The following is a 144179-nucleotide window of genomic DNA, read 5'->3' as shown; positions in this document are numbered from 1 at the left end:
CTCGATGATTTTGTTTTGACCTATGTACTAGGCATGGTCAGAACTAAATTGATGTGTTCAATTAAGTTCTATGTCAAACAAATCAGAAATCGGGAAACAAATTACTGGTCAATAAGTACGAAATTGTTCCATGTATTTGTCCGGCTGATATCTTGAGAGCAGAGGATTATATGATCACTTATCTTAAATGGCACATCATCTTAGTTTCGCGAGGCTTTGAAAGAGATACGATTGTTGATCGGTTCCTGAAGTCATACTTGCAGTTATAGTTATTAGACTTATCCAAGTGGGAGACTTTTGGATAAGGTGTCTTAGTCTATAACTATTTCTGGTATGTACTTGACCCAGTTGACATGATCCATTTGGGTTGCATGGCATCATAACACTTGGATAGACAAAATTAGAAAAGGAAAATTTTGGTTTATTAATATATTATAAGTTGTAATATATTAATAATATTATTTAACTAGTATTGATCAAGAATTAACTTCGAATTAATTTTGTGATAAAAAAGAGACTAATTAAATATATATGGTTGATTGTGTAAATCATCTATTCTTATATAATGGGCTAATGATCCATTTTCTATTGGATTGGACTAAAACCCATTGGGTGCTCCATGGATGCTCCATGGAGGTTAAAACCCATGGATCATGGAGGAAATGAAAAGCCATGTCAATTAGGGTTTACATCGTGTGACCCTGCTTGTGACACACTATATAAAGACCCCATGAGCTACCAAAATCGACACTAAGTGAAGAACAAGAGGGATAGTCGATTTTGAGTGATAGTGTACTTCTCTCAAGGTTATTCCAAGAGTTGTGGTGTTGTGTGAAACACTTGAGGCATCACATTTGGGGTGCTAGGCTAACAAAGTTCTCAAGGAATCCAAGCAACAACAAAGGTATGTTCTTCTACTAGCTTTTATGTTTCAAGTTCCTTATGCCATGCTAGTTAGGTTAAGAACCTTAGAAAATCAAATTTTCAAGTATCTTAGTAAAACATAGATCCAATGTTTCTAGGGTTGCATGTACACATTAGGAGTGTTAGAATGCTCAAATCCCTTCAGTGGTATCAGAGCCTAAGCTTGTTTTCTTTATACTTGATGCAAATTATGGAAGAAAATCGAAATTTCTGCATTCTACTGAGTGAACTCACTGAGTCCATGGGGGGACTCGACGAGTCCATGCATATATTTATCCTCCTCGTCGAGTAGGTTTGTGCACTTGACGAGTAAGAGGCCTAGAGTGCAGTTTTTCATGTTTTGCTGCTGGAAATGGACTAGAATCATTACCCTAAACTGTTTTGGACTTATAAAACATGTTTTTTGATCTGGTAATAATTATGCTAATCCATTTACAATGGTTATTATCAAAATTTCAAGTTTTATATGTGTTGATATGATTCTTGAAATTGTTGATATGAATGTTCATACACTTATGAGTTTGGTAGATCATAGGAAATACTTGCAAATTGTTTGTTAGTTTAATTCTTGATCTAAATGTTTTTTTAATTGAATCCACTTATGAGTAGCCCTCATTTACGAAGTCGGACTATAAAGGGGGGGGGGGGTATAAGGTTGTTGCCTATAAAATGGCAGCCTAATGGGTGTCCACTGACACCCACCGCTTCCTTGACTGGTGGAGGGTCATTAGCCGAATAGGTAGGAAAATGACTTTAATGCTCATTAAAAGTATAATGATTATTATAAAGTAACTAAATGTTTTATGAATTCCCAATCTTAGTTACTTTAGGAAAATGTGAATTTGGTGCTAACCCATGAAATTACACTTTGGACCTTGCTTAAGTCATTAGTGGAGCTTGTGTGGTTAACCGACACACTAACTTGGATTTAACAAGGTTAGCAAATGGTGGCTTAAGGTTTATCATAGATTGGTCGAGCGTGTGTGGTTAACCGGCACATCTATTAGGTGATAAACATTAAGGGTACCAAATAATTTGCATGGTTATTCACACCTTGTTTTGTGATCCTCGACATCCCACTCACAAAACTTGAAGGGTACAAGCGAGATTGAAACATGCCATTGACAAGTTCAATGAATCTCAAAAGAATCTAGGATTTCAAAAACCAATTAAAACCTAATAATTCATTTCGTTTTTCATGGTGGAAACTGGTGGATCGTCATTCACCTACCTTCAAATATTTTATATCTTGGATTACGAGATCCCTCTTCCAAGTTATAAAATATTGTGTTGGGTCCTAGCCTTAATATTACATTTTGCTGTCTTATTAAGGACTATCTTTATATCTAATCTAAACTTGTCTTTCTTCTTTTTCAGATGTCTTCCAACAATGCTGCTTCTGGCTCAAACCCTACCGACTCCTTCACTTTCATGAACCTTTGTGGGAGAGTCATCTTTGATGGGACTAATTTCAATGACTGGATTAGGAACATAAGGATGGTCACTCGCTATGAGGACAAGGAATATTTCCTTAACAAGGAGCTGAAGGATCTTGATGAGTCTACTGCTACTCCTGAGGAGATCGCTGACCTTAGGGCACATGAGAGAGATGCTACCAAAGTAGCATGTATCATATTGGCCACGATGACAGCCAAGCTCGAAAAGTCCTATGAGGATTTTTATCCTTAGGATGCACCAGGATTTGATGGACAGATACCATCAGAGTGCTTATCAAGAGCGATATCAAATAATCTCCTCCATGATAACAACCCGAATGAAGGATGGTGAACCCATCACGGGCCACATGTAGAAAATGCAAAGGTTTGTGGACTGTCTGCTGAAGTTGAAAGTGAATTTCCCTGAGGAGTTGGCTATTGATATCGTATTGCACTCCTTACCTTCTTGTTATGATCAATTCTGAATGACTTATCATATGAACAAGGAGGAGGTCACACTCAGCGAACTTCAAGGACTTTTGAAGACCGCTGAAACTGGTCTTAAAGGTAAATCGGTTGTTACTGTTAGACTAATGTCTATGTCCATAATTATAATTGGTAAGACTTGACCCGACCCGACATGGTCCATTTGGGTTGCATGGCATCATGCATTTGGATAGACTATAATGAGAGAAAGAACACTTAAGGTTGTCTAATATATTATAAGTTCTAATATATTAATAAGATTATTTAATTAGTATTGATCGAGAATTATTCTAGGATTAATTAAGTGATCAAAAGAAGACTAATTAAATATATCGGTTGATTGTGTAAATCATCCATACTTATATAGTGGGCTAATGCTCCATGGATTATCTAGTTGGGCTAAAACCCATATGATGCTTCATGGATGCTCCATGTGTTTTTGTACCCATGGATCATGGAAATGAAAGGCCATGTCAATTAGGGTTTACATGGTGTAACCCTAACTATATATGTATCTTATTCTTGACCAAAATCAGCACTAGTATGATTCTGGAGAAGGGATAGCCGATTTCAAGTATTCTACATTTCTCTCAAGGTTATTCCAAAAGAAATTGATGTTGTGTGAACCATTTGAGGTGTAACACTTGGGGCACTAGGCACTGAAGCTTCATGAAGACTTTCTACATCAAATAGGTATGTATTCTATCTTGTTATATTCATTTTTTGTATGCTAGATTTGGATAATACCTTTTGAAAGTTCATATTTGCATGTATAATAGAGAAAACATAGATCCATGGTATTTAGGGTTGCATGTACACTTAGGAGTGTTAGAATTCTCAAAACGCACCAGCGGCATCAGAGCCTAGGCTTGTTTTCTTGTTATACTTGCAAAAGTAGCTGAAAAATCCAGTTTTGATGTTGTCTGCCCAGCAGACTCGCCGAGTCCAAGGCAAAATTCATCCAAATCGCCGAGTTGGTTCGTGCACTCGACGAGTTGGAGCCCTAGACAACATATTTTCGAGTTTGTTGGCTGGAATTAGACTAGCAACATTACCCTAAGATGTTTTGGACTTATAAACTTGTTTTTGATGTGGTAATGTTCATGCAAATCCAATTTTAAAGATAATTGTCAATAGATTCATGTTTTGTATTAGTTTAAGGTTTAGACTAATGACATGAAAAAGTTTGATTTGAATTATCTTGTTCTTATGAGTTGCTTAGATTAATAGGAGGTTATGTGAAATGTTGTTTTCAATCCATTTTAATCTAAGAGTTGATTCTAAAATGTGTTTTTGTAACTTGTCCTCAAGTTATATGAAAAGTCACATTTAAGTTTCATAAAACTCATAAAAGTTGGCAATGGTTACAAAAAATGAAGAGTCTTGTCCTCAATTTATGGAGGTTCAAGAGTCACTTCATTAAGTAATAAAATATTTAACCTTAATTAATTCCATAAATTACAAAATAAAGAAAAAGTTACATTCTTTAATAATTTAAAGTCTTCCATAACTTGTCCTTAAGTTATGGAACTTGAAGAGTTTTTTAATTAAAAGTACTTTAAACTCATAAGTTTTGGAATTAATTAGTTTTGAATAGTTTCAAAACTTTCCCTCATGTTTTGGACTTTGTAATGTTTTCTCTTATGAATACTTTAATTCCAAGTTAGCCCTTAGAATATTAGAGTTAAAATTCAACGCTTATACTTTATAATATTGTAAGTTAATTATATATATATATATATATATATATATATTTGTCTGTGTGTGTGTATGTATAAGAGTAAAGTCAGTCTTACCGTTAGTAGGCCCCATTCACGAAGCCGGTCTATATGGGGGGTATAAGGTTACTGCCTATAAAATGGCAGTTTAATGGGTGTCCACTCTCACCCACCGCTTCCTTGACTGGTGGAGGGTCGTTAGCCGAACGTGTAGGACAAGGACTATAACTCCCCTTCATTAAAAGTATTTATGATAAATACTAAGTAACTAAACCTTTTATAAATAGCCAATCTTAGTTACTTAGGAAAAAGTGAATAAGGTGCTAATCCATGAAATTACACTTTGCACTTTGTTTAAGTCGTTAGTGGAGCGTGTGTGGTTAACCGACACACTAACCTGGACTTAACAAGGTAGGCAAAGGGTAACTTAATATTTATCATAGCATCGGTGGAGCGTGTGTGGTTAACCGACACATCGATTAAGGGGTAAATATTAAGAGTACCAAGTATATTTGCATGGTTACTTCAAACCTTGTTTTGTGATCCTCGGCATCCCAGTCACAAAACCTGAAGGCACACCCGAGATTGAAACATGCCATAATCTCAAAAGATCTAGGAGTTTCAAATCCAAGTAAAACCTAATTAAATTATTTCGTTTTAATGGTGGAAATTAGTGAATCGTCATTCACCTACCTTCAAATATTTTATAGCTTGGATTACGGCATCCCTTTTCCAAGTTATAAAAGTATTGTGTTGGGTCCTAGCCTTACTATTTCATATTGGGTGTTATATTAAGGACTTTAAATCAACTATCTTGAATATCTCCCAATAGATGTCTTGTTTAGACATTTATGATCTTCCCAAATCTCTTGAAACAAGCTTTCCTAAATGAAGATCATGTCCCATGGAAATCATACTTCTTTCACCTCCTCCAATTATTCTCCCTAACCTACAAGTTCTTGAAAAGTTTAAGGTCACTCAAGCCCTATTGGCAAGCAAAGGTCTATGTGTGATCATATCTTGGAGATGTAGTCACATATTGACAAGCCGGGAGAGTTGGGTGTCAAAGTCTTGAGAAAGTTGGATGTCCAACTACTTCCTCAGTCTCATAGTGAGTTTATATTGCCAAAGGAAAGGGATCGACCATAGTCAATTCGGTTGAAAGGGATCGACCATAGTCAATTCGGTTGACCAAATAGTAAAGAGAAAAGCTAAGTATGTGATAGTCCCGTGTACCATTACCAAAGGATCCATATGTTTATATTGCCAAAGGAAGGGGCATTGGTTGCGAAGCTGGCAATTTACCTAAGGGTGTTAAAGTCAATAAATTTGACTCTACTTCAGGTAAAGTCCACTATCTAACTCTGCTGAGTTTCTATTATGAGATTGTTGATACATGATGTGACTGGGTCACATGGTGATGTTTTAAGAATCAATGAAAAAGTGAAGAAACGTAAAGGAAGAATATGCCAAATCTGATCACGTAGATGGATATCTATTGCATAGTTTGAAGATCGGATTCTTGAGCTACTTCTTAGGAGTTATGAGATATTGCGTAGGAATAGATAACAACAAGTTTTCATATGGATTGTACGGATAAGTTTTTCCGCAATGTTTTAAAATAAAAGGAAATTTTTGGTTTTATTTATTTTATGTATCCTTACAATGGCGTTTGTGGAAAATTGTTGCTTATAAGATCCCACTGATAGCAATATCGGAAATATGAAATTGATTCTTTCATTTGTGGTAATGTCTAAATTTACCAAATAAGGAAAGATTCTCATCACCCAGGTTTCAATTGGACCAGAACTTGGAATCATGAAAGTTGTGTAGCATGATGAATGAGAACTTTCAAGTATTGGAAAATTAAGACTAATTACTTGTTCACATGGATGTGTGAGTCATGTGAAGGACTAAGGGACCGAGTACACATTCTTGTACACTGGTTAAGTCCACCACAAAAGATCGATAAGATTATTCATCATAATTTACTAAAGCTCAATAAATATGGTTATACGTACAAGCTTACGTGTAATTCTGAGACATTGGAAAAGGTTCCAATGTATGATAGAGCGAATAAGAAGAATCAACTTAGGCAGAAAGATAAAAGTTTCTCAAATCTGAAAAGATGGGATAGTACTTTAGTATCAGTTTTATGATCATCTTAATGATTAAGAAACCATAGCACAATTAGTTCTCTAAGGGAATCTTAGTGCATTCTTATGACTAAGAAGAGGAATCTTGAATTGTTGAAATGGTTAAATCAAGAAGATGAGTCAATACTTCTTTCCAATATAATTCTTAGAGTCATACTCCAAGATTGTAACTTGAGTGACATGTCTTAAAGAAGGTTTAAAACACTTGTCAAATGTAAGAGTAAAAGTTTTCTACTCTTGTACATTTGAAATTGGTAAGTTGTGATGTTTTGGATAAAACAAAGACCAACTAAGGCCAATTGTGTGAAGTGTTTGTCTTGATTAGAATCCACACTATCTCTTGGATGTTTGACAAGGGAGTCTTATATGTCAAGAGGACAGTGGGAGTCTTAAAGGTCTTGAAGGTCTCAAGAACTAATCAAGCATAAAACCTGAAGTTCTTCACTAGCACACGACTTGAGGTTTATAACCTATCGTGTTGACATATTCTATGACGTCCCCATTTTTACGGCCAGAAAAGACCGATTATGTTTATGCTTTATAAAAATCAGAGTACTTCTTTTCATAAAAATGTTGCAGAATTTGTTCCCAGAAAAATACGATAAATACGTTATCAAAACATTTTCGAAGAAACGTATTTTATTCATTTTAAAACATTTGGGATGTCATCATTACTACAGGAACATAAGCATAAACAAAACTTACATTTATTACACTAGTGATCTACATCTCTTTAATCTCTCAGTGTAATGTCACTTCATATCTTCACCTGTGATATAAATAAACTGAGTGGGTCAGGTTGGGAAACCTGGTGAGTAAATAGGGTTTTCAACCCACAATAATATAATTATTATGTTTAAACAATCAAATAATCAACCCAATTACCCATCCCCATTATCTTCTTTATCCTTAGGATATACCCTGAGAATCAGCTATTTCTTGTTCATTTATTCCTAAGGAGTATCCTAAGGAATAGGTACGAATTCCATCGTTGTAAATGACCCATCTGTCAAGCACAACTACTAGTTCTGTCATTAGGGCGCAGTTGCCAAAATTGTGACATTCTCTATGGGGCGCATCTGCCGGAATAGTCCTTAAGGCGCATCTGCCGGGATTATGAGGTTCTATATTAGGCGCTTCTGCCGGCAGAGTCCTTTAGGTGCTTCTGCCGGGTTTTATTGACAATATCATTTTCGAGAGTCCACTCACAATACATATCATTGGGTTTTTAGAGTACACCAGTGAACACGTCGTTCACAATACCTACAGGTTGCGACCCTGCTAGTGTTCCACTGGACTGTCTAGAATAGTTCGTGGTTGTCATCCATACTCTGTTGAATGACAGGGCCATCATTTGGGAAAAAGGCTTCTCATATCGCCCACCGCTCACCCTCACCTCACGGTCTATTTGTCCTCTCAACTCAATATCCAACTCATATTTCATCTATTACATCTACCCATGTCTTACCCGAACATTTTCGTAGATATAAAATACATACATACAGTTTAAATCATTTAAAACGTGTATAAAATCATTCATCCAACATAGATAGCAAGTATTCAGATAATATGCACACATAGCACATAATTAATATAAAATACTTCATATCTATGTGTAAGCTGAAAGTTACTATGCACACACTTGAAAGGTGGTGACTCAGTACTCGGACAGCGCTCCGATACTCTCAAAACAATTTCCTTCGATAAAACCTAGTACCAATACCACTAGGGTTTAGTCTTACGATAACCGCGACAAATTAATAGTCTGACTATTATTATTATTATATAAGCATTAAATAACACTCAATATAACTCATAATAATAGCCCAAATAATTATTTTAAGGACCTAATAACATTACTATAATTATTTGAAAGCTATATTAAAAGTTGCGTAAGCGCCGCTGACTTACAGCGGATTTTAAAGAAAACCGGGCTTTATTTGGAGCAGCGTTTCGAAACCGAAAGACACTTTTTCTCGAGACTCCGGGAGCCTCGGGGCTTCCTTAGGGTGCTAGGGGATTTATCCAGGGTTTAGGAGGGTTTAGGGAAGAGAGAGAGAGAGAAAGTAGTGAGAGAAAGAATGAAGAAATGAGTGAGAAATCTGGAACATCTCGCATGGCTTTTATAGGCGCCTGACTTCGGACTACGTTGGGCGTAGCCTACGGTTACTCTGGGCGTAACTCCGGATAGGGTTGCTAGCTGGCTCGCACTTCGGACTCAGATGGATAAGAACCAAGGTACGCAGGGCGTACCAACCTCGGACGCGGGGCGTACTGCGAAGGGGGCATGTCACTCATCCGAAGCGGGTACCGGGTCAGCGATGGAGGGTCTAGATTGTGCCACGTCGTCGATTCTTCATCAGGTCTCGCAATTTCATGCTTCAACTTTAAAAATTCGTAACTTTCGCGTACGAGCTCCATTTTTGACGTTCTTTATATCCACGCGAAGGCGGGAATGTACTCTAGAACTTTCGTTTAGACTTCGTCGGCCAATTTTGACTCGATTTGAAATTTTGTATTACTAACAGGTCGGGACAGGATTGGTCCGTTAAACCCTCCTAACTTCTTCATCCAACGTCCGTTGTAGCCCATCTTTTTCTCGTTACACTACTCTTAACGAGATCTTCGATTTTTATTTAGGTCGTGTCGGCTAAAACCGCTTGGTCTATTATTCGAATTTCGGGTTGTACACTGCTAATCCGAAACTTCGAAAAATCATAACTTCCTCATACGAAGTTAGATTTTGACGTTCTTTTTATCGACGCTCTTAGTTTAACATATTCTAAGACTTTCGTTTAGATTTCTAAGGCTAAATCTCACTCTATCATAAATTCACTATTTACGCTTCCCGGTGCCATGCCGGTTTCGTCGCGAAACTTCGACGAGTCATAACTTCTTCGTTATAACTCGGATTTCGGCGTTCTTTGTATGTACGAAAACCTCATGACATATTCTACAACTTGGTTAAGACTAGTTATTTTAAATAATCTTTTGTCGAAATGTTGTTTTCGACCCCTATTGCCTCTAAATTGGCGAGCCCGGATCTATGGGCGTTACAATTATCTCCCCCTTAGGATGATTATGTCCCGGAATCATCAATGAAACAGGGCTCGTATAATGACTCCACATGTCCTCTCTTTATCCTAGGTATTAATTTATAACTTCTATATTCCTTCAAGTCTATCTCTTAGACTTATTGACTGTAAGCAATACTTGATCGTGCACCTCCTCTCTACCTCAGGCTAGACTCCAAATTATGACCTTCAAGTCACAATATCGATCCTTACTGGATACGAACTTGAGATGAGTTCTTTTATTACTACTATGGATCGATGTGTCATATTCTAATGACCTATCATCGTATGTTGCAACGCTTAGACTTAGGTCTCTTAGAGTCATATTTCGGAATGGAATACGCCTTCCTTCATGGTCTAATGTGATATAATCACATTTTAACATGTAGCATTTCTAGCTACCAACTTCTTTAACCACAAGCACGATACTTCTATTGATCGCTTTGATTTCGATTGTTTTGTTTAAGTCGGACGCTACGTCAAACTTGGTTCTCTGAACCACGTAACCTACTCATCGTAGTCGGACTCAATGTGATATGACCACTAGGGTCGGGATTACAACAATTTTCTTACTCATTACCGAAACAATGGTAACGACATACTTGAATAAAACGAAATCAATTACTAGCTTCTTGGTAACCTTGTGACTTTCCCTGATCCAAGTGTGAGTCCTGTGCTTCCGGTAGTATAGGCCTCTACTACCATTCACACCTACTCATACTCGTCCCAAGTATCGTCTCGCAGTTTTCCAAGTCACCATAAAAGAAAATCATATAACAATTTAACACACCAGATAACAAAACGAAGATTTTATTATTTCTTGAAACTATTACATAGGTGTTCAAGTTCACCTTGGACTATGCCTCTAATGGGCTACATCATACGATACTATGGCTACTGCATAACTTGATCTTCGGGTATAAAGTCCTCATCCTTGTTTCCTCGCATGGTTTTCTGGTTCGTCGAGGATCATGTGAAATGTCCTTGGCCTTAGTGGCATTTCTGGTCTTGTTGCTTTACTTTTCCTTGGGTAGTCTTTGGACATGTGCCCGTTGCCTCCACATCCGTAGCATACTTTATCATTATGTGTGCAGTCCCTGGAATAGTGACCAGTCCTCCCACACTTGTAACAAGTCACTTCTTCATTGCACTTCCCACAATGCTTCTTCATGCATTTATCACACCATCTCGCTTCACCTCCATCTCCTCCTCCAAGCTTTGAGAATTTTCTTTCCTTGTTTGACCTTGAAGATCCTTCAAACTTCCGTTTCTCTCTTGCCTTATCTTTTTCTAGACCCTTTTCTCTTATCTGGGCCTCTACGTTCTTAGCTTCCCTAACAACTGCTTTCAAAGTAGTTGCCATTTTGACCATTGGGCCAAAGTCAGTGGGCAGTCCGTTAGCAAACCTATCAATCTTGGAGAGTTCAGTAGGCACTAAGTAGGGAAATAGCTTCATCCTCTCGGTGAATGCGATGGCATACTCATCAATAATCATCTTCCCTTTCTTCAGGTTCTGAAACTCGTTGTTTAGGTCTATCAGATCTATCTCTGAGCAGTACTGCATTTTCAGCTGTTCCAAGAACTCTTCCCATGATATCCTTAAGTTTTCTCCTCATGGCATCATATCTGCCAATTGCTTCCACCAGCTCAAGACTCCAGTTTTCAGTTGTCTTACGGTGAAGACGGTCTTCTGTTTCTCGCTACAGTCGTAGCTCTCAAACACCATTTTCATCTCGGAGATCCAATCCATAATCTCAACAGGCTTTGGGCTTCCTAAGAGACTTGGTGGTTTCGCACCCAAGAAATTCTTGTACATTCGCCCATCCTTGTTGTTTCTCCTCTCCAGGCCATCTTGAGTCCCCACTTGACTCACTTGGCAGCTGTAGTTCCCTTCCTCCGATTTCTCTAGAATCAGCTCGGGTTGCTCAGTGGGCATAGTAGGTTTGTCCCTATTCGACATCCTCCTCATTTCTTCCCTTTGTTCAGCTAGCATAGCCCGAATCATGGCTTGAACTCCATCCATGGTGATTGGCTCAGGTGCAACTTCTTCTCCAACAGGTATTTGCTGAACCACTGGGGGTTGGTTCCTATTCTCTTTTGCATTCACATTTCCACTACGGGTCCTTTCCATCTTGATCTATACACCGAATAAGGTGAATCTAGACCTTTACTTAGCATTGACGTTTAAATCATCCTTATCACTCCGAAATGTTTATTTGCTAGTTCTAATATCGTATTCATATGTTTAGAATCCGAAGCACATAAGGTTTCCAGATCCGGTCGGCAACAGACCATAGATCCGAACAAATAATAGCATATCATGCACAAAGCATTTAGCACATAAAATCATTTTAGGCACAATTCCTAAAATAAGATAGTGCTTGTGTCTATTCAGGTGTATTACCTAAATCTATTAGACACACTCCTCACTATCATCACTTAGCATTCTAAGTTTAAGTCTAGAAATTTTCTACAAATTCCTAGTTCGCTTAAACTAATGCTTTGATACCAACTGTGACATCCCCATTTTTATGGCCAGAAAAGACCGATTTTGTTTATGCTTTATAAAAATCAGAGTACTTCTTTTCATAAAAATGTTGCGGAATTTGTTCCCAGAAAAATACGATTACGTTATCAAAACATTTTCGAAGAAACATATTTTATTCATTTTAAAATGCTTGGGATGTCATCGTTAATACAAGAACATAAGCATAATATTACATTAGTAATCTACATCTCTTTAATCTCTCAGTGTAATGTCACTTCATATCGTCACATGTGATGTAAATAAACTGAGTGGGTTAGGTTGGGAAACTTCGTGAGTACCTAGGGTTTTCAACCCACAATAATATAATTATTATGTTTAAACAATCAAATAATCAACCGAATTACCCATCCCCATTATCTTCTTTATCCTTAGGATCTACCCTAAGAATCAGCTATTTCTCGTTCATTTATTCCTATGGAGTATCCTAAGGAATAGGTACGAATTCCATCGTTGTAAATGACCCATCTGTCAAGCACAACTACTAGTTCTGTCACTAGGGCGCAGTTGCCAAAAGTGTGACATTCTCTATGGGGCGCATCTGCCGGAATAGTCCTTAAGGCGCATCTGCCGGGATTATGAGGTTCTCTGTTAGGCGCTTCTGCCGGTAGAGTCCTTTAGGCACTTCTACAAGGTTTTATTGACAGTATCGTTTTCAAGAGTCCACTCGCAATACATATCAATGGGTTTTTAGAGTACACCAGTGAACACGTCATTCACAATACCTACAGGTTGCGAGCCTGCTAGTGTTCCACTGGACTGTCTAGAATAGTCCATGGTTATCATCCATACTCTGCTGAATGATGGGGCCATCATTTGGGAAAAAGGCTTCTCACATCGTCCACCTCTTACCCTCACCTCACGGTCTATTTCACCTCTCAACTCATCATCCAACTCATATTTCATCTATTACATCTACCCATGTCTTACCCGAACATTTTCGTAGATATAAAATACATATATACAGTTTAAATCATTTAAAACGTGTATAAAATCGTTCATCCAGCATAGATAGCAAGTATCCAGATAATATGCACACATAGCACGTAATTAATATAAAATACTTCATATCTATGTGTAAGCTGAAAGTAACTATGCACTCACTTGAAAGGTGGTGACTCAGTACTTGGACAGCGCTCCGATACTCTCAAAACAATTTCCTTCGATAAAACCTAGTACCAATACCACTAGGGTTTAGTCTAACGATAACCGCCACAAATTAATAGTCTGACTATTATTATTATTATTATTATTATTATTATTATTATTATTATTATTATTATTATTATTATTATTATTATATAAGCATTAAATAACACTCAATATAACTCATAATAATAGCCCAAATAATTATTTTAACGACCTAATAACATTACTATAATTATTTGAAAGCTATAATAAAAGTTGCGTAAACGTAACTCACTTACAACGGATGTTAAAGAAAACCGGGCTTTATTTGGAGCAGCATTTTGAAACCGAAAGACACTTTTTCTCGGGACTCCGGGAGCCTCGGGGCTTCCTTAGGGTGCTAGGGGATTCATCCAGGGTTTAGGAGGGTTTAGGGAAGCTAGAGAGAGAAAGTAGTGAGAGAAAGAATGAAGAAATGAGTGAGAAATCCGGAACATCTTGCATGGATTTTATAGGAGCCTGACTTCAGACTACGCTGGGCGTAGCCTTCAGTTACGCTGGGCGTAACTCCGGATAGGGTTGTCAGCTCGCACCAGCTGGCTCGCACTTCGGACTCGGATGGATAAGAACCGAGGTACACTGGGCGTACCAACCTCGGACGCGGGTGTACTGCGAAGGTGGCATGTCACTCATCCGAAGCAGGTACCGGGTCAATGATGGAGGGTCTAGATTGTGCCACGTCGTCGATTCTTCATTAGTTCTCGCAATTTCATGCTTCAACTTTAAAAATTCGTAACTTTTGCGTACAAGCTCCATTTTTGACGTTCTATAGACCCACGCGAAGGCGGGAATGTACTCTACAACTTTCATTTAGACTTCGTCGGCTAATTTTGAGTTGATTTTAAATTTTATATTACTAATAGGCTGGGATAGGATTGGTCCGTCAAACCCTCATAACTTCTTCATCCGATGTCCGTTTTCGCCCATCTTTTTCTCATTACGCTACTATTAACGAGATCTTCGATTTTCATTTAGGTCGTGTCGGCTAAAACCGCTCGGTCTATTATTCGAATTTCGGGCTGTATACTACTAATCCGAAACTTCGAAAAATCATAACTTCGTCATACGAAGTTAGATTTGGGCGTTCTTTTTGTCGACGATCTTAGTTTAACATATTCTACGACTTTTGTTTAGATTGCTAAGGCCAAATCTCACTCTATCGTAAATTCAGTATTTATGTTTCCCGGTGTCGTGTCGGTTCCGTCGCGATACTTCGACGGGTCATAACTTCTTCGTTATAACTCGGATTTCGGCGTTCTTTATATGTACGAAAACCTTGTGACATATTCTACAACTTGGTTAAGACTATTTATTATGAATAATCATTTGTCGAAAAGTCATTTTCGACCCCTATTGCCTCTAAATTGGCGATCCCGGATCTACGGGTGTTACATATTCTATGGCGATTCCAGTTAAAGTTGGCTTTGCATATGAGTTCTTAGAGCTCTCAATTGGTTGCATAACAACTTGGAAGCAATGGCAGACCCTTGAGCTGCCAGGTGGCAAGAAATTAAGATTGAGTTCAATCCATATGAGTTTGGATTTGTCGTTATCCTTTTCTTGTGACTATGGTTTTGACAATTCACATGGATAAGAACACATACACCATTAAATCTAAGGGTCATAAGGTTTCTCTCCGATTCATGAAAATGATGGTGAGGAAACACTTCGACCAAGTAGATTTGAAGTAGATAGCAATTGTGATATTTCCATTCTCCAAGTCGTTAGTGCAGCTGTGTGGTTAACTGGCACACTAACATGGACTTGTGAGAAGTGGCAAAATGGTCTAAACAATTGAGATTATGATTACGACATCCATTTTCATAGTTCTAAAATTGTTTAGATACACCTGTGAGCTATCTAAAAGAGGTGTATGATTTTGATAAAGTTTTATCAAAACAATCTAGTATCAGAAATCTGAACTTTGGTAAGAAAGTCAGCTAATTTCTGAGACATGTGAAAGCTAGTAGGAGCATAAGTGTTATGCTAATAATCATCATGTTAGTGGGAGCATGATAATTATGATAAATTATTGCAAGTTAGCAATGTTAATTATAGAAAACAAAAAAGTTTCAATTGGGAAAGAGTTGTTTTTCTATAATTAAGGGAGAGAAATTATACTTCATCTCAAATATATAAGCTTAGATTGAGGTTTTAATCCTATTTAGTCAAGGATATATATATGAATTTCATGTTGGAATGGCTCAACATAAGGAAATTCTGTATATGGTTCCATTATTTACGTTCTAAAATTTGATTTTGATTACGGCATCCCTTTTCATAATCTGAATTATGAGAACTTGGCAAATAGAAATGGAAATGTTATAGCAAAAGACTGGTTTAGTCTTTATGTGAGACATCATGAATCGTGTCCTATATGCTTCGGATATAGGATCGATTACATGTGCTATATTCATACTTTCTAAAAAATTTCCAAATGCTTGGGACATTAAGAAGGGAAACGGTTTAGAACTGGATATGACTAAAAGGAATAAAGAATTGTCGAGGACAATCTATGGTTTACCAAATATTGGTTGCCCAAGTACAATTGGAAGTATAGTGATAATTTTGGAAGGAACATATTGACATAATCTGTATGGAGGCAGCTCTTGTTCAGAAGTGATAGTCAAAATGGAATCTAGAAATGTTTCAAAGTCAGAAATTTCAATCTGTGTAAGATTAAGGAAACTTAATGCAAGAAGGATGTTTCCAAGGAGTTGTTCTCCTTTGGAATACTTTGTAATGTTTGTTGTCGAGTCCTTGTGACTTTGTGCATAATCATTACAAGAGGATCAATGCATATAAGTTTAGAATCTAACAGATTTCAGTAAATCGCATGAATTTGGAATTCTTGCATTTGCAGTAAGGATTTGGGACTGTGAAAAGAGGATCGCTGGAGTTATGTTCAATTGATATATTTCACAAAGTAAAGATCATACACAAACATAGTATGCATACTTGGTGTATGTCATGACTAGTGTTTAGAGAACATGGTGTACATGCTTGGAGCATGGGACAACTATTGTTTTAAATTCAAGAATAAAGTTGATACCTGAAATGGTATACAATGAATAATGTGTAATCATATGGTGATAAATAAAATGTGTTTTATTTATGTTCATAGGTTTTGATACCATATTGAATTAAATTATTCTTGTGTTTCATTTTGCATGTTTTGACTTCCAGAGTAAACTAGGTTATTCTTACGGAATGACTAAGTTATTCAAACCATCCACAGTTGGTCATATGTTGGAAGTAGATATGAATCAAGACTATCATGGGTTGGCTTGAAGAGGTCTAAGATGTTGGACAAAGGGCTACAAAACTCATGAGTGCTCATAAGTTCTGAGTATTGGATTCAACCCGCACTCATTGGAATCACTTCATGGATTTTATCACTAGTGATCATGAGATGATAATATCTTATATTCTTCGAACTTAGAGATATGAGTTGTTAATATGAGTTGGTGGTACATTGATTACACGAAAATGCATTCGGTAACTCGGTGTTGTAAAACGTATCTTTGTGTATGATTCAACAAGTAGTAGAACAAGCCATATGATTCGAAGTTTATCCATTCCTTTTACCTTCAGGATAAAAGGCGATATCTGTGGGCCCCTCGTTGATTTGATGATGACAAATGGAAGTGCTCGGCCGGGCCAGGACTGATTTGATTTGTTCAATTAGTCAGTCGTCATAGATCAAAAATCGGGAAACAACAAATGGACAGAGAGATGATTATAATCCATGTCTCAGTCGATATGATATCTAGAATGGAGGAATATATGATACCTTATCTAATGGAAAAGTCATTGACAAAGGTCAGAGTTTATCAACAAGGTCAGTGTTCGACATAAGCTTTTGAGAGCTACGATTGTCAGTCGGTTCCTGAAGTCATACGCAATGATAGTTTTAGACTTATCCAAGTGGGAGATTGTTGGATTAATTTCTAAGTCCATAATGATAATTGGTAATACTTGACCCGACCCGGCATGGTCCATTTGGGTTGCATGGCATCATGCATTTGGATAGAGTATAATGAGAGAAATAACACTTAAGTTTGGTTAATATATTATAAGTTCAAAAGAAGACTAATTAAATATATGGGTTGATTGTGTAAATCATCCATACTTATATAGTGGGCTATGCTCCATGGATTATCTAGTTGGGCTAAAAACCATATGATGCTTCATGGATGCTCCATGTGTTTTTGTTCCCATGGATCATGGAAATGAAAGGCATGTCAATTAGGGTTTACATGGTGTAACCCTAACTATATATGTATCTTATTTTTGACCAAAATCGGCACTAGTATGATTCTAGAGAAGGGCTAGCCGATTTCAAGAGTTCTACATTTCTCTCAAGGTTATTCAAAAAGCAATTGATGTTGTGTGAACCATTTGAGGTGTCACACTTGGGGTACTAGGCACTCAAGCTTCATGAAGACTTTCTGCATCAAAGAGGTATGTATTATATCTTGTTATATTCATTGTTTTGTATGCTAGATTAGGATAATACCTTGGAAAGTTGATATTTGCATGTATAATAGAGAAAACATAGATCAAAGGTATTTAGGGTTGCATGTACACTTAGGAGTCTTAGAATGCTCAAAACCCAACAGTTACCACTCCTACTACTACCGCCGCCCCTGTTCTAGCTATTGGGCAAGGTAAAGGGAAGAAGAGGAAGAGGCCTTTGTGTAACACCAAAAATTTCAAACAATTTTTCATTTAAAAATAGTCGTTTAATTCTTAGAAACACTTGTTTCAAATATCATTCATAATCGAATTACAAAACATGACTCCATTTTTACTTGTATAGAAAACCAGGATCCTCAAAACATGACACTTTCTCTGGTGTGTACAATCAAGCTGGTGTCGTCCCGTGATCCTGAAAGAAACCTGCAACACATACATAAAACAAAACACTGTAACCACGAAGCTTAGTGAGTTCCCCAAAATACCACACATAACACATATTAGCCACTCGAGGCTATAACTCTGTGGGTCCGTGGACCCTGCTCTGTGAACCCTCTGGTTCTAACTCTGTGAACCTTCCGGTTCTAACTCTAGGAACCCTCCGGTTCCAACTCCGAAAACATGCACAACATAAATCACATAGAAATAATGTAGTACAACACATAACATACATAGCATACAAATACTCTATCACATAACTTTGGTTACCTACTCAAGGTAAAGTATAGTGAGAAGACTCACCTGGCAAGCAAAAAGCAGATATCCCCACACTTGAATCACGAACTCGCCACCGCCTAACACGTAAGGCATATACTCTTATGAATATAACTCTCGAGACTAGAATCAACCCTCTCATGGCACCCTCTTAAGGGTAAAAGACTATTTTACCCCTCTATTGGCCCAAGGCCACATCGCTGACCAGGCCCTAAAAGTCAACGGTCAACTCATGGTCAAAGTCAAAGTCCTCAGTCAAAGTCAACCCTCCTGGTTGACCCTGCTCGCCGAGTCAACCCGTCGACTCGTCGAGTTCCCATGCTCAGAACTTCCCTAGTCTGCGACTCAACTCGCCGAGTCCCAAAACTCTGAGTCCACTCGCACACAACTCACCGAGTCATCCCTTGACTCGCCGATTCTCGACTCAACCAGAAAATATTGGGACTCTTCGACAAGACTCGCCGAGTCCAACAACAGACTCGCAGAGTCTAAGGCTATCTTCAACCTACTCGCCGAGTTGTGCATACAACTCGCCGAGTTCCAGGCCATCTTCATCCAACTCGCCGAGTTGTTCTTCCAACTCGTCGAGTTCCAGCTTATCTTCAAGCAACTCATCGAGTCCACCCATGTGACTCGCTGAGTACCACCGGTCTGAATCCATACAGAAGCAATCCAGACCATGCAATTGATCCAAAACATAGATCTAGCCTCCTACAACTCATCCATCACGTAAAGTGGCAAACTTTACATGAATCCCAAGAGATCTATGCATTTTGCACATTGGGCTAGGGTTTGGGACATGATGGCTCCACAAAACATTCCAACACAGGGACTTTCATGCTCTCTGATCCTTCTCCATTCCAGATCTGAGGTAGCAACCTCAGATCTAACCTCTAGATTCCAATTACATCCATAGACAAGTTCCCACAAACCCCAAAATGAAGAAACAACATAACAAAAGCCCAAGAACGAGATATTACCTCCAAGGAACGCCCCAATTGCAATGAAACTCGAATCCAAGCAAATCCCCTAGCTCCAAGCCTTCAAACTCCCAAAATTCCTCAACAAACACCTCCTTCAAGCTCCTAAATGAGATATGATCTCTCACACACGAAGGCTAAGGGTTTCTGGACTTGAGGATGAATAAATAGGCTGAGAGTGGGCTGTTATGTTCTTTATATAGGGCTCAACCCCGGGAATTAGGGTTTTCTCCACTCAGCGCCTACTCGCCGAGTCCTCCTTACTGACTCGCTGAGTCGGCTACTTAACACGCGACCCAGTCGCCACTCTACTCGCCGAGTCCAACCATGGACTCGCTGAGTCAGTCTTTCCCAACTTACTCTTTTAGCCCTTCTACTCTACTCTTGATATTTCGGGATGTTACAATTCTCCCCGACTTAAATTAGGCTTCGTCCTCGAAGCCTACAGCAACTCAACTCCAGAAATACTCCCATAATGTGCCACCTGGCCTTAATCAGACCAGGTCCAACAAGGCATACCCATTGAAACTCGAACACACTTTCCCTTCCCTTACGGTGTCCTGACCACCGTCTCGAACCGGGCACCGGCTGTACCCTCTGAGAATCACACTCAACAATCAAGAATTACCCATGAAGCATCACTGCCCCAAATCTCAACAATCACTCGACCCATAAGGCTAGAAAGCCATGAACCATCGGATCCCCGATCCGAATCCCACTCTATCCATTCCGTGATGACGGAAAGACCCATTCTCAATCTCAGAGCAACTACCACGAGTTCTCCTCTTGCAATCACATACGCATGCTGAACTTGCTCCAGCACCCTCAGGTTGGGAAAACCCGATACACTGATGATATACTCCAACATCCCCCAGGATGAACCACTAGCACATATCCAATACCCTGATCAGAATCAAGCTGGGAGTCCCAGACTCCCTCCCTGCATCCATCCTGAGACTCTTGGCTCTACACCCGCGGAATCCCTTCCGCGTCCTCAGCAGACATCCCATCATGATGTCATTCCATACCACTGTCACAGACACAATGCTCAACCACCATACTCCAAATCATCCATTCTCACTACTACATTCACTTCCAGGAACCAACACTTTCCCCACCCCCCTGAGGGGGGTTACATACCTTCAGGGAAATCCACTTGCCAACCTTGCCACTACTCCATGTATCGCACATGCTATGGATCTGCTCGCAAGGACTCTCGGGTCCATGCGCTACCTCTCCCCAGCAAATGAGGGTCCGACCCCTCCTCCCATACAACAGCTCAAAGGGTGGCATACCAATGCACTAATGATGGCTGTTGATATAGGATAACTCAACCAAGGATAAATACGTGCCGCAACTCCCTCCGAAATCTAATACACATGCCCGAAGCATGTCTTCAAGCGTCTGAATCGTTCGCTCGCTCTGAAGTGTCCTCAGCCATCATCATGATAAGCTCTAGCTCATTTCTCATATCCCTCTTCGAGACTGAGCACCAGGTCAGCTTTTTGACTCCACAGCTGAGCCTCCGAAGGTCACCCATATCATGATCCAAATATCCCACTAAAATCCTCCCCGTGACCACTATCCCGGCCCAGTGACACGCAAGTCACAAAATTCTCTTTTCATCATGCGAGAAAAATACAATCCAACCGAAGATCGTCTCAACTCTGATCTTTGGTTTCTGCTGTGCATATCCCTTGCGCATCTCGCTGCATCTCCTGACAGAGACGGAGACCACAGTCTCGCCCCCGGTTCAACACCCAGGCTCCAAAACTCAGTACTAGGGCTACTCAAGCCCAAAACTCTTCCACATCATACACTGATCGGAGAACATTCCATCATCACATTCTCTTGCCATCTAGTGAGTACTACGGCTCCTCGCAGTATCACGACACCCTCTGACTAGTGAGTACTACGGCTCCCCGCAGTATCGCAACACCCTCTGACTAGTGAGTACTACGGCTCCCCGCAGTATCACAACACCCCCTTACTAGTGAGTACTATGGCTCCCCGCAGTATCACAACACCCTCTGACTAGTGAGTACTATGGCTCCCCGCAGTATCACAACACCCCCCTGACTAGTGAGTACTACGGCTCCCCGCAGTATCACAACACCCTCTGACTAGTGAGTATTACGGCTCCCCGTAGTATCACAACACCCTCTGACTAGTGAGTACTACGGCTCCCTGCAGTATCACAACACCCTCTGACCCCACTAGCTCATGCTCCGCAGACTATCATAGGCAGCTACCCATACTCGGCTCGAATATGCGTCACAGACTCTAAAGACAATCGACATATCAAATGCCCACCCTTACGAAGATCCACTTCCTTAAATAATCTCCCTGGATGCACATACTCGAAGGGCTCCCACTAGATCCATAGATACCTGATATACCACAAGTAACCCCGAAATAAAGATATCATACCCGGATACCTCGGAATATCCCAACAGAATCATCACAAGATCCTGCCACAACCACTGATCTCCTACCCCCAAGCATCATATAGATACAATAATACATTTCCTCTGAACCCCATAATTAGATCTACATTTTTCCCAAAATGCAACTTCGATGTATCCAATTTCTCAATTGGAATACCAGAAAACGCTAGCGCTACGAAATACGCTGATAATTCTCAGAAACCCTTTTTCCCATCGCTCAAAATCAAAGCAAGGATACGCATACCGACCCGGGAGTTGGTTGCCCAATCATTCTCTAACAACACTGACCACTACCAGGTTCCTGACCATTAAACACCTGCCGTGGAGACATTCATCCTTCTCAAACAAGTACTTCCCGCAGATCTCTATACTCCACTTATAACTGCTCTTGGCAAATCTCTGCTTTATTACATACGGTTCCCGGTTCTCCCCCACTCAGGGTTCGAACCATCACCAATTAGCACACAACCAACCCACAACTATTTTCACCTGCAAAATCACACCTGTCCTTGGAAAGTGCTACACAACGCCCGATAATCCCCTTTAAGGAAATCAATCGACCTCATATACTCTGAACCTCTGATGGACTCCTCAAGAACTTCTCGACACGACTGCCCCTAGTCGTTCCAACTCTCGTACCAATCTAGCACCAATCAACTCAACTGCTCAATAACATCCCTGGCTCATAGACTGAACCACAAAATCATCGTACCCCTCACCTCAACTCATCAACCAACGCTCCAACACCGGGTTCATCCCAAGAACAGAGACCCACTCCCATACTCAATACCCAACATAGATAAAAACTCTCTGCACTACTAAACTTGACTGAACTCCCCACTGATACCACTACAATACATCCTACTATACTCAAATAGGTGTAATGTGGTCCTTGACTATCTCAGTCCCAACTGACTATCTGATCATGATAAATCACTGCCTCGCAGCACACATGCTACCTGATACTCTGGTGGGAAATCATCATCAATGACGACCTGCAGGGTTTTACCCCCAAACCCAAAACTTAAACACCATGCTTCTCATATTTTGCACACAAACATAATCAGTACCACCCATATCATAGAAGGTGACATCTCCTTTATCGACTGATCGCTCAACTCAGATCGAAATTCTCCCTTCTCACTGACTCCTTACTAAAATACTCTGGGAGGCTCTCGATCTCCCTCTCAAGGGACGCCTCTTCGAACTTAAACATGACCGGATAGCCGGAGAACCACAAGCATCATTCCCTATGAACCATGGTAGTCATTCCATGACATCTCTTCTCAATATGCTCCGGCGTACGGTACTCGAACCGTAACATCACTCCTTAGTCCGCTCCGATGTATGGTACCCGAACCATAACACCACTTATCAATCCGCTCTAATGTATGGTACCCGAACCATAACATCACTCCTCAATCCGCTCCGATGTATGGTACTCGAACCATAACATCACTCCTCAATCCGCTCCGATGCATGGTACTCGAACCATAACATCACTCCTCAATCCGCTCCGATGTATGGTACTCGAACCATAACATCATTCATCAATCCGCTCCTTAGAACCTCCAGAATACTCCCTGTATCAAGTATGGGCCCTCTGCTTTCAGTAGTACGGGCCCATACTATCTACCACATCTACCCATACTTTCCACACGGACCATCCCAGAGCTCCTAAGTAGCTGCTCGACCTGCTCTTTCACCAATCCCATCGCGCGTGCTCGCTCCCCAACGAAATTCTCTACCCTACCAGCGCACTTATCTGGCTATGGTTACTCCCTAGGCTCTTCCTTGGTCCTCCTACTTCTTTGCTATCAGCTGCTGCAGAGCTCCTAATGATGCCAGCCATCTACCTCCTAAATATCGTCATATTCACTCGGTAGCTGACTCCCATCATCGAGAGTTCCACAAAGCACAAAGCAAGCAGCATTCAAGCATCGAAGAATACATAGAACTCACTCTTGGTGATAACTCCACTTTCTTGGCTCATCCTCGAAAGTATCACCAAACTCTGTAACTCTACCCCTCATGGGTTCTAACTGGATACTCTCACTCATCACATACTCAAAAGCATAACACATATAACAACAAGTCCTAGGCTAAGGCATCACAAATCAGGCCACTCTAGTCCTAAGATATGAAATACCTAGCCTGTCTCTAGCATGCAATAATATCTCATAAGGTGCATCATAAATATCTCATAACACAAAAGTAAGAGTATTTTGGGAAATCACCGTTCGGGCTCTAGCTGATTATACACACTGCTCTTTCTCACTTTCGCTTTGAACTCTTATTCACTTTTAGAAATTCATTTCTTTTGAAATCATTTCTTACTTCCTCAGCTTGAGTCTAGATTTACCCGAAGGCGCATCCGAATCCCTCAAACCAAGGCTCTGATACCAACTTGTAACACCAAAAATTTCAAACAATTTTTCATTTAAACATAGTCGTGTAATTCTTAGAAACACTTGTTTCAAAGCTCATTAATAATCAAATTACAAAACATGACTCCATTTTTACTTGTATAGAAAACCAGGATCCTCAAAACATGACACTTTCTCTGGTGTGTACAATCAAGCCGGTGCCGTCCCGTGATCCTGAAAGAAACCTGCAACACATACATAAAACAAAACACTATAAGCACAAAGCTTAGTGAGTTCCCTAAAATACCACACATAACACATATTAGCCACTCAAGGCTATAACTCTGTGGGTCCGTGGACCCTGCTCTGTGAACCCTCTGGTTCTAACTCTGTGAACCCTCTGGTTCTAACTCTGTGAACCTTCCGGTTCTAACTCTAGGAACCCTCCGGTTCCAACTCTGAAAACATACATAGCATACAAATACTCTATCACATAACTCTGGTTACCTACTCAAGGTAAAGTATAGTGAGAAGACTCACCTGGCAAGCAGAAAGCAGATATCCCCACACTTGAATCTCGAACTCGCCACCACCTAACACGTAAGGCATATACTCTTATGAATATAACTCTCGAGACTAGAATCAACCCTCTCATGGCACCCTCTTAAGGGTAAAAGACTATTTTACCCCTCTATTGGCCGAAGGCCACATCGCTGACCAAGCCCTAAAAGTCAACGGTCAACTCATGGTCAAAGTCAAAGTCCTCAGTCAAAGTCAACCCTCCTGGTTGACCCTGCTCGCCGAGTCAACCCGTCGACTCATCGAGTTCCCATGCTCAGAACTTCCCCAGTCCGCGACTCAACTCGCCGAGTCACCCCGAGACTCGCCGAGTCCCACAACTCTGAGTCCACTCGCACACAACTCATCGAGTCATCCCTTGACTCTCCGATTCTCGACTCAACCAGAAAATATTGGGACTCTTCGACAAGACTCGCCGAGTCCAACGACAGACTCGCCGAGTCTAAGGCTATCTTCAACCTACTCGCCGAGTTGTTCATACAACTCGTCGAGTTCCAGGCCATCTTCATCCAACTCGTCGAGTTGTTCTTCCAACTCGTTGAGTTCCAGCTTATCTTCAAGCAACTCGTCGAGTTCCAGCTTATCTTCAAGCAACTCGTCGAGTCCACCCATGTGACTCGCCGAGTACCACCGGTCTGAATCCATACAGAAGCATTCCAGACCATGCAATTGATCCAAAACATAGATCTAGCCTCCTACAACTCATCCATCACGTAAAGTGGCAAACTTTACGTGAATCCCAAGAGATATATGCATTTTGCACATTGGGCTAGGGTTTGGGACATGATGGCTCCACAAAACATTCCAACACAGGGACTTTCATGCTATCTGATCCTTCTCCATTCCAGATCTGAGGTAGCAACCTCAGATCTAACCTCTAGATTCCAATTACATCCATAGACAAGTTCCCACAAACCCCAAAATGAAGAAACAACATAACAACAGCCCAAGAACGAGATATTACCTCCAAGGAACACCCTAACTGCAATGAAACTCGAATCCAAGTAAAGCCCCTTGCTCCAAGCCTTCAAACTCCCAAAATTCCTCAACAAACACCTCCTTCATGCTCCCAAATGAGATATGATCTCTCACACACGAAGGCTAAGGGTTTCTGGAGTTGAGGATGAATAAAGAGGCTGAGAGTGGGCTGTTATGTTCTTTATATAGGGCTCAACCCCAAGAATTAGGGTTTTCTCCACTCAGCGCCTACTCGCCGAGTCGGCTACTTAACATGCGACCCAGTCACGACTCTACTCGCCGAGTCCAACCATGGACTCGCCGAGTCACTCTTTCCCAACTTACTCTTTTAGCCCTTCTACTCTACTCTTGATATTTCGGTATGTTACACTTTGAAGGGTACCAACGGAAAGTATCTTGATGTCTCCTCTTCAAGTAGTACCAAAGGTGGTTTTGTCACTCCTTCTGCCTACCCTAAAGAGGCTGAATGCTTCTGTTGCCATTAAAAGGCGCACTGGAAGAGAAACTGCCCAAAGTACTTGCAAGATGTTAAGGATGGAAAAGTAAAACCCAACCATGCAGATACTTACACTATATTGTCCAATAATTCACCCTATTCTAATTCTTTGGTTCTTGATATAGGTTGTGGTATTCACATATGTTAAGATTTGTAAGGACTACGAAGAAGTGAGAATGTGGAGCATGGGAAGATAAACTTAATCATGGGGAATAGGAAAGCTTCACTTGTCATCAAGTTTGGAGTTTATTCTATGCTGATAAGTAGTAGGTTAACATTAGATTTGAATAAATGTTGGTACTTGTTTCAAATGGCGAGAAATAATATTTTCTTTCACGGTTTGTATAAACAAGGATTAACTTTTTCATTTGATAATGAATGTGGTGGTGTTAATGCTTTCTATAATAATGTTCTTTATTTTAAAGAATTACCTTGTGATGGTGTATATGAAACTATGTCGGTTGTAGATCACCTAGGAAATAATGTGTTGTGTATTGATTCTTCTACTGGCTTGGATAAAAAATCATTATGGCATTGTCGTCTTGGACAAGTTAGCAAGAAACGCATAGGCCAACTCCAAAAGAATAGTGTCTTGGAGTCATTTGACCTAAAGTCAGATGATAGTGGTGAATCTTGTTTACTTGGAAAAATGACAAAGTCGCCCTTCCCTGGTACCTGTGCTAGGGGTGAAGGGTTGTTGGATCTTGTACAACCAGATGTGTGTGGACCATTCAGAACCACCACAAGGGATGCTAACCGCTTTTATGTGACTTTTACTGACGATTATAGTAGACATGGTTATGTCTACGTAATCAAGCATAAGTCGGAAACCTTTGAAAACTTCAAAGAGTTTAAACAGGAAGTGGAGAATCAGTTGGGCAGGAACATTAAGATGCTTTGATCCGATCAAGGTGTTGAGTATCTTAGTACAGAGTTCCTTGACTATCTTAAGGAATGTGGGATTGTCTCACAATTGAGACCTCCCACAACACCATAGCTTAATGGTGTGGCTGAGAGGCGTAATCATACCTTGTTAGACATGGTTAGTTCCATAATGAGTCAAGCTTCGCTACCAATCTCATTTTGGGGGTATGCCTTAGAGACTGCCACCCATATTCTTAATCTAGTCCCTACCAAAAAGGTTGCCAAAACACCTCACGAAATGAGGACAGGGAAAGCTCCCAATTTGGACCACATCAAAATTTGGGATTGTGAGGATTTCATGAGGCGTGAGACTCACGATAAGCTTGAAGCAACCTCAATCCCTAGCAATCAACCTGAGGAGGAAGGTCCTGTTGATCCAACTGACGAGATTGTATCTTTGAGGCGTTCCACGAGAGTTATGAATGCACTTGAGCATTACTATACTTTCTATATTATTGTGGAAGGTCATACACTTATCAGTGAAAGTACACTGGTGAGTTTAGATGAACCTAATAGCTACAGTGAAGCCATGGCAGGCCCCGAGTCTGCTAAATGGAAAGAGGCTATGGACAACGAGATATAGTCCACGTATGACAATCAAGTTTGGAACTTGGTTGACAATGATGGGTTTAGAGGATTCTAACACTCCTATGCTATACATGCAACCCTATAAACCTTGGATCTATGCTTTCTCTATTATACATGCAAATATTAATGATTTCAAGGTTTTATCCTAACTAGCATAACATGAAGCAACTATACTACAAAAGTCTAGTAAGATAATGTCACACCCCAAAACCAAGAACGGCGGAAACGTTCTGGGGCGGAGGACGTCATGTACAGTATCACCACAATGTAAAGTAATGAACAAGCAAGAACATCATCCATTGCATTAATAATAGAATTATTATACAAGTGTGTTCTGTCAAATTTTGATAAACACTAAAGCATAAATCAAAATGAAAGATGAGTCTTCAACGAGCTCCATCTTCCCTAATCCTTGCATCGGTACGTATCTATGATGACCTGAGGATACAAGTAATTTTGAAAGCGAGTATCAACTTTGAAGCTGGTGAGATCATAAGTATTTTATTGTGTTAATTTTTATGTGTATGAATTGTAAGTATTGAGAATGTATATGAACTGTAAGTATAAAAATGTTTTGTATGATCCTAGGAAGCCCTATGTTTCCTACTAATCGTATCCTTCTACCAAGGCATCTAGTGTCTGCGTGTATGGCTCACGTAAGAGAGTGTATTTTCCCAAATCCGACTATCATTAATCAAAATATAGTTTCTACATTACCGTGCATCGTGTGAAAATTCACAGAGTGAATGTAATCGAAAAAGAAATAGTACTATGGTGTAGTGTCGAACTACAACCGTACCTATTACCTTAAATCTAGGGTAATACTTCCAAGTACTGTAGTATTTGTAATAAATAACTACATCGGTACTCAACTGCCTTATTTGAGGGATAAGGTATAATGTGATGTCTAACTTGTACGTATGGAAATGGATGTATACCCTTGCTACCCAAGGGCATGGGATGAACTGGAAGGGCCTTTATGACTATATATGTACATATGTTATATAACTAATATTTAAACGACCTTCGGAGGAGTACCCGATATCCCACCAAAACACATCTCAAGCGCGAAAAGGAAATAGGGTGGATAGCCTTCCTAAGTCTTTTAAACATTTCTTATATATAACTATACATATAGAGGCATGCAATTTATAATTTAAAAGCATAAAATAAGATTTGTAAAAGCTTTGAACATAAATATTTTCTAAGAAAAGTCCGACTTGATGTCAATCTATAAAATGGTTTTGAAGGCATGGCTTTGATAAAACAGTTTAGTATAAAGAACATTTGTTTGAAACACAATTGTAAATAAGTTTGAAATGTAATATACAGAGTAAAATGTACAGTGTAATAAGGAGTTTTTAAACACATAAAGTGTTTATGAAAAACATTTGAAGGAAACTGTTTGGTAAAACGGCTAATGAGTAGCCAATCATTTGAATGCTGTTTATTAATCACATGTGATTGATATAATAATTAGCATAATTCTTCTCGTATCCCCCACATAAAACATTTAAAGACAGTTTAAAACATTGATTAAGGGGTATGAACTCACCTGCAGTAAGTGATTGGAATTGAACGGACTGTTATCGTAAGGAAGGATCCGACAAGTGCTTGGTGTCAAGTGAAGACTTTAGACACACACAATGATCCTAATTACATATGAAGACATATGTATATAAATAATTAGTGATTAAAACACTAATTATACAAGTATAAGCATTTTAATGCGAGGAAAACACTTTTGGTCAAGTGCTAGGAGGCAAATGGGTTGCAACAAAGGAGTGCAATGCCCCTAATTGGAGTTTATGGTCAAATGACCATACGTTTTGGAGTTTACGGCCCAGGGGAGTAAACTCCTGGCCGTAAACTCACAACAAGGTCTCTAAATGAAGCCTATCATTTATACAACTAGTTTGGTGAATTGTTTCAAGGCTAAATCAAGTGTTTGGGGTTCCTATTAACTCCTTTGAGGAGTTTACGGCCCTGGGACCATATACCATGGAGATTACGGCTGTAATCTGCTTTGGGGGAAAGTTTATGGTGCTTTCAAGTCCCTATATTATCAAGGAATGCATCAAGGAAATTGTCCAATGCTTTAGGGGGATTTATGGCACCATTTGGCACCATTTAATGGAGTTCACGGCCCTGGAACATCCTGGGCCGTGAACACCTTTTTCTTGGTGTTTTAATGGTGTTTGCTTGCTCCAAACACACTAGGGTACTTGTCCTAATTCAAGCCTAAGCCTTAGGAAGTGTTTCAAGGCTTTTGACACCTAAACATGGAGTTCACGGCCCAAGAACCTCCTTGGCCGTGAACTCGCTTTCATCAGTGATTTTAATTACTTTTGGTGTCCTAAACATGCAATGGTGGGTTCTAGTTCAAGTTCTAAAGCTTTGAGGGTCATTGGGACACTTTTGGCCCTTAAAATGGAGTTTACTCCCCAAGTGTTCTTGGGCGGTAAACTCCCAAATCTTGGTGTCTTGTTCCGATTTTGATGTTTTCTAGTCATATGCACACTAGCATACAAGCCTATGGTAGTTACAATTCACGAGGAAAGGACTAGGTAGCATTTAAGCCACAATTCACGAGTTTACTTTCCAAGAACGTTCTTGGGCGGTAAACTCCCGAATCTCATAGATTTGATATGTAATTGATGTTTCTAAACACAATCTAAGCTATATAACATAACTAGATCAAACTACTCACAATTTGGGATAAAAACCCGAAGATCCGTGAGAGAGAAAATGGCTTTTCTCTAGTTGGAAATGTAACTAATGAACCAATTTGGTTCAGAATTCTATTTATAGTCCTGAGATATTTTTGGCAGAAAATATTTTTATTCCCGGAATGAACTCTAATATCTTAGAGTATTGGAATAATAGTGTTGCACAAAACCCTAGTGCATCCACTCTCCTGATATCTCTTTAAGTGTAAATCCTGAAAACTGCCAAACTTATACTCGAAGTCTGGCAATTCACTGTAACTGTTCTAACTTCTATTGGATCGATATGGTTTGTTCAGAATTGAAATTTCGGGTTGTCACATCATCCCCCTGTTAAAGGGAATTTCGTCCCGAAATTAGAATTTAGGCAAGGAAGTAAGTACGAATGATCGAGTCGTGAGGAGGAAGCTTCCTAATCGATTGGTTCTAGCGCACCTAAGTGAAATCTGGTTCTCGGTTGGAATTCCAATGAACCTTCACTAACGGGCGTTGGCGTTGCTTCGTCCGCTTGACCTCTTGGTCGAGGGTCACTACGGTTCTAATATGAAGGCAACGATCTCGACGAATTGACTTACAAGAGTCCTAACGGAAAGGTATGGTTTCATGATCGAGACGCTAAGAGTATAATGTACGTTACTGAGTTTGCGGAGTAGGTCTAGTTTGCGAGATACAGGACTAATTCTGGTAAGAATCTCAGAGGTCCTGTCTCTCTTGGATTTAGCTTTCCATGCTTTACGAAGCGTATTAAGCCGTTCCCGAGTGAGCCTTCCTAAAGAATTTGGTCTCTCACTTGGAATCTCCATAGGTTCTTTCTCTTGCTTAACTTCCTAGTCAAGGGCCACTCCTTGTTGGGTCAAGGTCGTATGGTTTCCTGTGATTTGCGAGGGTTTCTGGATGAACTATGACAGTAGGTCTGTAAGACCAAGAATTTGGCGAAAGGTTGTCAGCGTCTCTGGTGTCGACAAATGCTCAACGGTTTTGACAAATTGAAAGAGTACTCAAAATTTCCCACATTACTAACAGTGTGTCATACAAATTTGACTCTTCAATTTCAAAACTCGTGCCTAGAGAACTTCGCTAAAAGTTCCTCTGTAGGAAATGTTTCCATGGGTTTTCTTCTTACTACGAGGGTAGATAAGTAAGTCATTACATGGAGAAATGACGAACTGATCCAAGTAAGAAAGACGTACCCTATTCGTTTAGCTCATGAAAGCTATGGGCGTATTGGTCCTATCCGAAGGGTATCACTACGGACTCGAAGTGTCCGCATCGAGTTCGGAAGATAGTCTTCCGGACATCCTTTCCTAACACTCGAACTGGTGATATTCGGATCTCAGATCCATTTCTGAAAGTAATTCTTTCCTTGCGTTTGCTCAACCATTTCATCTATGTGCGGCAGAGATAACGATTTCTAATGAAAAATATTGATGGAGTCCTCGAAATCCGAGGCACATACGATGCAATCCGTCGATATCTGGGAGAATAAGACTGGGGTTTCTCCAGGGTGAGAAGCCTAGTCTTCTTATTCTATCGTTGTGCAGTTCGTTAAGTTGTTTGTACTGTTCTGGTATCTCCGTGGGTGTTTAGACTATAGGGTGATCTGTTTACAAGAGTCGTACTAGGTTCTATGTTTGTTCACATGACGATGTGATTACTCGTAGGCTTAAGCAGTTCTCCGTCCTGAATTTCATATTAGAATTCATACATGGTTCACAATAACAATTTCGTGTATATCACATCGTCATGTGAACAAACATAGAACCTAGTTCGACTCTTGTAAACAGATCACCCTATAGTCTAAACACCCACGGAGATACCAGAACAGTACAAACAACTTAACGAACTGCACAACGATAGAATAAGAAGACTAGGCTTCTCACCCTGGAGAAACCCCAGTCTTATTCTCCCAGATATCGACGGATTGCATCGTATGTGCCTCGGATTTCGAGGACTCCGTCAATATTTTTCATTAGAAATCGTTATCTCTGCCGCACATAGATGAAATGGTTGAGCAAACGCAAGGAAAGAATTACTTTCAGAAATGGATCTGAGATCCGAATATCACCAGTTCGAGTGTTAGGAAAGGATGTCCGGAAGACTATCTTCCGAACTCGATGCGGACACTTCGAGTCCGTAGTGATACCCTTCGGATAGGACCAATACGCCCATAGCTTTCATGAGCTAAATGAATAGGTTACGTCTTTCTTACTTGGATCAGTTCGTCATTTCTCCATGTAATGACTTACTTATCTACCCTCGTAGTAAGAAGAAAACCCATGGAAACATTTCCTACAGAGGAACTTTTAGCGAAGTTCTCTAGGCACGAGTTTTGAAATTGAAGAGTCAAATTTGTATGACACACTGTTAGTAATGTGGGAAATTTTGAGTACTCTTTCAATTTGTCAAAACCGTTCACATCCCATCCGGGAAAAGAAGTTAAAGTGGAATCATCAATTCTAAACCTGTAGAACCTTGATTATATATCAATCTTATGCATACATTTCTCAGTGATAGATCAATCGTATGAATTCTTGGATTGAACTTGACGTACTGCACGAGTGGTACTTCGGGGGTTTCTTCGGAAAAGAAAAGAACTATGAGGTACTCCATGCATGAGTACTTCGGTGTTCTGATGTAACGGCTTCGTTGGAAAAGCGATCTAAAAGAAAGAGATGTACGTATGAAGCTGTTTTGTGAGGATCAAATTGAATCGAGTCTCATGATAATGTCGGAATCATACTGAAACTTAAAGACATTAGATTTGAACATAAGACGTTTTACAGACAAAACACAACCGTGCAACCATCAAGAGAGTTCCTACAAGACTATTGCTGCTAAAAAGGTATACTACAAAAGACAAGTATACGCAGCACGAGCATCCCTAAACCTACAGAATCTCGCAAAAGATAAGACTCCAGTTGCACTAGTTCGGGATAGTTTATAAGTCTGTTACAACGAGACGCCTAAATTACATTAACGTGGTTCCGGAGCAGGCTCTCCTGCAGCTGTGATCCTGAGAATTTTCCCGTCTGCGCTAGAGTTCTGCGTTATCGGGCAATCCTTCTTGAGGTGTCCAATTTCACCGCATTGGTGACATATCTGGACAGCACCCACATCAGTGGAGGAAGTGAAGTGTTGAGTAGGAGTTATGAGGACACGGTTGCTTTCGTTGATCTTCCCTTTTGGGCAATTTTTGTAATAGTGCCCTGCCTGAACACAACTATAGCAAACTAGGCTTGCTCCAGTGGTGGTGGTAGTTCTACAGAAATGAGCAATGTGTCCCATCTTGTTGCAATTATTGCATTTATAGGCTCGGCAAATTCCCTTGTGGTGGTGGTTTCACCGGTCGCACTTCGGGAGTGTTCCTTTATATGGTTTGCTCGGTACTGGGATGGCAAAGGTTTCTACTTGTGGTTGTTGCCTGGCAATTCTCTGAATTCGTTTGCGTTCCACTTTGGCTTGACGTTTTCTTTTCTTGAACTCTGAGTTGTTGTTTTGGGTGGTGGCGACTGTTACTATTTGTTGATTCCTCGGATCGTTAACACGATCGGGATTGTCAACTCCTTTTTCAGCCTTGTTTGCGTTGGCAATGCTGCGATTTGCCAGGATTGCTATCACGGCAGCTGTAACGGTGGCTTGAAAAGTAGCGGTGTCCATAGGAAAAGTAGAGGTCTCGTTGCTTGGCTGGTTGTTTCCGGATGACGACATGATTCTGTTACACGAAAGATAAGGATTTTGTGAGCGATTCTGGTTGAACCTAGATGTACTTAGATTGTTCAAGTAAGGAGTAAGACTATGTTCTCGAAAGGTTGACCTACATCCCTATGATGCAGTCCTAGTACTAAATGGGAGTGAGTTTGTGAAATGGTCTTAAGAAGTTTGTCGTTCAAGCCGAGGGATCGATGGTTGGTGAATAACAGGATCCAACCACTGAAAGAGACTTGGAGATGTCTCCGGAGTTAAAATACTATACTCCAATGACTTGAGTAAAGCATGTTTCAAATAGGCTCCAATGAAAGTACAATAAGAGTACTTGAATAAAGAATGACACGGAAGTTAGCCGACTGTCAATATCTTTGAAATTCATGACGTAAAGATTCAGGAAAATGACCTTGTAAAGGTCTTACATCATATCCAGAGAAGATAGTTCTTGATAGCATAAGGACCTAACCCAAAGTACTTACAGTATAAGGTAATTTCATAGAAAATGCCACATCAGGCAAAGACAGAAAAACAATTCCTTTTAATAAGGAAAATAAAGTAAAGCGTCTACTACTGGCGATGGTCATCCCTCTGGTGAACTCTCAGTTCAGCCAGTTGACATTCCATATCAAGTAGGTGTCTTTCGTACACCCTCTGGCATACTCGAAGCTCTATGACTTCGGCTCGTGATTCAGTCAGTGCTTGCAGCTGGGTCTCATGGTTTCTCTCTGATCTTTCGTGAGCATCTTCTAGACGAATGGTGCAGAGGGTATGCATTCTCGCATTAGCAACAACTTCGGTAATCTGATGTAGGGCTATCCTGCCTTGAATCTCATTTCGGGCCACTCTACAGACCAAGATTGGCAAGGATCTGTCTGCTGAGCCCCCATTGCTCAGGTCGTAAAAGCTTCGGTCGCCATTAAATGGCATGGGCTGATCTTGTCCTTGGCTCCATGTGTCCAAGCATTCCACCCACTCAGGCATCGGGCCATGAAAAAGCCGGACGATGGTTAGGAATTGGAAAGGGAGCTGTTTGGGGTAGGTTCTCAACCTCTGGTTCGGAATTTGCACTGTCCGAAGGGTTTTCATCATGGTGATCATTCAAAGGGATCAGATGATCATTCTCTGGTTCTTCTCCAAACCAACCAGCCATGACCTCATTCGGACGGTACTGGTTGCCGTGGGGATGGAGTCCAGCCATGTTATCTATGCGAGAATTGGGGTAAGAAATAATTATTAGACGAACTATCTAGATAATTATTTAGAAAATTTTCATCAGTTACATCGCTATTAGTGAAGTGCATACCAGTTATATGTAATCGAGCCAGGATAGGCCTTCGAATAAGTGACCTTAACTCCATATTCACACAGAATAGGGGTGAAGTAAAATTTTCACAGATTCTAAGTCTATAACATCCTAATTACATATATCCTTAGTGTATCCACTTAGCAACTATCAACTTAGTAATGAAGATCCCGTTTTAGTTCTCAAGTATAACGTACTTATAGTAACACCAAATACTCCTATAGTATTTTAAGTTTAATGTTATGTTCTATTGTTCTCATTGTGGTAGGGTTGGTAAGATTTTAGCATTGTTGCAACCACACAATTAAACTTAGGCACATACTAGTCAACCCTCGGATAATATAGGTGATCAGGCTATATCTTCCCAGTTTTAACCATATGTCTCTAAGCCCACTTGTGTTGCCCAACAATCGTAATTCTTTTGTACTGTCCTAGTGACACTGATTTTAGTATGAATGCAGGCACGTATACTTTGTTAAATATTTTATTATTTAAATTATAAACTCTTGGTCAGAGTATTTTTATCCCTTATGTATTTATAGTTAGTATATCTTTTATGGGTTGATATACTTAATTCACTATAAACAATGCTCTGATACCAATCTGTCACACCCCAAAACCAAGAACGGCGGAAACGATTTGCGGCGGAGGACATCATGTACAGTATCACAACAATGTAAAGTAATAAACAAGCAACAACATCATCCATTGCATTAATAATAGAATTATTATACAAGTGTGTTCTATCAAATTTTGATAAACACTAAAGCATAAATCAAAATGAAAGATGATTCTTTAACGAGATCCATCTTCCCTAATCCTTGCATCGGTAGCTGTCTATGATGACCTGAGGTTACAAGTAATTTTGAAAGCGAGTATCAGCTTTGAAGCTGGTGAGATCATAAGTATTTTAGTGTCTTAATTTGTATGTAAGTATTTGTATGTATATGAATTGCAAGTATTGAGAATGTATATGAATTGTAAGTATAAAAATGTTTTGTATGATCCTAGGAAGCCCTATGTTTCCTACTAATCGTATCCTTCTACCAAGGCATCTAGTGTCTGCGTGTATGGCTCACATAAGAGAGTGTATTTTCTCAAATCTGACTATCATTAATCAAAATATAGTTTCTACATTATCGTGCATCATGTGAAAATTCACGAAGTGAATGTAATGGGAAAAGAAATTGTACTATGGTGTACTGTCGAACTACAACCGTACCTATTACCTTAAATCTAGGGTAATACTTCCAAGTACTGTAGTATTTGTAATAAATAACTACATCGGTACTCAACTACCTTATTTGAGGGATAAGGTATAATGTGATGTCTAGATCCCAGACTATACGCTCCCCTATCAAAGGGATTTTGGGACCTACCCACGACCCCTGCATGTATGCAAGCCGTGAGCATCCATATTACTATGATCATGTATACTCGATATAACTATCACAATTGTGTGTGATTCAACAGTATAGTTAGATCCTGAATTGGTTCCGTGCTATAGCACCTAGTAACGTCTGTCCTATGTATATGTAAGTGTGTTCATGTAAGTGATCATGTAGTTGTTCTCATGTAAGTGTGATCATGTAAACATCTCTATGTAATAGTATAGTAATCTACTGTAATGTTCCACGTGTGCTAGCTGTAATGTGTGTTCTCTCTCTATCAAGCATGTATAGTAATGTACTGTAATGTTCTAGCTGTAATGTATGCTCTTTCTATCTAGCAAGTATAGTAATGTACTATAATGTTATAGCTGTAATGTACGTGCTCTCTACCTAGCAAGTATAGTAATGTACAGTAATGATCTAGAAAGTATTGACTCATGAATAAACTGACTCATTGTATGATATTGCGTTCTAGTAATAGTTCTAGTATCTTCCTAAACTACCCATATGGTAGTTTACTAGTAATCTAACTTGTACGTATGGACATGGATGTATACCCTTGCTACCCAAGGGCATGGGATGAACTGGAAGGGCCTTTATGACTATATATGTACATATGTTATATAACTAATATTTAAACGACCTTCGGACGAGTACCCGATATCCCACCAGACCACATCTCAAGCGCGAAAAAGAAATATGGTGGATAGCCTTCCTAAGTCTTTTAAACATTTCTTATATAACTATACATATAGAGGCATGCAATTTATAATTTAAAAGCAAAAAATAAGATTTGTAAAACCTTTGAACATAAATATTTTCTAAGAAAAGACCGACTTGATGTCGATCTATAAAATGGTTTTGAAGGCATGGGTTTGATAAAACAGTTTAGTATAAAGAACATTTGTTTGAAACACAATTGTAAATAAGTTTGAAATGTAATATACAGAGTAAAATGTACAGTGTAATAAGGAGTTTTTAAACACATAAAATGTTTATGAAAAACATTTGAAGGAAACTGTTTGGTAAAACGGCTAATGAGTAGCCAATCATTTGAATGCTGCTTATTAATCACATGTGATTGATATAATAATTAGCATAATTCTACTTGTATCCCCCCATAAAACATTTAAAAACAGTTTAAAACCATGATTAAGGGGTATGAACTCACCTACAGTAAGTGATTGGAATTGAACGGACTGTTATCGTAAGGAAGGATCGGACAAGTGGTTGGTGTCAAGTGAAGACTTTAGACACACACAATGATCCTAATTACGTATGAAGACATATGTATATAAATAATTAGTGATTAAAACACTAATTATACAAGTATAAGCATTTTAATGCGAGGAAAACACTTTTGCTCAAGTGCTAGGAGGCAAATGGGTTGCAACGAAGGAGTGCAATGCCCCTAATGGGAGTTTATGGTCAAATGACCATATGTTTTGGAGTTTATGGCCCAGGGGAGTAAATCCCTCGCCGTAAACTCACAACAAGGTCTCTAAATGAAGCCTATCATTTATACAACTAGTTCGGTGAATTGTTTCAAGGCTAAATCAAGTGTTTAGGCTTCCTATTAACTCCTTTGAGGAGTTTACGGCCCTGGGACCATATCCCAGGGAGATTAGGGCCGTAATCTCCTTTGGGTGAAAGTTTACGGTGCTTTCAAGTCAATATATTATCAAGGAATGCATCACGGAAATTGTCCAAGGCTTTAGGGGGATTTATGGCTTCATTTTGCACCATATAATGGAGTTCACAGCCCTGGAACATCTTGGGCCGTGAACACCTTTTTCTTGGTGTTTTAGTGGTGTTTGCTTGCTCCAAACACACTAGGGTACTTGTACTAATTCAAGCCTAAGCCTTAGGAAGTGTTTCAAGGCATTTTGACACCTAAACATGGAGTTCACGGCCCAAGAACCTCCTTGGCCGTGAACTCGCTTTCATCATTGATTTGAATTACTTTTGGTGTCCTAAACATGCAATGGTGGGTTCTAGTTCGAGTTCTAAAGCTTTGAGGGTCATTGGGACACTTTTGGCCCTTAAAATGGATTTTACTCCCCAAGTGTTCTTGGGCGGTAAACTCCCAAATCTTGGTGTCTTGTTCCGATTTTGATGTTTTCTAGTCATATGCACACTAGCATACAAGCCTAAGGTAGTTACAATTCGCGGGGAAAGGAATAGGTAGCATTTAAACCACATATTGGAGTTTACTCTCCAAGAACGTTCTTGGGCAGTAAACTCCCGAATCTCGCAGATTTGATATGTAATTGATGTTTCTAAACACAATCTAAGCTATATAACATAACTAGATCGAAGTACTCACAATTTGGGATAAAAACCCGAAGATCCGTGAGAGAGAAAATGGCTTTTCTCTAGTTGGAAATGTAACTAATGAACCAATTTGGTTCAGAATTCTATTTATAGTCCTGAGATATTTTTGGCAGAAAATATTTTTATTCCCGGAATGAACTCTAATATCTTAGAGTATTGGAATAATAGTGTTGCACAAAACCCTAGTGCATGCACTCTCCTTTTATCTCTTTAAGTGTAAATCCTGAAAACTGCCAAACTTATACTCGAAGTCTGGAAATTCACTGTAACTGTTCTAACTTCTATTGGATCGATATGGTTTGTTTAGAATGAAAATTTCGGGTTGTCACAGATAACATGCCTTTTGATGAAGCTTGAAGTGTTGAACGTTAAGAGCTTAGCCCCAATAGTGTGGAAGCCTCAAGTGGAATTGCAAATCACCAAAACCACCTTGGAAAACTTGAGAGATTAGTAAGCACACTAGAAATTGGCCCACTCTTGTATATTCACACACTAGTGCCATTTCATGTGCCAAGGACCTCTTTATATAGTATGGAGGATTAGGGTTATATTCATGTAAACCCTAATACCCATGACCTTTCATTTATATAGGATCCATGGGTTAAAAACTCCATGGACTATCCATGCAAGCTTAGCCCAATCTAAATGAACTTGGCCCATGCTATATATAAGAGTCCATATTTAATTAGTTCCTTTTGATCACTAAATTAATTCTAAATTAATTTTTGATCAATACCAATTAAATAATATTATTCCATACTAATATATTAGAACTTATATTATATTAATATAAATCATAAACATACTATTCTCAAAAGACTATCCATATAAATTGTTCCGTTGAAGTGCAAACCAAATGGACCATGCTAAATCAAGTCAAGTACATACCAATTATAGTTATGGGCTTAGACACTAATCCAACAGTCTCCTACTTGGATAAGTCTAAAACTATTGTTTGCGTATGACTCCAAAACCCGACTAGCAATCGTTTCTCTTAAAGCCGTTGTCGAACTCTGACCTTAGTCAATGACTTGTCTATTAGATAAGGGATCATATATTCCTACAATCTAGATATCATATGAACTAAGACACGGATTATAATCATTCTCTCTGTCCATTTGTTGTTTCTTGATTTCCGATTTATGACGACCGACTAGTTGAACAAATCAAATTAGTCAAGGCTTCGCCAATCACTTTGGGGTGTCATCACTAAATCATCAATGGGCCCACAAATATCTCTTTTTTTCCTTTAAGGGTAAAAGGAATGGATAAAATTCGACTCATATGCTTGTTCTACTACTTTTTGAATCATACACAAAGGCACGTTTTATATCGAGTTACCAATGCGTTTTCGTACAATCAATGTATAACCAACTCATAGGAAACAAGTCATATCTCTAGGTTTGAAGAATATAAGATATTATCATCTCACGATCACTCGTGATAAAATCCATGAAGTGAGTCAAATGAGTGTGGGTTTAATCCAATACTCAGAACTTATGAGCACTCATGAGTGTTGTAGAAACTCTTGCTATGTCCGCTACCTTGGACATCTACAAACTAGCTTCATGACATTCTTCCCTTAATACATGCTTCCAATGTATTATAGACTATGGATGGTTTGAACAACTTATTCCTTCAGGAAGAACGACCTATTTATTCTGGAAGCCAAAGCATGAAAGTGAAACACAAGAATAATCGAATCCAATATGGTCTCAGAACTTATGAATATAAATAGAACACCTTTTATTTATCACCATATTGATTACACATTATTCATTGCATACTCTTTCAAATTATCAACTTTATACTTGAATAAAAACAATAGTTGTTCTATGCTCCAGACATGTACACTATGCTTTCTAAACACTAGTCATGCCATACACCAAGTACGTACGCTATGTTTTTCCAAACATTAGTTATGCCATACACCAAGTATGCACACTAAGTTTGTCTATGATATTTACTTTGTGAAATAGATTGATTGAACATAATTCCAATGACTCTCATTTCACAATCCCAAATCCTTACCGCAAATGCAAGAATTCTAAATTCCTGCCATTTACCAAAATATGTTAGATTTTAAATTTATATGCACTGATCCTCTATAATGATTAAGCTCAAAGTCACAAAGACTTATCAACAGACATTACAGAGTATTCCGATGGATATCAACTCTATGGAAACGAAGTATCATGTTTAAAGTACACTGCTTTGAACATCCTTCTTGCATTAAGCTTTCTAATCTTACACAAATTGAATAACTTCCACCTATGGAGACGTTTCCATATTCCCATTTTGACTATCACTTCTGAACAAGAGTTGCCTCCTTTCAGAATATGTCAATATGGTCCTTCCAAAATTAACACTATAATTCCAACTGTCCATAAGCAACCAATCTTTGGTAAACCTTAGATTGTCCTCGACAATTGGTTAATCATTTTAGTCATATCCAATTCTAGACCTTTTCCCCTCTTAATGCCCCCCCCCCAGGCATTTGGAAAATTTAGAAAGGATAAATATTATAGCACATGCAATTGATCCTATACATGAAGCATATGGGACATGATTCATGATGGCTCACATAAAGACATGATTCTAGACCAGTCTTTTGCTACAATATTTTTATTTGCCATGTTTTCGTAATTCGACTATGAAGAGGGATGTCGTAATCATAATTGAATTTTGAGAACGCAATAGAATTTTCCTTAAGTTGAGCCATTCCAACATAAAATTTGTATATATATATATATATATATATATATATATATATATATATATATATATATATAGCAAAACAACTTTTCCCAATTGAAACTTTTGTTTTCTATTATTAATATTGCTAACTTGCAACACTTATCATAATTATCATGCTCCCACTAACATGATGATTATTAGCATAACACTTATGCACCAACTAGCTTTGACATGTACTCAAAAATCAGCTGGACTTCTAGAAATCAATAGTTTATTGACTTTCTTACCAAAGTTCAGACTTTTGATATGAAATTCTTTGATAAAACTTTATCAAAATCATACACCTTTCCTTAGATAGCACGCATGTGTGTCTAAACAATTTCATAACTATGAAAAGGGATGTCGTAATCATAGTCTCAATTGTTTAGAATTTTTCCATTCCTCACAAGTCCATGCTAGTGTGCCGATTAACCACACGCTCCACTAACGACTTTGAGAATGCAAATATCACACTTGCTATCTACCTAAATCTACTTAGTGAAAGCATTTCCTCACGATCATTTTCATGAATCGGAGAGAAACCTTATGACACTTAGATTTTAGGGTGTATGTGTTCCTATCCATGTGAATTTTTCAAAACCATAATCTGAAGACAAGGTTGGTGACAAATCCAAACTCATATAGATTGAACTTGTATAGTCTTAGCTTCTTGCCACCTAGCAACACAAGGGCCTTCCATTGCTTCCATGTTGTTATGCAACCAGTTGACAACTCTCCGAACTCATATGCAAGGCTAACTTTTACTAGAATGGGCATAGAAATAGGAATATGTCAACACGATAGGTTATAGACCTCACGTTGTGTGCTTGTGATAAACTACAGGTTTTTATTCTTGAATAGATCTTGAACATTTTTTAAGATCTGTAAGACTCCCACTGTCGTGTTGACATAAAAGACTCTCTTGGCGAATATTCAAGAGATAGTGCGGATTCATTATAAAGACAAACACTTCACACAATTGGCCTAAGTTGGACTTTGTTTTATCCAAAACATCACAACTTACCAATTTCAAATGTCCAAGAGTAGGACACAGTTTAGTCTTACATTTGACAAGTGTTATAAACCTTTCTTAAAGATATGTCACTCAAGTTACAATCTTGGAGTATGACTCTAAGAGTTGTTTTGCAAGGAAGCATGACTCGTCTTCTTGATATAACCATTTCAACAATTCATGACTCCTCTTCTTAGCCATAAGAATGTAATAAGATGTCTTTAGAGGATGAATTGTGATATGGTCTCACAATCATTAAGATGATCACAAATCATGATACTAAAGTACTCTCACATATTTTCATATTTGAGAAACTTTTATCTTTCTGCCTAATTTGATTCTTTCCATTCGTTATTCCATACATCGAAAACTTTCCAAGGTTTCAGAATTATACTTAAACTTGTAAGTATAACCATATTTACTAAACTTTATTAAATCATGAAGAATAGTCTTATTGAACTTTTGTGGTGGACTTGACCAGTGCACATGAATGTGTGCTTGATCCCTTAGTCCTTGACTTGACTCACATATAAATGTGAACAAGGAATTAGTCTTAATTTTTCCATAGCTGAAAGTTCTCATTCATTATACTATATAACTTGCATGATTCCAAGTTTCGGTCCAATTAAAACTTGGTTGATGAGAATCTTTCCTTATTTTGTAAATTTAGACTGTTGGGTCATGTTTTGTATAATATGTTGCGTCTATTGGGCTCGTTAGCTAGTCCATTTTTATATCTCCGGTATGGGCCTGTCCATCCGTGAGTTTAGTAGGGTTGAATATAAATATAGGTGCTTGCATGCATCTTAGGTTAACGATAGAGTAGAACGATCAGAGCATTATTCAGAAGTTTATTATTATCGTTCTTGTAACCTTAAATCCTCTACAGCGGAAGTTCTTAGTCGAGCTCTGCTGAGGATTGTTTGATCTAATCATTCGACATATTTTGATCCACTCTTGTCTTATTTATTGTTTTGTGTTCATCATAATACTTGTTACAAAGATCTAATCGATCTTTACGTTTGATTATTATCTTATCAATTGGTATCAGAGCAGGAGGTTGTGTAATTCATACACATCTTTTCTGTGAAAAAGGTTGCGATTAGGGTTATTCCACATTAACTAATATTTATTGAGTCGTCATACCATAATTGATGTAACTCAGCATTTATTCGTTTTGCCCTAATTTAATATATTACAAGTCTAATCTTTTAAACAAGTTATTCGATCAAGCATGGACGAGTCACAATCAAATCCTATTAACATCTCAAACAGCATTGGATCGACGACGAAGATTCCCATCCTTTACACCCAGGATTACGAAGTCTGGGCACATCACTTTGAAGATTATGTCATTGGATCTGAGGACAACGGATATCTTATTTGGGAAGCAATAGTGTCTAGACCATTCGCTCATTCAGCAACATCAAGAATCATTAAAACTCAGAAAGAGTATAATGATTTGTTGAAAGACGTAAAAGATATTGCTCAAGACGAAAAAGATAAATTTTAGTGCAATATTAAAGAATTGAGACTAATCAGATTTGCTCTTCAATCTGATACTTTCAGGCTAGTGAGTTCGTGCAGCGCTGCTAAAGAAATATGGGATAGGCTACGAGAGTTATATTCCACAGACGAAGATCTCGAGCATTCCATTCAAACCTTACTCTTGTCCGAGTTTGGTGAATTCAAGTAGAGTCCTGAAGAAACTGTAACTCAGACGTTCGATCGCTTCAATCATCTTCTTAGTAAGATGATTAAACATTATATTGAAAGGAAGTTGATTGAACAAAAGGTTACGTTTTTAAACGGTCTTAGATCTGAGTGGAGAGCGGTTGTGTCCACTGTTAAAGCACATGAGCAATTTAAATCTTACTCATTGGCAAAGCTGGTAGGGATTTTGAAATCCCAAGAAAAGATTGTCTTGCAGGAGAAAAATGTGGTTTCAAGCTTGGGATCATTGGCCCTTCTTTCCAAAAGCAAAGGTGTGATGGAAGATGAAGACCTTAACTTAGAGGACTATGACCTTACCTCTGAAGACTATGCAATGATGGTGTCAAACCCGAAGAGGTTCATCAAGAAAAGGTTTCCTACCAATAAGAACCAAAATTGGCAGGGAAGTTATAGTTCTGAAAAGGTCAGGGAAGAACTGAAGGCAGAAGAACCAAAGAAGGAACCGAAAGCTGAAGGAGATTCGGGTGTGAAATGCTACTATTGAGGAGGAAAGAACCACTATGCCAAAGATTGTGTCCTCAAGAAAATGGCAGAAAAGGATGAGGAGAAAGATGAAGAAGCTATGTTAATGAAAAAGCTGGAAGAGATCAAGAAAAAGAAAGTTATCACTAACCCTTCAATGAATGCTTTAATTGTGCAGGGTTCGGTAGCAGATGATGAGTTCGGTGGCGTGGAGGTCTGGTCCACCGACTCTGAGGATGATGAAGTAAGGAAGCCATCTCATGGAAAGGCTTATGTTGCGAGAGATGAAGGAAGCGGTGGAAAGTGCTTGATGGTGTCGGATGTATTTCAAATGAGGGGATACAACACAGACGGTGGGAATGAAGACACAAAGGAGCGAGACGACTTGTGCTTCACAGCAAAACCTCTCAGCGTGCAATTTAACGAGCTTGATGAATTAATCAAGAAGGTACAATCCATTTTTGTTTCATTCAAAGTCCCACAAAGTTCGTATGAAAAAGAATTAAAAAATGTAAATTCAAGAATCTCTCATCTCGACAACAGTTTAACTCAAACACGGGTCACCAATTCTAACCTAACTGACCAAATAAGCAGGGTGTCTTCAAAGAGTGAGGAACGGAGGATGTGGATCGAGCTGAAGGAGTCGGAGTTAATCAAATCCAAGGACGAAAACATTTATTTACAAAGAGACAATTTGAAACTTTTAAAACAGAGAAATGTCTTTTGTTTAATTGCTAAGTGTCTTTACACTAATATCACTCAACTGCATTTGAACTGTGAAATAGGGCAGAAAATTCATCGCATGATTTTGCCCTTCCTTGAGTTTAAGGAGGATGAAATCAACGCTGAAGCATATAATTGTGAAAGTGTAGTTTCGTCTGAGGATGTAAATCCGACATATATGTATGGTCTAGACAAAATCGAATCTTTCATAAAGTCCAAGGACCATAAGGACATGCTGAAAAATCTTTTGGATGAAAATGATAAACTAAAACTAAGGACCGAAACCATACAAAAGTTTGACTCATTGAGTGCCAACTTGAGCGAGAAAATAAAATTGATGTTGAAAATGCATCTGAGCTTAATGAGGACGATGATATGAGTGAAATTTATGTAGAGGATGTAGTTAACTGTTCTGAGTTTGTCAAGAGCGAACCCAAATACCACAAGAATCTTATTTCAGAAAATTCTACGGAGTTTGCTCTTCTGTCCCAACAAAATTCCCCGATCCTTGAAGAAAAGGCTGTAGTATACCAAAAGGTAAGGACGACTCCAAATCAGGTGTATAAGGTCACAGGTGTAACCGTACATCAGACAGCCGAACTCACAACCATTGTAAACGAAGATAATGCTGATGGTTGTGATGAATTCTTCTGGTCCGCTCCTATCGACAATGCTGACGAAACCGTTGGTCTATCAGAAAGGACGTTCCTAAAGGAATCAGAGTTACAAGAAGAATCTCTCTGAACGAAAACAGTTTTGGCAATCCCAAAATGCCCATTTCTCTTATCATGACAGAAATTCAAATTCAGAGAAAAGTACTGTTAGATCGCAAGAAAGTAATAACAACTGAAGGGAGAGGTTCGGTTCTGAGGGTCATAACAACGAAAAGGATACGTTCGGTTCCAAAAATTATGACAACCAAAGGCAAAGGTTCGGTTCAAAAAACTCAAGCTACCGAAAGCATAAGTTCAGTTCTGAGAGCAAAAGCAACCAAAGTTCTAGGTTCAGTCCCACTAATGATCAAAAACAAAAGGGTCACTTAGAACATCAAGTCAAGAAAACATCTCAGTCAAAATTCTCTCGTTCTACTTCTTCTAATTCTTCTAATTCCTCTCAACCGCATTCTAAATTCAATTTTGTTCGCACTCAAAAACCTAAATCTTCAACAGATTTGAAAGGAAAATCGAAGGTTTCATCAGTCGAAACAAATCAAAATCATCCCAAAGTCCAAATTCCTAAACCAGAATCCAAACCGACAGTAACAAATCCCAATAAAATTAAGGTTTTCACCATTAAAAAGAAAGATGAAACAACGTTAATAAAAAGAACATATCTTGTTGACATCTCTCTTACTATTCCTGTTCCTGTGAAAGGCTCACATGGACCCAAGAAACTTTGGGTTCCTAAATCTGCTTAATTTTTGCAGGTTATCAGTGACGAGTAGTTTGACGAAGAATGGTATATTGACAGTGGTTGCTCGCGTCACATGACAGGAAGGAAGGAAGAGCTGAGGGAATTTTGGTCTCTTTCAAACGGTGGAAACGTCAAGTTCAGGAACAACTCATTCGGCACAATAAAAGGCTATGGAATGATAACAAATGGTGATTTTACGATTAGGAAGGTCGCATACGTTGAAGGACTACAGCACAACCTCATCAGTGTATCTCAGCTTGTTGGAGGTACCGGTCTCAAGGTCTCATTCGATGATGAGGGTTCGGAAATAATTGAAAAGAAAACGAAAAGAGTAATTCTCAAATAGGAGCGCAAAGGCAAAATGTTTCCCCTGAACCTCAAACCTATCAAAGGGAATCCAGCTATCTGCCTGTTATCCAAAGCACAATCTGACGAAAGCTGGCTGTGGCACCGAAGGCTTTCTCATCTCAACTTTAAGGATATCAACAAACTTGTCACTGGAGGTCATGTTCGAGGTCTTCCATTGCTCAAGTTCAATCGAGAACATTTATGTGCTGCATGTGAAATGGGGAAGCAGAGTCGTCAAAGTCACCCATCAATTGTAAACACTAAAGTTGTTGAACCACTAGAGTTAATTCACGTTGATTTGTGTGGTCCATCATCTATCGAGAGCATCGGCAGTAGCAAGTATATTCTTGTCATTGTTGATGACTTTTCGCATTTTACATGGGTGTTCTTTCTGAAGCACAAATTTGAAGCGACTCTCAAGCTAAAGATGTTTATCAACCAGGTTGAAGTACAGCTGAAGAAAGTCGTTCGCAACATCAGAAGCGACAATGGGCTGGAGTTCAAAAATAAAGAATTCGAAGAATTCTTGGCCGAAAAAGGAACCAGTCACAACTTCTCAGCTCCCTACACCCCTCAACAAAACGGGATTGTCGAAAGACGAAACCGATCTTTGCGTGAGGCGGCCCGAACCATGCTAAGTTTTGCTTCTTTACCTTTATATTTTTGGGCTGATGCTATTGCTGCAGCATGTTTTACGCAGAACAGGTCTTATCTCAATAAGAGATTCACTCTCACTCCTTATAAGATCATCAACAACAGGAAGCCAAATGTCAAAATTTTCCATGTATTCAGCTCACGGTGCTTCATCTTCAATTCTAAAGAACATCGTAACAAGTTCGATGTCAAAGTCGATGAAGGGATATTTCTGGGCTATTCTCTCACTTCGAAAGCCTACAGGGTATTAAACAAGCGCTCGAGGAAAATAGAAGAAACTTATTATGTGACTTTTGATGATAGCTATGTCAAAAAGCTAAAGGCCAACGAAGACACAATTGGAGAAATCTTTTCTCAAACAGGCCAAGTCACAGCCTCGATCACAAACTTATTTGAGAAGTTTGTCGGGTTATTCGATGAACCAGAGAAGGCTACTCTCTCGGAAGCCAGTGCAGCAGACAACAAAGTAGATCATCTGAAGCAACTCATCGAAGAGGCTGCCAAACAAATGAAGGAAGGAGGATCAAGTTTCAACGAACCTCCACAGCATGATGCTTCAGTTGAGGGGGAGGATCCATCTTCTTCATCACAGACGAGTTCACATGTTGAGGGGGAGAACAGTTCTCAAGCTACTCCCGAATGCACAACAGTACCCGAAGGTGCTTCAACACCCGAAAGTGCTACAACACCCGAAAGTGCTACAACACCCGAAGGTGCGTCAACACCTAAAAACTCGACACCACCCGAAACCCCTGTAGCTCCGGAAACTCAAGACACACCTGAAAGCTTATCTGTCTAGGGGGAGCATACCGATATGATTTATGATGATGACAGTCAATCTGAACTAGAAGAGATGGTAAACGCTGAATTGGATCCATCTTATGATCCGTATTACCCTCCTCTTGTGAAATGGACCAGAGATCATCCTATTTCCCAGGTTGTCGGTAATGTCTCTGAAAAGGTCCTGACCCGATCACAACTTAAGGCAAAACAAACTTCCTTATTTTCAAAAGTAGAATATAGTATGTTTAACTCCTTCGTCTCAAAAGTTGAACCAAAGACAGTTAACACTGCTCTTGATCACTCCGATTGGGTTCAAGCTATGCAAGACGAACTTAATGATTTCGAAAGGAATAAGTTTGGCGCCTCATTCCAACTCCTCAAGATGCCTCAGTTGTTGGTCTCAAATGGGTCTTCAGAAATAAGATGGACAAGGAAGGCAACGTGATACGAAACAAAGCCCGTCTGGTGGTGAAAGGATAATGTCAGGAGGAAGGAATCGACTATGAAGAAACTTTTGCTCATATAGCTAGGTTGGAATCCGTTAGAATATTTCTTGCCTATGCTGCACACAAAAACTTTGAGGTCTACCAAATGGATGTCAAGTGTGCATTTCTAAATGGAGAACTTGAAGAAACGGTGAGCAACCTCCTGGATTTGTCAATGAAAGGTACCCCAATCACTGTTACATTTTGGACAAAGCCGTATATGGACTGAAACAAGCTCCGAGGGCCTGGTATGAAACGCTAACCAAGTTTTTAAAGATGTCCAAATTCAAACAAGGTTCGGTTGACCCAACCTTCTTTCGTAAGAAGGAAGGTAACCACCTTATGATTGTTCAAATTTATGTCGATGATATCATCTTTGGCTCAACGAATCCTTGCTTAACAGCTGAAATCAGAAAGCTAATGGAGACTAAATTTGAAATGAGCTCAAAGGGTCCAATTAACTTTTTCCTTGGTTTAAATATTAGATAGGGACCCGAAGGCATCTTTATTAATCCGGAAACTTACACGAAGACTCTCCTTGCAAAATTTGGCATGATGGGAGATTCAAAGGTTAAAATTCCAATGACGTTCGGCACCAAGCTCACTCCATCCTTGGATAAGCCAGCAGTTGATATTACTCTATATCGCCAAATGATCTGTTCTCTAATGTACCTTATTGCTAGCAGGCCTGATATAATGTTTTCTGTTTGTTACTGTGCTAGATTTCAGGCGAATCCACGTGAACCTCATATGCTTGCAGTGAAGAACATACTCCGTTATCTCAAGCGAACTACCTCTTTAGGCCTATGGTATCCATCCAACTCAGGCTTCTTCGTTCAAGCCTACTCAGATGCAGACCTTGGAGGTTGTGGACTAGACAGGAAAAGCACCACGGGAGGCTGCCAATTTCTTGACGGGAAGTTAGTTAGCTGGCAATCAAAGAAACAGAATTGTGTGTCTTTATCTACAGCTGAAGCAGAATACATTGCAACTGTTTCCTGTACTTCTCAAGTGATTTGGATCCAAAGTCAACTCCGTGACTATGGACTCAATATGAAAAAGATCCCACTATATTGTGACTCTGAAAGTGCAATTAGGATCTGTCATAACCTAGTGCAACACTCCAAGACTAAGCACATAGCACTGAGGTATCACTTCATTATGGATCATGTGGAAGATGGGAACGTCGAAATTCATTTTGTTCGAACCACTGATCAACTGGCTGACATCTTCACCAAAGCTCTTCCTGAAGCGCCGTTCAACAAAATTCTACACGGGCTAGGTATGATGGAATCGGAGTCAGTACCAAAAATTACCTCCCAAACTCAAAAGTAAGAAGCGAAATAGACCGAACGTTCGGGTTCGGGTCTTGTACTAATGTACCAAAATGAACCGAACGCTCGGTTTCGGTTGAATAATCTGCTTTTTGCTCCTCAATCAAAGGTAGTTTTCTTGGTTGTAGATCTTATGTATAATTATTCCAAATGCATTTATCTTATTGTTAAAGTTATTCTCTTTTTAAAACCTATTTTCTTTGGCAACCGAAATATACCGAACATTCGGGTTCGGTTCCAAAATTTTTCTCACCCGAAATAGACCGAACGCTCGGGTTCGATTCCAAAGTTTTTCTCAACCGAAATAAACCGAACGCTCGGGTTCGGTTCCAATTTTTTTTTCTCTGTATTTTTTTATGTCTTATTTTTTATTTTATTTTATTTTTATTATTTTCAAAAATTCCAAAAATATTTTTTTAATTAACTCAAAAACTCAAAAAATATTTTGTTCTTCATTTTCTTTTTGGCTTTAATTTTATTTGTGTGTTCGTTTATGGGGAAATTGTTGAATTAGCTAAGTGTCCCTAGAAGCATGCTGATGTATGTGTCCAAAGCCTCACCTAATTCTGAATAATAGCCTTAATGACTTGGTATACACAAACCTTGTCTTCCCAATTAGGCTATCATATTTATTCTAATCATGAGCTACCTAACTCTCTTCTCACATGAGATAAGAGTTTTCTGCTTGGTCCTATTTCTCACAGCAGAGGTACTTTGATTTCTTAGACCATCTAAATTGCATTTCTCCATCACATTCGTTTCACAAACGTAACCCTTGAGACTCTCAGAAATTACCACTGAGGTTTATGGTTACACAATTACTGTGTTCATGATCTTAGTTTCGAGCCACTACGAGCTAAGTGAAACCCAAAATTCAATACCCAATACGAATTGACGGTGAACAATTAATTTGCTCTAGTTTTCACTAATGAATTGACGGACGTACCTCCATGAAATCTCAAAAATTTCTTTTGTGTTATTCCTATGAAATTGTTAAAACCAATAACATTTCTTCCCTTGGGATCCAGTTTTAAATTTTTGTTGAGATTATATATATATATATATATATATATATATATATATATATATATATATATATATATATATATATATATATATATATATTTCCTAGCCAGATTAAATTATCTCCAACCTACTTGTTCAATAGACTACACCGGTCTCACAAGTACTTTGTTCGCTTTCTATCTTATATCAAGATTAGGAATTTTGAATCGAAGCGAAAGCCACCCTAATATGCCTAGTTAAAAGAAGCCTTTCAACACTTCTTAATAAGTGTTTGATCGTTATTCAACGGGAAACCACACAAACACTTTAAGGTCTCTCTTGACTTTGAAGGAAGAGATTCGTGCCCTGGATCATTTGTTTCGTGTCTTTATTGACATCATATATTTTCCCAAAATATTGCTTTATTTCTTTTCTTTTACACCCTAAGCACGAAAATCTTTGATTTTCCTAAATTCAGGTTCTATTAATTACAAGGCATTTACTTGGATTGGCGGTTGATTAACGGTTGTGGTTGATTTTAATCCACGTGGGTGCATTTTTCAAAAAGATGCTGTTACAATTTAAAGGGATAAGATGACGACATGCTGACTGAAGCGGGAGTCTGATCGATTTGATTTCAAACGGCGCTAAAAGGGAAAGCGTGCGAATCGTAACCGTTTCATCTCCAAACGGCGCAAGAGGGGCGCGTGTGAATCTGAACTGTCTTGTCTCCAAACGACGCCTGATGGGAAGGCGTGTTATTAGGGGTCTGACATTCTCTCTCATGCGTGATCATCGGCAACCCCAATTGTCACGCATCAGTCAACTCCGAAAAAACCCTTCGATTTTCAATCGAAGATTTGGGAAGATCTTTCTCTCTCCTTAACCCCCAGTATAAAAGGCAACATAATCCTTCGTTTACCTCTTTACTACAATTAAAATTCCCAGAGAGAAAAAATTCCTTAATCCTTCCCTGTTCATCATCTTCTCCACTTTCTTCAAGCAATGGCAGATTCATCTTTTGTTCACGCAACATCCCACATTTTGCCCATTCGCCCGCAACAAAGCCTAATCATCGATTTAACCCCTCATGCTTACGACGCCTTCATGTTCCCCATCATCGAGTGTCTCAAGTTTTCTCCGATCGCTCCTGCACTTACCAGGGCTGAATCTGTTCCGATGGAGTTCTTGTCACAGATCTTTGCGACCGCTCACTACGACAAGGTCGTTGACAGAATCTTTTTTGATGTCTTTGAGCACAAGGCGTCAATTTCAAAGCAAAGGTTTTGCTCGCTGTTAGGGTTTGAACCTGATTCTTCGAGGGTTAACCCTGAAACGATTCCAATGGGTCACTTGTTCAACATGTTCTATAACATGGGTTATACGGAGGTGCTTACTACGGTCTCGAAGTTCAAGAAGTCGTGCCTACCTCCACAGTGGAATGGGATGTTCACTGTTCTCTTTAAGGGGTTATCTGAAAGAAGTGCTGGATCTGATGGTGCCAGCTGTTTATTTCTCTCAATAATGTACGGTATCTACAATGGCATCAACATGGATTATGGGTCTGTTCTATGGCAACAACTCATCTATAGTCTCTCCTCTACTTCCAGGCATTCAGAGATTTCGTATGCTAGGTTCTGGACTCTTATCATGAAATGGGTGATGGACAAGTACCACGTCCCCATTGTCGCTGGTGCTCCAATGTCGTCGATTGGTACCTTCCATACCACGAAGATCATTGTGTCAGACGCTTCAAAGTTTCCGTTCAACGGTTCCATTCCGGAAACCATGTATGGGGATGTTCCTGCTGATAGTCGGATTATTAGGATATACAAGGAATTCAAGCGTTCTGGTACGAGGGATCTTACTCCGGAGATGTTGAAGTCAATACATGACGCCGACAAGCCTGCTCCAAGAGGCAAAAAGGCTGATAAGGGGAAACAGGTGGCAAAAGGAGCAAAAGGCCCATCTCCAAAGAAGAGGAAACCCACCACGCCTGCTCAGTCTCCACAGCTTAAGAGAAGAAAAACTCAGCTAAAGCGAAAGCTGATTATCGCTTCCTCCTCAAGCGAGTCTGAGGATGAGAGTTCAGATTCTGATGACTCTCCACGTGGCAACACTCCACCCAGATCTCCTACCCCAGAAGTTCATACATCTACTTCTCCAATCTCCTCTCCACCTAAAACCATTCCTATTTCTATTCCCCCCCCCCCATAACTTCCACTACTTCAATACCACCCACTTCCATCCCAATACCAACACCAATATTCCTTGACGCAACCACAACATCAACTGCAGATGTTAGAGCCAACGTATCTGATACGGGGGTTCATATTGATGCACCCGAAACCACTCCAGCACTCGAAACCACAAAAGCACCCGAACCTACACCAACACCCGAAACAACCCAACCCGAACCTACCCATACTATTGTACGACCAGCTTCACCACCACCACCTTCTCTTGGTCATGCTTCAGAGGGAGAAGAACCACTCCTTGGCGGAGAGAATATGATGTTTGAATCGGTCTACTATAGTCCGTTTCAAGTTCAGAGTGATGACAATGACGACGCTCCTGTCACAAAAAGACATCTCAAGGAGCTCCATGACAAGATTGACTTGCTCATCGCCTCCTCTTCCACTACTCAGTCATCCCTTTCTGAAGATGCAGTTCAGAAGATTGTTGACGCTTTCTCCATAGCTCAGCAAGATTCTCTTGCTTCTGCAAACTCCGTTATAGATGCCTCAACGAAAGCCTGTCAGGCTGCGACCGAAAAAGTCGATAAACTATTTTCTGATGCCTCTGCCCTGTTAAAGTCTTTACAGGAGAGTGCCACTGCTGCCCAAACTACGCTGGAACCCATTGTTCAACAGCTGGCTACTTCAGTCTCGACTGAGTTGAAGTCCTTCGCTTCATTTCGTCAAACGCTTTCAGACGACAACTCAGCCTTTCGCACAACCATTGACGAGCGTCTCTCGAAGCTACAGGAAGATTTGGCTGCCGAGAACTCTCTTATGGATGTTCTAGCCAAGAAGACCACCGCTCTGAAGGTCAAGAATGTTCAACTCTCCAACTCTCAACAGGAGATTGACTCTCTTCGGTCTGAAAGGGAGGTGATTAAGTCGTGTGTTTCGGATGTCCACTCTGCCATCTCCAACATCCTCGAAGCACATGATCCCATTCTAAACTACACTGTGAGGCGTGACCTTGCAGAGAAGCTCGCTCCCACCCTCGCCCTGCTCAGCAAAATCGAAGGAATCAATGTCTCAACCACCTCCTACCTCAAAAGCAACTCACACAACCGAACCTCCTCGAGTAGGCCAAGCCTCCGGTTCAGGTGTGAAATATAAAGGCAAAAACATTGCTGAGGAGGATGAAGATGAAGATAGAGAGACAATTGTTGAATTGTTGAAGTGAAAAAGTCAAAACGATGAGGCTGATATCAGTGCTCGTGCGGCTAGAGAGGCTGAAGAAGCAGAACGAAAACAGAAGGAAGCCCACGACCTTCTTGAGAGTAGGAAAACTCTTTTTCCTGCCTGGACTCTCGAGAGGATGATAAAAGAAGCCATTGAAACACCGAGTATCTTGTGGCTGGAACCTGTAATCTCTCTTGATTGTTCCAACACTGTCGACTCACAGTTCGACATGCCACTGACCCGAAAGGCGTTCAACTTTCATGCCTTCTCCAACGTTGTAGAAATTCCTCATCCTCATCCACAGGTTGATCGGGATTTGATCAATTTCTATCTGAAGGCTGCTCAACCCCAATATCAGACTTGGAGCGCTCAGAAAATTGTCAATGTTCGGGTCTTGAAGCCGTATAGTGAAGGGAACTTCATCAATATTCGGTTCAAGGTACTTCGGGGATCTGCCAAAACCGAACATGCTATTTCCCTTGCAGATCTTCCAAACCTTAATCCGCATGATATGATTATCTTGCACAACATCCTACTCACCAACGAAGCTGAATACGGTCCGATCATCGACCATTTCAAGAGGATGCTCGTGTGCTACATCATGGAAGTTGCATTGATGGATCAGGAGATTGCAAGTGTATTTAAGAAGAAACCAACAATATCTCCTGTTGGCTCTGCTAGTGATCTCAACCAAATGCAGATGGGTAAAATTGACTCGAGGAGGAATTCGGTCAGGTTTACCAGGAACGAAGGACAGAAATGTCTTTTCGCCTTGGCTGACAAACATCTTTACACCACTGCCTGCTTAGAGCATGTTTTGGGGATCATCCACAGATGCAAGAAGAACACAACGGATGATGTCAAGTACTTCGATGACATGATTCAATGGTGCATTCGGTTCAGACAGACTATTCTCGTGCTAATCTCTCGTCTGTTTGATACTACGAAGAAAGTTCCCGCTGCTGGACCAAGCAAGAAGAAGAAGTAGTCTTGCTCCAATTTGACGCAAAGAGGGAGATTGTTGGGTCGGGTTTTGTATAATATGTTGCATCTATTGGGCTCGTTAGCTAGTCCATTTTTGTATCTCCGGTATGGGCCTGTCCATCCATGAGTTTAGTAGGGTTGAATATAAATATAGGTGCTTGCATGCATCTTAGGTTAATGATAGAGTAGAACGATCAGAGCATTATTCAGAAGTTTATTATTATCGGTCTTGTAACCTTAAATCCTCTACAGCGGAAGTTCTTAGTCGAGCTCTGCTGAGGATTGTTTGATCTAATCATTCGACATATTTTGATCCACTCTTGTCTTATTTATTCTTTTGTGTTCATCGTAATACTTGTTACAAAGATCTAATCGATCTTCACGTTTGATTAATATCTTATCATAGACACTACCACAAATGAAAGAATCAAATTCACATTTCCATTATTGTTAGAAACATACAAACATTAATTTTCCATAAATGTCATTGCAAGGAGTTATAATAAAATATAACAAATTTTTTTTATTTATTGACAAAATGAGGAAAAAAAAACTTTTTCCTTAGAATGCAACTTTAAATGAAAACTATGTTATTACATATTTTCTAGCAATCTATTATAAATCCTAAGCAGCAGCTCAAAAATCCGATCTACGAACCATACGATTGAAATCCATCTCCGCGATCAGATTCATCATACTCTTCTTTTAAGTTTCCTTCCATTCGCATGATCATGCCATACATCAAAATGTTTTAGGAACCTTCAAATAGGAACTTAAGAGAATTAGATAGTAAACTTACCTGAAGGAGAGTCAAAATTTTTGACCTGACCTTTTCTCAGATCTTTTAGGTAGTTAGGGCAGCTTCGCAACCAATGCCCCTTCCTTTGGCAATAGAAACATATGGACCCTGTGGGAATGGTACACATGACTATCTCAGACTTAGCCTTTCTCTTTACCATTTGATCAACCGAGTTGACTATGGCTGATAGCTTTCCATAGGGAAGAGAAAGCTTTTCTAGATATCCAACGTTACCATTGACAATGTCCATGCAAGTTTGGGAAATTGATCTTCTAATCAAATTTGCTTTACCAGTCCTCCAAATCATTGCTGATTCAACAGCAACAAGCAAATAGATAAGATCATTAAGGGTCATGTCGTAGTGTTTTTCATAGTAGTCACAAAGGAAACTCACTATATGACTTAGAAGTAATTGAACAACCAACTTTCTCAAGACTTTGACACCAAACTCTCCCAACTTGTCAATATGTGACTTCATCTCCAAGATGTGAGCATACATAGACCTTGCTTGCCAATAGGGCTTGAGTGACCTTTAACTATTCAAGAACTTGTGGGTTAGGGGAGAATAATTGGAGGAGGTGGAGGAAGAGAAGTATGATTTCCATTATCCAACCATGGAACATCATCTTCCTTAGGAAAGCTTGTTCCATGAGATTTGGGAAGATCATAGTTGTCTGAACCAGACATATAAAATGGGAGAACTTCAAGTTAGTTGATTTATATCCTTAATATAACACCCAATATGAAATATTAAGGTTAGGACCCAACAAAATATTTTATAACTTGGAAGAGGGATGACGTAATCCAAGCTATAAAATATTTGAAGGTAGGCGAATGACGATTCACCAATTTCCACCATGAAAAACGAAATAATTTATTAGGTTTTAATTGGATTTGAAACTCCTAGATCTTTTGAGATTCATTGAACTTTTCAATGGCATGTTTCAATCTCGATTGTGCCCTCTCAAGTTTTGTGACTTGGATGCCGAGAATCACAAAACAAGGTGTGAATAACCATGCAAATATACTTGGTACCCTTAATATTTATCACTTAATCGATGTGCCGGTTAACCACACACTCTCCACCGATCCTATGATAAACATTAAGTTACCCTTTGCCTACCTTGTTAAATCCAGGTCAGTGTGCCATTTAACCACATACGCTCCACTAATGATTTAAGAAAAATGCAAAGTGTAATTTCATGAATTTATAAAAGGTTTAGTTACTTTATATTTATCATTAAACTTCTAATGAGAATTATAGTCCTTGTTCTACCCGTTCGGCTAACGACCCTCCACCAGTCAAGGAAGCGGTGGGTGAGAGTGGACACCCAATAAGCTACCATTTTATAGAAAACAACCTTATACCCCCATTATAGACCGGCTTCGTGAATGAGGCCTACTAACGGTAAAACGACTTGATCTTATACGTATATATATTATTAACTTATAATACTATAAAGTATAAGGGTTGAATTTTAAGTTTTAAAATTCTAGGGGTTTGGAATTCAAGTGTGTGTGAAACTTTACAAATTCCAAAAGTTAAGGGCAAGTTTTGAATAATTCAAAAACTATTGGTGTCCAAAACTTATGAGTTTAATATGGTTTTTATGAAAAACTTTTCAAATTCCATAACTTGAGGACAAGTTATGGAAGACATAAAAAAGATTTTCTGATGACCTTAGAATTAGAGACTCTTCCATTTTCATAACCCATGGCTTTTAATGACACTTTAAAAGAAGAACTCTTCATTTTCCATAACTTGAGGACAAGTTATCGAGTTCATAAAAACCATTAAGATCAAATTACCAATTAACACAATAATCAAGTAATTTTTCTATGAACAAGATCAAACTCATAAGTGAAGACAATTCATATCAACAATTTTTCAAGAAGTTAGCTAATCACATAAACTAAAACAAGTCTTGAAACTTTGACAATTATCATTTATTTGGATGAGAATAAACATTACCATAACATCAAAATCAAGTTTTATGAACAAAAACACTTTATGGTAATGACTAATCCAAAACAGGCCAAAAAACTAATTTTTTTTTACTCAACAGTCACCACCTCGTGGTAAATTTTACCACCTCGACGTGAACTGACAGATTCCAAAAAAAAAAACGATTTTTCTTGCAAATAGCATGTATATTCACACACTGCTGCCATATCATGTGCCAAGGCCCTCTTTATATAGTATGGAGCATTAGGGTTACATTCATGTAAACTCTAATACCCATGACCTTTCATTTCTATAGGATACATGGGCTAAAAACTCCATGGACTATCCATGCAAGCTTAGCCCAACCTAAATGAACTTGGCGCATGCTATATATAAGAGTCCATATTTAATTAGTTCCTTTTGATCACTAAATTAATTCTAAATTAATTGTTGATCAATACTAGTTAAATAATATGATTCCATATTAATATATTAGAACTTATAATATATTAATATAAATCGTAAACATACTATTCTCAAAAGACTATCCATATAAATTGTTCCGGTGAAGTGCAACCCAAATGGACCATGCCAAATCGAGTCAAGTACATAACAATTGTAGCTATGGGCTTAGAAACTAATCCAACAGACAATGTACGAGGTCGTAAGACAGTCAGGTGCAAATGGATCTTCAAGAAGAAGACCGACATGGATGGTAATGTACACACTTATAAAGCGCGATTAGTTGCAAAGGATTTTTCTCAAACTCTGGGAGTTGATTATGATGAGACCTTTTCACTAGTAGCAAAGATTAAGTCTATTAAGTTTATGCTAGCCATTGCTGCTTTTCATGACTATGAAATATGGCAAATGGATGTCAAAACCGCTTTCCTTAATGGAAGGTTGGCTGGCGATGTTTACATGAGTCAGCAGAGTGTTTTGTCAGCACAGAGCACCCTAATAGAGTTTGTAAGCTTGAGAAATCCATCTATGGATTAAAACAAGCACCTCGCAGATGGAATCTTTGTTTCGATGAGAAATTCAACGAGTTTGGTCTTTCGAGGAGCGAAGATGAGTCATATGTATATGTCAAGGCTAGTGGGAGTATAGTTAGCTTTTTGGTATTGTATATGGATGACATACTACTTATAGGAAATGACATCCTAACTCCACAGGAAGTGAAGTCTTGGCTTGGGAAGTGATTCGCTATGAAGGACCTTGGAGAAGCTGCCTATATGCTAGTGATCAGGATTTTAAGAGAAAGGATTAAGAGACTAATTGGACTTAGTCAGAGTACCTACTTGGATAAGGTGTTGAATAGGTGCAGCATGCAGGATTCCAAGAAAGGGGAGTTACTGATCCAGAGCAATGCCAGATTGAGTAAGACTCAGAGTCCGAGTACAGAGGCTGTGATAGCTGAGATGAGTCGATTACCATACGCTTCCATTGTAGGCTCGATCATGTATGCTATGACTTTGACTCTTCCTGATATGGGCTTTGCTTTGAGCACGGTCAACACATATCAGGGGAACCCTGGCAAGGCTCGCTGGACTGTGGTAAAGAACATTCTGAAGTACCTATGGAGGACGAATGACTAGGTCCTTACCCTCAGTGGGAGTGATGACTTGAGAGTAGTAGCGTATAGTGATGCTAGCTTCCAGACCAATAAAGATAATTTCCACTCTCAGTCAGGCTGGGTGTTTACCTTAAATGGAGGAGCAATTACTTTGAAAAGTTCCAAGCAGGAGACAGTGGCTGATTCAACTTGTGACTTAGAGTACATAGCAGCAAGCGAGGAAAAAAAGGAGGCGATATGGCTGAAGAACATCATTGGTGAACATGGAGTAGTACCAGCTATAAATGAGCTTATGGAGATTTTCTGTGACAGTGAAAGTGCAGTTGCCTTAGCCAAGGACCCAAGGGATCACTGGAGATCCAGCCACATCGACAGAAAATACCATTTCATTAGACATAAAATAGAAGGACTCCTCGTGGCAAAGAGGGTATCATCAGATGAGAACCCATCAAATCCCCTCACAAAGGTACTGGGTAGGGTTAAGCATCTTCAGCGTGCGTGGCGTATTAGGCTAAAGGATGATATTAGTTTTGGATATTAGATAGCTTTTGAAATTTGTAAAGTGTAATTTGTTGGATTAATGTCTAAGTCCATAACTATAATTGGTAAGACTTGACCCGACCCGACATGGTCCATTTGGGTTGCATGGCATCATGCACTTGGATAGACTTTAATGAGAGAAATAAGACACTTATGGTTATTAATATATTATAAGTTCTAGTATATTAATAATAAGAATAATAAGATTATTTAATTAGTATTGATCAAGAATTAATCTAGGATTAATTAAGTGATCAAAAGAAGACTAATTAAATATATGGGTTGATTGTGTAAATCATCCATACTTGTATAGTGGGCTAATGCTTCATGGATAATCAAGTTGGGCTAAAACCCATAGGATGGTCCATGGATGCTCCATGGTGTATTTGTACCCATCGATCATGGAAGTGAAAAGGCCATGTCAATTAGGGTTTACATGGTGTAACCCTAACTATATAAGCATCTTATTCTTGACCAAAATCGGCCACTAGTATGTGAAGTAAAAGGGCTAGCCGATTTTCATGAGTGTAGAATTCTCTCAAGTTATTCTAAGTGTATTTGGTGTTGTGTGATTCCATTTGAGGCTTCCACTCTATTGGGGCTAGGCACTCAAGCTTCATGAAGACTTTCTACATCAAAGAGGTATGTATTCTATCTTGTTACACTCATTGTTTTTGTATGCTAGATTAGGATAATACCTTGGATGTTCTTATTTGCATGTATAATAGAGAAAACATAGATCCAAGGTATTTAGGGTTGCAAGTACACTTAGGAGTGTTAGAATGCTCAAAATCCAACAGTGGTATCAGAGCCTAGGCTTGTTTTCTATTATACTTGATGCAAATTGCTGAAACATGCTAAAAAACTCGATTTTCTGGCTTTCTGGGCACTGGACTCGCCGAGTCCACTGATGAACTCGTCGAGTCCATGAGTAAAATCATCCTACTCGCCGAGTAGGTTCATGCACTCGCCGAGTAGGAGCCCCAGACAGCATATTTTCGAGGTTTTTGGCTAGAAATGGACTAGGAACATTACCCTAAGCTGTTTTTAAACTTATAAACTTGTTTTTTGATGTGGTAATGTTCATGTAATCCAATTTCAAAGATAATTGTCAATAGATTCATGTTTTGAATTAGTTTAGTGATTAGGCTAATTACATGAAAAAGTTTGATTTGAATTATCTTGTTCTTATGAGTTGCTTAGATTAATAGAAAAGTTAATTGATTATGTGTTTTCAATCCAAATTAATCTAAGAGTTGATTCTAAAATGTGTTTTTGTAACTTGTCCTCAAGTTATATGAAAAGTCACATTTAAGTTTCATAAAACTCATAAAAGTTGGCAATGGTTACAAAAGATGAAGAGTCTTGTCCTTAAGTTATGGAGGTTCAAGAGTCACTTCATTAAGTAATAAAATATGTAACCATAATTAAATCCATAAGTTATAAAATAAAGAAAAGTTAATTCTTTTATTAGTTTAAAGTCTTCCATAACTTGTCCTCAAGTTATGGAACTTGAAGAGTTTTTGGATTAAAACTACTTTAAACACATAAGTTATGGAATTAATTAGTTTTGAATAGTTTCAAAACTTGCCCTCAAGTTTTGGAATTTGTATCTCTTATGAATACTTTAATTCCAAGTTAGCCCTTAGAATTTTAAAAGTTAAAATTCAACCCTTATACTTTATAATATTATAAGTTAATAATATATATATATATATATATATATATATATATATATATATATATATATATATGTATAAGAGTAAATTCAGTCTTACCGCTAGTACGCCTCATTCACGAAGTCGGTCTATAAGGTGGGTATAAGGTTGTTGCCTATAAAATGGCAACTTAATGGGTGTCCACTCTCACCCACCGCTTGCTTGACCGGTGGAGGGTCGTTAGCCGAACGGGTTTGACAAGACTATAATTCTCCCTTCATTAAAAGTATTAATGATAAATACTAAGTAACTAAACTCTTAATAATACCCAATCTTAGTTACTTAGGAAAATGTGAATAAGGTGCTAATCCATGAAATTACACTTTGCACTTTGTTTAAGTCGTTAGTGGAGCGTGTGTGGTTAACCGACACACTAACCTGGACTTAACAAAGTAGGTAAAGGGTGACTTAATATTATCATAGTATTGATGGAGTGTGTGTGGTTTACCAGCACATCGATTAAGGGGTAAACACTTAAGGGTACCAAGTAATTTGCATGGTTACTTCACACCTTGTTTTGTGATCCTCGGCATCCCAGTCACAAAACCTGAAGGGCACACTCGAGATTGAAACATGCCTTTGAACAGTTCAATGAATCTCAAAGATCTAGGAATTTCAAAACTAATTAAAACCTAATAATACATTTCGTTTATCTTGGTGGAAATTGGTGAATCGTCATTCACCTACCTTCAAATATTTTATAGCTTGGATTACGGCATACCTCTTCTAAGTTATAAAATAGTTTGTTGGGTCCTAGCCTTAATATTCATATTGGGTGTCATATTAAGGACTTTAAAATCAACTATCTTGAATGTCTCCCAAAAGATGTCTGGTTTAGACATATATGATCTTCCTAAATTTCTTGAAACAAGCTTTCCTAAATGAAGATGATGTCCTATGGAAATCATACTTCATTCACCTCTTCCAATTATTCTACCTAACCCACAAGTTCTTGAAAAAGTTTAAGGTCACTCAGGCCCTATTGGCAAGGCAAGGTCTAGGTGTGATCACATCTTGGAGATGTATTCACATATTGACAAGCTGGGAGAGTTGGGTGTCAAAGTCTTGAGAAAGTTGGTGGTTCAACTACTTTCTAAGTCACATAGTGAGTTCTTTTGGAACACCTATGAAATAGACTATGACAAGACCCTTAATGATCTTATCTATTTGATAAGATTAACTTCCTAAAACTTTATGGACATTGACAATGATGACATTGGGTATCTAGTAAAGCATTCTCTTCCCAATGGAAAGGGATCGGCCATAGTCAACTCGGTTGACCAAATGGTAAAGAGAAGAGCTAAGTCTGTGATAGTCTCGTGTACCATTATCAAAGGGTCCATATGTTTATATTGCCAAAGGAAGGGGCATTGGTTGCGAAGCTGCCAAAATTTACCTAAGGATGTTAAAGTCAATAAGTTTGACTCTACTTCAGGTAAAGTCCACTATCTAACTCTGTTAAGTTTCTATTATGAGATTCTTGATACATGATGTGACTAGGTCACATGGTGATGTTTTAAGAATCAAAGAAAAGTGAAGAAACTTAAAGAAAGAATATGTTGAATCTAATCGCGTAGATGGATTTCTATCGCATAGTTTGAAGATCGGATTCTTGAGCTACTTCTTAGGAGTTATGAGATATTGCTTAGGAATAGATAACAACAAGTTTTCATATGGATTGTAAGGATAAGCTTTTCCACAAAGTTTTAAAATAAAAGAAAATTTTTGATTTTATTTATTTTAAAATATCCTTACAATGGCATTTGAGGAAAAATTGTTGCTTATATGATTCCATTAATAGCAAGAGTGGAAATATGAAATTGATTCTTTCATTTGTGGTAATGTCTAAATTTACCAAATAAGGAAAGATTCTCATCACCCAAGTTTCAATTGGACCGGAACTTGGAATCATGCAAGTTGTATAGCATGATGAATGAGAACTTTCAAGTATTGGAAAATTAAGACTAATTACTCGGTCACATGGATGTGTGAGTCAAGTAAAGGACTAAGGGATCGAGTACACATTCTTGTGCACTGATTTAGTCCACCACAAAAGATTGATAAGACTATTCGTCATAGTTTACTAAAGCTCAGTAAATATGGTTATACTTACAAGATTAAGTGTAATTCTGAGACATTGGAAAAGGTTTCAATGTAAGGCAGAGAAATTCTGAGACATTGGAAAAGGTTTCAATGAGGAAGTTATGAATTTTTGAAGAAATTCCTTAATCACGTCATTTTAATAAATAAATAATAAAAATAATTTCGGAATTTGCCAACGGAATCTAAACGAAAGTTGTAGATCATGGTCTCACCTTCGCGTGGATATAAAGAACGTCAAAAACGGAGTTCGTATGAGGGAGATATGAATTTTTGAAGTTTATTTAAAATAAATATAAATTTAATTATAAACTCCTGGTATTATCCGAAGGGGAGTCATCGGATAGGACCGAAGTACGCCCTGCGTACCTTCGTACGCCCCGCGTACTGAGATCAAGGGCCTCGGATCGTCCACGTCGCCCTATCCTAGGTGTCCGACCCGTCCGACCCGTCTGAAGCGTCCGACCCGTCCGACCCGCCGTCCCATCCGACCCGCTGTCCCGTCCGACCCGCCTCCCCAGCAACCCGTCCCATCCGAAGCCGAGGCAGTCGAGGCTTCGGTCATGCATGACGTACGCGTACGCGCTGCGTACGAGCGTACGCCCCGCGTACCGAGGCGGCTCAGCCTTCCTACATATAGAATGCGAGGCTTTCCGAAAATTTTGCTCACTTCTCTCTTTTCTCTCACGATGTTGCCTCGATTTCCGTGCTCGTTAAAACTCGAAGCTCTGGTCTTTTTGCTCAAGTCCCGAGGGTCGATTTTACTCCCGAGATTCCCAAGAATCCCGAGAAAAATCCGTTTTCCGAGACGAAACTCTGCCCGGTCTTCCATCTCGCTTTCTTCAATCAATCAAGTGAGTTCATACCCCTTAATTTACCTTCTAAATGTTCTATAAATTCTTTTATATGCTTTCAAGGGGGGGATACAAGTTAAATACTTATAGTTATTGCTTCAATCACATGTGATTGCATTAATCACATGTGATTGCATTAATCACATGTGATTAATAACTAGGGAAACCAGTGATTTTATCACTGTTCAAACTGTCTATCAAACTGTTTTACTTCAAAATGTTTTCCAAACCCATTTACTTTTCAAATTTATACTACAACTGTGAATTAAACAAATGTTCCTTATACTTAAACTGTTTTAATCAAATCTATGCCTTCAAATTGTTTTATAGATTGACATCAAGTCGATCTTTCTTTAAAAATAATACTTATGTTTCAAATGTCTTATAAATACTTATTTATGCTTTTATATTATAAATTGCATGCCCATATATGTATAGATGTATAAATAATGTTTAAAGGGCTTAGGAAGGCCATCCACCCTATTTCCTTTTTCTCGATTTGGATGTGGTATGGTGGGATTTCGGGTGACCATCCGAAGGTCGTTTCCATATTAATTATATATCAAATATACATATATAGACATAAAAGTACTTCCATATTTATACGTACTAGACGCACCGTTAGTAAGTTACCATCGGGGTAACACAGAATCATACTATTACAACTGCTAGATCAATGAGTCAGTTCATTCATGAGTCTATACTAGGAAGAGAATATATACAACTATACTATGAGAACATATACAACTATACTAGAACGAGAAACATTTCATCACATATGCAAGAATACGATAACAAATGTGATCCACTGTATCGGAGCATGCCTTAAATGTCATGGCCCGAGTTGTAGCCAGAATTCTCTTGGAGGGAGAGCGTTGAGTTTGCGTATAGATCTATACTGGATTGACTATCCTACACCTTGCTGCTAGCTACAGCCGGACCTGCAGTCTGCGGGTGCCAAACGTCATTCCGTTATTACGACCGTTCTTTATGTCGTTGTTATCAGTCGATAGTATGGTGCAATTATCACATTATACATTAATATAAATCCGGTTAAGGTAATTAGTACAACAGTAGTCATTATAAAACTAAGCTACAGTACTACAATGATTTACCCATTACACATTTTTAGTGATAACCTCACTTAAATTTTAATGTACAAACTATATTTTGATAAAAGATAGTTGCACTTGGGAATTTACACACTTTTACAACAAGCGAACCTACAAAACAGTTAAAGCCTTGGTAGAAGGCTACTATTTTAGAAAATATAGGTTTTTCTGAGAGATTCAAACTTTTACAAACACTTACATACATGAACTTATACTTGAGACATGTTCAAACGTTTTTGATAACAGACACCAACATTAAAAATACTTATGAACTCACCAGCTTAATGCTGATAAACTCTTTCAAAATAACTTGTATTCTCAGGTCATCAGTAGACAGGTACCGATGCCAGCTTTTGAGATGATGGAGCGCACTCAAGACTCATCATTTTATTATTTTGATTTACGTTATATTTTTGGTGTATAAAACTGTACAGAACACGCATGTATTAAATTTATATATTTAATGCAATGGATGATGTTGTTTGCTTATTTACATTTACTGTGTTGTGATTACCTTACATGACGTCCTCCGCCCCAGAACGTTTCCTCCGTTCTTGGTTTTGGGGTGTGACAAATTGTGTGAAGTGTTTGTCTTGATTAGAATCTGCACTATCTCTTGGATGTTTGACAAGGGAGTCTTATATGTCAAGAGGACAGTGGGAGTCTTAAAGGTCTTGAAAGTCTCCAGAACTAATCAAGAATAAAACCTGAAGTTCTTCACTAGCACACGACTTGAGGTTTATAACCTATCGTGATGACATATTCTGTGCCCATTCCAGTCAAAGTTGGCTTTGCATATGAGTTCTTAGAGTTCCCAATGTGTTGCACAATAACTTGGAAGCAATGGCAGGCCCTTGAGCTGCCAGGTGGCAAGAAATTAAGATTGAGTTCAATCCATATAAGTTTGGATTTGTCATTATCCTTGTCTTGTGACTATGGTTTTGACAATTCACATGGGTAAGAACACATACACCATAAAAATCTAAGTGTCATAAGGTTTCTCTCCGATTCATGAAAATGATGGTGAGGAAACACTTCCACTAAGTAGATTTTAGCTAGATAGCAATTGTGATATTTGCATTCTCAAAGTCGTTAGTGGAGCGTGTGTGGTTTACGGGCACACTAACCTGGACTTGTGAGAAGTGGCAAAAAGGTCTAACCATTATGATTACAGCATCCCTCTTCATAATTGTTTAGATACACAAGTGTGCTATCTAAGGGAAGGTGTATGATTTTGATAAAGCCTTATCAAAACAATCTAGTATCATAAATCTGAACTTTGGTAAGAAAGTCAATGAAGTATTGATTTCTAGAAGTCCAGTTGATTTCTGAGTACATGTCAAAGCTAGTGGGAGCATAAGTGTTATGCTAATAATCATCATGTTAGTGGGAGCATGATAATTATGATAAGTATTGCAAGTTAGCAATGATAATTATAGAAAACAAAAGGTTTCAATTGGGAAAAGTTGTTTTGCTATAATTAAGGGAGAGGAAATTATACTTCATCTCAAATCTATAAGCTTAGATCGTGAGGTTTTAATCATTTAGTCAAGGATATATATGAATTTCATGTTGGAATGGGTCAACGTAAGGAAATTCTGTATATGGGTCCATTATTTGCGTTCTAAAATTCGATTATGATTACAACATCCCTTTTCATAATCTGAATTATGAGAACTTGGCAAATAGAAATGGAAATGTTATAGCAAAAGACTGGTTTGATCTTTATGTGAGACATCATGAATCGTGTCCCATATGCTTCGGATATAGGATCGATTACATGTGCTATATTCATCCTTTCTAAAATTTTCCAAATGCCTGGGGCATTAAGAAGGGAAAAGGTTTAGAACTGGATATGACTAAAAGGATTAAACAATTGTCGAGGACAATCTAAGGTTTACCAAAGATTGGTTGCTCAAGGACACTTGGAAGTATAGTGATAATTCTGGAAGGACCATACTGACATAGTCTGTAAGGAGGCAACTCGTGTTCAGAAGTGATAGTCAAAATGGAATCTGGAAATGTTTCAAAGTTAGAAATTTTCAATCTGTTTAAGATTAGGAAACTTAATGCAAGAAGGATGTTTCCAAGGATCTGATCTCCTTTGGAATACTCTGTAATGATTGTTGTCAAGTCTTTCTGACTTTGTGCATAATCATTACAAGAGGATCAATGCATATAAGTTTAGAATCTAACAGATTTCAGTAAATGGCATGAATTTGGAATTCTTGCATTTGCTGTAAGGATTTGGGAGTGTGAAAAGAGAATCATTGAAGTTATGTTCAATTGATCTAGTTCACAAAGTAAAGATCATAGACAAACATAGTATGCATACTTGGTGTATGGCATGACTAGTGTTTAGAAAACTGCTGGTGCAGACCTGAATGCCAGGATACATCTATCTTCTTATCTTTTAGATATCAGATGATAAGTTTAACAACTTTTTCAATCTTCAGGATGGAGAATCTTGATGGAGTAGCCTTCATTCTTCATTCTGCACTTGTTTCCAACCATTATTTCATCTCTCAGGCACCCATATAATTATATTTATATTTGAATTATTTTCTTTATCTGTGTTGCTTATATTATTTGCTTGATTGGCAGTTATTACACAGAAAATACAGTGGAAATTTCTTGGTTGATCTATTGGGAAAGTGGAAGGAGTCTGAATACTCTGGACAATTTGTCCCTGTTGGTGGCATGGCTTACTATGTCACTGCACCTTCAAGGTAAATGTGATATTATTTATAATTAAGACTAAATTAGAAATATGATCATTGTGCTTGGTCCAAAACTTTAATGTTATCCTTATGTTTGCATTTTGTTGCGGATACCAACCATATAAAATGACTTGAAAACTTGGACTAAACTCGCAATTTTTGTGAGTAAAGCACCAAATGAAATAATAACATTGGGACAATTTGAAGATTTGGAATGAAGTTGTGATTTTGTGTAAAGAATATAATTTAGTCGTGTTATTGTTTTTGTTTGTTTTGAGTTTTGAGTGGTATAATTAATAAATAATGTGCTGTGTTGTTTGATGGATCAGTTTGGCAGATATGGCAGCAAACCCATTTCATGCTCTTTTGTACTTGGTGTTCATGCTGACAGCTTGTGCTCTATCTCTATTCTCAAAAACATGGATTGAAGTTTCGGGATCATGTGCTAGAGATGTGGCGAAGCAACTTAAGGTATGGTAATCAATCATTGGGATTTGAGTAAAGAAATGATATGTTTAATCTGATAATATGATATGAATATGAATGTGAATAGGAGCAACAAATAGTCATGTTGCTGAGATATAATTTTGGATCAAACCCAACAGGTTCTTTTAGCGTAATGCTTCACTTAGGATTTAGACAACCTATCAAAGTTAATTGGGCATATGTCACTATACAAAGGGAGGACACATCAGGTATAGGACTTAATACCCTTTTTGGAATAATTTATATACCCATATTCTTTTCTACCTTCTTAATTTCCTCATGACATTATTACTTTCTTCCTTTTCAGGTCATTATAACATATTTGTTGGTGATCTTAGCCCTGAGGTTACTGATGCTATGTTGTATGCACGCTTCTCTGTCTATTCTAATTGTCTGTGAGTACATGTTTCATCTCTCTATACATACATACATATAATTATACATATATCTACTTTCATATACACATATATGTACTTTTTTTGCTTAATTAAAGGGATCTTTATGCATCTCTTCCATAATTGTACCCTTACTAATGTTATTAGAAACAAAGTAACTTAAAAATTACAAATTAATTGACAAATTTCATTCTTTTTGCAGGTGTGTCATTTTTTTTATCTATTTCATGCAAACCGGTGGTGTGAAATACAATACAACTAATGTTTGTCTCACACAACAAACAACAAGTGCATTGCCATCAACACAATTAATATATTTCAAAGTATGGAAGGTTTAAATATAATAACCAATATTTGTCACACCCCCAAACCAGAACGGCGGAAACGTTCAGGGGCGGAGGACGTCATATTCAGTATCATAACAGTTCATAAAAAGGAAAGTACACACCACCATATATATTAAAGCTTCCAAAATGTTTACATAATTGTATTCGTTACATGTTCAAAAGTTAAATACATAAACATCTTTCAAAAGAAGTAATTAACGTCAGCACGTTAATCCCCAAAAGTTGATTTCCAAATCTGCTTAGCGGTTCCCTGAAAATGCAAGTTATTTCAAAGAGAAAGTGTCAACAATTAAGTTGGTGAGTTCATGAGTAGTGTTTTGAGAAAATGTACGCCATTCGAAAGTTCATGTATGTTTTCCAGAAAACGCAGTATTTCAAATGTAAAGAGTTATGATTCATTGTGTTGAAAATGAATGTATTAGATCCAGAAAATCCCATATTTTCCCTAATAGTTGAGATATGAATTGTTGTGTTTTCCAAGAAAAACCCTTATTTTTATATAATAGTATGAAATGCATATGAATGTTCGTGTTATAAGTTGTAAATAATTGCACCAGGAAAATCCCTTATTTTCCTATTAGTTGTTTGGTTTGTATACAGGAAAAACCCTTATTTTCCTAACATAACTGGCAGTCTCTAAGACCGAAAATCGCATGCAAACGATGTTCTTAAAAGTTGTGTCATAGTTTTATATAATAAAGTTATACGAAGATCGCACTTGTTAGATGAAGAATAGTTTTAATAGCTATTCGTTCATAAAAGCATAATACCATAATAATTGTATATCCGGTGAGTTTTATAACCATACTAAACATAATATGCCTGTAGCGACGTTCTTCAGGCATCGTAGCGTTATGACAAACTGTCACCCCAAAGGACGGACTGTAGCTAACAGTCAGGGCGCGGGATCATGACTTCCCGTATAGATCTATACACATTTGACACGTTCTCCGAATGGGAGACTCTGGTTATAGACAAGACTTGTAGCGATACCTTTTAGCAAAAGGTAGTATTTGAAGATGTACACGTCTCACGGATTCTCAACTAAGTCTGTATTAAAGTAATAGTTTTGTATGCAAAGTTTATCCTTTTTCACAATGTTCGAGAAAGTATAAATCATAAGTTCTTTGAATGTATAAAACGGTTTAGAAACGATGGTTACCCTTGATATGATGTATTTGTATGTCAACATATAATTAAAACATATTTCTATTTATAAAACATATTGTATCCCAAGAGGGTAAAGTTGTTTTGTGAGGTGTTTTGCATGATAATAACTTCATAAGATATTTAAAACAACAGTATGAAAAGTATAGCAAAAGATCGATGTTTCAAACGATTTTAGTTGTGTGTTTACTTGTATCCCCCCCTTAAAAGAGTATAAAAAGCATTTAAAAACGTATTTAAAGTGTGTTTGTAGGGGTATGAACTCACTTGAAAGTTTGAAGATAGCGAGATGGAAAACCGGGCAGAGTTTCGTCTCGGGAAACGGATTTTTCTCGGGATTCTCGGGAATCTCGGGAGTAAAATCGACCTTCGGGACTTGAGCAAAATGATCAGGGCTTCAGGGTAGTGCGGGCACGGAAAATGAGGCAAGATCATGAGAGAAATGAGAGAAATGGGGTGAATTTCCCGGAACCCTCACATCTCTATTTATAGTGGTCTGGGAAGCCTCGGTACGCGGGGCGTACTCGTGCGTCACCCGTGACCGAGTCCTCGACTGCTTCGCTTCGGATGGGACGGATCGCATAGGCTCGCATAGGGGCGACGTGGACGGACCGAGACCAAGGCCTTCGCGTACGCGGGGCGTATGAGGCTACGCAGCGCGTAACTCGGATGAGGACGCTGACTCCCCCTTCGGATATTACCAGATTTTTGATTTAAATTTATATATAATTTATTTAATAAACTTCATAAAATCATATCTTCTTCATACGAACTCCGTTTTCGATGGTCTTTATATCCACGCGTAGGTGAGATTATGCTCTACAACTTTCGTTTAGACTCCGTTGGCAAATTATGAAATTATTTTTATTATTTATTTATAAAATGTCGTGATTAAGGAATTTCTTTAAAAATTCATAACTTCTTTATCTGACGTCGGTTTTTGGCAGACTTTTTACCGCTAAAATACCATTGTCGAGACATTCGATTCTCATTTAGGTCATTCCGGCCAAAAGTCGCTCGATCTCCGATTCGAGTTTTTAGCTGTCTGCTGCTAAGCCGAACTTGGAAAAATCTTAACTTCAATATACGAAGCCGGATTTGGGCACTCTTTTTATGTTCGTTTGTAGTTTAACGATATCTATGACTTTCATTTAGACACCTAAGGTCAAAAAGTATTTTATTGAAACTTCGCGTTTTTACGTAACTTCGTATTCCCGGTTTTTGTCGGAAAACTTAGAATGGTCATAACTTCTTCATTATAACTCAGATTTTAGTGTTCTTTATATGCTTGGAAACCTTAAGACGATATCTACTACATAGCGTACTCCAAATAGAGCCTTTGAATACTTCATTTTTCGATGATATTCTAATTACTTTTTCAAAGAGGTTACAAGACTCGAATTTCAAGGACCTGAAATGACGGGTTGTTACATCATCCCCCCGTTAGAGGGAATTTCGTCCCGAAATTAGAGTTCATGCTACAGATAGAAGTTTTATTTGCTCCTCATGTTCTTAATTGAACTCCGTCCCTCGCTTGGCATTCCAGCGAACCTTTCACTATCAGGATACGACTTTGCTTCCTTCGTTTGACTTCACTGGCATGATAACTCTTCTTCATCGAATGTATGTTGAATGTTTTTGTGGACTATGCGAGTAGTACATCTTGTACCCTACAAGTAGTGTCTCCAGATCTTCGAAGTAATTACCGATGCTCCTGACTCAAGTTCATGTGTTATATAGTTAACTTCCTGTGTCTTAAGCTGTCTGGAGGTATAGGCAATGACCTTTCCTTTTGCATGAGAACACAACCAATTCATACTGATTATGATGTCAAAATCTTGGAAGTGGATTAGATGTCATGAAGATATAAAAGAAAGTATGATTACTCCCGAATTAAGGAAAAAGGATGGGTATTTTTGTTCTATCTGTCTCTCTTGTACCAATCAACAGAAAGGGCATGTGTTGCGCTTCTAAGTTTATTTGTATGGCAGCACGATCACTCGTAGTCTTAGGCAGTCTCCGTCCTGAAGTTCATATTAGAAATTCATACAAGGTTCAACGATCATAATCTCGTGTATACGAGTTGTATATAATTAAGATTGAAAAGGTAGTCGAATAACTGATTCTTCTTTAAGCTCACATCCCATTGAGGAAAAAGAAGTTAAAGTGGAATCGTCAATTCTATACCTGTAGAACCTTGATTATATATCACCCCTACGTATACATTCATCAGTGACAGATCAACCGTATGGATCTTTGGATTTGAACTTGATGTACTGTACGAGTGGCACTTCAGGGATTTCTTCGGAAAGGAAAAGAATTATGAGATACTCCATTCATGAGTAATTGGTGTTCTGATATGACGGCTTCGCTGGAAAGGCGATTTCGAAGAAAGAGATGTACGTATGAAACTGTTTTTGTGAGAATCAAATTGAATCAAGTCGTATGATAATGTCAGAATCATAAGGAAACTTAAAGACATTAGATTTGAACATAATACGTTTACCGACAAAACTCAACCGTGCAACCATCAACAGAGTTACAGTACTTTAGACTACTACAAGACTATTGCTGCGAATAAGGCATACTACAACGGCAAGTATACGCAGCATGAGCATCCCTATACCGGCGGGATCCCGCAAAAGACAAGGCTCTGGTTGCACTAGTTTTGGATGGTTTACAAGTCTGTTACCACGAAACGCCTAAATTACATTAATGTGGGTTCGGAGTAGGTTCTCTTGCAACTGTGGTCCTGAGAATCCTATCGTCTATGCTAGAATTCTTTGTGATAGGGAAATCCTTCTTGAGGTGCCCTTATCTCCTCGCATTGGTGTCATGACTGGCTAGTGCTAGCCTTAGTGGCGGGAGTGAGGTGTTTAGCCAGGGTTATGTGGACACGAGTGCCTTCCTCATTACCCCACCTTGGAAATTGCTTCCTAAAGCGTTCTGCAGGAGTTGCCACTTGTTGGTTTCCCGGTTTGGTACTACCATCGGAACTCTCGACTCCTTTTTCGGTCTTTCTTGTGTTGCCTGAGTTGATGTGTGTAAGGAAAGCTGTCACAGCAGCTGCTGCTGCAGCTTGTAATGTAGCGGCGTCGATATGGAGGATGGGGGTTTCGTTGCTTGGCTGATTGTTTCCGGAGTGAGTGCTTCTGGTCCATTTGTTCCTCTTGTTCCTTTATGAATCTAGATCCTAATGTGCGTGTTTCAGCGGATATTCATTACTCCGCCTATCACTTCGACTGATCGGGATCGTGTGGTTTTGGGTTTAATTACTTATGTTCTTCTAAATGTTTGCATATTCACTCGATGTATTAGGGCAGCTACATTTTGAAGTTCATGGTTGAATTCACTACTAGTTTCTGAGTTTGGGTTTGACTTGTTGTATGCGTGGTATTTCTAAATGATCTGTTGGGGGATACTACGGGAAGGTTGTAAAGATTCCTCATATGAGTACTTCTGGGTTTTGAAACTAGAAACCAATTGGGGTTTGTGTCGGGTTTGTCATTATGAATCGATCGTGTTTCATTAGTCGATGGTTAAAGTGAAAGGGTCTTTTATAACACATTGAACTGGTATGGGTAGGGCCACACCAATCCACGTCGAATGCTGATGTCGGTACTTCTCATTGTAAGACGTTCGTTAGTGGGATAGGGCATTCTACGTATGTGTTTTCAGTGCTTTTTAGTCTATCTCTATTATTACTACTATGAAAGTTTTGTTTAATGATTAGGGTGTTTGTTCGAGTAGATTTTTAAACTTGTGACTCACGGAACTCTTCTGCGTCCCTACTATCAAATGGAATGTATGCAAATAAGTTATCAAGGAGAAATGTATCCAGAATAACCGTGGGGTCTGCAATAGCCTCCTCTTGGCCCATTGCGAATACTTGGCCTTCTCCACCAGCATTCATGATGTTTGACTCCAGGCAGTCCCTTCGGAAGTGTCCCGTTTCTCCGCACTCATAACAAGCACTGTCTACTCCTACATTTATGGCTAGGGCAGTTGGTTGGGCTAGTTCTCTGCAGTAGCGGACGGTGTGTCCCTTTCTATTGCACCTAACGCAATGCATTTCACGGCAGGATCCGTGATGATGAAAGTTGCATCGGTTGCACTTAGACTGGTTGTCGTTGTACGACCTTTTGGGTGTAGGGGTATGGTTTGTTGATTGCTTTATGGCGTTTCTTTGAGTTGATTGGCCTCCCCTCTTGCTCCAGGGTTTTCATTTCATGTTCCTGTGTTCGCACCTTGCGGTATTCTTGTAGGTATCTACTAGTAAATGGTTTCGATTGTTTCTTTGATTAGGATTTTTGATATCGTTTCTTCCCTGCTTGAGTTGACAGAGTTATTGTATGCTATAATGGGTGCCACTGTGGCTATAACTGTAGCTTGCAAAGTGGCGGTGTCCAATCGTAGGAATGGGGTTGCGTTGGTAAGTTGATTATTTCTAGTCCTTGCTGCGCCGCTAAAGTTTGCTTGAAACAGTGTAGCTGTTACTACCGCAGCGATAGCATATTGCACTATGATGGGGTCATATTGAGGAGGTGGTGGTGGGGTTGCGTTTCTACGTGCTGATCTACGAGGAGACATTATTCTGATATGGAATAACATGAAAAACTATAAGTTTTAATGATTCGAAAGTCGCGCATTAGTGATTTGTTATATCAGAAGTTTGGTTTACCCCTGAATAGGGTTTTGAGTTCGACTCATAAGGAGAGTAGATAAACTCATGAATTTGAGGGGTATGCAAAGGGTTTAATAAAGGAAATACATCATATATTATAAAACATGGTGTGTTACATTTTGTAGTTAGCAAAATTTGACCTATCTAAAGGTCTCCGATTACAAGGTTAAGAAAAGTAAGGACTTTATCCGAGGTCTTATGCTATGTCGAAATTTTGGAAGTCAAACAGGTTTTATTTGTTACGCGAGCTGGATACAGGGGCCTTAGATTCTGCCAACTGACGCTCCATCTCGAGCATACGTAGTTCATGTCTTGCCTGGTGTGCCCAAAGTTCTATCACTTCGGTTTGAGTTGACGTTAGCTCTCCCAGCAACGCTTCATTTCGATTTACGATTCTCCCGTGAGCTAATCCTAACTGTCGGATGCGAACTGTGTTCACTCCAGTGTTTGCATCATTTTCCTCAGTTCGATGGATGGTCGTCCGTCCTTGTTCACCAATGCGAGAAATCCGACGAACCAATATAGGAAGGGCTCTGTCTGCTGAGCCTCCCTCGCTTAGGTTGTAGAAGCTTTGGTCTCCGCTGAATGGAAGGGGTTGATCCTGTTCGCGGCTCCACCTATCCATGTTAGTTGCCCAAAGGGGCGTCGAGCCATGAAATTCCGGTCGAGGATTAGGATTTTGAATTGGAGCCGTTAAGGGTAGGTTATTGTTCTCTGGATCTGAGTCTGATTCTTCTTGCATTCCTTCTTCAGGATCATTCTCTATCCTTTCTCCATTACCTTGGTTGGGGTAGTAGGGGTCACCGGGGTGATGGAATCCAGCCATTTGAGTCTATACGAGAATAGGTTTAGGAATTGACTATAAGCTAAAGCACATGGAGTTTACTCTTAATTTTAATGGTTGAAGGCACTCGAATACTCCCTTAGTATTCTTTAACGATATGCTTTTGGTAAGTTTTAAATTTGTTGTCCATTGCAGACACTCCTTGGCATACGTTAGTCGGCTCTTGGACAAATATAGTTGATCAGGCTACATTCTTCCCAGTTCCGATTACATGTCCCAAGGCACACCCGCACTGCACAACTTATTTATAATACTTCTATATTGTTTTAATTATGATACTGACCATGTTATTAATATGAAATGAATGCATGCCTACTTTACAAAAACTAAATAAATTTAATTTTGAAAGTATGACTCTTACTCAGAGTGTTTTTGCCCAGTTGTGTTTATAGTTGTCTACCAAAAATGGTTTTGATATACTTCATTCACTATAAACAATGCTCTGATACCAATCTGTCACACCCCCCAACCAGAACGGCGGAAACGTTCGGGGGAGGAGGACGTCATATTCAGTATCATAACAGTTCATAGAAAGGAAAGTACACGCCACCATATATATTAAAGTTCCCAAAATGTTTACATAATTGTATTCGTTACATGTTCAAAAGTTAAATACATAAACATCTTTCAAAAGAAATAATTAACGTCAGCACGTTAATCCCCAAAAGTTGATTTCCAAATCTGCTTAGCGGTTCCCTGAGAATACAAGTTATTTCAAAGAGAAAGTGTCAACAATTTAGTTGGTGAGTTCATGAGTAGTGTTTTGAGAAAATGTACGCCATTCGAAAGTTCGTGTATGTTTTCCAGAAAACGTAATATTTCAAATGTAAAGAGTTATGATTCGTTGTGTTGAAAATGAATGTATTAGATCCAGAAAATCCCATATTTTCCCTAATAGTTGAGATATGAATTGTTGTGTTTTCCAAGAAAAACCCTTATTTTCTTATAAAAGTATGAAATGCATATGAATGTTCGTGTTATAAGTTGTAAATAATTGCACCTGGAAAATCCCTTATTTTCCTATTAGTTGTTTGGTTTGTATACAGGAAAACCCTTATTTTCCTAACATAACTGGCAGTCTCTAAGACCGAAAATCACAAGCAAACGACGTTCTTAAAAGTTGTGTCACAGTTTTATATAATAAAGCTATACGAAGATCGCACTTGTTAGATGAAGAATAGTTTTAATAGCTATTCGTTCATAAAAGCATAATACCATAATAATTGTATATCCGGTGAGTTTTATAACCATATTAAACATAATATGCCTGTAGCGACGTTCTTCAGGCGTCGTAGCGTTATGACAAACTGTCACCCCAAAGGACGGACTGTAGCTAACAGTCAGGGAGCAGGATCATGACTTCCCGTATAGATCTATACACATTTTACACGTTCTCCGAAACGGGAGACTCTGGTTATAGACAGGACTTGTAGCGATACCTTTTAGCAAAAGGTAGTATTTGAAGATGTACACGTCTCACGGATTCTCAACTAAGTATGTATTAAAGTAATAGTTTTGTATGCAAAGTTTATCCTTTTTCACAATGTTTGACAAAGTATAAATCATAAGTTCTTTGAATGTATAAAACGGTTTACAAACGATGGTTACCCTCGATATGATGTATTTGTATGTAAACGTATAATTAAAACATATTTCTATTTATAAAACATATTGTATCCCAAGATGGTAAAGTTGTGTTGTGAGGTGTTTTGCATGATAATAACTTCATAAGATAGTTAAAACAACAGTATGAAAAGTATAGCAAAAGATCGATGTTTCAAACGATTTTAGTCGTGTGTTTAGTTGTATCCCCCCCCTTAAAAGAGTATAAAAAGCATTTAAAAACGTATTTAAAGTGTGTTTGTAGGGGTATGAACTCAAATGAAAGTTTGAAGATAGGGAGATGGAAAATCGGGCAGAGTTTCGTCTCGGGAAACGGATTTTCTCGGGATTCTCGGGATTCTCGGGAGTAAAATCGACCTTCGGGACATGAGCAAAATGATCAGGGCTTCGGGGTAGTGCAGGCACGGAAAACGAGGCAAGATCGTGAGAGAAATGGGATGAATTTCCCGGAACCCTCGCATCTCTATTTATAGTGGTCTGGGAAGCCTCGGTACGCAGGGCGTACGCTCGTACGCAGGGCGTACTCGTGCGTCACCCGTGACCGAGTCCTCGACTGCTTCGCTTCGGATGGGACGGATCGCATAGGCTCACATAGGGGCGACGTGGACGGACCAAGATCAAGGCCTTCGCGTACGCGAAGCGTACGAGGCTACGCAGCGCGTAACTCGGATGAGGATGCTGACTCCCCCTTCGGATATTACCAGATTTTTGATTTGAATTTATATATAATTTATTTAATAAATTTATATATAATTTATTTATTTGTATTATTTATTTATAAAATGTCGTGATTAAGGAATTTCTTTAAAAATTCATAACTTCTTTATCTGACGTCGGTTTTTGCCAGACTTTTTACCGTTGAAATACCATTGTTGAGACCTTCGATTCTCATTTAGGTCATTCCGGCCAAAAGTCGCTCGATCTCCAATTCGAGTTTGATAATTTATTAAATAAACTTGAAGATCGATTAGATCTTTGTAACAGGTAGTGAGAAGAACATAAAACAATAAACAAGACAAGATTGAATCACAATGTGTCGAATGATTAATTCAAACAATCCTCAGCAGAGCTCGACTAAGAACTTCCGCTGTAGAGGATTTAGGGTTACAAGAACGATAATTTAAACTTCTGAATAATGCTCTGATCTATCGTTACTATCGTTAACCTAAGACGCATGCAAGCACCTATATTTATAATAAACCCTACTATACTCACGGATGGACCGGCCCATACCGGAGATACAAAAATGGACTAGCTAACGATCCCAATAGACGCAACACTTAATACAAAACACGACCCAACAATCTCCCCCTTTGCGTCAAATTGGAGCGAGACTACTTCTTCTTCTTGCTTGGGCCAGCAGCGGGTGTCTTCTTTACAGTATCAAACAAATGTGTGATAAGAGCGAGAATAGTCTGTCTGAACCGAATGTACCATTGTATCATGTCATCGAAGTACATGACATCATCCGCTGAGTTTTGCTTGCATCTGTGGATGATCCCCAAAACATGCTCTAAGCAGGCAGTAGTGTACAGATGTTTGTCAGCCAAGGCAAAAAGACATTTTTGTCCTTCATTTCTGGTGAACATGACTGAATTCCTTCTTGAGTCAATTCTACCCATCTGCATTTGGTTCAGATCACTGGCTGAGTCAACAGGAGATATTTTTGGTTTCTTCTTAAATACGCTTGCTATCTCCTGATCCATCAGTGCAACTTCCATGATGTAGCACACCAGCATCCTCTTGAGATGGTCGATGATCGGACCATATTCAGCTTCGTTGGTGAGAATGATGTTGTGCAAGATAATCCAATCATGGGGATTGAGGTTTGGAAGATCTGCAAGGGAAATGGAATGCTCGGTTTTGGCAGATCCCCGAAGTACCTTAAACCGAATGTTAATGAAGTTCCCTTCAGTATACGGCTTCAAAACCCGAACGTTGATAATCTTCTGAGCGCTCCAAATCTGATACTGAGGTTGAGCAGCCTTTAGATAGAAATCGATTAAGTCCCGATCAACCTGTGGATGAGGATGAGGGAACTCTGCAACGTTGGAAAAGGCATGAAAGATGAACGCCATTCGGGTCAGTGGAATGTCAAACTGAGAGTCGACAGTATTGGAACAATCAAAAGAAATTACAGGTTCCAGCCACAAGATACTCGGTGTGTCGATGGCTTCTTTTATCATCCTCTCGAGGGTCCAAGCAGGAAAAAGAGTTTTCCTACTCTCAAGAAGGTCGTGGGCTTCCTTCTGTTTTCGTTCAGCTTCTTCAGCCTCTTTTGCCACACGAGCACTGTCATCAGCCTCATTGCGTCGACTTCTACGCTTCAACAAGTCGGCAATTGTTTCTTTGTCTTCTTCCTCTTCTTCCTCAACAATATTTTTACCTTTGTCTTTCACATCCGAACCGGAGGCTTGGCCTACTGGAGGAGGTTCGATAGTGTGAGTTGCCTTTGAGGAATGAGGTGGTTGGGATACATACTCCTTCTCTCCCCTTTGTTTCGGAATGGACACGAAATCAAGTAGCCCTTAGATTTTGCTTAACAGGGCAAGGTCGGGAGCGAGCTTCTCTGCAAGGGTACGCCTCACATAATAGTTAAGGATAGGATCATGTGCTTCGAGGATGTTTGAGATGGCTGAGTGGAGATCCGAAACACACGTCTTTATTACCTTCCGTTCGGACCGAAGAGAGTCAATCTCCTGTTGAGAATGGGAGAGTTGAACACTCTTGACCTTCAGAGCAGTGGTCTTCTTGACAAGAACATCCATAAGAGAGTTCTCAGCAGCCAAATCTTCTTGGAGCTTCGAGAGACGCTCGTCTATGGTTGTGCGAAAGGCTGAGTTGTCGTCGGAAAGCGTTTGACGAAATGAAGCGAAGGACTTCAACTTAGTTGAGACAGACGTTGTCAACTGTTGAACAATTGGTTCCAACGTAGTCTTAGCAACATTTGCACTCTCCTGTAAAGACTGTAACAGGATAGTGGCATCAGAAAATAGTTTATTGACTTTTTCGGTCGCTGCCTGACAGGCTTTTGTTGAGGCGTCGATGGCGGAGGTTGCAGAAGCAATGGAATCTTGATGAGCCTTAGAGAAAGCGTCAACAATCTTCTGAACTGCATCTTCAGAAAGGGATGACTGAGAAGTGGAAGAGGAGGCAATGAGCAAATCAACTTTGTCATGGAGCTCCTTGAGATGTCGTTTGGTAACGGGAGCATCGTCATCGTCATCGTCATCACTCTGAATTTGAAACGGACTATAGTAGATCGAGTCAAACGTCATATTTTCCCCGCCAAGGAATGGTTCGTCACCCTCTGAAACATGACCAAGAGAAGGTGGTGGTGGTGAAGCTGGTGGAGCTGAAGTATGGGTAGGTTCAGGTTGGGTTGTTTCGGGTATAGATGTAGGTTCGAATGTGTTTGTGGTTTCGGGTGCTGGGGTGGTTTCGGGTGCATAAGTATGAACCCCCGTATCAGATACGTTGGCTCTAACATCTGCAGTGGATGTTGTTGTTGCTTCGGTGAATATTGGTGTTGGTATTGGGATTGAAGTGGGTGGTATTGAAGTAGTCGAAGGTATGGGGGGAATAGAAATAGGAATGGTTCTAGGTGGAGAATTAATGGGAGAAGTAGAGACATGAACCTCTGGAGTAGGAGATCTGGGTGGAGTGTTGCCTCGTGGAGAATCGTCAGAGTCCGAACTCTCACCCTCAGACTCGCTTGAGGAGGAAGCGATGATCAGCTTTCGCTTGGGCTGAGTTTTTCGGCGCTTTGGCTGCGGAGACTGAGCAGCCTTGGTTGGTTTCCTCTTCTTTGGAGAAGGACCTTTAGCCCCTTTCGCCACCTGTTTCCCTTTATCAGCCTTCTTGCCTCTTGGAGCAGGCTTGTCGGCATCATGAATAGACTTCAACATCTCCGGAGTGAGATCCCTCGGACCAGAACGCTTGAATCCTTTGTACGTCTGGATAATCCGGCTATCAGCAGGAACATCTCCATACATGGTTTCCGGAATTGAACCATTGAATGGAAACTTGGAAGCGTCCGAGACAATAATCGTCGTGGTATGGAATGTACCAATCGAAGACATTGGAGCACCAGCGACAATGGGGACGTGGTACTAGTCCATCACCCATTTCGTGACCAAAGTCCAGAACCTGGCGTAAGAAATTTCAGAATGCCTGGATGTAGAGGAGAGACTCTGGATGAGTTGTTGCCACAGAACAGACCCATAATCCATGTTGATGCCATTGTAGACACCATACATTATTGACAAAAATAACCGACTGGCACCATCAGATCCAGCGCTTCTTTCAGATAACCCTTTGAATAGAACAGTGAACATCCCGTTCCACTGTGGCGGTAGGCACGACTTCTTGAACTTCGCGACTGAAGAAAGCACCTCCGTATAACCCATGTTGTAAAACATGTTGAACAAATGCCCCATTGGAATCGTTTCTGGGTTAACCCTCGAGGAATCAGGTTCAAACCCTAACAACGAGCAAAATCTTTGCTTTCAAATTGAGGCCTTGTGCTGAAAAATATCAAAGAAGATTTTGTCAACGACCTTGTCGTAGTGAGCAGTCGCAAAGATCTGCGACAAGAACTCCATCAGAACGGATTCAGATCTTGTAAGTGCGGGAGCAATCGACGAAAACTTCAAACACTCGATAATGGGGAATATGAAGGCATCGTAAACATGAGGGGATAAATCGATGATTAGGCTTTGTTGTGGGCGAATAGGCAGTATGTGGGATGTTGCGTGAACAGAAGATGAATCTGCCATTGCTTGAAGAAAGTGGAGAAGATGATGAACAGTTAAGGTTCAGGGATTTCTTGCGCTCTGGGAATTTTAATTGCAGTAAAGAGGTAAACGGTGGAGGATGTTGCCTTTTATACTGTGGGGTAAGGAGAGAGAAAGATCTTCCCAAATCTTCTATCGAAAAACGAAGAGTTTTCCGGAGTTGACTGATGCGTGACAGTTGGGGTAGCCGATAATCACGCATGAGAGAGAGTGTCAGATCCCAAAGAACACGCCTCCCATCAAGCGCCGTTTGGATATGAACCGTTTCAGATTCACACGCGCCCCTTCTGCGCCATTTGGAGATGAGACGGTTCCAATTCGCATGCGTTCCCTTTTGTGCCGTTTGAAATCAAATCGATTAGACTCCCGCCTGAGTCAGCATGTCTTCATCTTATCCCTTTAAATTGTAACGACATCTTTTGAAAAATACCGCCACGTGGATTAAAATCAACCACAACCTTTAATCGACTGCCAATCCAAGTAAAATGCCTTGTAATTAATAGAACCTGAATTTTGGAAAATCAAAGATTTTCGTGCTTAGGGTGTCAAAGAAAAGAAATAAAGCAAAATTTTTGTGAAAAATGTGATGTCAATAAAGACACGAAACAGATGATCCCGGGCACGAATCTCTTCCTTCAAAGTCAAGAGAGACCTTAAAGTGTTGGTGTGGTTTCCCGTTGAATGACGATCAAACACTTATTAAGAAGTGTTGAAAGACTTCTTTTAATTAGGCTTATTAGGGTGGCTTTCGCTTCGATTCAACATTCCTAATCTTGATATAAGATAGAAAGTGAACGAAGTACTTGTGAGACCGGTGTAGTCTGCTGAACAAGTAGGTTGGAGATAATTGAATTTGGCTAGGACATTATAAAAAAATCTCAACAAAAATTTAAAACTGGATCCCAAGGGAAGAAATGTTATGGGTGTTAACAATTTCATAGGAATCACACAAAAGAAAATTTTGAGATTTCATGGAGGTACGTATGTCAATTCATTAGTGAAAACTAGAGAAAATTAATTGTTCACCATCAATTCGTATTGGGTATTGAATTTTGGGTTTCACTTAGCTCATAGTGGCACGAAACTAAGATCATGAACATAGTTATTGTGTAACCATAAACCTCAGTGGTAATTTCTGAGAGTCTCAAGGGTTACGTATGTGAAATAAGTGTGATGGAGAAATGCAATTTAGATGGTGTAAGAAAACAAAGTACCTCTGCTGTAAAAAACTAGACCAAGTAGAAAACTCTTATCTCATGTGAGAAGAGAGTTAGGTAGCTCATGATTAGAATAAATTAGGAAGCCTAATTGGGAAGACAAGGTTTGTTTATACCAAGTCAGTAAGGCCTATATTCCGAATCAAGTGAGGCTTTGGACACATACATTAGCATGCTTCTAGGGACACTTAGCTAATTCAATAATTTCCCCATAAATGAACACACACATAAAATTAAAGCCAAAAAGAAAATAAAGAACAAAATATTTTTGGAGTTTTTGAATTTATAAAAGAAATATTTTTGGGATTTTTATGAACAAATAAAAGATGAAATAAAAAATAAGACAAAAAAAATTACTGAGAGAAAAAAAAATTTGGAACCGAACCCGAGCGTTCGGTTTATTTCGGTTGTGAAAAACTTTGGAACCGAACCAGAGCGTTCGGTCTATTTCGGGTAAGAAAAATTTTGGAACCGAACCCGAACGTTCGGTATATTTCAGTTGTCAAAGAAAATAGGTTTTAAAAGGAGAATAACTTTGAGAATAAAATGAATGCAATTGGAGCAATTATACATAAGATCTACAACCAAGAAAACTACCTTTGATTAATGAGCGAAAAGCAGATTATTCAACCGAACCCGAGCGTTCGGTTCATTTCGGTACATTAGTACAAGACCCGAACCCGAACGTTCGGTCTATTTCGCTTCTCACTTTTGAGTTTGAGAGGTAATGTGTGGTACTGACTCCGATTCCATCATACCTAGCCCTTGTAGAATTTTGTTGAACGATGCTTCAGGAAGAGCTTTGGTGAAGATGTCAGCCAGTTGATCAGTGGTTCGAACAAAATGAATTTCGACGTTCCCATCTTCCACATGATCTTTAATGAAGTGATACCTCAGTGCTATGTGCTTAGTCTTCGAGTGTTGCACTGGGTTATGACAGATCCTAATTGCACTTTTGGAGTCGCAATATAGTGGGATCTTTTTCATATTGAGTCCATAATCCCGGAGTTGACTTTGGATCCAAATCACTTGAGAAGTACAGGAGGCAGCTGCAATGTATTCCGCTTCAGCTGTAGATAAAGACACACATGTTTGTTTCTTTGATTGCCAACTAACTAAGTTTCCGTCTAGAAATTGGCAGCCTCTCGTGGTGCTTTTCCTGTCTAGTCCACAACCTCCAAGGTCTGCATCTGAGTAGGCTTGAACGAAGAAGCCTGAGTTGGATGGATACCATAGGCCTAAAGAGGTAGTTCGTTTGAGATAACGGAGTATGTTCTTCACTGCAAGCATATGAGGTTCACGCGGATTCGCCTGAAATCTAGCATAGTAACAAACAAAGAACATGATATCAGGCCTGCTAGCAGTAAGATACATCAGTGAACCGATCATCTGGCAATATAGCGTAATATCAACTGCTGGCTTATCCAATGATGGAGTAAGCTTGGTGTCGAACGCCATTGGAACTTTAACCTTTGAATCTCCCATCATGCCAAATTTTGCAAGGAGAGTCTTCGTGTAAGCTTCCTTTATTAATAAAGATGCCTTCGGGTCCCTGTCTAATATTTAAACCAAGGAAAAAGTTAATTGGACCCATTGAGCTCATTTCAAATTTAGTCTCCATCAGCTTTCTGAATTCAGCCGTTAAGCTAGGATTCGTTGAGCCAAAGATGATATCATCGATATAAATTTGAACAATCATAAGGTGGTTACCTTCCTTCTTACAAAAGAAGGTTGGGTCAACCGAACCTTGTTTGAATTTGGACATCTTTAAAAATTTGGTTAGCGTTTCATACCAGGCCCTCGGAGCTTGTTTCAGTCCATATACGGCTTTGTCCAAAATGTAACAGTGATTGGGATACCTTTCATTGACAAATCCAGGAGGTTGCTCCACGTACACGGTTTCTTCAAGTTCACTATTTAGAAATGCATACTTGACATCCATTTGGTAGACCTCAAAGTTTTTGTGTGCAGCATAGGCAAGAAATATTCTAACGGATTCCAGCCTATCAACAGGAGTGAAAGTTTCTTCATAGTCGATTCCTTCCTCCTGACAGTATCCTTTCACTACCAGACGGGCTTTGTTTCGTATCACGTTGCCTTCCTTGTCCATCTTATTTCTGAAGACCCATTTGAGACCAACAACTAAGGCATCTTGAGGAGTTGGAATGAGACGCCAAACTTTATTCCTTTCGACTTCATTTAGTTCATCTTGCATAGCTTGAACCCAATCGGAGTGATCAAGAGCAGTGTTAACTGTCTTTGGTTCAACTTTTGAGACGAAGGAGTTAAACATACAGAATTCTACTTTTGAAAATAAGGAAGTTTGTTTTGCCTTTAGTTGTGATCGGGTCAGGAACTTTTCAGAGACATTACCGATAACCTGAGAAACAGGATGATCTCTGGTCCATTTGATAAGAGGAGGGTAATTTGGATCATAAGATGGATCCAATTCAGCGTTTACCATCTCTTCTAGTTCAGATTGACTATCATAGTCGTAAGACATATCTGCATTCTCCCCCTCGACAGATAAGCTTTCAGGTGTGTCTTGAGTTTCTGGAGCTATAGGAGTTTCGTGCGGTGTTGAGCTTTCGGGTACCACTAGACTTTCGGGTGCAGATGAGCTTTCGGGAGCAGCTGGAAAATAGTTCTCCCCCTCAACATGTGAGCTCGGCTGTGATGAAAAAGATGTGCCTTCCCCCTCAACTGAAGTATCGTGCTGTGGAGGGTCGTCAGAACCTGATCCTCCTTCATTCATTCTCTTTGCAGTACCTTCGATGAGTTGCTTCAGATGATCTACTTTGTTGTCTGTTGCACTCGCTTCTGAGAGAGTTGCCTTTTCTGGTTCATCAAATAACTCGACGAACTTCTCAAATAGGTTTGCAATCGAGGCTGTGACTTGGCCTATGTGAGAAAAGATTTCTCCAACTGTGTCTTCTTTGGCCTTAAGCTTTTTGACATAGCTATCATCAAAAGTCACATAATAGGTTTCTTCTATTTTCCTCGAGCGCTTGTTTAATACCTTGTAGGCTTTAGAAGTGAGAGAATAGCCCAGAAATATCCCTTCATCGGGTTTGACATCGATCTTGTTACGATGTTCTTTAGAATTGAAGATGAAGCACCTTGAGCCGAATACATGGAAAAATTTGACATTTGGCTTCCTGTTGTTCATGATCTCATAAGGAGTGAGAGTGAATCGCTTATTGAGATATGACCTGTTCTGCGTAAAACAAGCAGCAACAATAGCATCAGCCCAAAAATATATAGGTAAAGAAGCAAAACTTAGCATGCTTCGGGCCGCCTCACACAAAGATCGGTTTCGTCTTTCGACAATCCCGTTTTGTTGAGGAGTGTAGGGAGCTGAGAAGTTATGACTGGTTCCTTTATCGGCTAAGAATTCTTCGAATTCTTTATTTTTGAACTCTAGACCATTATCGCTCCTGATATTGCGAACGACTTTCTTTAGCTGTACTTCAATCTGCTTGATAAACGTCTTCAGCTTGAGAGTCGCTTCAGATTTGTGCTTCAGAAAGAACACCCATGTAAAACGCGAGAAATCATCAACGATGACAAGAATATACTTGCTACCGCCGATGCTTTCGATAGATGATGGACCACACAAGTCAATGTGAATTAACTCTAATGGTTCAACAACTTTAGTGTTTACAATCGATGGGTGACTTTGACGACTCTGCTTCCCCATTTCACACGCAGCACATAAATGTTCTCGATCGAATTTGAGCAATGGAAGACCTCGAACATGACCACCTGTGACAAGTTTGTTGATATCCTTGAAGTTGAGATGAGAGAGCCTTCGGTGCCACAGCCAGCTTTCGTTAGATTGTGCTTTGGATAACAGGCAGATAGCTGGATTTCCTTTGATGGGTTTGAGGTTCAGGGGAAACATTTCGCCTTTGCGCTCCGATTTGAGAATGACTCTTTTCATTTTCTTCTCAATTATTTCCGAACCCTCATCATCGAATGAAACCTTGAGACCAGTACCTCCAACAAGCTGAGATACACTGATGAGGTTGTGCTGTAGTCCTTCAACATATGCAACCTTCCTAATCATAAAATCACCATTTGTAATCATTCCATAGCCTTTTATGGTGCCGAAGGAGTTGTTCCCGAACTTGACATTTCCACCGTTTGAAAGAGACCTAAACTCCCTTAGTTCTTCCTTCCTTCCTGTCATGTGACGTGAGCAGCCACTGTCAATGTACCATTCTTCGTCAAACTGCTCGTCACTAATAATCTGCAAAAATTAAGCAGATTTAGGAACCCAAAGTTTCTTGGGTCCACGTGAGCCTTTCACTTGAACAGGAATAGTTAGAGAGATGTCAACAAGATATGTTCTTTTTATTAACGTTGTTTCATCTTTCTTTTTAATGGTGAAAACCTTAATTTTGTTGTGATTTGTTTCTTTCGGTTTGGATTCTGGTTTAGGTATTTGGACTCTGGGATTATTTTGATTTGTTTCAACTGATGAAAACTTTGATTTTCCTTTCATATATGTTGATGATTTAGGTTTTTGAGTGTGAACAGAGTTGAATTTAGAAAGAGGTTGAGAGGAATTAGAAGAATTAGAAGAAGAAGAACGACAGAAGTTAGACTGAGATGAGTTCTTGGCTTGAGATTCTAAGTGGCCCTTTTGTTTTTGATCATTAGTGGGACCAAACCTAGATCTTTAGTCTCTTTTGCTCTCGGAACCGAACCTCTGCTTTCGGTAGATAGTGTTTTCTTAACCGAACCTTTGCTTTCGGTTGTCAAATTTTTCAGAACCGAACGTATCCTTTCGGTTGTTTTGACCTTCATAACCGAACCTCTCTCTTCGGTTGTTATAACTTTCTTGTGACTTAACAGTGTTTATCTCTGACTTTAAATTTCTGTCATGATAAGAGAAATGGGCATTTTGAGATTGCCAGAACTATTTTCTTTCAGAGAGATTCTTCTTGTATCTATGATTCCTTTGTTGTTTCTGATTTCTCACCTGCTTCGGCTGACGATGGATATTTGCTTTTTGTTTTTGCTTTCTGTCAGCTGATTCACTTTGAACTGATGATGTGTCGCTTGAAGGAGTGACTTCTTTTGCAGAAGCTCCTTTTTCTTCAGGAACATCTTTTGGATCACTAGTACTTGGCACGTTGAAGCTATCAGGCTTGTTCAAAGGCTCTGGCACATATCTGCCTTTGGTTTTCCATGAAGTCCTTTCTGACAGACCAACTGTACTGTTGGCATTGTCGATAGGAGCAGACCAGAAGAACTCATCACAACCATCAACATTATCTTCGTTTACAATAGCTGTGAGTTCGGTTGTCTAATGTTCTGTTATGCCTGTGACTTTATACACCTGATTTGGAGTTGTTCTCACTTTTTGGTATACAACAGCCTTTTCTTCAAGGATCGGGGACTTTTGTTCGGACAAACGAGCAAACTCCACAGAATTTTCTGAAATAAGATTTTTGTGGTTTTTGGGTTCGCTCTTGACAAACTCTGAACAGTCAACTGTATCTTCAACAGAAATTTCACTCATATCATCGTCTTCATTCAGCTCAGATGCATTTTCAACATCAATTTTATTTTCTGAGCTCAGGTTGGCATTCAATGAGTCAAACTTTTGTATGGTTTCGGTTCTTAGTTTTAGTTTATCATTTTCATCCAATAGATTTTTCAGCATGTCTTTATGGTCCTTGGACTTTATGAAAGATTCGATTTTGTCAAGACCATACATATATGTCGGATTAACATCCTCAGACGAAACAACACTTTCACAGTTATATGCTTCAGCGTCAATTTCATCCTCCTTAAACTCAAGGAAGGGCAAAATCATGTGATGAATTTTCTGCCCTATTTCACAGTTTAAATGAGTGATATTAGTGTAAAGACGCTTAGCAATTAAACAAAAGACATTTCTCTAATTTAAAAGTTTTAAATTGTCTCTTTGTAAATAAATGTTTTCATCTTTGGATTTGATTAACTCCGACTCCTTTAGCTCGATCCACATCCTTCGTTCCTCACTCTTTGAAGATACCCTGCTTATTTGGTCAGTTAGGTTAGAATTGGTGACTCGTGTTTGAGTTAAACTGTTGTCTAGATGAGAGATTCTTGAATTAACATCTTTTAATTCCTTTTCATATGAACTTTGTGGGACTTTGAATGAAACAAAAACTGATTGTACCTTCTTGATTAATTCATCAAGCTCGTTAAACTGCACGCTGAGAGGTTTTGCTGTGAAGCACAAGTCCTCTCGCTCCTTTGTGTCTTCATTCCCACCATCTGTGTTGTATACCCTCATCTGAGACACGTCCGACACCATTAAACACGTTCCACCGCTCCCTTCACCTTTTGCAACATAGGCCTTTCCATGAGATGGATTCCTGACTTCATCGTCCTCAGAATCGGTTGACCAGACCTCCACGCCACCGAACTCATCATCCGCTACCGAACCCTGCACAATTAAAGCATTCATAGAGGGGTTAGCAGTGGATTTCTTTCTTTTGATATCTTCCAGCTTTTTCAACAGCACAGTTTCTTCGTCTTTTTCCTCATCCTTTTCTGCCATTTTCTTGAGAACACAATCTTTGGCATAGTGGTTCTTTCCTCCACAATAATAGCAGCTCACACCCGAATCTCCTTCAGCTTTCGGTTCCTTCTTTGGTTCTTCTGCTTTCGGTTCTTCCCTAACCTTTTCAGAACTGTAACTTCCCTGCCAATTTCGGTTCTTATTTGTAGGGAACCTTTTCTTGATGAACCTCTTTGGGTTTGAGACCATCATTGCATAGTCTTCAGAGGTAAGGTCATAATCCTCTAGGTTGAGGTCTTCATCTTCCATCACAGCTTTGCTTTTGGACATAAGGGCCAATGATCCCAAGCTTGAAACCACATTTTTCTCCTGTAACACAATCTTTTCTTGAGATTTCAAAATCCCTACCAGTTTCGCCAAAGAGTAAGATTTGAATTGCTCATGCACTTTAACTGTGGACACAACCGCTCTCCACTCAGATCTAAGACCGTTTAAAAATGTTACCTTTTGTTCAATCAACTTCCTTTCAATATCATGTTTAATCATCTTACTAAGAAGATGATTGAAGCGATCGAACGTCTGAGTTACAGTTTCTTCAGGACTCTGCTTGAATTCACCAAATTCCGACAAAAGCAAGGTTTGAATGGAATGCTCGAGATCTTCGTCCGTAGAATATAACTCTCACAGCCTATCCCATATTTCTTTGGCAGTGCTACATGAACTCACTAGCCTGAAAGTGTCAGATTGAAGAGCGAATCTGATTAGTCTCAATGCTTTAATATTGCACTGAAATTTATCTTTTTCGTCTTGAGCAATATCTTTAACATCTTTCAAAAGATCATTATACTCCTTCAGAGTTTTAATAATTCTTGAAGTTGCTGAATGAGCGAATGGTCCGGATACGATTGCTTCCCAGATGAGATATCCATTGTCCTCAGATCCGATGACATAATCTTCAAAGTGATGTGCCCAGACCTCGTAATCTTGGGTGTAAAGGATGGGAATCTTTGTCGTTGATCCAATGTTGTTTGAGATGTTGATGGGATTGGATTGTGATTCGTCCATTCTTGATCGAATAACCTGTTTAAAAGATCAGACTTGTAATATATTAAATTAGGGCAACACAAATAAATGTTGAGTTACGTCAATTATGGGATGACGGCTCAATAAATATCAGTAAATGCGGAATAACCCTAATCGCAACATTTTTCATAGAAAAGAAGTGTATGAATTACACAGCCTCCTGCTCTGATACCAATTGATAATTTATTAAATAAACTTGAAGATCGATTAGATCTTTGTAACAGGTAGTGTGAAGAACATAAAACAATAAACAAGACAAGATTGAATCACAATGTGTCGAATGATTAAATCAAACAATCCTCAGCAAAGCTCGACTAAGAACTTCCGTTGTAAAGGATTTAGGGTTACAAGAACGATAATTAAAACTTCTGAATAATGCTCTGATCTATCATTACTATCGTTAACCTAAGATGCATGCAAGCACCTATATTTATAATAAACCCTACTTTACTCACGGATGGACAGGCCCATACCGGAGATACAAAAACGGACTAGCTAACGAGCCCAATAGACGCAACACTTAATACAAAACACGACCCAACAGAGTTTTTAGCTGTCTGCTGCTAAGCCGAACTTGGAAAAATCTTAACTTCCATATACGAAGCCGGATTTGGGCGCTCTTTTTATGTTCGTTTGCAGTTTAACGATATCTATGACTTTCATTTAGAAACCTAAGGTCAAAAAGTATTTTATTTAAACTTCGCATTTTTACATAACTTCGTATTGCCGGTTTTTGTTGGAAAACTTAGAATGGTCATAAGTTCTTCCTTATAACTCGGATTTTAGTGTTCTTTATATGCTTGGAAACCTTAAGACGATATCTACTACATAGCGTACTCCAAACAGAGCCTTTGAATACTTCATTTTTCGATGATATTCTAATTACTTTTTCAAAGAGGTTACAAGACTCGAATTTCAAGGACCTGAAATGACGGGTTGTTACAATATTCATATTTTTCTTTTGTACATTATTTTAAATTTATTATTAATCTCTTATTTTAAAATGGAATAATATAAGTGAGATAAATGGATGCAGGGGAATATTGTGTTGATATTGTGTTGTAAATTTGATTTGTTGATGAGATGAGGGAATATTTCTTGTCTTATGGAGTTAGAAGAGGAAAAGAAAGCTCAAGCTAAAAGAGATAAGATGCTACAAATGCAAGTGTTGCATTCTTCATTTGAATTGTTAGTTGTACTACTAATGATGGAAGCTGCTAAATAAAGGAAATGGAAGAAGCCGCATGAAATAGATTTTTTGTATGAAACACAGAGTAGATTAGATGAATGAAAATTTATATATTGTAAGAAATAGAATTGTATGAAATTAAATTTTATGCAATGGATTGTATTTTTTGCATATGGTGTTTTATTTCTATTATGAGACATTAAATGCAAATTTAATATAAAAATTAATAAATATATAAATATTTTTTTTAACATTTAAATTTACGATACGCAAAAATGTGTGTCATATTCGTTTATGGCATGGCCTTTCTTGACAGCGGTTTTAATGATACGCATTGCGTGTCATAAATGCGTGTCGTAAATGCGTGCCGTCTATAAACGACGCGCAAAAGCGCGTCGTCTCTCGTTATGACAGGGCCATCTTTGACGCGCATTTGCGCGTCGTCTGAGCGTTTTATGACGCACAATGAGCGTCGTAAAAGGCCTTTTTTCTAGTAGTGATATCCATGTTCATACGTACCAGTTAGATTACTAGTAAACTACCATATGGGTAGTTTAGGAAGATACTAGAACTATTACTAGAACGCAATATCATACTATGAGTCAGTTCATTCATGAGTCAATACTTACTACTAAGAGAACATATACAACTATACTAGAGAAGAACATATACAACTATACTAGAGAAGAACATATACAACGATACTAGAACGAGTACATTACTATACTTGCTAGATAGGGAAAGAACACACATTACAGCTAGCACACGTAGAACATTTCCGTATATTACGCTTACATTAATACGCTAATAAAATTGTGATCCACTGTATCGGAGCATGCCTTAAATTTCATGGTCCGAGTTGTAGCCAGAATTCTCTTGGAGGGAGAGCGTGAGTTTGCGTATAGATCTATACTGGATTGACTATCCTACACCTTGCTGCTAGCTATAGCTGGACCTGCAGGTCTGCGGGTGCCAAACGTCATTCCGTTTTACGACCATTCGTATGTCGTTGTTACCAATCAATAGTATGGTGCAATTAATCACATGATGCCTTAATATAAATCCGGTTTAAGGTAGTTAGTACAACAGTAGTTCCTATAATACGACACTACAGTAATACATTAATTTCCCCTTTTCACATTTTAGTGATCATTTCACTTAAACATTAAATGTAAAAACTATATTTTATAAATGATTGTTACACTTGGGAATATTACACGCTTTTACAAGAAACGAACATTTAGAACAGTTAAGTCTTGGTAGAAGACACGCTTTATATAATAGTAGGAATCATAGGGATTTCTAGGGTTTTTCAAACGTTTATAGTTGTTTTACAAACATTTTACATTTATAGTTCATATACATTTTCAATACTTACAATTAATATACATTTTCCATACTTACCGTTCATAAACTTACAAATTCTTACATACAAATTAAGACACTAAAATACTTATGATCTCACCAGCTTCAAAGCTAATACTCTCCTTAAAAATTACTTGTATCCTCAGGTCATCATAGACAGGTACCGATGCAAGGAGAAAGGAAGATGGAGCTTTTTCAAGACTCATCTTTCATTTTAATTTATGCTTTAGTGTTTATCAAAATTTGACAGAACACTTGTATAATAATTATATTATTAATGCAATGGATGATTTTGTTTCTTGTTTACTACTTTTCATTGTTGTGATACTGTACATGACGTCCTCCGCCCCAGAACGTTTCCGCCGTTCTTGGTTTTGGGGTGTGAAAAATTGGTATCAGAGCATTGTTTATAGTGAATTAAGTATATCAACCCATAAAAGATATACTAACTATAAATACATAAGGGATTAAAAATACTCTGACCAAGAGTTTATACTTTAAATAATAAAATATTTAAGTAAGTATACGTGCTGCATTCATACTAAAATCAGTGTCACTAGGACAGTACAAAAGAATTACGATTGTTGGGCAACACAAGTAGGCTTAGAGACATATGGTCAAAACTGGGAAGATATAGCCTGATCACCTATATTATCCAAGGGTCGACTAGCATGTTCCTAAGTTTAATTGTGTGGTTGCAACAATGCTATTATCTTACCAACCCTACCACAATGAGAACAATAGAACATAACATTAAAATTAAAATACTATAGGAGTATTTGGTGTTACTATAAGTACTTTATACTTGAGAACTAAAACGGGATCTTCATTACTAAGTTGATAGTTGCTAAGTGGATACACTAAGGCTATATGTAATTAGGATGTTATAGACTTAGAATCTGTGGAAATTTTACTTCACCGCTATTCTGTGTGAATACGAAGTTAAGGTCACTTATTCGAAGGTCTATCCTGTTTAGATTACACATAGCTGGTATGCACTTCACAAATAGCGATGTAACTAATGAAGGTTTTCTAAATAATTATCTAGATAGTTCGTCTAATAATTATTCTCTTACCCTAAATTCTTGCGTAGAAAACATAGCTGGACTCCATCCCCATGGAAACCAGTACCTTCCGAATGAGGTCATAGCTGGTTGGTTGGGAGAAGAACCAGAGAATAATCATCTTGTCCCTGTGAATGATCACCATGATGAAGACCTTTCGTATGATGCTAACTCCGAACCAGAGGTTGATAACCTACCCCGAGCAGCTCCCTTTCCAATTCCTAACCCTCGTCCGACTTTTCATGGCCTGACCCCTGAGTAGGTGGAATGCATGGAAACAAGGAGCCAAGGACAAGATCAGCCCATGCTATTTAATGGCGACCGAAGCTTTGACGACCTGAACAATGGGGGCTCAGCATACAGAATCTTGCCAATCTTGGTCCGTAGAGTGGCCCGAAATGAAATTCAAGGCAGGACAGCCCTACATCAGATTACCGAAGATGTCGCCGATGCGAGAATGCATACCCTCTGCACCATTCGTCTAGAAGATGCTCGCGAGAGATCAGAGAGCAACCAGGAAACCCTGCTGCAAGCACTGGCTGAATCACGAGCCGAAGTCATGGAGCTCTGAGTACGCCTTAGGGTGTACGAAAGACACCTACTTGACATGGAACGTCAATTGGCTGAACTAAGAGTTCACCAGAGGGTTGACCGTCGCCAGTAGTAGACGCTTTACTTTATTTCTTTATTAAAAGGAATCGTTTTTCTGTCTATGCCCGATGTGGCATTTTCTATGAAATTACCTTGTACTGTTAGTACTTTAAGTTAGGTCCTTATCCTGTCAAGAATTATCTTCTCTGGATATGATGTAAGACCTTTACAAGGTCATTTTCCCGAATCTTTACGTCGGGAATATCAAAGATATTGACAGCCGGCTAACTTCCGTGTCATTTCCTTTATTCAAGTATTCTCATCATACTTTCATTAGAGTCTATCTGAAACCTGCTTTAGTCAAGTCAATGGACTATAGCAAGTTAGATCCGGAGACATTTCCAAGTCTCTTTCAGTGGTTGGTTCTTGTATTCCACCAACCCACGATACCTCGGCTTGAACGACAAACGTCTTGAGACCATTTTACGAACTTACTTCTACTCATTACTAGGACTGCATCATAGGGGTGTAGGTCAAACCTTCGCGATCATACTTCCATTTCGTACTACGACTGCATCATAGGGATGTAGGTCAAACTTTCGATAACATAGTCGTACTCTTTACATGAACAATCTAAGTACATCAAGGGTCAACCAGAATCGCTCACAAAACCCTTATCTTTCATGTTACAGAATCATGTCGTCATCCGGAAGCAATCAGTCGATCAGCGAAACCTCATCTTTTCCTATGGACGCTGCTACCTTTCAAACAGCAGTTACAACTGCTATGGTGGTTGCCGTAACCGCGGTCCTTGCGCACCGTAGCACTATCAGCACAGTCAATGCTGCTGATGGGAATGAAGTTTCCAATCGTGGTATCCATCAAGTAAGTCGCCAAATAGTAACAGTCACAGGCTCGCAAAGCCGAAAAGCAGAGAACAAGAAACAAAAGCATCAAGCCCGGAAAGAACGCAAGAGATCCCAAAGGCTGGCTATACAACAACAGCAAGTGGAAACCCTTGCCGTTCCCGTACCGAGCAGGCCATACGAGGGAAAACTCCCGAAATGTGATAAGTGTAGTTTCCATCATCATGGGGCTTGCCATGAGATGCAATGTTGCAATTGCCTAAACATAGGGCACCATGCTCGTGGCTGTGGAGCACCTGCATGACCCATCACTCAAGTCCCTTTCATCGGGACTGACCCTACACAAAAGATTAGTTATAACGCCGAATGATTTTAGAAGCAATTTTCAAAGTGGAGTAACGAGGAAGGCACTCGTGTCCACATAACACTGGCTAAACACCGCAATCCCGTCACCAAAGCTAGTACTAGCCAGTCATGCCACCAATGCGGGGAGATAGGGCACTTCAAGAAGGATTGCCCAATAGCAAAGAACTCTGGCGCAGATGGGAGAATTCTCAGGATCACAGCTCCATGAGAGCCTACTCCGGAACCCCTCGTTAATGTAATTTAGGAGTGTTGTTGTAACAGACTTATAAACTATCCAGAACTAGTGCAACTAGAGTCTTACTTTTTTGCGAGATCCTGTCAGTATAGAGATTCTCGTGCTGCGTATACTTGTATTTTGTAGTATACCTTATTCGCAGCAATGGTCTTGTTGTAAGTCTAAAGTATTGTAACTCTGTTGATGGTTGCACGGTTGTGTTTTGTCTGTACCCGTCTTATGTTCAAATCTAATGTCTTTAAGTTTCAGTATGATTTCGACTTTATCATACGAATCGATTCAATTTGATCCTCATGAAAACAACTCTATGCGTACGTCTCCTTTTCAGTAAACGCCTTTTTAGCGAAACCTTCATATCAGAACACCGAAGTACGCATTCCAGGAGTACCTCTTAGTTATTTTCTTTCCGAAGAAATCCCCGAAGTACCACTCGTGCAGTACGTCAAGTTTAATCCAACGATTCATGCGATTGTTCTATCACTAAGGAAGGTATACATAAGAATGATATATAATCAAGCTTCTACAGGTTTAGAATTGATGATTCCACTTTAACTTCTTTTTCCCCGATGGGATGTGAGCTTAAAGAAGAATCGGTTATTCGACTACCTTTTCAATCTTAATTATATACGATTCGTATACCCGAAATTGTGATTGTGAAACAATGTATGAAATCTAATATGAACTTCAGGACGGAGAACTGCTTAAGTATACGAGTAATCACATCATCATGTGAACAAACTTAGAACCCAGTACGACTCCCGTAAACGGATCGTCCTACAGCTTAAACGTCTACGGAGACACCATAACAGCTCGGACAACTTAGTGAACTACACAGAAAGAGAATTAGAAGACTAGGCTTCTCACCCTGAAGAACCCCAGTCTTATTCTCCCAGAGATCTACGGATTGCATCGTATGTGCCTCGGATATTGAGGACTCCGTTAAGATTTTCATTAGAAATCGTTATCTCTGCCTCGCATAGACGAAATGGTTGAGCAAACGCAAGGAAAGAAACTACTTACAGGAATGGATCTGAGATCCGAATATCACCAGTTCGAGTGTTAGGGAAAGATGTCCGGAAGACTATCTTCCGAACTCGATGCGGACACTTCGAGTCCGTAGTGATACCCTTCGGATAGGACCAATACGCCCATAGTTTTCATGAGCTAAATGAATAGGGTACGTCTTTCTTACTTGGATCAGTTCGTCATTTCTCCATATAATGACTAACTTATCTACACTCGTAGTAAGAAGAAACCCCCTGGAAACATTACCTTCAGAGGTACCTTTCGCGAAGTTCTCTAAGCACGGGTTTTGAAATTGAAGAGTTAAATTTCTATGTCACACTGTTAGTAATGTGGGAAATTTTGAATACTCTTTCAATTTGTCAAAAACTATTGAGAATTTGTCGACACCGGAGATGCCGACAGTCATTGGCCAAATTTTAGGTCTTACCGACCTACTGTCATAGTTCATTCAGAACTCCTCGCAAATTACAGAAACCCGTATGACTTTGACCCAGCAAGGGGTGGCCTTTGACTGGGAAGTTAAGCAATAAAAGGAACCTTTGGAATTCCAAGTGAGTGACCAAGTTCTGTAGGATAACTCACTCTGGGAATGGCTTAATACGCTTCGTATCGTGTGGAATGCTAAATCCAATATAGTTAGGACTTCCAAGATTCTTATCAGAATCGGTCTTGTGCCTCGCACAAACTAGACCTACTCCACGAACTCAGTAGCGTACATTCTACTCTTAGCGTCTCGATCGTGAAACCATACATTTCCGTTAGGACTCTTGTAAGTCCACTCGTCGAGATCCTCGCCTTCGTATTAGAACCGTAGTGACCCTCGACCGAGAGGTCAAGCGGACGAAGCAACGCCATCGCCCGATAGTGAAGGTTCGTTGGGATTCCAACCGAGAACCCGATTTCACTTAGGAGCGCTAGAACCAATCGATTAGGAAGTTTTCCTCCTTACGACTCGATCATTCGTACATACTTCCTTGCCTAAATTCTAATTTCGGGATGAAATTCCCTTCAATAGAGGGATGATGTGACAACCCGAAATTTCCATTCTGAACAAACCATTTGAAGCCAATAGAAGTAGAACAGTTGCAGTGAAAACTCAGATTTCGAGTATAAGTTTGGCAGTTTTCATGATTTTACACTTAAGGAGATATTAGGAGAGTGGATGCACTAGGGTTTTGTGCAACACTGTTATTCCAATACTCTAGGACATAAGAATTCGTTTCAGGAATAAAAATATTTTCTACCAAAAATATCTCAGGACTATAAATAGAATTCTGAACCAAATTGGTTCATTAGTTGAATTCCATTTGGAGAAAAGTCAAAATTCTCTCTCACGGATCTTCGGGTTTTTATCCCAAATTGTGAGTAACTCTTTCTAGTAGTGTTAGAAAGCTTTAAATGTGTTCATAACATAGATTACATAGCTAAATCATTCGATTTAGGAGTTTACTCCCCAAGGTGTTCTTGGGCGGTAAACTCCTGAAACCAAGCCTAGATTGTCCCCCATGATATACTACTGCCTTGGACTTGTATAGGAGTGTATTAGGGACATGAAATCAAGCAAGAATCACCCAATTTTGGGAGTTCACGGCCCAATAGTATCTTAGGCCGTAAACTCCAAAAAGCATGCTCAAAATGGTGCTTTTAAGGCACCTAAGGCTTAGACTTGATTTTAGACATGTACCCTAAAGTGTTTAAAGCCTAGAAAACATAAGGAATCACAAGTATTAAGGAGTTTACGGCCAAGACAAGTTCTTGGTCCGTAAACCCCTATAAAGGGGTCAAATGACACCCTAACTCCTTCCTTATGCCTAGAACCCAACATAGATCATAACCTTGAAATGTTAGAGACTTGAAAACACCATAAACACCCTCCCAAGGGAGTTTACGGCCGTAAACTCCAAGGGAATATGGTCCCAGGGCCATAAACTCCTTAAAGGAGTTAATAGGAAGCCCAAACACTTGATTTAGCTTTGAAACAATTCACTACTAGAGTTGTAGTAATTCTAAGCTTCATTTAGTGACCCTAAGGAGAGTTTACAGCCAGGAGTTTACTCCCCTGGGCCATAAACTCCAAAGCATATGGTCATTTGACCATAAACTCCCATTAGAGGCTTGGCACTCCTTTGTTGCAACTCATAAGCCTCCTAGCACTTGACCAAAAGTGTTTTCCCCGCGTTAAAATGTTTATACTTGTATAATTAGTGTTTTAATCACTAATTATTTATATACATATGTCTTCATATGTAATTAGGATCATTGTTTGTGTCTAAAGTCTTCACTTGACACCAAGCACTTGTCCGATCCTTCCTTATGATAACAGTCCGTTCAATTCCAGTCACTTACTGCAGGTGAGTTCATACCCCTTAAATAATGTTTTAAACTATTTTTATATGTTTTATGGGGGGGATACAAGTAGAATCATGCTAGTTATTATATCAATCACATGTGATTAATAAGTAGAATTATGCTAGTTATTATATCAATCACATGTGATTAATATGCAACATTCAAATTATTTACTACACATTAGCCATTTTACCAAACAGTTTCCTTCAAATGATTTTTAAAAACATTTTATATGTTTTAAACTCTTTATTACACTGTACATTTTACTCTGTATATCACATTTCAAACTTATTTACAACTGTGTTTCAAACAAATGTTTCCTTATACTTAAACTGTTTTATCAAACCTATGCCTTCAAACTGTTTTATAGATTGACATCAAGTCGATCTTTTCTGAAGATAATAATTATGTTCAAATGTTTTACAAAACTTATTTATGCTTTTATATTATAAATTGCATGCCTCTATATGTATAATTATATAAGAAATGTTTAAAAGACTTAGGAAGGCTATCCACCCTATTTCCTTTTCGCACTTGAGATGTGGTCTGGTGGGATATCGGGTATTCATCCGAAAGTCGTTTAAATATTAGTTATATATCATGTGTACATATATAGTCATAAAAGGGTCCTTCCAGTTCATCCTATGCCCTTGGGTAGCAAGGGTATACATCCATGTTCATACGTACCAGTTAGATTACTAGTAAACTACCATATGGGTAGTTTAGGAAGATACTAGAACTATTACTAGAACGCAATATCATACTATGAGTCAGTTTAGTCAGGAGTCAATACTTACTACTAAGAGAACATATACAACTATACTAGAGAAGAACATATACAACTATACTAGAGAAGAACATATACAACGATACTAGAAAGAGTACATTACTATACTTGTTAGATAGAGAAAGAACACACATTACAGCTAGCACACGTAGAGCATTTCCGTACATTACACTTACATTAATACATTAATAAAATTGTGATCCACTGTATCGGAGCATGCCTTAAATGTCATGGCCCGAGTTGTAGCCAGAATTCTCTTGGAGGGAGAGCGTGAGTTTGCGTATAGATCTATACTGGATTGACAATCCTACACCTTGCTGCTAGCTACAGCTGGACCTGCAGGTCTGCGGGTGCCTAACATCATTCCGTTTTACGACCATTCGTATGTCGTTGTTACCAGTCGATAGTATGGTGCAATTAATCACATGATGCCTTAATATAAATCCGGTTTAAGGTAGTTAGTACAGCAGTAATTCCTATAATACAACACTATAGTACTACATTAATTTCCCCTTTTCACATTTTTAGTGATCATTTCACTTAAACATTAAATGTAAAAACTATATTTTATAAATGATAGTTACACTTGGGAAAATTACACTCTTTTTCAAGAAACGAACATTTAGAACAGTTAAGTCTTGGTAGAAGACACGCTTTATATAATAGTAGGAATCATAGGGATTTCTAGGGTTTTTCAAACGTTTAGAGTTGTTTTACAAACATTTTACATTTACAATTCATATACATTTTCAATACTTACAATTCATATACATTTTCCATACTTACCGTTCATAAACTTACAAATTCTTACATACAAATTAAGACACTAAAATACTTATGATCTCACCAGCTTCAAAGCTGATACTCGCTTTCAAAATTACTTGTATCCTCAGGTCATCATAGACAGGTACCGATGCAAGGAGAAAGGAAGATGGAGGTTGAAAGAACATAATTTGTGGTTTGAGCTAGGCATCATTTTGTATAGTTAATTATGTCATTTTGCAGTGTTTTGTTGATAGTCATGTAATGTGTGCTGCCACACATGTGTGTGTGCGGCCGCACACATGTGTTTGGCTGCACACTCTTGTGCTGGTAGGAGGAGTACTATAAATAGCAACTGAGGTGTGTCAGTCTGTACTTTTTGGCCAGAAGTCTGTGACATATGTGTGTGTTTTTCCCAAGATGTACCTGACATTTATATGATATAAATGTGTGCATGCTTGATTCAATTCCTTCTTCTTCTCAATCTAAATTTAATAGCAATTAACTTCATCGATTACTAAATTGGATCCTTAATTTTGGGGACTAACAATTGATATCAGAGCCAATTTGGTATCAATTGAAGTTGTTTTTGAGGGTTTGCTGCCAACTGTTGAAGGATTGCTGCCAACTGTTGAAGGTTTGCTGCCAACTGTTGAAGGTTTGCTGCTGACTTTCAAAGTGTGCGGTTGAAAGGAGTGTGCGGTTAAGGTGTGTACGGTTGAAAGGAGTGTGCGGTTAAGGTGTGTACGGTTGAAAGGAGTGTGCGGTTGAAGGAGTGTGTGGTTGAAGGAGTGTGCGGTTGAAGGAGTGTGTGACAACCCGAAATTTCCATTCTAATCAAACCATTTCAATCCAATAGAAGTAGAGCAGTTACAGTGAAAAATTCAGACTTCGAGTATAAGTTTGGCAGCTTTCAGGGTTTTACACCTAAGGAGATATTAGGAGAGTTGATGCACTAGGATTTTGTGCAACACTGAAATTCCATTACTCTAGGTCATTAGAATCCATTCCGAGAATAGAAATATTTTCTGCCAAAAATCTCAGGACTATAAATAGAATTCTGAACCAAATTGGTTCATTAGTTGAATTCCAATTAGAGAAAAGCCAAATTCTCTCTCACGGATCTTCGGGTTTTCATCCCAAATCGTGAGTACACTTCTCTAGTTATGTTATAATGCTTGTTTTATGCTTATTAACATAGATTGTATGTCAAATACATGAGATCCGGGAGTTTACCGCCCAAGAACGTTCTTGGGGAGTAAACTCCAAAATCAAGCTTAAAGGCCATCTAGTCCCATTTCCTTGTTAGGTAACTAGCTTAGGATGATATGTATGAACATATGAGACTAGAAATAAATCAAGAACACATAGTTCTAGAAGTTTACGGCCCAAGAGATTCTTGGACCGTAAACACCAATTTCAAGGGCTTAAATGTGCCCTAATTACCCCAAAGGCTTGGACTCTATTTTAGACAAATACCCTAATGTGTTTAGAACCTAGGAAACATAAGAAAAGCACAAGTATTGAAGAGTTTACGGCCAAGAGTGGTTCTTGAGCCATAGACTCCCATAAAGGGGTCAAAGGACACCCTAAACACTTCCTTAAGCCAAGAGACAATTTGGGCATGTACCTAGATGTATTATGGACTAACTAAAACACTTAGAACCCCATTAGTGAGGGAGTTTACGGCCCAAAAGGTTCCAGGGCCGTAAACTCCATAAAATGTTACAAATTGGTGCCATAAACCCTCCTAAAGCGAAGTGCTAAAGTTTAGATTTGTTCCTAGAAATGTTTGAGACTTGAAAGCACCATAATAACCCTCCCAAGGGAGTTTACGGCCGTAAACTCCAAGTGAAAGTGGTCTTTGGGCCGTAAACTCCCCAAAGGAGTCAATGTGGTGCCCAAACACTTGTATAAGCCTTGAAACAATTCCCACTAGGGTTGTAGAAATTCTAAGTACCATTTCAAGACTTGGTTGAGAGTTTATGGCCAGGAGCTTACTCCCCTGGGCCGTAAACTCCAATGATTATGGTCATTAGACCTTAAACTCACATTAGGGGCATTGCACTCCTTTGTTGCAACCCATTAGCCTCCTAGCACTTGACCAAAAGTGTTTTCCTTGCGTTTAAATGTTTATACTTGTATAATTAGTGATTTAATACCTAATTATTTATATACATATGTCTTCATATGTAATTAGGATCATTGTGTGTGTCTAAATCTTCACTTGACACCAAGCACTTGCCCGATCCTTCTTTACGATAACAGTCTGTTCAATTCCAGTCACTTACTGCAAGTGAGTTCATACCCCTTAACTAATGTTTTAAACTACTTTTAAATGTTTAATGAGGGGGGGATACAAGCAAAATCATGCTAGTATTATATCAATCACATGCGATTAATAAGTAGAATTACGCTAGTTATTACATCAATCACATGTGATTAATATACAACATTCAAAAGATTTGGCTACTCATTAGCCGTTTTACCAAACGGTTTCCTTCAAATTATTTTTATAAACATTTTATATGTTTTAAATTACTAATTACACTGTACATCTTACTCTGTACATTACCTTTCAAACTTATTTACAACTGTGTTTCAAACAAATGTTTCCTTATACTCAAAACTATTTTATCATACTTATGCCTTCAAATTGTTTTGTAGATTGACATCAAGTCGATCTTTTCTTAAAATAATATTTATGTTACAAATGTCTTACAAAATTTACTGATGCTTTTATATTATTATAAATTGCATGCCTCTATATGTATAGTTATATAAGAAATGTTTAAAAGACTTAGGAAGGCTATCCACCCTATTTCCTTTTCGCGCTTGAGATGTGGTCTGGTGGGATATCGGGTACTCGTCCGAAGGTCGTTTACATATTAGTTATATATCATATGTACATATATAGTCATAAAAGGTCCTTCCAGTTCATCCCATGCCCTTGGGTAGCAAGGGTATACATCCATGACCATACATACGAGTTAGATTACTAGTAAACTACCATATGGGTAGTTTAGGAAGATACGAGAACCATTACTAGAACGCAATACCTTACAATGAGTCAGTTCATTCATGCGTCTATACATTACATATACAACTATACTAGGAGGAGAACATATACAACTATACTAGGAGGAGAACATATACAACTATACTAGAACGAGAAACATTACAGTACATTACTATACTTGCTAGACAGAAAGAACACACATTACAGCTAGCACACGTAGAACATTACAGTACTCTACTATACTATTACATGATCACACTTACATAAGTACAATTACATGATCACACTTATAGGAGTACTTTTACATAGATATTACAGGAGGAGTCCTATTACATTTTATATGTATCGACTCTGTTATCAAATCCTCATTTTTATCTTTACCTTGTGAGACAATCACATAATCGACGAGATAGATTGGATTTAATATCCTAGTACCAAAGGATACGTTGCGGGATTGACCATTCCAAAAATCTCTGTTAGCTACAGAGGTAAAAGCACATTCACTGATGTCAACGGTTGATACCATTACAGGTATACTTTTGGGGACTGACTATTCCTATACCTAGCTGTTAGCAACAGAGGTAAATGTACATATACGGATGTCTTCAGTTAACATTCTTATTTTCCCTAGTACCAAAGGGGAATACTATCACAGTTAGGTCTTGGTAGAAGACTACATTCAAAACAGTTAGGTCTTGGTAGAAGACTATATTCAGAACAGTTAGGTCTTAGTAGAAGACTACATTCAGAATAGTTAGGTCTTGATAGAAGGCTACATGAGAACAGTTAAGTCTTGGTAGAAGACTCCTTTCTTACTAATAGGAATCATAGGGATTTCTAGGGTTTTTCAAACGTTTATAGTTGTTTTACAAACATTTTCATACATACAGTTCATATACAAATTCTTACATACAAATACTTACATACAAATTAAGACACTAAATACTTATGATCTCACCAGCTTCAAATCTGATACTCGCTTTCAAAATTACTTGTATCCTCAGGTCATCATAGACAGGTACCGATGCAAGGAGAAAGGAAGATGGACCTTGTTCAAGACTTATCTTTCATTTTGATTTATGCTTTAGTGTTTATCAAAATTTGACAGAATAAAATTGTATAATAATTATTTTATTAATGCAATGGATGATGTTGTTGCTTGTTTACTACTTTATATTGTTGTTGATATTATACATGACGTCCTCCGCCCCAGAACGTTTCCGCCGTTCTTGGTTTTGGGGTGTGACAGAGTGTGCGGTTGAAGTGATTGCAAGTTTAGTGTGCGGTTAGATTTGTGTGTGCGGCTCAATTCAGTGTTCAGCTGGATAAGTGTGTGCGGTTAAGGAGTGTGTGTTTAAGAGTTTTAGTGTGCAGTTTAAAATTACTAAAAATGGAATCTCAAAACATGACTGTTCATCAAGATTTGGATGCAATAATGGGAACAACTACTCGTATTCCTAGATTGCTATCAGCTAAAGGATTTCCTGAATGGAAATATCGAATTGAAAAATACATCAAAATGAAAGATTTCAAAATTTGGAGAAGCATTTTGAGAGGACCAATTCGGATTACTTCTACTTTAGAAGATGGAACGGTAATTGACAAACAAGTTGAAAACTACACTAATGATGATTTTGAACGAGTTGAAGAACAAGAAAAGGCTCTTGCCAAACTGACTATGGCATTGTCTCCAGAAATAGCACAAGGATTTCGTGAGTATACATCAGCAAAAGCATTATGGGAAGAACTAATAGAAGTTTATGAAGGAAATGAAGACATGAAGCAAAGTCGACAAGACATGCTCCGACAAAAATTCAACATGTTTAACTACGTATTGGGAGAAACATTGGAAAATCAATTGCAAAGATTTATCACACTAACCACTGAAATGAGCTCCGCAGGAGCGATGGTTACTAGATCTGAAATCAACAAGAAGTTACTAAATTCTCTTCCAAAGTCATGGGACATGAATGTCTCGGTGATTAAAAAGACGAAAGATTTGAATCGTTTAAGCTTGTCTGAGACAATGGCAATCATCAAAGCTTGCGATCTTGATGATAAACAAAGAGAAATCAATCATGTCAATTCTTACTCTACAGCCAATCTTGGACTTCAAAATAACAAAACCGCTTTTTCAAGTTTCACTACTCTTCAAAACACTCAAATCCAGGTTCCTCAAGTTCAACTTCATACAGTTCGTCAGAGCATACCATACATCATACCTAACATGCAACAAACTCAAATCCCTCAAACCATATCTCAAGCTGGTTCTAGTGTTAGTCCTTCCACAGATGTTTTGATTCAATCTCATGGAATTGGTTCCTAAAGCTCATTTGCAAAAGAAAAGGAGGAAAATATGGCTTTAGCTACTGGGTTGGTGAACTGCTACAATGCTTTTGTTGCTGGAGAACTCTCTCCACAACTTTCATTCACGGATCTTGATCAAATTCATCCTGAAGACGTGGAAGAGATGGATATTACTTGGCAAATGGCAATGGCAGTATTCAGGGCTAAACAATTCTCAAAAAAGACTGGAAAGAACAACTGGGGTGTAAATTCAGACAAAAAGATGGGTTTTAGCAAAGGAAAGTTGCGTTGTTATAATTGTCATGAACCAGGACACTTTGCGAGGGAATGTCCAAAGCCAAATCAGCGAGAAAACTCTGAAAGAACCATGGTGCCAGTAACGTACATTCACAGCAACAACAGAGGATCATCTTCAAACAATCAGTCTGCAAACATGGCAATGGTAGCTCAATCGTTCAACTGGGAAGATCAAGTTCAGGCCTTAAACATTTCAGAACCTGAAAAGGCAAATCTTGCTCAAGTCAAGGATGCAAATAAAGAAAAGGAAGCTGATCTAGAGGAGGAGATGATGAATTTGCAGTTTGCATTCATGGTTCAGACCACTCCTGAACCAGTCAAATCTGAGGTTAGTGAATTCGGTTGTTCTCAATCTTGTATTAAAACTGTTAAGTTTTTGAGAGATCAAATTGAAATAATCAAGAGAGAGAACGAGGACTTGAAATATGAGGGATATACTCTTAGAAAAAATAAAAAGCCCTTAAAGACTCAATTAGAAAATAAAACAAAAGATTTTAAAAAATTGCAAGAGGATTACAGCAACAAATGCGAGAACTATGATCATCTCAAAAGAAAACTTGCTGCTGTAACCATGGAACTTGACACATTGAAAAATTGTTTTGAAAAAGCTGAATTTAATTTCAAAAAATTCGATGTGTCAAGTGAAAAGATTGCTAAATTAATCGAAGGACAATCACACTGGAGAGATATCACTCATGGTAATCAAATAAAAGTTGGATTAGGTTATGAGAGTGTCCCTCCTCCATTCAATCACAACTATACTGCTATTCCTCTGTCTCAAGAAGAGATTGACAAAGAACCTTGCATGGTGTACGGAAAGTCAGCTTCTGAGCAGGAAATACAGTCTAGTTATGAGACCTTGCATACTAATGTTTTTGCTTCAAGTGCATATATATCAATAGTCCAGGGGGAGCATGCTGCTGAAACTTTTAAGTCAAATAATGTTGTGATTGAGTCTGGTGTCAGTCATGAGTATGTGTCAAAGTCAAACACAAATGTTTTTGTGTCGGGTGGTATTTTATTTCAGTCTGAAAATGATTCTAATAGTGGTGTTTCTGATCAAACTGCTAAATCTTATTTACATGTCTCTGCATCTAACACATCTGTTACTAAATTCTATGATGGATCTTGCAAGTGTAATTGTGTTAGAAATGGAAAAGCTAAGAACAACACTGACAATAGCAGTGCCAAAGTTTCTGATAACAAACAAATTTGTTTTAACTGTGGCACTGTTGGACACATTGCAAGAAACTGCATGAACCGGATGTTTGTATCTCATACAACAAAAAGAGGGAAGAATGAATTTTGGGGACGATCCTTGACTAGGAAAATTCCCAAAACTCATTCTAGAAATGGAGATTTGAATACAACTTTAAACAAAAAATTCAAAAGATTTCAAAAGAATAAACAGGTTTTTTGCAAAAACAACAGAAGTTTGCCAAAGTCAACTCAGGCCAAGCCTAAGTCTAATTTGTCAAAGAGCAAGACAGGATCTTCTAACTCTTCAAGTAAGAGATCCACCAGTTCAAAGCAAACTCACAAATTTTTGAAACCTAACTTTCAATGAATTCCAAAATCTTTTTCAGATCAATCTCCATTACACTCCAATTCAAAAGCAAAGAAAGATTCAAATGAAAAACTTGTAAAAGGAAAAGGTCAACCCAGGGTTGTGATGACCTGGGTTCCCAAAACTAAATAATCCTATTCATCGTGCAGGGACAGTTGCGGAGGAATGTCGCCAGACCTTGGTATGTCGACAGCGGCTGCTCCCGGCACATGACCGGAGACATATCCTAATTGCACGACATTCAAACTTTTAATGGGGGATATGTTTCTTTTGCGGGCGGAGAGGGTGGAAAAAATTACTCAAAGAGGAACTGTGTCCAATGGAGTGTTGAATTTTGAGAATGTTAACTTTGCTCCAGAACTGAAGCATAGCTTGCTGAGTCTATCCCAGATATGCGACAAGGGCTACTCTACTTATTTCACAGATAAGGAATGTCTGATCTTAAAACCTGGAATTATTATCCCTGACGATTGGATTCTTGTAAGATCTAAACGGGATGGAAATGCCTACATTATAGACATGAATAACAATTTCCCTGATGATGTCACGTGTCTCTTCTCCAAAGCTTCTGAACAAAATGCGATGTTGTGGTATCGTCGTCTCGGTCATGCAAATGCAAAGAACCTGAATCGGCTTGCGAAGAACGAATTGGTTCGTGGGCTACCAATCAAAGATTTCATTACTTTTGAGAAATGTGTTTCGTGTGCCCAGGGAAAACATCATCGAAAACCACACTTTCCAAAGTAGATAAACTCCATAAGTCATGTGCTCGAGTTATGACATATGGATTTATTTGGTCCGGTTAATGTTTTGAGCACCAATCGCAACTCTTTCTGCCTCGTTGTGATAGATGATTACTCTCGCTTTACTTGGGTTTTCTTTCTGTCTAACAAAGCAGAAATTCCTAACCTTATCAAAAGATTCATTGTGATGATCGAAAATCAGACTAACAATCAAGTGAAAGCGTTGCGTACTGATAATGGAACAGAGTTCAAGAACGCTGTTCTTGATCATTTTTGCGCTGAGAAAGGGATTGTGCATCAATTCAGTTTTGTTCGAACACCTCAACAAAACGGGGTTGCCGAACGTTGGAATCGAACTCTAAAAGATGCCGCAAGGACGATGCTCTATGATTCCAAGCTTCCTGTATTCTTCTGGGCAGAGGCGATTAACACTGCGTGTTATGTTCAAAATCGTGTGCTAATCAATAAAGCCAGAATGAAGACGCCGTATGAGATTCTATTTGGACACAAGCCATCTGTCAGTCATTTCAGAGTTTTTGGCTGCCCTTGCACCCTTCTCCACTTGGAATCCAATCCCAAATTCAATGCCAAAGTCGATGACTGTTATTTTGTTGGATATGCTGCTCGAACTGCGTACAGGGTTTACAATAAGAAGACTAAACAGATTGTCGAATCATTTGATGTTCGTTGGCTTGAGAAAAATGAGACAGATGCTAGAGTGGGTCCTGACTGGTTGTTTGACTACACATCTCTTTTCAAATCATTCAATGTGTCTTCAGATAATCAAGAAGGATCTACTTCCAATTCGAAGATTCCTAGTGAAGACGAAGAAGATGAAGTTGTTTATCGACCTCCATTGATTTCCTCTAATCCTCCTTCGGTAACCCCTACTCAATTTGAATCTTCTGAATCTCCTCAACAACCTACTCCTGATGCCATTGCTACTCCTTTAACTCCAATGGAAAAAGAGTTCATGAATCACGAGACTTCCGCTGTAACTACAAATTTGATGGAACTTCTTTTTCCAGAAAATATTGCAGAAGAGTTTGTAGCGGATTCTTCTAACGAACCTTGTTCATCCTCTACAGACCCTTCAGCAAATGATGGAGCGGTCAACATTCATAATCTTCCTAATTCGGTCAATGATATTAGTTATCAGATCCCTTCACGCATTCAGCGAGATCATCCAATAGAGAACGTCATTGGCCAGTTGGGCGACGGGGTTCAAACGAGAAGTAAAAGTGGGGATGTAAATACATGTCTTTACTCTTGCTTCATATCTCAAATAGAACCTAAATCTGTTGAAATGGCTCTGAATGAGCCTAGCTGGGTTGTAGCCATGCATGACGAATTAAATCAATTTGAGAAACTCGGAGTCTGGAAATTGGTTGAACTACCAAAAGGAAAGAAATCTCTTGATACTCGTTGGGTTTTTCGAAATAAACAAGACGATTCAGGTGTCATTGTGCGCAATAAGGCAAGATTGGTGGTTCAAGGGTTTCGACAGGTTGAGGGTCTTGACTATACAGAAGTTTATGCTCCGGTTGCTTGTTTGGAAGCCATTCGTATCTTCCTTTCTTATGCTTCCTACATGAACTTTACTGTATACCAAATGGACGTCAAGACGGCTTTGTTGTATGGCACAGTCAAGGAGGAGATTCACGTTGACCAACCACTGGGTTTTGTTAATTCATCTCTTCCAAACCATGTTTACAAGTTAGACAAAGCTTTGTATGGGTTGCATCAAGCTCCCCGAGCTTGGTATGCTACTCTTACTCAGCATTTGCTCAATCACGGATATTCCCGAGGCACCATTGATCAAACCTTAATTCTCAAGCATGTTGGTCCAGATCAAATTCTCGTTCAAATTTATGTGGATGACATCATTTTTGGGTCGACAAGCCAGCAACTTTGCAAGGAGTTTGAAGCGGTGATGAAGAAGCGTTTTGAGATGAGTTCTCTTGGGGAAATGACCACGTTTTTGGGGTTTCAGGTCCAACAATCTTCAACTGGAATCCTTATTCATCAGGCAAAATATGTGGCAGATGTACTGGAGAAGTTCGGGTTTCAAGACGCAAAACCTGCTCTTACGCCCATGGCAGAACGGCCTCTTCTGACTCCTGATCTTGAGGATGAATCCGTAGATTAAACTCATTATCGATCAATGATCGGATCACTCATGTATCTTACTGCTAGTCGCCCAGATGTCATGTTTGCGGTCTGTCAATGTGCTCGCTACCAGGCTAATCCTAAACTCTCTCATTTAATTGTTGTTAAAAGGATTTTTCAGTATCTCAAAGGGTGCCCAAAATTGGGTCTTTGGTATCCGAAAAATCCCGAATTTGATCTCTATGCTTTTGCAGACAGCAATTATGGCGGGTGTGAGCTTGATAGAAAATCGACTTCAGGAGGATGCCAATTTTTGGGAGATAGATTGGTGTCATGGCAGTGCAAGAAGCAGCAAACAGTCTCAACCTCAACAACAGAAGCAGAATATGTTGCTGCATCTGCTTGTTGTTCTCAATTCATCTGGATCCAACATCAATTGTTGGACTACGGTTTGAATTTTCAAGAAACCCCTATTTTTTGTGACAATGAGGCTACGATTCAAATTGCCAAAAACCCGGTCTTGCACTCAAAAACCAAGCACATCGACATTAAAATTCATTTTATTCGAAAAATGTTATGAACGTTTGCTTATTCGGCTAGAACAGGTCCGCTCTGATAATAATGTAGCAGATCTGTTCACCAAGCCTTTTAACAAAGCTCGATTCGATGTGCTGGTTAATTTTCTAAAAATGATTCGTTTTGAGGATTAATTTTTAAATAAATTTGTGCATTTCATTTCTTTTATGCACAAATTTAGGGGGAGAAAAACCAAAAACATTAAAAAAGAGAAAATCCAAAAACATTAAAAAAAAAAAGAGAAAATCCAAAATATTAGAAAATAAATTTATGCTAGTTATAGATTGTGTTTGAGGGACATAATTTGGGAAGTGATATGATAATGTGATAACAGGCAACCTGAGTCTGTGTAATGTACCCGAAGTTGAAGGGTCTATGCTCTGGGTTGATGTGTCGGTATGCACGAAAGATTCTAAATGGACATGACTAGGCAGAATTGAACTTAGGAAAATCAAATGACTTGACAAATATTGACCTAGATAGCTCCGTTTAGCCTGACAATACGACGCTCGGATAGGTTGAGCAGGGAGATATATATGAGAATCTACTCGTCACATTAATTGAACCCGTACTTGGAATCGTGGTTTAACTTTTCCTCGATGTGCGGATTCTGTCCTTAATTCCGGTTGGATGGGGCGACTGGTAAATTCCGATAAATTAGGTCTGTAGAATATCATTTTCTTTCTTTCCCTCTATTAGTCATATGTTGTCTCCTTTGCGCGATCTCTAATCCGACCTGGTACACAACATATGTAAGTCTATTTCTCTGCAAGCTAGATATATATATATATATATATATATATATATATATATATGTATATATATATATATATATATATATATATATATATATATATATATATATATAAATATGTGAAATGTGTGAAAAACTTCTTATCTGTTAGCCATATGCTGTATCCTTTGCGCGACTTCTAATCCGACCTGGTACACAGCATATGCAACCTTCTTATTTTCAACCCCTCTGAAGAATTCTGTATATTCTCTCTCTGAATGGTTGTCTGCTCACCCGGTGTAAGGAGTACTCTGGAAGTTCTTGATGGCTGGGGCATATCAGGAAGCGGGAAACACGTTCTAGTACACTTAAAATTGAACATATACAGATTGTCTATAGATTTCGCTGCTCAATTTAGGTGGACAACAATAGCCCTGGTCGTCGTCAGCTAATGGTCCTTAAGATATAATATCTAGAAACTTAGGATCAGATATAATATCTAGGAATTTAGGTTCACATTGTCTTGTCAGTTATAGTATGTCCTACTTTTGTCACAATTTTTCGTGCTTAAGTGGACAACAATACCGACAATCGACCAGACAAAGATGTGAATATGAAAGGTATCGACAAGCAGATAACGGTCGTCTAAGAACTTTGATCCCTATTCCTCAACAGATTAAAGGAATTTATAAAGGTTTAAATTGATTCTTGTCAATTAATAAAATTTTTAAAATTTTATTTTATTTTATTTTTATTTTCAATTTTATTTTTATTTTTATTAAAATTTTATTTTATTTTTTTTATTAAGATTTTGAAATTAATAATATTAATCCTCAAAATAATTCCTTTTAAGAAAATTGTGTGCAAAAAGGGGTTTTGAAATAAATGATTAAAAGACAAGGGGGAGAATGTGTAAATTCTGTGAATATATAGAGCGTGTGTGCGATGAGGCTTTTTCACCGTCATTTACTGTTGCCTCAACCGCACACACATATCTTCTCTCTCAAATTTTCTTCAAGGTTTAGTAAAAACAAGATCATACTCGGTATTTATTATGAATGCGGCTGAATTTTTTTTTCTCATTTTTCAAAAAATTGTCTATTGTTTGCTGTTTGAGTTTAAAAAGGGATGTTTACGGCCGTAAACTCCAAGGGAATATGGTCCCAGGGCCATAAACTCCTTAAAGGAGTTAATAGGAAGCCCAAACACTTGATTTAGCTTTGAAACAATTCACTACTAGAGTTGTAGTAATTCTAAGCTTCATTTAGTGACCCTAAGGAGAGTTTACAGCCAGGAGTTTACTCCCCTGGGCCATAAACTCCAAAGCATATGGTCATTTGACCATAAACTCCCATTAGAGGCTTGGCACTCCTTTGTTGCAACTCATAAGCCTCCTAGCACTTGACCAAAAGTGTTTTCCCCGCGTTAAAATGTTTATACTTGTATAATTAGTGTTTTAATCACTAATTATTTATATACATATGTCTTCATATGTAATTAGGATCATTGTTTGTGTCTAAAGTCTTCACTTGACACCAAGCACTTGTCCGATCCTTCCTTATGATAACAGTCCGTTCAATTCCAGTCACTTACTGCAGGTGAGTTCATACCCCTTAAATAATGTTTTAAACTATTTTTATATGTTTTATGGGGGGGATACAAGTAGAATCATGCTAGTTATTATATCAATCACATGTGATTAATAAGTAGAATTATGCTAGTTATTATATCAATCACATGTGATTAATATGCAACATTCAAATTATTTACTACACATTAGCCATTTTACCAAATAGTTTCCTTCAAATGATTTTTAAAAACATTTTATATGTTTTAAACTCTTTATTACACTGTACATTTTACTCTGTATATCACATTTCAAACTTATTTACAACTGTGTTTCAAACAAATGTTTCCTTATACTTAAACTGTTTTATCAAACCTATGCCTTCAAACTGTTTTATAGATTGACATCAAGTCGATCTTTTCTGAAGATAATAATTATGTTCAAATGTTTTACAAAACTTATTTATGCTTTTATATTATAAATTGCATGCCTCTATATGTATAATTATATAAGAAATGTTTAAAAGACTTAGGAAGGCTATCCACCCTATTTCCTTTTCGCACTTGAGATGTGGTCTGGTGGGATATCGGGTATTCATCCGAAAGTCGTTTAAATATTAGTTATATATCATGTGTACATATATAGTCATAAAAGGGTCCTTCCAGTTCATCCTATGCCCTTGGGTAGCAAGGGTATACATCCATGTTCATACGTACCAGTTAGATTACTAGTAAACTACCATATGGGTAGTTTAGGAAGATACTAGAACTATTACTAGAACGCAATATCATACTATGAGTCAGTTTAGTCAGGAGTCAATACTTACTACTAAGAGAACATATACAACTATACTAGAGAAGAACATATACAACTATACTAGAGAAGAACATATACAACGATACTAGAAAGAGTACATTACTATACTTGTTAGATAGAGAAAGAACACACATTACAGCTAGCACACGTAGAGCATTTCCGTACATTACACTTACATTAATACATTAATAAAATTGTGATCCACTGTATCGGAGCATGCCTTAAATGTCATGGCCCGAGTTGTAGCCAGAATTCTCTTGGAGGGAGAGCGTGAGTTTGCGTATAGATCTATACTGGATTGACAATCCTACACCTTGCTGCTAGCTACAGCTGGACCTGCAGGTCTGCGGGTGCCTAACATCATTCCGTTTTACGACCATTCGTATGTCGTTGTTACCAGTCGATAGTATGGTGCAATTAATCACATGATGCCTTAATATAAATCCGGTTTAAGGTAGTTAGTACAGCAGTAATTCCTATAATACAACACTATAGTACTACATTAATTTCCCCTTTTCACATTTTTAGTGATCATTTCACTTAAACATTAAATGTAAAAACTATATTTTATAAATGATAGTTACACTTGGGAAAATTACACTCTTTTTCAAGAAACGAACATTTAGAACAGTTAAGTCTTGGTAGAAGACACGCTTTATATAATAGTAGGAATCATAGGGATTTCTAGGGTTTTTCAAACGTTTAGAGTTGTTTTACAAACATTTTACATTTACAATTCATATACATTTTCAATACTTACAATTCATATACATTTTCCATACTTACCGTTCATAAACTTACAAATTCTTACATACAAATTAAGACACTAAAATACTTATGATCTCACCAGCTTCAAAGCTGATACTCGCTTTCAAAATTACTTGTATCCTCAGGTCATCATAGACAGGTACCGATGCAAGGAGAAAGGAAGATGGAGGTTGAAAGAACATAATTTGTGGTTTGAGCTAGGCATCATTTTGTATAGTTAATTATGTCATTTTGCAGTGTTTTGTTGATAGTCATGTAATGTGTGCTGCCACACATGTGTGTGTGCGGCCGCACACATGTGTTTGGCTGCACACTCTTGTGCTGGTAGGAGGAGTACTATAAATAGCAACTGAGGTGTGTCAGTCTGTACTTTTTGGCCAGAAGTCTGTGACATATGTGTGTGTTTTTCCCAAGATGTACCTGACATTTATATGATATAAATGTGTGCATGCTTGATTCAATTCCTTCTTCTTCTCAATCTAAATTTAATAGCAATTAACTTCATCGATTACTAAATTGGATCCTTAATTTTGGGGACTAACAATTGGTATCAGAGCCAATTTGGTATCAATTGAAGTTGTTTTTGAGGGTTTGCTGCCAACTGTTGAAGGATTGCTGCCAACTGTTGAAGGTTTGCTGCCAACTGTTGAAGGTTTGCTGCTGACTTTCAAAGTGTGCGGTTGAAAGGAGTGTGCGGTTAAGGTGTGTACGGTTGAAAGGAGTGTGCGGTTAAGGTGTGTACGGTTGAAAGGAGTGTGCGGTTGAAGGAGTGTGTGGTTGAAGGAGTGTGCGGTTGAAGGAGTGTGTGACAACCCGAAATTTCCATTCTAATCAAACCATTTCAATCCAATAGAAGTAGAGCAGTTACAGTGAAAAATTCAGACTTCGAGTATAAGTTTGGCAGCTTTCAGGGTTTTACACCTAAGGAGATATTAGGAGAGTTGATGCACTAGGATTTTGTGCAACACTGAAATTCCATTACTCTAGGTCATTAGAATCCATTCCGAGAATAGAAATATTTTCTGCCAAAAATCTCAGGACTATAAATAGAATTCTGAACCAAATTGGTTCATTAGTTGAATTCCAATTAGAGAAAAGCCAAATTCTCTCTCACGGATCTTCGGGTTTTCATCCCAAATCGTGAGTACACTTCTCTAGTTATGTTATAATGCTTGTTTTATGCTTATTAACATAGATTGTATGTCAAATACATGAGATCCGGGAGTTTACCGCCCAAGAACGTTCTTGGGGAGTAAACTCCAAAATCAAGCTTAAAGGCCATCTAGTCCCATTTCCTTGTTAGGTAACTAGCTTAGGATGATATGTATGAACATATGAGACTAGAAATAAATCAAGAACACATAGTTCTAGAAGTTTACGGCCCAAGAGATTCTTGGACCGTAAACACCAATTTCAAGGGCTTAAATGTGCCCTAATTACCCCAAAGGCTTGGACTCTATTTTAGACAAATACCCTAATGTGTTTAGAACCTAGGAAACATAAGAAAAGCACAAGTATTGAAGAGTTTACGGCCAAGAGTGGTTCTTGAGCCATAGACTCCCATAAAGGGGTCAAAGGACACCCTAAACACTTCCTTAAGCCAAGAGACAATTTGGGCATGTACCTAGATGTATTATGGACTAACTAAAACACTTAGAACCCCATTAGTGAGGGAGTTTACGGCCCAAAAGGTTCCAGGGCCGTAAACTCCATAAAATGTTACAAATTGGTGCCATAAACCCTCCTAAAGCGAAGTGCTAAAGTTTAGATTTGTTCCTAGAAATGTTTGAGACTTGAAAGCACCATAATAACCCTCCCAAGGGAGTTTACGGCCGTAAACTCCAAGTGAAAGTGGTCTTTGGGCCGTAAACTCCCCAAAGGAGTCAATGTGGTGCCCAAACACTTGTATAAGCCTTGAAACAATTCCCACTAGGGTTGTAGAAATTCTAAGTACCATTTCAAGACTTGGTTGAGAGTTTATGGCCAGGAGCTTACTCCCCTGGGCCGTAAACTCCAATGATTATGGTCATTAGACCTTAAACTCACATTAGGGGCATTGCACTCCTTTGTTGCAACCCATTAGCCTCCTAGCACTTGACCAAAAGTGTTTTCCTTGCGTTTAAATGTTTATACTTGTATAATTAGTGATTTAATACCTAATTATTTATATACATATGTCTTCATATGTAATTAGGATCATTGTGTGTGTCTAAATCTTCACTTGACACCAAGCACTTGCCCGATCCTTCTTTACGATAACAGTCTGTTCAATTCCAGTCACTTACTGCAAGTGAGTTCATACCCCTTAACTAATGTTTTAAACTACTTTTAAATGTTTAATGAGGGGGGGATACAAGCAAAATCATGCTAGTATTATATCAATCACATGCGATTAATAAGTAGAATTACGCTAGTTATTACATCAATCACATGTGATTAATATACAACATTCAAAAGATTTGGCTACTCATTAGCCGTTTTACCAAACGGTTTCCTTCAAATTATTTTTATAAACATTTTATATGTTTTAAATTACTAATTACACTGTACATCTTACTCTGTACATTACCTTTCAAACTTATTTACAACTGTGTTTCAAACAAATGTTTCCTTATACTCAAAACTATTTTATCATACTTATGCCTTCAAATTGTTTTGTAGATTGACATCAAGTCGATCTTTTCTTAAAATAATATTTATGTTACAAATGTCTTACAAAATTTACTGATGCTTTTATATTATTATAAATTGCATGCCTCTATATGTATAGTTATATAAGAAATGTTTAAAAGACTTAGGAAGGCTATCCACCCTATTTCCTTTTCGCGCTTGAGATGTGGTCTGGTGGGATATCGGGTACTCGTCCGAAGGTCGTTTACATATTAGTTATATATCATATGTACATATATAGTCATAAAAGGTCCTTCCAGTTCATCCCATGCCCTTGGGTAGCAAGGGTATACATCCATGACCATACATACGAGTTAGATTACTAGTAAACTACCATATGGGTAGTTTAGGAAGATACGAGAACCATTACTAGAACGCAATACCTTACAATGAGTCAGTTCATTCATGCGTCTATACATTACATATACAACTATACTAGGAGGAGAACATATACAACTATACTAGGAGGAGAACATATACAACTATACTAGAACGAGAAACATTACAGTACATTACTATACTTGCTAGACAGAAAGAACACACATTACAGCTAGCACACGTAGAACATTACAGTACTCTACTATACTATTACATGATCACACTTACATAAGTACAATTACATGATCACACTTATAGGAGTACTTTTACATAGATATTACAGGAGGAGTCCTATTACATTTTATATGTATCGACTCTGTTATCAAATCCTCATTTTTATCTTTACCTTGTGAGACAATCACATAATCGACGAGATAGATTGGATTTAATATCCTAGTACCAAAGGATACGTTGCGGGATTGACCATTCCAAAAATCTCTGTTAGCTACAGAGGTAAAAGCACATTCACTGATGTCAACGGTTGATACCATTACAGGTATACTTTTGGGGACTGACTATTCCTATACCTAGCTGTTAGCAACAGAGGTAAATGTACATATACGGATGTCTTCAGTTAACATTCTTATTTTCCCTAGTACCAAAGGGGAATACTATCACAGTTAGGTCTTGGTAGAAGACTACATTCAAAACAGTTAGGTCTTGGTAGAAGACTATATTCAGAACAGTTAGGTCTTAGTAGAAGACTACATTCAGAATAGTTAGGTCTTGATAGAAGGCTACATGAGAACAGTTAAGTCTTGGTAGAAGACTCCTTTCTTACTAATAGGAATCATAGGGATTTCTAGGGTTTTTCAAACGTTTATAGTTGTTTTACAAACATTTTCATACATACAGTTCATATACAAATTCTTACATACAAATACTTACATACAAATTAAGACACTAAATACTTATGATCTCACCAGCTTCAAATCTGATACTCGCTTTCAAAATTACTTGTATCCTCAGGTCATCATAGACAGGTACCGATGCAAGGAGAAAGGAAGATGGACCTTGTTCAAGACTTATCTTTCATTTTGATTTATGCTTTAGTGTTTATCAAAATTTGACAGAATAAAATTGTATAATAATTATTTTATTAATGCAATGGATGATGTTGTTGCTTGTTTACTACTTTATATTGTTGTTGATATTATACATGACGTCCTCCGCCCCAGAACGTTTCCGCCGTTCTTGGTTTTGGGGTGTGACAGAGTGTGCGGTTGAAGTGATTGCAAGTTTAGTGTGCGGTTAGATTTGTGTGTGCGGCTCAATTCAGTGTTCAGCTGGATAAGTGTGTGCGGTTAAGGAGTGTGTGTTTAAGAGTTTTAGTGTGCAGTTTAAAATTACTAAAAATGGAATCTCAAAACATGACTGTTCATCAAGATTTGGATGCAATAATGGGAACAACTACTCGTATTCCTAGATTGCTATCAGCTAAAGGATTTCCTGAATGGAAATATCGAATTGAAAAATACATCAAAATGAAAGATTTCAAAATTTGGAGAAGCATTTTGAGAGGACCAATTCGGATTACTTCTACTTTAGAAGATGGAACGGTAATTGACAAACAAGTTGAAAACTACACTAATGATGATTTTGAACGAGTTGAAGAACAAGAAAAGGCTCTTGCCAAACTGACTATGGCATTGTCTCCAGAAATAGCACAAGGATTTCGTGAGTATACATCAGCAAAAGCATTATGGGAAGAACTAATAGAAGTTTATGAAGGAAATGAAGACATGAAGCAAAGTCGACAAGACATGCTCCGACAAAAATTCAACATGTTTAACTACGTATTGGGAGAAACATTGGAAAATCAATTGCAAAGATTTATCACACTAACCACTGAAATGAGCTCCGCAGGAGCGATGGTTACTAGATCTGAAATCAACAAGAAGTTACTAAATTCTCTTCCAAAGTCATGGGACATGAATGTCTCGGTGATTAAAAAGACGAAAGATTTGAATCGTTTAAGCTTGTCTGAGACAATGGCAATCATCAAAGCTTGCGATCTTGATGATAAACAAAGAGAAATCAATCATGTCAATTCTTACTCTACAGCCAATCTTGGACTTCAAAATAACAACACCGCTTTTTCAAGTTTCACTACTCTTCAAAACACTCAAATCCAGGTTCCTCAAGTTCAACTTCATACAGTTCGTCAGAGCATACCATACATCATACCTAACATGCAACAAACTCAAATCCCTCAAACCATATCTCAAGCTGGTTCTAGTGTTAGTCCTTCCACAGATGTTTTGATTCAATCTCATGGAATTGGTTCCTAAAGCTCATTTGCAAAAGAAAAGGAGGAAAATATGGCTTTAGCTACTGGGTTGGTGAACTGCTACAATGCTTTTGTTGCTGGAGAACTCTCTCCACAACTTTCATTCACGGATCTTGATCAAATTCATCCTGAAGACGTGGAAGAGATGGATATTACTTGGCAAATGGCAATGGCAGTATTCAGGGCTAAACAATTCTCAAAAAAGACTGGAAAGAACAACTGGGGTGTAAATTCAGACAAAAAGATGGGTTTTAGCAAAGGAAAGTTGCGTTGTTATAATTGTCATGAACCAGGACACTTTGCGAGGGAATGTCCAAAGCCAAATCAGCGAGAAAACTCTGAAAGAACCATGGTGCCAGTAACGTACATTCACAGCAACAACAGAGGATCATCTTCAAACAATCAGTCTGCAAACATGGCAATGGTAGCTCAATCGTTCAACTGGGAAGATCAAGTTCAGGCCTTAAACATTTCAGAACCTGAAAAGGCAAATCTTGCTCAAGTCAAGGATGCAAATAAAGAAAAGGAAGCTGATCTAGAGGAGGAGATGATGAATTTGCAGTTTGCATTCATGGTTCAGACCACTCCTGAACCAGTCAAATCTGAGGTTAGTGAATTCGGTTGTTCTCAATCTTGTATTAAAACTGTTAAGTTTTTGAGAGATCAAATTGAAATAATCAAGAGAGAGAACGAGGACTTGAAATATGAGGGATATACTCTTAGAAAAAATAAAAAACCCTTAAAGACTCAATTAGAAAATAAAACAAAAGATTTTAAAAAATTGCAAGAGGATTACAGCAACAAATGCGAGAACTATGATCATCTCAAAAGAAAACTTGCTGCTGTAACCATGGAACTTGACACATTGAAAAATTGTTTTGAAAAAGCTGAATTTAATTTCAAAAAATTCGATGTGTCAAGTGAAAAGATTGCTAAATTAATCGAAGGACAATCACACTGGAGAGATATCACTCATGGTAATCAAATAAAAGTTGGATTAGGTTATGAGAGTGTCCCTCCTCCATTCAATCACAACTATACTGCTATTCCTCTGTCTCAAGAAGAGATTGACAAAGAACCTTGCATGGTGTACGGAAAGTCAGCTTCTGAGCAGGAAATACAGTCTAGTTATGAGACCTTGCATACTAATGTTTTTGCTTCAAGTGCATATATATCAATAGTCCAGGGGGAGCATGCTGCTGAAACTTTTAAGTCAAATAATGTTGTGATTGAGTCTGGTGTCAGTCATGAGTATGTGTCAAAGTCAAACACAAATGTTTTTGTGTCGGGTGGTATTTTATTTCAGTCTGAAAATGATTCTAATAGTGGTGTTTCTGATCAAACTGCTAAATCTTATTTACATGTCTCTGCATCTAACACATCTGTTACTAAATTCTATGATGGATCTTGCAAGTGTAATTGTGTTAGAAATGGAAAAGCTAAGAACAACACTGACAATAGCAGTGCCAAAGTTTCTGATAACAAACAAATTTGTTTTAACTGTGGCACTGTTGGACACATTGCAAGAAACTGCATGAACCGGATGTTTGTATCTCATACAACAAAAAGAGGGAAGAATGAATTTTGGGGACGATCCTTGACTAGGAAAATTCCCAAAACTCATTCTAGAAATGGAGATTTGAATACAACTTTAAACAAAAAATTCAAAAGATTTCAAAAGAATAAACAGGTTTTTTGCAAAAACAACAGAAGTTTGCCAAAGTCAACTCAGGCCAAGCCTAAGTCTAATTTGTCAAAGAGCAGGACAGGATCTTCTAACTCTTCAAGTAAGAGATCCACCAGTTCAAAGCAAACTCACAAATTTTTGAAACCTAACTTTCAATGAATTCCAAAATCTTTTTCAGATCAATCTCCATTACACTCCAATTCAAAAGCAAAGAAAGATTCAAATGAAAAACTTGTAAAAGGAAAAGGTCAACCCAGGGTTGTGATGACCTGGGTTCCCAAAACTAAATAATCCTATTCATCGTGCAGGGACAGTTGCGGAGGAATGTCGCCAGACCTTGGTATGTCGACAGCGGCTGCTCCCGGCACATGACCGGAGACATATCCTAATTGCACGACATTCAAACTTTTAATGGGGGATATGTTTCTTTTGCGGGCGGAGAGGGTGGAAAAAATTACTCAAAGAGGAACTGTGTCCAATGGAGTGTTGAATTTTGAGAATGTTAACTTTGCTCCAGAACTGAAGCATAGCTTGCTGAGTGTATCCCAGATATGCGACAAGGGCTACTCTACTTATTTCACAGATAAGGAATGTCTGATCTTAAAACCTGGAATTATTATCCCTGACGATTGGATTCTTGTAAGATCTAAACGGGATGGAAATGCCTACATTATAGACATGAATAACAATTTCCCTGATGATGTCACGTGTCTCTTCTCCAAAGCTTCTGAACAAAATGCGATGTTGTGGTATCGTCGTCTCGGTCATGCGAATGCAAAGAACCTGAATCGGCTTGCGAAGAACGAATTGGTTCGTGGGCTACCAATCAAAGATTTCATTACTTTTGAGAAATGTGTTTCGTGTGCCCAGGGAAAACATCATCGAAAACCACACTTTCCAAAGTAGATAAACTCCATAAGTCATGTGCTCGAGTTATGACATATGGATTTATTTGGTCCGGTTAATGTTTTGAGCACCAATCGCAACTCTTTCTGCCTCGTTGTGATAGATGATTACTCTCGCTTTACTTGGGTTTTCTTTCTGTCTAACAAAGCAGAAATTCCTAACCTTATCAAAAGATTCATTGTGATGATCGAAAATCAGACTAACAATCAAGTGAAAGCGTTGCGTACTGATAATGGAACAGAGTTCAAGAACGCTGTTCTTGATCATTTTTGCGCTGAGAAAGGGATTGTGCATCAATTCAGTTTTGTTCGAACACCTCAACAAAACGGGGTTGCCGAACGTTGGAATCGAACTCTAAAAGATGCCGCAAGGACGATGCTCTATGATTCCAAGCTTCCTGTATTCTTCTGGGCAGAGGCGATTAACACTGCGTGTTATGTTCAAAATCGTGTGCTAATCAATAAAGCCAGAATGAAGACGCCGTATGAGATTCTATTTGGACACAAGCCATCTGTCAGTCATTTCAGAGTTTTTGGCTGCCCTTGCACCCTTCTCCACTTGGAATCCAATCCCAAATTCAATGCCAAAGTCGATGACTGTTATTTTGTTGGATATGCTGCTCGAACTGCGTACAGGGTTTACAATAAGAAGACTAAACAGATTGTCGAATCATTTGATGTTCGTTGGCTTGAGAAAAATGAGACAGATGCTAGAGTGGGTCCTGACTGGTTGTTTGACTACACATCTCTTTTCAAATCATTCAATGTGTCTTCAGATAATCAAGAAGGATCTACTTCCAATTCGAAGATTCCTAGTGAAGACGAAGAAGATGAAGTTGTTTATCGACCTCCATTGATTTCCTCTAATCCTCCTTCGGTAACCCCTACTCAATTTGAATCTTCTGAATCTCCTCAACAACCTACTCCTGATGCCATTGCTACTCCTTTAACTCCAATGGAAAAAGAGTTCATGAATCACGAGACTTCCGCTGTAACTACAAATTTGATGGAACTTCTTTTTCCAGAAAATATTGCAGAAGAGTTTGTAGCGGATTCTTCTAACGAACCTTGTTCATCCTCTACAGACCCTTCAGCAAATGATGGAGCGGTCAACATTCATAATCTTCCTAATTCGGTCAATGATATTAGTTATCAGATCCCTTCACGCATTCAGCGAGATCATCCAATAGAGAACGTCATTGGCCAGTTGGGCGACAGGGTTCAAACGAGAAGTAAAAGTGGGGATGTAAATACATGTCTTTACTCTTGCTTCATATCTCAAATAGAACCTAAATCTGTTGAAATGGCTCTGAATGAGCCTAGCTGGGTTGTAGCCATGCATGACGAATTAAATCAATTTGAGAAACTCGGAGTCTGGAAATTGGTTGAACTACCAAAAGGAAAGAAATCTCTTGATACTCGTTGGGTTTTTCGAAATAAACAAGACGATTCAGGTGTCATTGTGCACAATAAGGCAAGATTGGTGGTTCAAGGGTTTCGACAGGTTGAGGGTCTTGACTATACAGAAGTTTATGCTCCGGTTGCTCGTTTGGAAGCCATTTGTATCTTCCTTTCTTATGCTTCCTACATGAACTTTACTGTATACCAAATGGACGTCAAGACGGCTTTGTTGTATGGCAAAGTCAAGGAGGAGATTCACGTTGACCAACCACTGGGTTTTGTTAATTCATCTCTTCCAAACCATGTTTACAAGTTAGACAAAGCTTTGTATGGGTTGCATCAAGCTCCCCGAGCTTGGTATGCTACTCTTACTCAGCATTTGCTCAATCACGGATATTCCCGAGGCACCATTGATCAAACCTTAATTCTCAAGCATGTTGGTCCAGATCAAATTCTCGTTCAAATTTATGTGGATGACATCATTTTTGGGTCGACAAGCCAGCAACTTTGCAAGGAGTTTGAAGCGGTGATGAAGAAGCGTTTTGAGATGAGTTCTCTTGGGGAAATGACCACGTTTTTGGGGTTTCAGGTCCAACAATCTTCAACTGGAATCCTTATTCATCAGGCAAAATATGTGGCAGATGTACTGGAGAAGTTCGGGTTTCAAGACGCAAAACCTGCTCTTACGCCCATGGCAGAACGGCCTCTTCTGACTCCTGATCTTGAGGATGAATCCGTAGATTAAACTCATTATCGATCAATGATCGGATCACTCATGTATCTTACTGCTAGTCGCCCAGATGTCATGTTTGCGGTCTGTCAATGTGCTCGCTACCAGGCTAATCCTAAACTCTCTCATTTAATTGTTGTTAAAAGGATTTTTCGGTATCTCAAAGGGTGCCCAAAATTGGGTCTTTGGTATCCGAAAAATCCCGAATTTGATCTCTATGCTTTTGCAGACAGCAATTATGGCGGGTGTGAGCTTGATAGAAAATCGACTTCAGGAGGATGCCAATTTTTGGGAGATAGATTGGTGTCATGGCAGTGCAAGAAGCAGCAAACAGTCTCAACCTCAACAACAGAAGCAGAATATGTTGCTGCATCTGCTTGTTGTTCTCAATTCATCTGGATCCAACATCAATTGTTGGACTACGGTTTGAATTTTCAAGAAACCCCTATTTTTTGTGACAATGAGGCTACGATTCAAATTGCCAAAAACCCGGTCTTGCACTCAAAAACCAAGCACATCGACATTAAAATTCATTTTATTCGAAAAATGTTATGAACGTTTGCTTATTCGGCTAGAACAGGTCCGCTCTGATAATAATGTAGCAGATCTGTTCACCAAGCCTTTTAACAAAGCTCGATTCGATGTGCTGGTTAATTTTCTAAAAATGATTCGTTTTGAGGATTAATTTTTAAATAAATTTGTGCATTTCATTTCTTTTATGCACAAATTTAGGGGGAGAAAAACCAAAAACATTAAAAAAGAGAAAATCCAAAAACATTAAAAAAAAAGAGAAAATCCAAAATATTAGAAAATAAATTTATGCTAGTTATAGATTGTGTTTGAGGGACATAATTTGGGAAGTGATATGATAATGTGATAACAGGCAACCTGAGTCTGTGTAATGTACCCGAAGTTGAAGGGTCTATGCTCTGGGTTGATGTGTCGGTATGCACGAAAGATTCTAAATGGACATGACTAGGCAGAATTGAACTTAGGAAAATCAAATGACTTGACAAATATTGACCTAGATAGCTCCGTTTAGCCTGACAATACGACGCTCGGATAGGTTGAGCAGGGAGATATATATGAGAATCTACTCGTCACATTAATTGAACCCGTACTTGGAATCGTGGTTTAACTTTTCCTCGATGTGCGGATTCTGTCCTTAATTCCGGTTGGATGGGGCGACTGGTAAATTCCGATAAATTAGGTCTGTAGAATATCATTTTCTTTCTTTCCCTCTATTAGTCATATGTTGTCTCCTTTGCGCGATCTCTAATCCGACCTGGTACACAACATATGTAAGTCTATTTCTCTGCAAGCTAGATATATATATATATATATATATATATATATATATATATATATGTATATATATATATATATATATATATATATATATATATATATATATATAAATATGTGAAATGTGTGAAAAACTTCTTATCTGTTAGCCATATGCTGTATCCTTTGCGCGACTTCTAATCCGACCTGGTACACAGCATATGCAACCTTCTTATTTTCAACCCCTCTGAAGAATTCTGTATATTCTCTCTCTGAATGGTTGTCTGCTCACCCGGTGTAAGGAGTACTCTGGAAGTTCTTAATGGCTGGGGCATATCAGGAAGCGGGAAACACGTTCTAGTACACTTAAAATTGAACATATACAGATTGTCTATAGATTTCGCTGCTCAATTTAGGTGGACAACAATAGCCCTGGTCGTCGTCAGCTAATGGTCCTTAAGATATAATATCTAGAAACTTAGGATCAGATATAATATCTAGGAATTTAGGTTCACATTGTCTTGTCAGTTATAGTATGTCCTACTTTTGTCACAATTTTTCGTGCTTAAGTGGACAACAATACCGACAATCGACCAGACAAAGATGTGAATATGAAAGGTATCGACAAGCAGATAACGGTCGTCTAAGAACTTTGATCCCTATTCCTCAACAGATTAAAGGAATTTATAAAGGTTTAAATTGATTCTTGTCAATTAATAAAATTTTTAAAATTTTATTTTATTTTATTTTTATTTTCAATTTTATTTTTATTTTTATTAAAATTTTATTTTATTTTTTTTATTAAGATTTTGAAATTAATAATATTAATCCTCAAAATAATTCCTTTTAAGAAAATTGTGTGCAAAAAGGGGTTTTGAAATAAATGATTAAAAGACAAGGGGGAGAATGTGTAAATTCTGTGAATATATAGAGCGTGTGTGCGATGAGGCTTTTTCACCGTCATTTACTGTTGCCTCAACCGCACACACATATCTTCTCTCTCAAATTTTCTTCAAGGTTTAGTAAAAACAAGATCATACTCGGTATTTATTATGAATGCGGCTGAATTTTTTTTCTCATTTTTCAAAAAATTGTCTATTGTTTGCTGTTTGAGTTTAAAAAGGGATGTTTATGCGGCCGCACACATGCGTGTGCAGCTGACCGTGTGCTGCCACACAAGCGTGTGTGGCTGACCGTGTGCGGTTACATGATTTTATGAATGTGCAGCTAAACATTTTCTTGTTGCCCTAATTTTTCATGTGTTTACTTTCATATTAAAATGGGAGACCAGGAATTTGCTAAAGCTCACAATTCTACAATTTTTCTTGAAGACCCTCCTGCAGCCCACAGAGACATGAAATTCATTGTGGATGGATTGAAGAAATCATGTTTAGTTCATGCCTTAACAACAAGTCCTGCTATCTACCAGAGTTTGATCAAAGAATTTTGGAGAAATGCTGTCGTAAAGAAAAATGGTCAGGGTGACAAATTTGTTGAAGCAACAATTGAAGAAAAGAAAATTCAAGTAACGGAGAGCATCATAAGAGAATCCCTTCAAATATCAAACAAACCTGAGTATACCATGGAGATTGATATTCATCAGACTCAGGATGTCTTGGAGCATATGGGTTATGAGGGAACATTTCCCCCTACAATCAAAAAGTTGCTTCCTCCGTGTTGGAAGTATTTGGCTCATGTATTCGTGAGCTATATTTCCTGCAGGAGATCTGGAGCTAATGGGATTTCTCTTGCTAACACTGGTGCCATTGCAGCATTGGCTGCAGGTTTTGAGTTTAACTTCTCAAAATTCATTCTGAATGAAATGATTCTGAATCTTGAAGGGAACAAAAGAGATAAATTTTGGATGTATCCAAGATTTCTGCAAATCATCCTCAACTTGAATCACGCCGAGCTGCAGAGAGGAAATGATGTCTTAGATTTTAAATCCATTGGTCCAAGTGCTTTTGGGCTAATGAAACAGAAGAGATGTGGGAAATTTGTTTTTGAAGGAAAATTCCCATTGATAAAATTTGGAATCTTTAAAGAAGATGATAGAGACGAATCGGAAGAACAATCAATGCCAGTGGAAAATGAAGATATCCATCACTCTCCCTCCGAGCCTGAAGTGGAGGAGATTCATCATTCTCCCAGAGCATGTGTAGCTGATGAACATGATTATCAGAAAACAAATGATTCAAGGTCTTCTCGAGGTGATGATGACGATGATATTTATGACGGCGTACAGTTTTTGAATGAATTTGACTTTACTGGAATCAACGATGACGTTCCAACTAACATAGAGTTTGATCTCAATGATGAAGACTTTGATCCTTTTCTCGGTATCCCCAACAGCCGTGCAAATAAAGTCAATGAAGTTGTTTCTCTAGCAACCAAGACTAGAGTTGAAGAAGATTCTCTCAAAACTCTACTCTCCACCTTAAAGCCTTTGGAGGTCACAACAAGCCAAGGGGATGTGACATCAGAGATTCCTCCGTCTGTGTCACTTGTCTCAACATCAGCTCCAATCATTTCCGACTTTTCTGAACCTCAGACTTCTCAGACTTCCTTAAGAACAAGCCAATCTTTTGAAAGTCTGGAGATTCCCGCTGTAAAAAGTGCTCCTCAAGTTACCTCAACAATCGCTGCAACCTTTGCTCACTCTCCTCCAAAGCAGTCTAATGAAGGTCCAAGCACAATGTTCGAGACTGGTGGATCCTCTTATGTTCCAGAATATTCTCCAACTCGACCTTCTCTAGATGAAGCTTCTATCAGACTAGTAAGACATTTGGCTCAATCAAGTGCAACCTCTTCACGCGGGAAAGGAATATCATTTAACGAGGGTCGGACAGATGATGACAAATTCTCTTCATCTGATCTTCGAGAGGAGTTGGAGTTCTCCGCCAACAGCTCATTGAAAAATCAATTCAAATGGATCAACTTTCTGCATATGTCTTTGAGCTCAGGGCAAAGGATGAAGAAAAGACCAAACAAATCAAAGATTTACAAACAAGTCTTGGATCCGTTCTAGCCAGTTATCTTAATCTCAAGAACGTATTGTATGATGCTTTTGGTGAAAAAGTTAAAGCCCTCTTCCAACAGCCTCATGGAGTAGATGATCCTCCTTCAGCTCAATCACCTCATGCAACTGATGATCTTCCTGTTGACCCACCTGCTCCAAGAACAACTACCATTGTAGACAGATTTGAAAAAGAACCAGAAGGAAGCAGAGCTAGAATCACAATTAAACAGGGCAAAAGAGTTGTGACTGCAAACCAACGCGAGGGACTTCTGTTTATGAAAAATACAAATGAAAATCGCAAAGCAAAAGAACCTGCTCTGACTATAACAGATTTGAAAAAGTGAAAGTTTGGCGATAAGTATGGTGACAGATCTAGTATCCGTATGTGGGCTTTCGATCCAGAAACGAATTTGTGGGTGGTGAAGCGAAATTCAGGAATTTCTGAATGTTACAAAAGCACCCATGATTTCAATTCTTGGACTAAGACTGATCTAGCAGAATTATCTAGAGTTCCCTTTCACAATCCCTCGCAAGATCCAAGTGCATCAAACTTTAAGAGGTTCCTTGATAGACAGGTCAAAGAAAATTTTCCCAGCATGAAGACTGCCAAAGCCCTTTATCGAAAGGATAAGGAAGTTATCGACCCAGAAACAGGCAAACCTATGAAGATTATCTTATGGCCTGCTACAAAGAAGCAAAAAGAAATTCCAATCCCTCAGCATTTCCAGGAGGGATATCTTGACAATATGGAATTTTGGGCATACGATGACGAAACTGCAACTGCTGCCATCAAATTCAAGGATCAAGAACGTGTTTTGAGGGTGATCAATGCAAAAGATCTTCTTCGTTTTCGAGAAAGGAACATACGGACTCTGGCTCGTCACCAGATAATCTGCAGAAAAGAAGTAATGGAAGTTGCCGCTAAAGAATACACTGCAATGGTTGCTACAATCATAAATGGAAGGTTGTGGATGGATTCAATGGGGAGATCAGATCTGAGGCTGTTTGAGAAGCCTGCTGAGGAGCCAAAGGAATGATGACAAGACTATGCTAGTCTCAAACCAAGGGGGAGACTGAAAGAACGTAATTTGTGGTTTGAGCTAGGCATCATTTTGTATAGTTAATTATGTCATTTTGCAGTGTTTTGTTGATATTCATGTAATGTGTGCTGCCACACATGTGTGTGTGCGGCCGCACACATGTGTTTGGCTGCACACTCTTGTGCTGGTAGGAGGAGTACTATAAATAGCAACTGAGGTGTGTCAGTCTGTACTTTTTGGCCAGAAGTCTGTGAAGTATGTGTGTGCTTTTCCCACGATGTACCTGACATTTATATGATATAAATGTGTGCATGCTTGATTCAATTCCTTCTTCTTCTCAATATAAATTTAATAGCAATTAACTTCATCGATTACTAAATTAGATCCTTAATTCCGGGGACTAATAGAGCTTGTTCAAGACTCATCTTTCATTTTGATTTATGCTTTAGTGTTTATCAAAATTTGACAGAACACTTGTATAATAATTATATTATTAATGCAATGGATGATGTTGTTGCTTGTTTACTACTTTTCATTGTTGTGATACTGTACATGACGTCCTCCGCCCCAGAATGTTTCCGCCATTCTTGGTTTTGGGGTGTGACATAATGCAAAATAATACCATGATCATATGCGGCCTGAACGTGGGGTTGAAAAATTGTTTTAACTGTTGTGAAAAATGAGGAAGTGGAACCATATTTGACAACCAATGGCCGAGTGATATGATTGGTTGAGGAAAAGATTTCTAGAAGATTTCGTTTATGGGAAAAATGATTCATTTGTTTAATTTTAACCGAAAATGGAACCTGTCAAAGGAAAGGTTATTTGAAAAAGGACTGAAACTGTCATGTGTGACATAGTTAATGTTTGAAAGCATGTTTTTATTTGAGGTCAATTAAATAGAACACAACAATATTCATAGCTTTTTTGAACAGATTGCGGGGTCATTTATTGCAACAACGGTTGGATTCAGATGATTGCAGTGTTATGCATTCTGACTGCGGTATCATTAGCTAAAAGCACACTTGATCATGATGTTAGAAATAAAAGAAATAAAAGGTCCCAAAGAATATATTGATCATATATGATTGTGGTATACTACATATCCTGAAAACAAATATGATAAATATATTATTTTAGAACTGAAGTGAAGAGAATGCTTGAAGAGTTTTTTTTTTGAAAGCAAAAGAAGCAATTTCTTCACACTTGGAGACCAAATGAAGTCTTCGGTAGCTATCAATTCTAAAAGAATTGCGGGTCTGGATTCATCATTCCTAGCGTTTCCATAATTCTATTTAATTTTGTAGCATGAAGTGCCTTAGTAAAAACATCAACTATTTCTTCGTGAGTAGGAACAAAAATGAGTTCGATGCTACCTTTGAGGATGTGATCCTTGATGAAGTGGTATTGCAGTTCAATGTGCATCATCTTAGAATGGTGCATAGGATTATGAGAAATCATTATAGCACTCTCTGAATCACAGTAAATTGGTACCCGCAACATTCTCTAACTATAGTCCATGAGTTGAGTTTTCATCAATAGTGTTGGATTAATGTCTAAGTCCATAACTACAATTGGTAAGACTTGACCCGACCCGACATGGTCCATTTAGGTTGCATGGCATCATGCATTTGGATAGACAATAATGAGAGAAATAACACTTAAGGTTTGTTAATATATTCTAAGTTATAATATATTAATAAGATTATTTAATTAGTTATGATCAAGAATTAATCTAGAATTAATTAACTAATCAAAAGAAGACTAATTAAATATATGGGTTGATTGTGTAAATCACCCATACTTGTATAGTGGGCTAATGCTCCATGGTATATTTGAACCCATGGATCCAAGGAAATGGAAAGCCATGAAAATTAGGGTTTACCCTAATTGTCACTAACTATATAAGCATCTTATTGTTGAAAAAATCGGCACTTAAATATGAATGATAAGAGCTAGCCGATTTGATAAAGTGTTCCAATTCTCTCAAGTTATTCCAAGTGTATTTGGTGTTGTGTGAACCATTTGAGGTGTTACACTTGGGGCACTAGGCACTCAAGCTTCATGAAGTCATTCTACATCAATGAGGCATGTATTCTCACTTGTTATATTTCATATGAATCAAAGTTTTGTATGCTAGTTAGTATAATACCTTGGATATTTATATTTACATGTATAATAGAGAAAACATAGATACAAGTTATTTAGGGTTGCATGTACACTTAGGAGTGTTACAATGCTCAAAACCGAACAGTGGTATCAGAGCCTAGGTTTGTTTCTTGTTATACTTGCAATATTGGCTGAAAAATCGAGTTTTTATGCTGTCTGCTCAGCAGACTCGCCGAGTCCACTAATGGACTCTCCGAGTCCAAGACAAAATGCATCCAAGTTTCCGAGTTGGTTCGTGCACTCGACGAGTTGAACCCCTAGACAACATATATTCGATTGTTGTGGCTGGAATTGCACTAGGAACATTACCCTAAGATGTTTTTGGACTTATAAACTTGTTTTTGATGTGGTAATGTTCATGCTAATCCAATTTCAATGATAATTGTCAATAGATTCATGTTTTGTATTAGTTTAAGGTTTCGACTAATTACATGAAAAAGTTTGTTTTAAATTATCTTGTTCTTATGAGTTGCTTAGATTAATAGAAAAGTTAATTGATTATGTCTTTTCAATCCATTTTAATCTAAGAGTTGAATCTAAAATATGTTTTTGTAACTTGTCCTCAAGTTATATGAAAAGTCACATTTAAGTTTCATAAAACTCATAAAAGTTGGCAATGGTTACAAAAATGAAGAGTCTTGTCCACAAGTTATGGAGGTTCAGGAGTCACTTCATTAAGTAATAAAATGTGTAACCTTAATTAATTCCTTAAGTTACAAAATAAAGAAAAGTTAAATTCTTTTATTAGTTTAAAGTCTTCCATAACTTCTCCTCAAGTTATGGAACTTGAAGAGTCTTTTAATTAAAACTACTTTAAACACATAAGTTATGGAATTAATTAGTTTTGAATAGTTTCAAAACATGCCCTCAAGTTTTGGAATTTGAAAAAAAAATTCAGTTATGAATACTTTAATTCCAAGTTAGCCCTTAGAATTTTAAAAGTTAAAATTCAACCCATATACTTTATAATATTATAAGTTAATAATATATATATATATATATATATATATATATATATATATATGTATAAGAGCAAGTCAGTCTTACCGTTAGTAGGCCTCATTCAGGAAGCCGATCTATATGGGGGTATAAGGTTACTGCCTATAAAATGGCAGTTTAATGGGTGTCCACTCTCACCCACCGCTTCCTCCACTGGTGGAGGGTCGTTAGCCGAACAGGTAGGACAAGGACTATAATTCTCCCTTCATTAAAAGTATTAATGATAAATAACAAGTAACTAAACACTTATAAATTCCCAATCTTAGTTACTTAGGAAATTGTGAATAAGGTGCTAACCCATGAAACTACACTTTGCACTTTGCTTAAGTCGGTTAGTGGAGCACGTGTGGTTTATCGGCACACTAGCTTGATTTGGCAAGGTAGGCAAAGGGTTTCTTAAAGTTTATCATAGGCCAGTGGAGCGTGTGTGGTTTACTGGCACATTTGTTGGGTGATAAACATTTAAGAGTACCAAGTAATTTGAATGGTTACTTCATACCTTGTTTTCTGATCCTCGGCATCCCATTCACAAAACCTGAAGGGCACACTCGAGATTGAAACATGCCATTGGAAAAGTTCATTGAATGTCAAAAGATCTAGGAGTTTCAAATCCAATTAAAACTTAATAAATTATTTCGTTTTTTCATGGTGGAAATTGGTGAATCGTCATTCACCTACCTTCAAATATTTTATAGCTTGGATTACGGCATCCCTCTTCCAAGTTATGAAATAGTTTTTTGGGTCCAAGCCTTAATATTTCATAATTGGTGTTATATTAAGGACTCTAGATCAACTTTCTTGAATATCTCCTAAAAAGATGTCTAGCTCAGACATCTATGATCTTCCCAAATCTCTTGGAACTTCACTTCCTCCACCTCCTCCAATTATTCTCCCTAACCCACAAGTTCAAGGTCACTCAAGCCCTATTGGCAAGGCAAGGTCTAGGTATGCTCACATCTTGGAGATGAATTCACATACTGACAAGCCGGGAGTGTTGGGTGTCAAAGTCTTGAGAAAGTTGGATGTCCAGTCACTTTCTAAGTCACATAGTAAGTTCCTTTGAGAATCCTATGAAACAAACTATGACAAGACACTTAATGATCTTATCTATATGTTAAGATCAACTTCCTAAAACTTTATGGACGTTGACAATGATGAAACTAGAAATCCAGAAAAAGCATTCTCTTCCCAATGGAAAGGGATCGGCCATAGTCAACTCGATTGACCAAATGGTAAAGAGAAAAGCTAAGTCTGTGATAGTCCCGCGTACCATTACCAAAGGTTCCATATGTTTACATTGCCAAAGGAAGGGGCATTAGTTGCGAAGCTGTCAAATTTTACCTAAGGATGTTAAAGTCAATAAGTTTGACCCTACTTTAGGTAAAATCCACTATCTAACTTTGCTAAGTTTCTATATTGAGATTCTTGATACATGATGTGACTGGATCACATGTTGATGGTTATAATTATCAAATAAAAGAGAGAAAGCTTAAGGAAAGTATATGCTGCTTCTGATCGCGAAGATGGACTTCGATCGCATCAAAATTTTGAAGCTGTTACTTAGGAATAATGAAACATTGCTTAGGAATATATAACAACAAGGTTTCATATGGATTGTAAGGATAAGGTTTTCCACAAAGTTTTTAAAATAAAAGGACATTTTTGATTTTATTTATTTTAAGTATCCGTACAATGGCATTTGTGAAAGAAATTGTTGTTTATATGATTCCATTGCTAATAATATAGGAAAATGGTTTTGATACTTTCATTTGTGGTAGTGTCTAAATTTACCAAATAAGGAAAGTTTCACATCACCCAAGTTTCAATTGGACCAAAACTTGGAATCATGCAAGTTGTATAGTATGATGAATGAGAACTTTCAAGCATTGGAAAATTAAGACTAATTACTTGTTCACATGGATGTGTGAGTCAAGTGAAGGGCTAAGGGATCGAGTAGAATTTCATGTGCATTGATCAAGCCCACCACAAATAATCGTTAAAACAATTTGTCATGATTTACTAAAGTTTAGTAAATATGGTTATAATTATAGGCTTAAGTGTAATTCTGATACATTGGAAAATTTTCGATGTATGGCAGAACGAATGAGAAGAATAAAATTAGGCAGAAGGATAAAAGTTTCTCAAATCTGAAAAGATGGGAGAGTACTTTAGTATCATGTTGTATGATCATCTTAATGATTAAGAGACCTTATCACAATTCATTCTCTAAGTGCATTCTGATAGCTAAGAAGAGGAGTTATGAATTGTTGAAGTGGTCAAATCAAGAAGATGAGTCATATTTCATTCCAAAACAAGTCTTAGAGTCATACTCCAAGACTATAAGTTGAGTGACATATCCTAAAGAAAGATTTAAAACACTTGTCAATTGTAAGAGTAAAAGTGTCCTACTCTTGTACATTTGAAATTGGCAATTTGTGATGTTTTGGATAAAACAAAGACCAGCTTAGGCCAATTGTGTGAAGCGTTTGTCTTGATAAAGAATCTGCACTATCTCTTGAATATTTTGCAAGATAGTCTTATATCTCAAGAGCACAGTGGGAGTCTTAAAGATCCTAAAAAGAATTTCAAGATCTAATCAAGAATAAAAAAAAACTTGTAGTTTAACACTAGCACACGACGTGAGGTCTATAACCTATCGTGTTGATATATTCCTATTTATGTGCCCGTTCCAGTTAAAGTTGGGTTTGCATATGAGTTCATAGAGTTCTCAATTGGTTGCATATCAACTTGGAAGCAATAGCAGGCCATTGAGCTTCCAGATGGCAAGAATTTAAGATGGCACAAGTTTAGTCCATATGAATTTGGAATTCTCACTAATCTTGTCTTGTGATTATGGTTTTGACAAAAAATTCACATTTAGAGGAACACATATACCATAAAATCTAAGGGTCATAAGGTTTCTCTCCGATTCATGAAAAATGATGGTAAGGAAACACTTTCACCAAGTAGATTTGAAGCAGATAGCAAATGTCTAAACAATTGAGACTATGATTACGACATCCCTTTTCATAGTTCTGAAATTGTTTAGACACACCTATGAGCTATCTAAGATAAGGTGTATGATTTTGATAAAGTGTTATCAAAGCAATCTAGTATTAACCTCTACAAGTCCAGTTGTTTTCTGGATACATGTCAAAGCTAGTGGGAGCATAAGTGTTATGCTAATAATCATCATGTTAGTGGTAGCATAATAATATTGATAAGTATTGCAAGTTAGAAATGTTAATTATAGAAAACAAAAGTTTCAATTCGTGTGGTTACAGGGGTTGAAAAGTTGTTTTAGTATAATTAAGGGAGAGGAAATTATAGTTTATTGCAGTTCTAAAAAACTTATATTGAGTTTATAATCATTCTAAAGAGCTTATATTGAGATTTTAATCACCTTTAGTCATGAATATATATATATATATATATATATATATGTATACATATATATATATATATATATATATATATATATATATATATATATATATGAATTTCATGTTGGATTGGTTCAACTTAAGAAAATTCTATATATTGCATTCTAAAAATTTGATTATGATTACAGCATCTCTTTACATAGTAAAATTTTGAGAATATGGCAAACAAAAAATTATTATGGAAAAAGACTGGTCTAGAACCATGTCTTTTTGTGAAACATCATGAATCGTGTCCCATTTACTTTGGGTACAAGATCGATTACATGTGATACAATATTTATCCTTTCTGAATTTTCCAAATGCCTTGGGGCATTAATGAGGTAAATGTCTAGAATTGGATATGACTAAAGTGATTAAGCAATTGTCGAGGACAATATAAGGTTTACCAAAGATTGGTTTGTCAAGGACAGTTAGAAGTATAGTGTGAATTTTGGAAGGGCCATATTGACATAGTCTGAAAAGAGGCAACTCTTGTTCAGAAGTGGTAGCCAAAATGGGAATATAGAGTTGTCTGCATATATAGAAGCAATTTGTGTAAGATTAGAAAAAACTTAGTGTAAGAAGCATGTTCAAAGCAATGCATACTTTGAACATAAGGCTTTGTGTCCATGGAGTAGGCCTTCATTCGAATAGCCCATAATGGTTGTTGACCAGTCTTTGTGACTTTATACACATTCATTGCAAGAGGGTAGTGCATTTAAGTTTAACGTCAAACAAGGTTTCGATTTGGGAATGTGAAATTAGAATCATTGAAAGTCTGGTCAATTGGTTTATTTCACAAATTAAGGATCATAGACAAACATAGAGTGCGTACTTGGTGTATAGCAAAGCTATTGTTTAGAAAAACATAGTGTACATGCTTGCACCATGGGACGACTAGTGTTTTTAATTCAAGTATAAAGTTGATAAAACCGAAACAATGAATAATGAGTAATCATTATGGTGATAAATAGAAGTGGTCTATTTATATTCATAGGGTTTGATACCATATTTGATTCATTTATTCTTGTGTTTCATTTTTCATGTTTTGGTTTCCATAATAACTAGTTTATTCTTCCGGAATGTCTAAGTTATTTAAACTATCCACAGTCGGTGATATGTTGGAAGTAGATATGAATCAATATTGTCATGTGTTGGCTTGTAGAGGTCTAAGATGTTGGACAAAGTGGTGCTAAAACACTCATGAGTGCTCATAAGTTTTGAGTATTGGATTCAACCCACGCTCATTTGAATCACTTCATGGATTTTATCACGAGTGACCATGAGATGATAATATCTTATATTCTTAAAACCTAGACATATGAGTTGTTACTATGAGTTGGTTATCCATTGATTACAAGAAACCGCATTGGTAACTCGATGTTATAAAACGTGCCTTTATGTATGATTCAACAAGTAGTAGAACAAGCCATATGAGTCGAAGTTTATCCATTCCTTTTACCTTCGGGATAAAAGCGAAATCTGTGGGCCTCTCGATGATTTAGCGATGACACATGTGAGTGCTTGGCCAAGCCAGGACTGATTTGATTTGTTTAATCAGTCAGTCGTCATAAATTGGAAATCGGGAAACAAAAAATGGATAGAGAGAATGAATATAATCCATGTCTCAGTCCATATGATATCTAGAATGAAGGAATATATGATCACTTATCTAATGGACAAGTCATTTACAAAGGTCAGAGATGATCGGCAAGGTCAGAGTTCAACGGAAACTTTTGAGAGCTACAATTTCTAGTCGGTTCTTGAAGTCATATGCAATAATAGTTTTAGACTTATCCCAGTGGGAGACTGTTAGATTAATGTGTAAGTCCATAACTATAATTGGTAAGACTTGACCCGACTCGGCATGGTCCATTTGGGTTGCATGGCATCATGCATTTAGATAGACTATAATGAGAGATATAACACTTAAGGTTTGTTAATATATATTATAAGTTACAATATACTAATAAGATTATTTAATTAGTATTGATCAAGAATTAATCTAGAACAAATTAAGTAATCAAAAGAAGACTAATTAAATATATGGGTTGATTGGGTAAATCACCCATACTTGTGTAGTGGGTTAATGCTCCATGGATTGTTAAGTTGGGCTAAAACCCATAAGATGCTCCATGGATGCTCCATGGTATATTTGAACCCATGGATCCAAGGAAATGGAAATCCATGACAATTAGGGTTTACCGTAATTGTCACTAACTATATAAGCATCTTATTGTTGACAAAATCGGCACTTGAGTATGAATGACAAGGGCTAGCTGATTTGATGAAGTGTTCCAGTTCTCTCAAGTTATTCGAAGTTTATTTGGTGTTGTGTGAACCATTTGAGGTGTCACACTTGGGGCACTAGGCACTCAAGATTCATGAAGTCATTCTACATCAAAGAGGTATGTATTCTAACTTGTTATATTTCATATGAATCAAAGTTTTGTATGCTAGTTAGTATAATACCTTGGTTATTCATATTTACATGTATAATAGATAAAACATAGATCCAAGGTATTTAGGGTTGCATGTACCCTTAGGAGTGTTAGAATGCTCAAAACCCAACACAAAGAACTGGGGAACAGCAGCTAGCTGCAAACACATATTCTGCCTCTACGGTAGACAATGAGACACAGTTTTGCTTCCTTGATGACCAACTGACTAGTCTTCTTCCTAAGAATTGGCATCCACATGAACTACTTTTTTGATCTAATCTACATCCTGCATGATCCACATCTGTGAATGCTTGAAGGCTGAAGTCAAACACAGGGTACCAGAGGCCTAACGCTTTAATTCCCTTTAGATATTTGAGAATTTGCATGACTGCGGTCAAGTGAGATACTTTAGGATCAGCTTGGTACCGAGCGCATTAGCCTATTCCAAGGACAATCTCCGGTCTACTTGCGGTGAGGTACATTACTAACCCAATCATTCCACGATAGGTTATGTGGTTAACTTATTCTCTAATAGGATTAGCTGAAATCTTGTATTCGAAGGCCATCGGGACCTTGGTTGAGGAATAATGGTCCATTGAGAATTTTTTCAGTAGATCAGAGGTATATTTTTCTTGATAAATGAATATCCATTAGGGACTTCTTTCACTTGAAGCCCTAGAAAGAAGTTGATCTCTCTATTCATGCTCATTTGAAATTTACTTGTCATGAACTTAGAAAAGTCATTCTCCATACCATGATATGTTGAGCCAAAAATGATATCATCCACATAAATTTGAACGAGCATAAAGTGATTAACATTTTCCCTTGTAAATAATGTAGTATCAATCACACCTATTTTCTATCCAAAAATGAAAAAAAAAACTCTGAAAGAGTCTCATACCATGTCCTTGGTGCTTGTTTAAGACTGTATATTGCTTTGTCTAGCTTGTAGCAATGGTTTGGAAATTCTAGACTCTCAAAGCCTAGAGGTTGTTGCAAGTAAACTTCTTCGTTTAGTTCTTCATTCAAAAAGGCACTTTTTACATCCATTTGATGTACTTTGATATTCTTTTGTGCCTCATTCGCTAAGAAAATGTGTATTGCTTCCGTTCTGACTATGGGGGCATATGTTTCATCGTAGTCAACGCCTTCAAGTTGATTGTACCCCTTAGCAACTCGCCTTGCTTTGTTTCTTACTGCAACGTTGGACTCACCAAGCTTGTATTGGTATATACATGTACTACCAACGACTGTGTGGCCTTTTGGCTTTGTACTACTTTCCATACTTTGTTCCTTTCAAACTCAACTAAATCCTCTTACATTGCATTGATCCAGTCGGGTTCCCTGAGTGCTTCTTTTATGGTTCTGTGACAACCCGGAATTTTCATTCGGTCAAACCCTAAAAGTCAATCACTTCATATTATAATTCAAGTTCACTTTTACTTGTTTTTAGGAAATTAAAGTTCGTTTGATTATTTTAATAATTAATC

Source organism: Lactuca sativa, chromosome 2 (assembly GCF_002870075.4).
Source record: "Lactuca sativa cultivar Salinas chromosome 2, Lsat_Salinas_v11, whole genome shotgun sequence".
NCBI lineage: Eukaryota > Viridiplantae > Streptophyta > Magnoliopsida > Asterales > Asteraceae > Lactuca > Lactuca sativa.
Note: the sequence above shows the minus strand (reverse complement) of the source record.